This window comes from Pteronotus mesoamericanus, unplaced genomic scaffold (assembly GCF_021234165.1).
Source record: "Pteronotus mesoamericanus isolate MK-2021 breed Mesoamerican mustached bat unplaced genomic scaffold, CSHL_Meso_final contig_73, whole genome shotgun sequence".
NCBI classification, from domain to species: domain Eukaryota; kingdom Metazoa; phylum Chordata; class Mammalia; order Chiroptera; family Mormoopidae; genus Pteronotus; species Pteronotus mesoamericanus.
In genome coordinates, this window is record NW_026555245.1 from 4,140,028 (window position 1) to 4,284,206 (window position 144,179).

The 144,179-nt window shown below is 40.6% G+C and overlaps 1 protein-coding gene and 4 pseudogenes across 1 annotated transcript; 3 read left to right on the plus strand and 2 right to left on the minus strand.

Annotated features, from left to right (window-relative positions):
• Positions 1-20,669: 20,669 nt before the first annotated feature.
• On the minus strand, positions 20,670-20,785 carry LOC129078507 (uncharacterized; annotated as a pseudogene).
• A 1,448-nt stretch (positions 20,786-22,233) lies between these two features.
• LOC129078483 (dual specificity protein phosphatase 5-like) lies at positions 22,234-24,126 on the plus strand (annotated as a pseudogene).
• Positions 24,127-28,229: 4,103 nt separating this feature from the next.
• Positions 28,230-82,991, plus strand: SLC28A3 (solute carrier family 28 member 3). Its single transcript, XM_054583302.1, has 19 exons — positions 28,230-28,237; positions 30,268-30,400; positions 54,766-54,861; positions 58,793-58,875; positions 61,510-61,601; positions 63,523-63,712; positions 64,774-64,918; positions 66,195-66,308; positions 66,926-67,003; positions 69,007-69,087; positions 70,376-70,456; positions 72,394-72,519; positions 74,084-74,214; positions 75,336-75,504; positions 75,891-76,088; positions 80,327-80,408; positions 81,647-81,745; positions 81,986-82,109; positions 82,865-82,991. Exons 1-19 carry the CDS (start codon positions 28,230-28,232, stop codon positions 82,989-82,991), a joined length of 2,157 nt encoding a protein of 718 aa, XP_054439277.1.
• A 3,462-nt stretch (positions 82,992-86,453) lies between these two features.
• On the plus strand, positions 86,454-87,535 carry LOC129078408 (heterogeneous nuclear ribonucleoprotein A1-like; annotated as a pseudogene).
• Positions 87,536-123,333: 35,798 nt separating this feature from the next.
• LOC129078409 (developmental pluripotency-associated protein 4-like) lies at positions 123,334-124,242 on the minus strand (annotated as a pseudogene).
• Between the last annotated feature and the right edge of the window lie 19,937 nt (positions 124,243-144,179).

The following is a 144,179-nucleotide window of genomic DNA, read 5'->3' on the forward strand; positions in this document are numbered from 1 at the left end:
TACCATGCATGGTGTCTGGTCACAACCTGTGACTTCCTGCCAACTGTGAGAGACTGTGATCTGTAGCATTATTGGCTACTTGAACCCCCACAAGGCTTAATCTTGCCCTAAACTTATGTTCCAATGGTCAGACATCTTCCTACAGTAAGATCCAATTAAACTATTTTCAAAACCTGAAACTAGAAACTAGAAACACTTTGTGGATTTGGTTAAGTCATGACCTTCAACTTCAGTGGAAATGATTACAGGAGAATGCTTTACCCTGATAAAGAACTAACACCTGGTAGGTAAGAACTTACCCTGGTGAGTAAGAATGCTGGCAGCTGGAGTGGCTTCGATATAAACCGCAGATTTTCACTCCATCACACTTACCCATTCATGCTGCTGGCAGGGAAAGAGGGAAAGGAACTATTTTTACCATTTTTAAGTACAAGAGAGCGCTGTGTTCTTAACAAGCCCTGCCCTCAGGAGAAACTGTTTTATCAGAGTTTAACCTCCAGGGGGAGTTTTTCAGAGCGTAACTGACCTAGGGGAAGGGAAACGCCAAACTCCGTCCACTTCTAGCTTTCCATGTGGAGGAAAGGAAATACATAATTCCAGCTCATTCTAACCATCCTGTCTCACCTAAAGAGAACTGAGAAGCACCTGTGAAGTTCACAGGCTGGGGACACAGAATCACTAAAAGACTGAGACTAATCAAAGGACAATAGAGCTCTTCCCCTTCCCATACAGCTTATCACCAAATTACTAAAAGTCATTTATAACAGTTCCTTCTCCCTAGCACACTATGTCTGTCTATCAAGAAAAAAAAACACAGTCAGTGGAGTGTCAACCTCTGGCCCGTGGGCCACATGCAGCTCAGGATGGCTGTATATGCGGCCTAACTCAAAATCAGAAATTTGCTTAAAACATGAGATTTTTTTGTGATTATGTGTCACAATGTATTCAATGTGTGACCCAAGGCAACTCTTCTTCAGTATGGCCCAGAGATGCCCAAAGGCTGGACGCCCCTGGTAAAGAAAGAGAGCAAGTATCACAACTAGACTCTGTTACCGGTGGGGATGTTAGCGTTAATCACACTGGGAATGTAAAACAGGTATGATTGAAATGCTAATGGATAAAGTAGACATCATGCAAGAATACATGGACAATGTAAGCAGAGAGATTGAAATTCAAAGGAAAAAAAGAAATGCTGGAGATCAAAAACCTTGTAACAGATATAAGGATTGTCTTTGATTGGCTTATTAATAGATTAGGCATGGCTGAGGAAAGAATCTCTGAGTTTGAGAAAATCTTAGTAAAACCCTGCAAAACTGAAAGGTAAAAATTAAAAATCACTGGAAAAAACAGTACCAAATATCCAGGAACTGTGAGACAAATATTAAAAGGTATAACATATGCATAATGGGAATACCAGAAGGAGAAGAAAGAGAGAAATGAACAGAAGAGATGTTTGAAACAATGGCCAAGAATTTCCCCAAATTAATGCCAGACACCAAGTCACAGACCCAGGAAGTTCATAGAACACCAAACAGTATAAATGTACAAAAAAAAAATTTTTACAACTTAGGCACACCATATTCAAACTACAGAAAATCAAAGATAAAAAAAAATCCTGAAAGAAGCCAGAAAGGAAAAAACACCTTATCTATAGAGGAGCAAACATAATTCTATCTGACTGCTCCTCAAGCCATGAAAGCAAGGAGTGAAATATTTAAAATCTTGAGAGAAAAAAATCATCGACCTGGGATTCTGTACTGTACCCTATGAAATTACTCTTCAAAAGTGAAGGAGGAATAAAGACTTTGTCAGACAAACAAAAACTGAGGAAATATGTTGCCAGCAAACCTACCCTGAAAGAAAGATTAGAAATTTTTTAGAGAGAAATTATATAGTTCATAAAAGCCAGATCTACATAAAGAAAAAGAAGAGCATTAGAGAAGAAAACAGTAAAAGTAAAATGGAAACTTTTATTTTATTTATGTTTAATTGGTCTAAAAGATAATAGTTTGTTCAAAATAATAATAGTAACAATGTATTTAATTATGTATTCTTATGTGTGCGTGTGCATGTGCATGTGTGTGTGTGTGCGTGTGTGTGTGTGCGCGCGTGTGTGTGTGTGTGCGCTTAAGCAGAAGTGAAATGAATGATAGCAATTATACAAGGGATGATAGGGAGGAAAGAAAGAATTGATAACCTGGACTTCATTAAAATTAAATATTTCTGCTCATCAAAAATAATGTCAAGAGAATGAAAAGATAATACTTGCAAAAGACACATCTGATAAAGGACTATATCCAGAATATTAAAAAAAAAAAAAAAAGCAAACTCTTAATAAAAAACAAACAACCTGAATAATAAGGGGCCAACAACCTTAACAGACACCTTACCAAAGAGGATATACGCAAGGCAAATAAGCATATGGAAAATGCTTCTTATGACATGCCATCAGAGAAATGCAAGTTAAAACAATGAGACACAGATTTATTAAAATGGTAAAAATCTAGAACACTGACAAAATCAAATGCTAGTGAAAATGCGGAGCAATAGGAACACTCATTCATTTCTGTATGAATACAAAATGCTACAGCTACTTTAGAATATACTTTGGCAATGTCTTACAATACTAAACATACTCTTACTATTAAGCCACGGAAAGACATGGAGGAAACTTAAATGCATATTACTAAGTGACAGAAGCCAATCTGGAAAGACCGCATACTGTATGATTCCAGCTGTGTGACATTATTGAAAAGGAAAAACTATGGAGACAGTACGATCGGTAGTTGCCAAGGGTTAGAGGAGAGCAAGGAATGAATACACAGAGCACAAAGGATTTTTAGGGCAGTGGAACTGCTATGTATGATGGCTCTATGTCAATATACTTTTTGACAAACCCATAGAACCTACAACACCAAGGCTGAACCCTAATGTAAACTATTGTCTCTGAGTGATAATGATGTGTTATTGGAGGCTCGTCACGTATAACAAATGTACCCGTCTGCTGGGGGATGTTGATAATGGGGAGGCTGTGCACGAGGAGGGACAGGGGATATATGGGCAATCACTGTACCTTCCATTCAATTTGCTGTAAATCTAAAACTGCCCTAAAGATAAGGCTGTTTTAAAAAAGAAAACTCAGCTCCTGCCCAGGATATTCAGATATTGTTACCCTGGGGGGCGCCCCCAACCCCCAACAACGGACCCTGTTACTGCCATATTTAGAAACCACTGGTTTATGTGCCATTTAATAGCTCTGTGACCCTGTGACCTGGGCACATTCTTTCACCCCTGGCTTCAGTTTATTTCCCATTAAATGGGGATAATCACTTCCTCATGGGATTCTAGGAGGGATTAAATGAGGACTCAGTGTAGGAAAAGTACCTAATATTATAATTCCTTTCCCAATCCCTAAGGTATTTGGATTTTGGTCTAAGAGCATTTAGGAACTCACTTAATAATGTTAAGGGTAATATGATTAGCTATATTTAGAAAAATCACTGTTTAAAAAATAAAACATTTAGTCAGTAATGTGGAGAGGACAGAAGGAGGAAGAGGGCAGGCTGGCGCCCCAGGGAAGAGTTATTTGACAGCTTCTTGCAAGACTTGAGGTAAAAGATAGTAAGATCTGAGATAGTGGGATGGGAAAAAAAAGGGGGATACATACATTCGAGAAGTTAGGAGGTAGATCAGACAAGCTTTGGAGATCAGAGTCAGCTTTGACATTCATCTTTCTTTCACAGCCCCATCTGCTCCAATAGCAGGTCTTACCTTCTCTACTGCAAACTAACCAGATCCTCTCGCCTCCCGAAACTATGCTGCTACTGCTACCACCTACACTGTTCAGTCCCTAGTCTTGGACTATTGCAAAAGCCTTCTAGTGATCTTCCTGCTTCCAACCACAATTCATTCTCTAAAGAGCAGCTAGAATGTTATTTAGGAATGTAAAACAAATTTCATCCACTCCCCACCTTAAAATGCTCTAGTGGGCTCCTACCACACTGAATAAAATAGTATCATTTAACCCAGCCCTCAGTTCTGGCTGACTTCCTCTCCCACTTCACTGCCGATTCCCCTCCCTCACTGTGCTCCAGCCTTTCCGTTTTCTACCAGCTAAGTTCAGGCCCATCATAGAATGACTACAACTAACTAGCTGTGTCCTCTGCCTGGAATGCCCTCCCTGCTCTCCCATTTACCCACCCCCACCTCCTCCTTCTCCTGCCTCTCCCCCAAAGCCCCTCCATATTTCCTGGCTGGCTCTTAATTCACATCTGCCAAGAAGACTTTCCTTCCTACTTCTGTTTTATACCTAGTACTTATCACCACCTGCTCTTTACTCTTGTTCATGTATTGATTGATGACTGCATTGTCTAACGCTCCCTATTGAAATGTTACCTCTCCAAGAGCAGAAATTGTTTTTTCCCTTGTGCCTGGCTTGTAATATACATGCAATAAAGATTTTGAATGAATGAAACAAAATTATGCGGGGGTGGAGGAGATATTTTCAAAAATGTCTCTGGAGATCCCACCCCAGCAATTATTGCTTTCATAATACTTTGAACTCTTGGTCAGTACTTAGGGTGTATTTCATTACATTATCTTTTTTGTGCCTTCCCCATTCCTTTTCAGGATAGGAACAATTCTTTTTATTTATCTTTGCGTTCCCAACATGTTGCTCAATATCTGTCACATGGTAAGTGCTCAACCAGTATTTGTAAAATGAATGAATGAATGAATGAATGTGTGCTTGAAAAGCAGGTTCTACAGAAAATAATCTTGCAGAGTGATCTGATTATAAATTCCTAAATGGTCAGGTCATGGTGTGTAACCATGCCCTAGGCATACAACTTTTTTAGTAAAAGATTTATCTTTGCCTTAAGCAAGCCTTGTCCATTATTTCTGTGCATCTACATTAACACACCTTTGAAAAAACCACCCCCAAGAGAGCAAATAATCTTGTTAACTATCCTATAATCCAATCCTGCCCCTCTGTACCTGGCTATAAATCAGTAGGCAAGTTTTTTTCCTCAGCTGTTTCCTTTTCTACTTACCAAGGAATTTTCCTAGCTTTTTACTAACCTGCCTCACAAGGATGGCTATAATCAGCTTAAATGTTAAAAACACACATTGCTGTGTCCCTCCTTAGACCTAATGTATTGGACTCTCTGGAGCTGAGGTCAGGAAACATACAATTTTTTTTTTTTTTTTTTTTTACTCTTCAGATGATTTTGAAGGAAACTAGAATGTGACCACAAAATATGCCTTTTTGACATAAAAATTATTTTAAGCTCAAGGCAATTAAGAAGCAGTAAAGTCAAGGAAAAACTCCTTCCTTTTCTACCTAAAAGAAGGAAATATGTCCTCCTTTCACAAGAGACAGATTCTCATCACCCCTGAACCAACAGCAGAGCAATCTGGATGCAAGCAGGCCTCGTTAAACTGACCCGTATCTCTCTCTCGTTAAAGAAGAGAAGGACGACCTCACCTTGGGCAGATTGCCCTCAGCCCAAACACCTTTGTCTTGCCAACTCTTCACAAATATATAGTTGTTTTGTAAGGTATAAAAGCTCCTTGCTCTGGTCACTTCCTCATGTCTTCATTTTCTTATGAAGGCTCCCATGCATATGTAAAAATTCATTAAAAATCTTATGCTCCTCTTTTAGTTTGTCAGTTTAATTTTCACACTGAGCAAGGGCTCTAGGAGGGACAGGAAAAACTTGTTCGTTCACCACAATTCTCAAGCACACAAACATTTAACACTCCTACTACGCTATTTTTAATTTTTTAATAGCTATGTCAATATAAAAAATGTCCAAACCTGTAGAGAATTTTTACAAGAGTTTATTTGAGCCAAACTGATGACATATGCTAAAGAGCAAGATTCCAAATGCTCCCCAGAATAACAGTTTTACAGCTTCTTTTATGCATTTGAAACAAAGGAGGAAAGGTAAGGAAGACTGGAGTTAACAAGATGATGTGCTCTCTTGAGAACTAATACCCCCTTAAGAGGTATTACTTCTGGCATTTCAAGGGTATGTTAACCTAGTTGCACGAGAACCATGGGCACAAAAAAAAAAAAAAGAAAACCAGAAAAAAGAAAACAAATGGACAGGGCTAGTTTAAAACCCTTCACTAAAGAAGTTATAGGCCTGGGGCATTGAAACTGGAAAAATCAGTATCGTGCTGTCCAGTCACTACCAGCACCAGTAGATAGAGAAAAAAGTTTAATCTTTATGGGTGCTTTATTCAGATGGCTGGTGATCTAAGACAATGGATCATGTACCCTAAAAAAACCATCTTAACATCTCATCTCAAGATGACCCTTTATATAAGGAGAAGAAAAAGGTAGGTATGGGGTTTTGAAATCCAGGAAAAGAGGAGGGAAGGGGTTTGGAATTCAGGGAAAAGGTTAATCAGATAAAGGCTGCAGTCTGGCAATTTTCCCAGCATTCCTCCTTCTGCTGACTGGTGATTCTTTATCTGCATTCTGGTCTGCAGACATTCCTCCCTGAAACACAGGGCCCAGGCACCATCTAGCCCTGATCAGTGTGACTTGGTGGGTTGGGCATCATCCCAAAAAGTGAAATGTCGCAAGTTCAATTCCCAGTCAGGGCACATGCCTGGGTTGCAGGCCAGGTCCCCTCTTGAGGGGCATACAAAGGACAATCGATCAATGTATGTCTCACACATCAATGTTTCTCTCCCTCCTTTTCTCCCTCCCTTCTTCTCTCTCTAAAAATAACTAAATAAAATCTTTTAAAAAGAAAGAAAAAACAATGACTGAGATATCATCTTGATCACTTGTAGTCTTCCTGGGGCACAAAGGTTGAGTTGCTTATGGCCCCCTGGAGTCAGAGTAGGTCAGGTCATACATTCCAGTTCAGGGAACAACAGCTTTCTATGTGCATTAATCACTAAGCCCATTAACTTTAAGCTAAAGCTAAAAACAATTTTACCTCTTGAGTCCCCTTATCAGCATGACTACCCAGCATGACCTGCCCAGTTCCAATTTATCATCCAATTTATCCAGATCCAATTATCATCAGATCACCCTGTGAGGTTACTTTCTACAGAACCCCTTTTTTCCCATCCATAGCTAATACCATCACAATGCAAAAAATTCTAAAAGTGCAATAGTATTTTGGCCGTTTGCTACATGTAATGATAGAATCCTTACTAATTAATAAGAGAATAGAAACAGGCCAATAGAAAAGTGTGCAAGAGATATGAATAAGCATTCAGGATTGCCAACAAGCATATGAAAATATGCTCTATCTTGATTAAATGAATATTGATATTAAGTTCTCTCATATATACCCCAAGAATTCTTGCACTTGTGCACCAAAACATTCAAGAGTGTTCTTAGAAGTGTTGTTCATGACATAAAGAACTGAAAAAATTCAAATGTTTATCAAGAAAAGATTGAATAAAATAATGGTAAGTTGATACAATGGAATAGTACACAACAATGAAATTAAGTGAACCTTAGTTAGAAGCTTCAAGATGAATGAATCTTAGAAAATAATGTTAGGGGGTGTAAGGGAAAGAAATAATTTTCTTTCAACCCTTCTGAATTGTTGGCTGAGAACCCTCTGTAACAACAGACAGATTAACAAGAGAAAAACAGACAAAATTTAGTAACATATTTATCTCCCAGATATATGGGAGAAACCCAGGGGAATTAAATACTTCTCCCAGAAATAGTCTAAGAACCACCTTAAATACCATCTTAAGTTAAAGACAAAAGAAAAATGTTGGGGAAAGGAGGCCAGTTATGGGAGGGTAACCAGGAAAAGTATGGTAAGCATGGGTACATTTTTATGCAGATTTAAGCCAGTGATTTCTCCATTAATAAGAGTTTCTAAAGATTTAGAGTCATTCCTCTCTTGGGTACAGAGAGATAGATACCTTTGCAAGTGGCGATTTCCCTAATACAGTTAGTCATGTGCCACAATCAGGATACATTCTGAGAAATATGTCTTTAGGCAATTTCATCATTGTGCAAATATCACAGAATACACTTACAAAGCCTAAATGTTATAGCCTACTTTTGTAATTGTACGTGCTATATAGTAGGTTTGTTTATACCAGCATCATCACAAACACATGAATAATGTGTTATGCTATGACTTTAGACTTTATGATGGTTACAACATGTCAATCTAAGAAATGTTCAAACTTACGGAGAATTTTTATAGGAATTTATCTGAGCCGAACTGACAACATATGCCAGGGAGCAAGGTCTCAAATGATCCCAAGAATAACTGTTTTGCAGCTTCTTTTATGCATTTGAAATTAAAGAAGGAACATAAGGAAGATTATATGGAGGTGGGGGAAAGCAAAGCAGGGATTGGGTTACAGGATATTTAATAAGATTATGTGCTCTCTTGAGAGTGGCTCATTTCAAATGTGTGTTAACCTAGATGCACAGAAACAATGGATAGGGCTTGCTTAAGGCAAGTGGTTACCCACCAGGATGTGTCCAGTTAGGAACATATGATCAGATCACCATGTGAGGTTACTTTCCATAGAACCCCTTTTTTCATCAACAAATATAAGTAGGCAATGGGAATTTTCAGCTCCATTATAATCTTATGGGACGATTGTTTTATATTCAGCTGATCATTGACTGAAATGTCATTATTTGACACGCGAATATAAATGTAAATGTTTGTTACAAAAGGGTAATTTCTACTCTGCTTTTAGAGCTTTTCCTGTTTCTTAAAAATAGTCAGCCCAAAGAGGTGACATATTCTGCTACACTTTGGGAAGGAAAAGCGAATTAACAAATAGCAAAAGAATATGTACAGTATCATACCATACTTACAAAGTTTATAAATAAACAAGATAAAAGAATATATTATCTAAGTGAGGCAGGAGATAGAATAGTGATAAGGAAGTCCTGAGACACTGCAGCTGCCAAGTCAGCATCCTGATTCCCAAGAATCACCTCATGACACCTGGCAAGGAGCCACACTTGCTCACCAGAGCTTCAGCTTACCTCATTACCCTAAATTAGCATTGCAGTTCCCCCGCTGTGTGGGAAATCAAGAAGAATTATGGAACCCAATGAGGTCTGCACACTTTTGGCTGACCATTCTCTGGTCAGAGGTGGCCTGTTCCCATATATCAGCAAGTATACTTTTGTTAATAAATCTGACTCGATTCACTTCTGGCTTCACTTAACTCTGTGTAGCCTGTTCAATTCTTTGTTCATGACCACTAAGAGCCTGGACCCTGTCTCCATCTGCAACATTAGGGTACATATGTATGTCATAAATCCATAAAGGAAGGCAAAAAAAAATAACCCTCTAGCAAATTTCTGACAAGGATTACCTTAAGGAATGGGGTGGGGTGAGAGGCAAGGTAATGGAATAAAGAGATTTCCTTTATGGTTGGTGGAAATCAGGCTCTTCCACGGGATCACGAGGAAAGCATTCCAAGGACCCACACACAGGAGACTGTGATGTGGCAACAAGATTTATTCAGGGGGAAATCTGCCCCTGGGTTTCCAATGTCTCATCTCCTTCCATCCCACTGTGGAAAAATCCAACCGTGTCCTCAGCAAGGCCAAAACAAAAGCCAATGTCCAGAGACCCTGCTTCATATTAAAGCTTAGTCCTTTGAAGTCCTCACAGTCGACTGCAGTCCCCAGTAGTTGCTACACCCACATGGTTGTGTGCTCCTGGGCAGGAGAGAATGGGCAAACACACGTGACAGGTACAGGTCACTAAGCAAGAGAGCGGGGGAGAGAAAGAGAGATTGTTTTTTTTTCCCCCGGGGATTATATTAGCTCGGGTTTGGGATAGATCGGGTGCTATTTCAAAATGACCAATCAATTTCCTAAGTTTTCACAGGCTTTTGATAGGGTCACACCCCCTAATCAGACTGACAGGCTTCTATGGTCAACACCTCCTCTTGTGCCCTCCAACAATCTGGTACTGGAGGGAGAAGGGAGGAATGTTAATCCCCTTGGCAGAGCAATGCTACAACCCCCTGGGGTGTGAAGTTGTAGCTTCCTGGTGAAGCAAACAGACTCACACTCGCCAGTTTATTGAATTCAATGTCTAACTTCCTTTGCCCTCTTTCTTATTAATAACTTACTATCATACCTACAATAACATATAGGGAATATTAAGAGTATCCTAATGTTGAGTAATTGGCTCATAAGTATTTATTTTGTACTACATCTCATAACTTAACACATACATTATATTTATTCTTTTAGAGGTATAAAATATTTCATTATTTTCAAATGGGAATAAAGGATTGAAATGATTTAGGGTAGAAAGCATATCTGCCCTAGTCTCCAGAGGACACCACAGGGTATTTCTAGTAAATCTTTCCAGAGATATTCTACATATTCAAGGGTGGGCAAAAGTAGGTTAATTAATAGTAACAGTAATAATAATAATAATACCAGAATAAACTCCATGTTTCACAAACTCACAACTGTGAATCTACTTTTGCCTACCCTTGTATACAGTTACAGATGTGTATACAGTTGACCCTTGAACAAGTAGGGGTTAGGAGTACCACCCATCCCACCACAGCCAAAATATGAATATAACTTTTGACTCCCCCAAAACTTAACTACTATTGTCCCCCAGTATCAACATGTGATTGGCTCCAGAATCTCCCCCTACCATCCTTGGATCCAAGTGCCTTATATAAAATTGCATGGAACAAAGCATACATTTGGCCCTTAGCATCTGTGGATTCCCAAACAGGGATCAAAATTACTACATTCTATCAGTGGTTGATTGAATCTACAGAGGCAAAACTTGGGGATTCAAAGGGCTCACTGTATATTTATTGAAAAAAAATCATATATTAAGTGGATCCACATAGTTCAAACCCATGCTATTCAAGAGTCAACTTTGCATACCTTTTTATGCCCATAAAACACAGAACATCCTGCATTCCACTTTAGATTGCAACATTAGAGTGTATTAGACCGTCTCATTCTATATCCATCTCATTTTCCTACTGAGTTGTTGAACTTTTCCTCATTTATTTGTAGGAGCCCCTTTTAATTTTTTTAAATAGCTCTTTTTCATATTCAAATACATTTTCCTCAGTTTCCCTTTTATCTCTAGATTTTGTTTATTTTTCCATGTAAAAATTATAAGTTTTAATATTGCAAATTTATCAAACTTTTTGTGGATTTTTTACTGGTTTCCTTCATGCTTACAAAGGTCCTTTCCATTCTAAAAATGTTTAACATCCCAACATTTTCTACTGACTTTTAACGGATTCCTTTTTAATATTTAATATTTTTATCCTCCTGCAATTTCTTCTGATATATAAAGTGAAATTGGGATACCATTTCTTTTTCTAGATGGCCATTTTTTTCCTAACAGTAGGCACTCAGTAAGCCATATTTTCTCCAGTGATTTGATATGCCATGTTTTTCATGTAGTAAATTCTGGTGAATCTATGCTTTCTCATCTGCTGGACCTCATCTGTTGTCAAAGGCAACCCATAGCTTTGGAGCAGAGCAAAGAAAACCTGACCATTTTATCCCTTATTTTATCCCTCAATGGCATTGCCAAGACAGCTAGTTACAACTAGCTAGTTGCTAAAACAGCTAGTTAAAAGTGCTTACTTTTAAAAAGTGTTTATAAATGTTAATGAAAAGGCCACCTAGAGATATTCCAACCTTCTTCAGGTCCAGTTCATGGTGATTGGAAAACCCTTCCCAGGCCGGGTTTCAGTAACGCCCAGCACAGCCTGATGCTGGATTAATAACGCACATCCACTCCAGACAACCACTTTACTGGGGTTTGCCAGCATCGTTAGCATTTTCATGTATTAATGGGAATTTTGATCTCAGCCCTATGAGAACAGGACTTCTCCAAGCAAAGAACTCTGCTTTGAACCAGGTGCAAGAGAAATGTCTTCTTCTTCTCTTGTCGTGTGACTTAACCTCAGGACTCTTTTCAGAGTTTCTTGGCAAATTTTGCTTTTGGTTAAATCCTGTCACAATTATTATTAAACTATCATTCTCTCCTGCCAAAGAATGTGAAAAACCTTGAGAATTCAAAGCATGAATGTTAGGCATTCTTACTTCGTATCGCCAACTCCACCATGCAGTTAGGGGTTGTGTATAAGGGGATGTGCCAGGAGCTATGGAGACAACTTACAGACAAAGATGGCCTTGTACTGTTCCTCAGATGTGTTCTATTGCACTGGGTAATCAAATAATAATAGTACAAGTCATAACATGATCATAACCATTCATGCAGGAGTGAGGCAAAGTTTGTATGAACTACAGCATGTCTTTCTGGCTCTCCCTTATCTCACCTAAAAACCATATTTATATTGTCGATGAGAGGAATGGATGAAACATCTCTGCAGAGAGTATGCCACAGTGCCTGATGCACTGCGAGCCCTCAGTAACGTGAACCATTCCGATCATGATAAAGTGCTACAGGAATAGGGGCCCATTCATTATGTCTTGGGACTTCAGGAGAAATAAATTTCACAAAATTGGTGACTTATAATTCAGGTAAAGGCAACAATTTGGAGGTGCCTGAGGAGCGCACCGTGTTCCAAGGTCAATCGGCAAAGGCAGGACAGAACCAGAGAGGCCCATGAAGAACACAGTTAGTCACTCTGCCTGATTCCATGACTAAGGCGTCAGCTCCCGGATCCAACCAGAGAGCGAGGCGGCCAGCCTTGCTGAGTAAGGCATTCCCTCCGGTATCTAATGTAACCTTTTCCTTCTGACACTTTACCCCTTGCATTTGAAATAGGAGCCTCTCCAGGGCTCTTCCAGCCACTCCCTCACCTTCCCAGGGGCATGATGCTAACGAGCTTCTCATTAGAAGCCCATTTACCACCTTTCCATTTTTTCAATAAATATTAATATCCTCCTCCAGTCTGACATAACAAACAAATCACTTGCCATCTTGTTCTTCCAGCCACACAAATTCTACTCTGCTTGCTCTCCGAGTGACAGAGGTTAATAAAATACAATAAAAGTATACTTTAATTATGCTGTCAGAATGCACATTTTCTAAGGTATTTATCAGGCTTACCAGGGTGGAAGAAAACCAACATGGGGGAAAATGACATTTTCAAAGATTTAAAGATGCATAAATTCATTTTTAATAAGAAATAGATGTACCATAACTAATTAAAATGAAAGTCTTCTGGCAACCACAGTCCTAACTAAAACCTGCCAGCAATGTCAAGTTTTAGGGTTTTTTTAAATTGATTTTAGAGAGAGAGGAAGGGAGAGAAAGAGAAAAAAGTGGGGGCAGGTGGGCAGGAAGGAGAGAGAAACATCAATTTGTTGTATGCATTTGTCGGCTGATTCTTGTGTGTACCCTGACCAGGGATTGAAACTGCAACCTTGGCATATTAGAACGATGCTCTTACCAACTGAGCTACCCAGCCAGGACAGCAAAGGCAAGTTTAAAGTAAAGGGTGACATGGGCAAAAATAAAGATAAATGGAGACCACTAGGGGAAAATAAGGATCTGACCTCACCTATACCCAGGCAAGCCAGGACCAGTATGTAGAATTTATTGTGTTTGCATAACCTAACCAAAAGCAAAAGGTGGCTCTCGAAGCACATTGCTCAGAAGAAATGGGTTCAGTTAGTCTATTCCCAATGGATAGCCAGAGTGATACTTGTAAAATGTAAATCAAATGGTGTCATGTCCTACAGGACCCTCCACAGTCCCTCTTCATCTTTTTGGACTCATCTTCAATCCCCTTTCCACAACTTTTCTACCTTAGACATCAAGCCTTCATGTTCCTGCCATAGGGCATTCTTTTCTAGCTTATCTCAGTCCCCTGACCACACTTCTGCCAGACACTTGCTTGCACGGTTCTCAGCGAGGCTGAGCACTGAACGCTCAATGAGGCTGAGTGAAGTCTGAAATGAGCCCTCCTGCCCTTTCGTTACTGAACAAAAGCAGGGGTTCGGCTGCCTGCCACCACAAAAGCCAAACGCATAGGGCAGATGGTAATGAACAAGGAAAGAGGTTTTAGTCAGGTGCTCAGCAATCTGGGAGAATGGCAGACTTTGTCTCAAAGCCCAACTCCTCAGCAAGACCCAGACAAAAGGCAGTGTCCCGAGTCCCTGCTCCAGTGTAAAGGACAGCCGTAGGAAGCCGACAGGCGGCTGCTAAGCTGTCACCCAGGTATCTTAGTTTGTTCCCGGTTGCTGTTCATTTCAGGCTCCCTCTTGGAGTCCGCAGGTGGAGCCCATGCAGCCGTGGGCCATGCAGCTGCTAGGGCCACAAGGTCTCACAAGTGCACTGGCCAGTGTGTCACCAGGCGGACAAGAGAAAGCGAGAGAGGCCCCCTCCAGGAGGCCATGGGCCACGTGGCTGCTGAAGCCACATGGCCCATGGAGAGAACAAGCCAGTGCACGAGCAAACAGAGCCATGAGCCAGACAGCACTACAAGCAACAGAGATAGTTTCTTTGTTCACCTGGAATTATAGTAGCCTAGGTATGGGACAGATCAGGTACTTTCTCAAAATGACAAACAACTTCCCAAACTTTTGTGCACTTCAGGTGGGTCCACCTCCCAACCAGTCCCTTCTTCCCCCAGGCTAGACTGACAGGCCTTTGTGCTCCAGCACCTTCCCCTGCACCATTTTGACTTCTATGGCACATGTACCTGCCTTCCCCTGGTCCCGCCCCCAATCTGGTAAGGGGGTTAGGGGAGAGCTTTTTCCTATCCAGTTAACTATCTTGCTAGTTTTACACACACTCAGGCCCTATCCACTGATATTTCTAACTTTCCACACGTTCCGTGTAAGAACTTCCCTTTGCTGTGTCCCCAGCTGATGAGGGGAGACTCCCTGGACTCCAACCGACCATCCTATGGTAACAATATTGCACCCCGATGTCCCTTACTCTGCTCAAGTTTTTCCTTTTTTCCATAGCACTTAAGACTTTCTACCATAATATAATTATGGTACTTAATTAACATACTTCTTCTAGTTGTTGTTTCTTTTCTACCTGTACCTCTTAGAATGTAAGAATGGAAAGACAGGAATCTTTGTTGTTCATTAGTTTACCCCCAGAATAGTGCATAGCACATGGTTGGTGCTCAATAAATATGGATGAATAGATGTCTTAGATATTTAAATCAGTTAAAGTGTTGCTATTTCTTGGTTTCTGAATAAGAAACAAATTATAACACTCGTGTGTTTTTATCACAGTTCAAAACTATAGTTCAAAATGTTTTAAAAGTCTTACATCCATGTCTCCAAATTTGGGGTATAAAGGGAGAAGATAAATGCGGTATTTCTTATCTCTTATTTGTTAAAAAGAGAAGTCAAGAAGTTTGCATATAGCATTCTTTGAGGCCAATAGAGGGCTATTTTGCCCTGGCTTTTCACTCACATCTGTCAATAGCTTCTATAAAGAAAAAGTATGTTTCTAAGACAGTTGGGAAATTTCTGCATGTCTGTTTATTAGGGAGAAAAAAATCCCTTTGGACAACTACACAGACTGAATTCATTTCATTTGTTTTTTTCTTTTTTAAGTGCACTCTCCCTCCCAGAAGCACACCCATGCCTTTCCCTTCCCCCTCAGCTTCTCTTGCATGTGTGCATCTCTTAAGCTCTAGGAGGCCACCAGGGGAGCAACGGGCAGTGGCAGCTCATCCTGGGCTTATTCCCTAAACCTGTCCTCAAGGCTCCCTTTTTTCTGACTTCCCAGTGAGCTAACAGCCCCACCTGGGCTCATTTATCTCCCATAATGTTTCTAGACAGTCAAAGTAGCCCTGCCTGGGCTCTCCTGCTACTGCTTCTACCCTAGCCCTTCCTTGTTTCACTGTCCCCAGCTTCAAGAAATGTATTCTCAATAGCAAAAAGAAAAGTCATCCTCCATAAATGTTACAAGAATACTATAATGCATGCGTATATGCCCTTCATCTAGATTTGCCAATTGTTAAAATTTTGCTACGTTTACTTTTCTCTCTCATAATTCTTCATTTGGGAATTTATCGTGGACATCACAACTTCACCTCTAAATTCTAAGCATGTTTTAGAATCCATTGCAATGAGCTTAAAGGGACAGCGAAATCAACAGCAAAATCACTTGACCTTCTTTGAATTTACTGTCAATGAAAAGTTGATACCAAAGTGAACAGTGTAGAAAGCTGCAGAAAGCTGCAACTAAAAAGGAACTAAAGAATGATCAGGCCCATCACTTTCATAGGCAAAGGAAAAAGGCCCTAAAGTCAAGGGTATCCCCCATCTCATTGTGAGAGACTAAAGTCAGTCTACAGGCAGCGAGACATGGAGGGAGCAGCCCAGGAGGTGGAGAGAATGCAATTTGCACATGATCAGCCTCTGGGCAGGTTAAACAGGGCATAGAATTCATTGTAGACACAATTGATTACACAGGCTGTGTGCTTTTGTGTACTTGAGGAACAGGGCCGCTGGGTTTGGAGGTCATAGAAGGAAAAGAAGTACCAGAAAGGTGAAGACCACACATATTTGGTGTGTGTGTTTATGTGTTTGTGTTGAATAGTTTGCAAATTAATTACAATTTAAGGTGGCAGAGTTTACAAAGGCTATGTTCTTACTTGTTTTTTCCAAGATGAAAATGAAGCACAGGCGATCAAAGTGAAGTCACTTAAATACACTTTTACTTAGGCAGCCAAGATTGAGGCAGGTTGGCAGAAATCAGGGGCAAGAAGTCATCACTTTTTACCAGAAAGGCCCTATTCCTGTGGTCTCTTGGCAATCAACACCAGAGTGCCACAAATGGAGTTTCATTGGTAAATTAGTAGGCTTATTAATCAGCATAAGAGTTGTGAAAAGTGAATTCTTATTGAAGGATATTAATAGTATTCATGATATGCAAATTTGCATAAATATTCCAGGGCCCCTACCCAGTCAAACGCTGCCCAAACAGAATAAAAGAATTCAGTAATGTCTGTTGCCTACAGTCTTGGGGATCATGACCTGGGCTGAGTCCTAAGCGATCTGTCCCATCATGATGTCAAATTGTTTTTGTTGCCTGATGCCAACCACCAGTCAAACAGAATCCTACCTCTAGAGCTTTTTCAAGTTCGGCACTATTATTATTTTGGCCCAGATAATTATTTTTTGTGGGACTGTCCTGTCTATTGTAGGATGTTTTAACAGAACCCATAGCCTCCACCCACTAGATACCAACAGCACCCAAACCCTTCTTTTGACAACCAAAAACATCTCCAGATATTACCAAATACTCCCCAGGGTACAAAATTAGTCTCTGGCATGGCTCTTCAATAGCGTTTCCCCTGATGATAAAGGTGTTCTAGATCAGCAAGGATCCCACACAGTAGCCTTTAGCCACATGTACTTTCTTGACCCTTGAAAAGTGGCTAATGTGTCTGAGGAAGTAAATTTTTAATTTTATTTGATTTAAATTAATTTAATTTTAAATCTCAATGGTCACCTGTAGCTAGACTACCTCATTGGACAACACAGGCCTAAAATATCATCATGTCTGCCTTCATAGAAGGTGACGGTCAGATTGCATAAGAAGAGGAGAGCTGAGACGTCATCAAGGTGCCCAGACAAATTGCATGGACTGTGTTTATGGCAGCTTGCTACCAAAGGTTTGTTCGTGGATTGAGAGAAGAAAAAAGCATCCAACCAGATGTCAAGTGTACAGCTCCTCCACTTTATTCACTTGTTTCCGTCTGGTCACACACACACACACACACACACACACACACACACACCCCCACACGCCACCCCACATAATCAGAAGTTTGCAGATAGTTCCTTACACACACACAAAGGGAACAGAAGGAGATGACCATAGACTTTTTTGAGATTGGTCAGCTCTTTTACTTAGAAATGAACCTAAATCTTGCTTTTCCCTAATATTCATAATTTTTTTTATTTCACATTTAATCTATTGTTTATTATTTAGGCTTGTAAAAAGGTTGTGCCCCAAAGCAATAAAACTATGACCTAGCCTCTCATCTTTCAACAAAATCATCTTTCAGTATATTTAAGTAATTACCCCAGACAAACATAGGTATCAAAACAATGCCTCAGACAAAGAGTCTGACTCCTCAACATAGGAAACTGATGAATAGATACATTTACAGCTGTCATTCTGGAACTTTGAAACAAGTAGTTCTAAAGCAGAGTGGGAGGGCAATACAACAGTGAATCCTGTCTAGACAAGCATTATGACAATCCTCATTTTGTGGATGAGACAAAGCTGAGGTTTAAAAAGGTTAAATGACTTGTCCAGGATCAGAAAAATCACATCTGTAGAATGGACTTGAACTTGGATTCTTTGACCTCAGACCTAGTGTTACTGTTTCTTCTGTTTTTAGGCATATGATGGAAACAAGGCTTTACCTTTATGATTTGGGGAGCAAGTGGTGTCCTTTCCTTGCATCCTTGATAACTCAACTGAAATCACAGCTAATCTCACAGAGCTTATCATAACATTTAATTATGACATCTTAGAAATGGCATTATCATAGCACCTCTGAAAGGACCACTTTGTTGATTTTATTATAATTAATCTGTGTAAAAGTAATTTTAAAATCTTGGATGGTGCTAGGTTTTAAACTTTGCGCCAAAGTTGCTTGTGGCATTTATTTAAAACACAGTGGAACATGGGTACCCCCAACCCCTCGTTTTAATTCAGAATGTCTGGGGTGGAGCCCAGTCATCTTTTTTTTTTTTTTTTAACTTTGTTAACAAAAACACAATTCCAATGCAGCCCAAAGTTTCTGAGCTATTATTTATATAACATATAGATGACTGAGAAAGCAGTAAGGTAGGAGAGTGAAGAGTCATTGATGCCAAAATAAAGTGCTTCAAAAAGCTGAATGGGGGTTTGAGAGACAGTGAAGAGATACAGAGAAGTGGTCACGAACTTGGCAACAGGGAGGTCTCAAGGGTTTTGACAAGAGCAGCTCCAGAAAAATGGAGGTTTCTGAAAGTGTTTGGCAAAGAGTGGAGGGGGAATGGGAAGTGTCTGAAGAGGCAGAGTGACACTAGACAGAAATGTTTTTTGAGAAGTTGAGCTGTGAAAAAAAGCAGAGAAATAGAGTTGAAAGAAAGAAATGGGGAGGTGTTGGGTCAGGGAGAATTTTCTTAATTTATTTCTATTTTATTTTTTAGTTACAATTGACATACAATTTTACATTAGTTTCAAGTGTACAACATAATGATTAGACATTTATATAACTTACAAAGTGATCACGCCAATAAGTCTAGTACCCATCTGACACTGTACATATTTATTACAGTATTACTGACTATATTCCTTATGGTGTATCTATATTCCATAGCTTTTTATAACTGCCAATTTGTATGTCTTAATCGGGTCAGGGAGAATTTGAGATTTTGTTTTCATTTTTATTTTTTATAGAAGTAAGGTACCAGAGGATTTGCTGAGATAGGGACTCACTAACAATGTAAACTACAAGAGGGCAGGGCCTTAGTGCTGTGTATAGCAAAGTGGTTAAGATCTAGGGCTCAACAGAAATAAACCCATGCCAGTACAGCCAGCTAGTATTTAGTATTAGGGAAAGTACAGTCTCTTCAATAAATGGTATTGGGAAACTGATTATTCACATGCAAAAGAATGAAACTGGACTCCTATTTTACAGTACTCACAAATATTAACTCAAAATGAATTAAAAGACTTAAATGTAAGACACAAAATTATAAAACTCCTAGAAGAAAACATAAGGAAAAACTCCCAGACATTGGTCTTGGCAATGACTTCATGGCTATGATACCAAAAGCACAAACAACAAAAGCAAAAATAAACAAATGGGACTACATCAAATTTAAAAATTTCTGTACAGCAAAAGAAACAATCAACAAAATGAAAATGATAGTTTTGTAAGTTCTTTATAAATTTTGAAAATGAACCCCTTATCAGATGTATCGGCAAATATGTTCTCCAATTTTATATGTTGTCTTTTTATTTTGTTGATGATTTCCTTCCCTGTGCAAAAACTTTTCAGTTTGATATAGTCCCATTTGTTTATTTTTGCTTTTGTTTCCCTTCCCTGGGGAGATACATCTGATAAAATATTGCTACAAGCAATATCTAAGATTTTGCTACCTATGTTTTCTTCTACAAGTTTTATGGTTTCAGGTCTAACATTTGATCCATTTTTAATTTATTCTTGTGTGTGGTATAAGAAAGTGGTCTAGTTTCATTTTTCTGCATGTATTTGTCAAATTGTCCCAACACCATTTATTGAATAAACTATCTTTAGCCCACAGTATGTACTTGTTTCCTCTGTCAAATATTAATTGACTAAAAAGGTCTGGGTTTATTTCTGGGCTCTCTATTCTGTTCCATTAATCTGTATGTCTGTTCTTATGCCAGTACCACACTGTTTTGATTACTATGGCCTTGTAGTATAGTTTTATATATGGTTGGGTGATTCCTCCAACTGTGTCCTTCTCTCTCAGGATTGCTGTTGCTATGCAGGCCCCTTTATGGTTCCATATAAATTTTTGAAATATTTGTTCTAGTTCTGTGAAATGCATCATTGGAACCTTGATAGAAATTGTGTTGAATCTATTGTTTTGGGTAGTATGGACATTTTAATGATGTTAATTCTTCCTACCCATGAACACAGTACATGCTTCCACTTACTTGTATCTTCTTCAATTTCTTTCTGTAGTGTCTTATAATTTTCCAAGTACAGTAAGCTTACAGCATCTGGTATTCCCAGGCAGTCCCCCATCTAAGTAATCAGGCCCAGCCCTGCTTAGCTTCCAAGATCAGATGAGATCAAGGACGTTCAGGGTGGTATGGCTGTACACTAAGTTTTACATGCTTTATTTTAGGTGTTTAAAAACATCGCTCAGAGAAGAGGGTCTAGTGACTTCACCAGACTGCCAAAGCGGTCAACAGCAAAAAAACGTAAATCACTCTTCATTTAAATGATAAGTCCTAAATTTCTTTCTTTAGCCCTGACTTTGTTCTAGCTCCAGCTTCATAAATTCAGTTGTCTCCTTTGCCCCTCCATGTGGGCCTCCGTAAACATCTCAGTATCAGGAACACAGAAACAGCTCTGGGGTTCCACCTTTGTTTGTTTCCCAGTCTCCTCAAACCTCCCTCTGCTTGCTAAAGCCCCAGTTCCAGGACCAAGTTAACGTATGGCACTTTCACTCACTTTGCATAGCAGTATCTGAAATTCTCTAGTCAATAAGCTTCAGTAACACAAAAAGTACAAATAAGCCAACTCTCTCTTGGAAAAAGAAAATTGATTCTAATAATTGAAGAAAAAAGCATAATAGGATTAGAATAGCTCAGATGTATGTGCCTCTGCAGCAAATTTCCAAACCAGAAATTTCCCTTAGTAGTTACTCAGGATTAATTTTTTTTCCAAGAGCTGTAAATTCAGAAGTTCATATTGTCTATCCTTTTGAGGTCTGCCCTCATGTAAGACAGATCAGGGCAGGGTGGAATGAAGTGGGGAATGAAATCAAACAGATGGCTTTTTTTAACTGAATTTGTTGGGGTGATGTTGGTTAATAATATTATATAGGTTTCAGGGGTACAATTCTATAATACGTCATCTGCACATTGTATTATGGGTTCACCACCCCAAGTCAAGTCTCCTTCCATCACCATTTATCCCCTCTTTACCCTCTCCGACCTCCTCCCCTTTCCTTCTGGTAATCACCATATTGTCTGTCTCAAACAGCTCCTTTAAAATGAGTTTATCCTCGCCCAGACAGTAAGAACTCATAAACATTCTCCAAAAATAAGGCATTCTCCTAGGCAGGTTGGGACTGAACCTGGCACCTGACCCTCCATCGCACCTTCCAGAGAAGAGAGGCATCAGTGAATGTAGAGACTATGTGTATCTCCCACAATGTGTACCGAGAACAGAATTTCCTTCCCTCCACTTCTTGCTATTTCACTTACAGTCAATGTACAAATAAAATATCATTTCCTCTCAAAGCAAAGATAGTAGAAATACATTTGGTTTATAAACTAAGTAAAGCAGGAAAAAAAAACCCTATTTTTCATCTTAAAAAATATGCATACATTTAAATAATCTGCACTTGCAGCGAGGTTAACCCAGTGCATACATAACGAGGGTTCTAATTGAAAGACAGATAAGGGCAGCAAGGAAACTTTTTTTTTTTAAAGGGAAGAAAAGAAAAAGTTTTACTGTATGGAAGGGTACGAGAACAGTTTTGTGCCTTGCTTCTTGGAATTCATGCTTCCTGAATGTAAATTACTAATTCTTCCTGGAACCATGGGTCATGTGGATGCAAGCAAAGGCTCTACAGTGCACAAGACGGTCCTCAACGAGAGGTGGACTGGTTAGAGGATGGGGTGGTCTGGGAATCAAGCAATGAGGAAAAAAATCAGTCCAGGGACTGTCCAAGTGAAAATGTCCTGAGGCAGAACAGAGCCTGAGGGTCTGGAAGGTTTGTAAACAAGGAAGAGAATTGAGCAAGACGAGGCAAGGGCCAGGCCTTCTGCCTTGTTCCTTTACTAACAGAGAAGTATGGTGAACAGTATCTCAGTACCTGCAGTCCTCAGAAGAGGAAGCTTACAAGACAATCTTCTTTTCTTTTCTTCTCTTTTCTTTTATTTTAGTAATTAAAATTTGAATTGAGTGAAGGAATAAATGGAAGTTACCTGGAAAGGTCAGTTTTGATAAGTTTTGAATCATGCTAATGAACGCTAGCAACTCAAATGATAAGTAACAAACTAAAGTTAACAGGAAACTCAGAAACTAAGGTTTTTCTTCCTTAATTTTACATAGTTTTGGGTATTTGTGATTGTGATTGTTGCATTGCATATGTAGGACATGGTCATTTTCTGCTTGAAAATTGTTTGTAACTTAGATGGAATAAAATAAAGTGCCAATATTTCCCAATGTGCCCAAATATACTACAACTTCCAGATGTTGTATCACCTGGTTTAAAAGCCCTGGCACTATGTCAAGCTTCCACCAGTATGTGAAATACTTGGGTAGAGATGGGTGAAGTTGAAAATGTGAGTTCAAGACATGGTTTAAACATTTCCTTTTAGACTTAAAGCAGATTTCAAGACCAACTTACTGATAATTGGCATCTCTACAACTCTGAGCCACATAGCACAACCTAGCGATGGCAAATCTTACCTTTTTTATGGGTATGTGGGAGAAAACCTTTTATGCCAAAAACCTTAAACCCCATCAGGAGCAGAACTGTTGTTATTGTTGTTAATAAATCCATCCCGACTCTGAACTGAAATAATAAAATTTGTACAGAATCTGTATTTAACTACATGGAGGAAATATATGAGATAATATATAGTTCCAGAGACTTTAGAAAGTATAAAATAGTGAGTGGCTTGGCCAGGTTGGGCGCTGAGCATTTGGGGTATCCCGGGATCTTTCTGGTGGCCCCAAAGGGAACATCTACTTTCACAGAGGGAACATCCTGAGTATTGCACGGGTACAAACTCCATTTCACAAGAGAAGGTTGAAACTGGGCGAGCTCTCAGCCAGCATGGTAAAACAGTGCTCAGTATCAAGCTGCCGGCTGGCTTCTGAAGGGGTAGGTAAGGGGGCATTGGATTCCTCACATTCCTCAGCTTTGGAAATGCGAACCATGCATACAAGCATGAGATCCTCACCAATCTGCTCATCATGGTCCTGCTGAATGTCTGTCTCACTGAGGACCTCTGAGACCTGCCTGGCCCACCTACACTACAAATAGACCTTCACTGCTGACCTTGGCTCCCACTTTCAAAAACCAGTAAGCAAGGTCCTGGTCTACAAGGAAGCTGGGATTTCCCATTTGCACACCGTCTGCATGGCTTACGTCATGAAGACCCCGCAGGTGCACCTAGAGGAGGCCTTTGATGATATTAGGCAGGGGAGGAGTGTGATCTTGCCAAACTTTGGCCTTTTGGGCCAGTTCCTGCAACATGAATCTGAGAGCCTGCTTTCCAGGCCCACCCACAGATCCTGCCAAGCGGAGGCAGCCGGCTCTTCATTCATAGCCCCCTTGCAGACACTGAGCCTTGGTGCGCAGGACTCCTACTGCACATGAGCACTTGCCCTACCTCCATGCCCCAGCCAGTGCCAATCCATCCACAGTCTCAGAGCCAGAGCTCCACGGACATGGCCACGGCCACATCCTGCAAAAACTGAGGTGGGGAACCGGCCCAGGCCTAACAGCAACTGCAATTACGCGTTTTAAACTTGTGGGCGTTCCATACCTGTGCAACACTGTCTCAGTGGGGCAGTGAGTGGTCACCAGGCTTACAGATACATTTCAGACTGACTTTGGGGTAGGTTCTCGAAGGAAGGAAGGCCCGGCCCGTGAGAGCACAGCGAGGGCTGACTCCCGTACTTCCCGAACCCCAGCCCGTTCAGGCTGCGCAGTCCTGGCACGTCGGCCTTCGCCTTTTCACTTCGAGTGTAAGGCAACACACACTTGCAACCATAGGGAGGAAAGCCATTTCTAGACTTGGAGAAAGGCAATTACAAAGCCAATTTAGTTTGAAGGAAGCACATTTCCCACCTTTAAAAAAAAAAAAAATTAGCTTTGGCAATCTCAATACCTGTCTCTGCTTCAGGGCACAATTTGATCACTAACTCCTAAAGAAAGTAACCCTACAGGGTTTGTAGGGACACCATATATTTGCTGGTTTGGCCCCTTAATATGTTTTTGAGATTTCTGCCTTGGGTCCAATGGAGGCAGCTGGTTGGAGCAGCGACACACGGACACTTCTGGGTAGCCTCTTCACTGCGGGCTCCTTCTTGAACGTCAGCATGATTCTAATTCATATTTGAACCTTTCTCATTGGACCTCTCCTCACAGCAACTCTTGTGTCATTTGAAAAGAGTTCTTCAGACCATAGACCAAAACTCACCCCTTTGAGGTGGTGGCAGTGGGGGGCCAGGAGAAAGGGGCCCCTACTCTGTGTTCTGGAACGAAAACTCCTGATTTCCCCAGCTTGCAATCCTTCCCTGTGCTGTCTGTCTCCTGAGAGACTTGTTTTCTTCCCTGCCCCCAGGGGGTGTTTTCAAGCTGTTGACTTGTGGGACTTGCAGATTTCATAATGTAAGTACTACTTCTTTTGTCTGTAAGTTATTTCTCCAGGGGAAAAGGCAGTAATTTCTTCAAATCCATACAAATGAGAAGAAAAGCATTGCTATTGGTTGTTGTTGTTTCTTATAGTGCAAAAAAAAAAAAAAAAATAGTAAAAGGGAAAAATATATACTATATAAATTAACCATTTCACCCTCCACACATACATAACTGACAAAGGCTAAAATATACATTTGTATATATATGAATAATTCAGAAAACTTTACACTTTGATATAATTTCAAACTTATAGAAAAGTTGCAAGAATAAAAAACTTTCATAACTTAACTAGGCTCACCGTTAACATGTTGCCTCATTTGCTTTATTTATTCTCTCTCATACTCCTTTACATTTATGTGTCGTTGCTTTTTTCTGAACTATTTGCTTGGGAATAAATTGCAGACTGCATGCCCCTTTATTCCTCAATTCGCCAATGTCTAACTAAGGACATTCTCTTACATAACTGAGAAAAGAAAGGCTGCTTCAGCTTCTCTGACTTAATTAGTAACTAGGAGAAAACAATGAGCTTCCCTAACATATCTTACTAAGGTAAAAACTATGGGGATAGCCATGTAGATCTTTTACAGTTTCTTTTTTTTTAAACTTCTTTTATTGCATTTATTGGGGTGACATTGATTGTTAATATTATATAGGTTTCAGTTGTCCGATTTTTTAATACATCATCTGTATATTGTATTGTGTGTTCACCACCCTAGTCTTTTACAGAGTCAACACTAATAACTATAGAAATCAGTGCCTGTTCTTGCTACATCCTGATAAAAATTCACCTTAAGCAGGGGAGGGGGACAATTCAAATGTGTATTTGAAATAAAAAATGCTTTGGGATTTGTTTTTCTAACAAAATCACGTTTACAGTTAGATTTTGCTTTTTAACACTCCCCAATTAATACTGATATTTAATTCCATTCAATCTACTGTGCTAAAAACAATTATCTGGAAATAATTAAACTACAGCTTCAGAACAGCTTTTCAGACCCCAATAGACCCAGACTCCCTGACACCAGGGGGCACCGTGACTCAGCCTTTTCTTTCCTAAACATTCCTTCCATTGGCTGTAAAACTATTAATAGTTGAAATGTATGCACCCCAATTGAAACTTCTGACACACAGATGCACTTTTTGCTTACTCTTCTGCTTATATAAGCATCCCTGACTTTTCCAAAGATAGAGAGAGCACTGTTTAAAAATTTCTTGAAGCTCTACTCTCACGCTATAGCCCTCAGCAAGGCCTGAATAAAAATCTTTCTAATACTCTCAGAGATTCAGGTTCTTTAAATTGACATAACCATAGTACAATTATCAAGATGAGAAAATTTGATATTGAGACATTATGACCAAAATTTAAATTTGATCAATTGTCCCTACTTTGTTCTCTATAAGAATGGACCCACTCCGGGATGGTGTGTTACACTTATTTGTCACGTATCTTCGGTCTGTCTGCCTTCTTTGTCTTTTATGACCTTAACTATTTTGAAAATACAGGCCAGTTATGCTTTAAAATATCTCTTGTTTGGGCCTAATGTCTTTATTGTCAAATGCAGGTTGTGCGTTTTGGGCAGGAATACCACTGAAGTGGTATGTCCTCCTCAATGCATCATATCAAGAGGCACATAATATCTCTTTGTCTAACTCTTCCTTTTTTTAAGATTTTATTTACTTATTTTTAGAGAGGGGAAGAGAGGGAGAGAAACACCAATGTGTGGTTGCCTTTTGTGCACCTCCTACCGGGGACCTGGCCTGCAACACAAGCATGTGCCCTGACTGGGAATCAAACTGATGACCTTTTGGTTTGCAGGCCAGTGCTCAGTCCACTGAGCCGACACCAGCCAGGGCATCTTTGTCTAACTCTTGGTGACCATTTGGTTAAGGTGGTGTCTTGTAAAGTAGAAAGATCTTTAATTTTCTGATGATATTTCTATTTCCAAGGTGACAATTGAGCCACTGTATCTACTAAGGTACCATCTTTTAAGTGATAGCTCCATATATCAAGTTAATTCTTGTGCTGCAAAGAAAGTCTGAATTTTCATTAGTTCTAAAGGCTCTACTTATAGGTTTTGAATAAATAACATTTTTTTCATTAAAACATCTCTGTATATTACCATCATATTTGTATTTTAGTATCATGGTTGTATGTGCAATTTACTCTAATTTTAGGTCTCAATTTGTTTTTTGCAGGTATAATTGGAGAATGGAATGGGCAGGTCACTGTGTCTTTTAATCAACAATGTACAGTGGTTTCTAAAGTGATTTATTTATTTATTTATTTTTAAATTACAGTTGACATCAATATTATATTAGTTTCATGTGTACAGCAGAGTGGGTAGACATTTATATAATTTTCAAAGTGATCCCCCCCAATAAGTCTAATACCCAGCACTCTAAGTGTTCTCACTTACACAGTGACATGCTCTCAAAATGCTTGGAATCTTCCAATTTACTGTCTACAGTCAAGGGACAGGAAAATCAATGGGTTGTTGCATTTGAAAAGATTCAAGTGAGCCCTAGCTGTTGTGGCTCAGTGGATTGAGTACCAGCCTATAAACTGAAGTGTCATGAGTTTGATTCCCAGTCAGGGCACATGCCTGGGTTGAGGGCCAGGTCCCCATTTGGGGGCGTATAAAAGGCAGCTGATCAGTCACAACTGATCGATGTTTCTTTTGACATTGATGTTTCTCTCCCTCTCTTTCTCCCTCCCTTCCCCTCTCTGTGAAAATCAGTAAATAAAAGGTTCATGTGACAGTATCTACAAGAATGTCAGGCATTTGAGTCAAATTTGTGTGATTATAAATAACCATAAATGGCAGAATGAAGATTTTCCTTTTCTTCCAAGCATAAGTGTCCTCCATAACCTTAAACTAGACTGAGTCTTGAGTTCATTAAGGTTATACAGTCTGGTGGCAACAAGTGGTTTGTTCCGATAATTTTATCATGTAAGTTTCCCACAGTATCTGCTTTCAGTTACTCTGCATCTCTCTTGATCACTTCCCGTCTGAGTTTTTGCATTTGGTAACACAGTGACCACTCATTTGGGCAAATCACAATTATTGGGAAAGAACTGATAAAAATTCCAACATCTCCATTTATCAGAGAATCAATGAAGAATCAGTAAAGACCTAAAGCAAAAAGAAAGTGTGAATAAATGGGGAGGTAGGGGCCCAAGAACACCAGTGAATGAGAAGTCAGGAGTCAACTTTCTCATAGTGCCAATATGGTGGGGATTTATGGGAGAGACTGACTTGACCCCCAGTCCAGCAGGGGGTGCTATGCCTTCTTGTGTAAATGCAACATAACATTTGCTCAACCATAGGTGTACCTGGCTTCAGGTAGAAAGATGTACCTAAAACACATGCAAGTAACTTTCTAGAGATCATTTTACCTTTTTTTAAAGCAACAAATTTACTATACACCAGGCATCATTTTGTATGTTTTTAAGTATATTAACACAGTTATCATCTCAATGATAACGTAAAATGGGTACTGTTATTCCCATTTTGTAAATGAAGAATCTGAAGCCCAGAGAAACAGAAACTTGCCTGAATTCACATGGCTAGTAAGTCAGGGCTCAGGACAGAATTTCTGTGAAGGGGCAGTAAATGAATATTTTAGCCTTTGAGTCATACAGTCAGTCTCTTGCAACTAACCAGCCCTTATCTTTGTGAAGCAATAGCCACAAAAGGGACAATATATAAGTAAATGGTTATGCTCGTGTGTCAACAACATTTGATTTATGGACACTGAAATTTGAATTTCATGTAATTTGTGTGTGCCATGAACTATTTGTCATTTTGATTTTTTCAAGCATTTAAAAATATAAAACCCATTCTTAACTTTCAGGTTGCATACAAATGTCAGCAGTCTAGGTTTAGCTCTTGAGCCATAATTTGCTGCAGTAAGTGGTAAAGCCAGGACTTGAACCCAGGTAATGTGGTTTCAGGAGCTCTTTTTTTTTTTAATTCTAACCTGAGGATATGTTTTTTAATTGATTTTAGAGAGAGAGGAGGAGAGAGAGATATCTCTGTGAGAAAGAAACATCAATTGGTTGCCTCCCACTAGTGCCCAGACCAGGGATCGAACGCACAACCCAAGTATAACTGAAAATCAAACCTGCATCCTTTTGGTGTACAAGACAATGCTCCTACCAACTGCAACCCAGCCTGGGCTGGTTCCAGTAAGTTCTTAACCAGTGTGTGTGTGTGTGTGTGTGTGTGTGTAGGCTATTTCACGATAATAGTCATACCGTGCTCTTTTCTATAAAGATTCCTGAGTTTCATATAAACTCAGCAAAGTATATAGGAGAAACTAACAACCATCCATAAAACCACAACCCAAAAATAACCACTAGTAATATTTGATAGTTTCTTTTATTCTTTTGTCCACTGCATTCAGTATTCTGTTTCTTAATTCTAGTTTTTCACCTACCATAGGCATTTCCTACATTTCCACATAGGTCACACAATTATCATAGTTAACAGATACATAATAGTTCATTTTAAATGTACTTTTTTGAAAGAATCCTTACAGCTAATAATTTCAAAAGCAAAGAATCCTTTTATTAAGTGAGCAGTTGGTCACCTTTCATTTATCTGCCACGTATTTTCATTTCTAGGAGTTGAATTTTCAAAAACATCCCAGGCTACAGACAGGGATGAAGGAAAACGACTTTGGAATCCACCATACCTGGATTTGGCTTTTCTTTGTGCCTTTGTTAATCGAATGATCCCAAGCATATTGTTAACTTCACACACCTCAGTTTGCCTTGTTTTGAAAATACACCAAGACCACCGTATGTAAAGCACCGAGCATCTTCCCAGCGCAGCACGGTGGTCACTTGTTTCCAGTCAGCTCTTCTGTCCCCAGCTGCCCCCACCACGCCTAGTCTACAACACAGGCTATAGGAAGTAGATTATCTCACTCGTGGACATAAAGAGATGTCCTGTTGTGTTTTGTGCAGGACATGGGTTTTCTCCCTGGAGTGAAAATGGGCTGGCAATCATGGGGAAATAGGAAAGATTAATGAGGCAGGCGGACCTGAATTGAGTGTCTCCACTCCACCCACCTTCCCTGCCCCGCCCCAATGAGGACATTAGTTTTGACATTTCCAAACTGAAGCAGTGCCCAGCTTTCTACAACAGCAGGTGGCCCTCTGACAACTGTAGAGGCTGCGTTCCTTTTCACAGGAACCGAGTGCTCCAGATCACACATCTGAAAGGAATTCAGAGACCAGCGAATTCCAAGAAGAGCCAAGAGCTCATGGAGCTGAACAATGTGACCACCTCTGAAGCTGAAGGCTACGGAAACGCTGGCTTCCAGGTGAGAAGTTTCATTTATTTTTAAGACCAAGTAAATGGAAATAATCCTCTTTCTTTGGCAACCTTCTTAATTAAATAAGTGGGATTATTGGAACCCAATAAGGTTTTTAATGACACTCTTTAAGCCTGTTTGGGTTTGTTTGTTTGTTTTTTCCTTCTTGGGTTGACAAACCTGAAAAGTCTCTTTTCTTTAACCAGAACCTATTATGATCCCTAACTTGCCCTGTCTCTTAGAAGCAGACTATCTTCTCCAGCTTTTGCCTCATTAGCTCCAGGCAGGGATGGAGTATTTACTCGCAGCCTGGGTGAGAAAGAAAGACTACGGGGAATTCAGATTCTGATTGTAGTTCACACCTAGGGTTTCTTTCTCTTAAACCAGGTCCCAGAGTTGCTGTCAGATGGTGGCCTGTGTGCCTATACCAGTGCAGCCGGGTTATGCAAACCAGTTTCATGTCATCAACCAAAACTCACTGAGTGATTAATGCTGCTTGGCTCAGGGCTAGGTGCCAGAGAGCGCTGGGAGTCTCATCATTGGGAAACACTGGGCTGATCTGTCTGGGTCTAGTCTGGGGATTTTTGAGGGCTGTCCTTCAGTGTGCTTCCTTTTGCAAGCTGACGTTCACCATGGGAGCCCGACTTCCTTGGACTTCAGAGTTACTAAACAGATAAAACAAACTTGTGGCACTAGCGAAAAAGGAACAAGGAAGGTAAAAGGGCTTTGACACAGGTTCTGATTATTTCACACAGAAGTTATTAACATTTCCCTGAGCCTCAGTCCAGCTCAATGGTCACAGTGATGCTTATCCCATATACCCCAGGTTATAAGTGTAGGGAGAGGGGAAAAAATATTTTCTCTTCCCTGTTAGATTCAGTGCCTACAGTCTGTGGATTAAACTGATAAATGATAAATTTACAGGAAAAGAGGCATACAAATGTAACATTTTTTTTATTTTACCTGCATTGGTCTTTATAGAAAAGAAGTAAAATACTCAAAGAAGCAGTAAGACTCAGAAGCTTATATACCATTTTAACAAAGAACAAGTGAATGTGAACAAGTGACTAAACAAAGAAAAGAGAGTTTGGTCATTTAGGGCCAATTAATTGTGGAAAACTGGGAAATATATGGGGGGAACTAATGGAAGATAAGGTTTGTTAGTGAGGTTGGTTTATAGTCTTACCTCACAGTCACCTCTCTTTCCAGTGATAAGTGTTCAGTCCTTTCTGGTGTGGGCGAAGGGGACACATGCACTGGGAAAACTGATGCCCTATTTGGGGGCAGATGGAGGAAGAGAAAATAATTCTTTCTGTGTCTGCTTTTTGTCCATTGTCTTTAGCTCAAGAAATTCTTATGCCAAAGTGGCCTGTTTTGGGGTGGCATATCTTTATCACCTTCATAAGGGTTAAATGAGAAAGAAACATAAAGCAGAGGGCCTATTATGATCCAATAGACTAAAAGGGATGGAATGGTATAAAGAGGCAAAGTCAATATGACAGCAAGACAAAGGTGTCTGCTAAGGAGAAAGGTCATGAGCAACTGGCTGCTCAGTCAGTGAGGAAGACACACCAACCATGGTCCTGTTTTCTATCCCTTACTCCCTTCTATCAAAACAGAGCACCTCCAGGCCACCAGGTGCAGGGCCGGGCATCTCCAACCCAGCAGAGCACTGCACACCAACACCAACCAGCGGTGGCCAAGTTATTCCTTCCAACACTTGTTTTTCAACAAGAATTTCCAGGGACATGTATTTACTCAGCAGAACCATTAACTATCCTCTAGATACGGCCATCACTAGGAAGAGATGCCAATTCAAGAAGAAATAATATGCAACTGTGGACTTCAAGGAACAGGGCAAGCAGAAACAAATAAGCAATTGCAATTACAATATAATGTGAAAGAAAACATAAGCAAAAAATAACCCTGGAAGTTGACACCCAATATCTTATCAATGCATGTAGGCGGAGCTGGGCTGGCTGAGCCTGTGACGGCATCGCAGAGGGAGAGAGAACTCAGACGGGGCTGACAGAGCAGGCAGGGATTCCCCAGTTGAACAGGGAGGGGTGTCAACAGAGCATCGCAAGCAAAAAAAAAACTGTGCACAGGCCCAGGGGTCGGAAAGTGTGCGTGCCAGGGGTAAGAAGATGTGGAGGTGGGGGTGGGGAGCAGGCACAGGGGGCAGGTTGGCATTGGATCACGAGGCCTCTGTGTGTGCCAAGGCATCTGGGAAGTAATCGATCGGAATTAACATTATCAAATGTTTACTTTTTTGAGAGTACTCTATCATCTCTGTTAAAGGGAGACAGAAATGGAAGGGGTGTGTGTGTATGTGGTTGGGACACAAGTTATATGTTTAGTATAACAATCCAAACCAGAAACCAATGCCGGGGGTTGGGGTGGATTCCAACAGCTGCTAAGAGGGCTTTTCTGCATTGGAGTTGACGGGAGTTGGTTGTCCAAGAGCTGCTGGCTCTGAAGATTTCCCGTTTTTTTCTCCTCTGTAAGGAAGAAGAATAATATCCATGTCAGGGTTGTTGAGAGAATTAAGTGAGCTAATGTAAGCTTTTTGAGTGTATGTCATATAAATAAAAAAGGACAAACAAAAAAAGCAGGTCTGTCTTAGTCTGTTCAAGTTGTATAACAAAATATCACAGACTGGGTGGCTTATAAGCAGAAATTTATTTCTCACAGTTCTGAAGTCCAAGATTAAGTCATCAGCAGATTCCAGGTCCTGTGAGGACCCCCCCCCCTCCTCTGGACAGCTCTCTTCTTGCCATGTCCTCACGTGGACAAAGGTACAAGAGAGCTCTCTGGGGCCTCTTTCCTAAGAACACTAATTCTATTCACGAGGGCTCTGCCCTCAAGATGTAATCACCTCCCAAAGTGTCCATCCCCTAATATCATCACACTGGGAATCAGGGTTTCAACGTTTGGATTTGTGGGGGATAGAAACAGTGGATCATAATAAGGGCCTAGCACACAGAATGAACATTGTAATAGTAGCCGTCGGAACTGGGCCAGGTTAAGCAGGGAGGCAAGTCAACATTTCTGGCTTGAGATGTCAACTTGCAAGTTTATTTAGATAAGAAATCCAGGAACACAGGTGGAGAGAGGAAGAGAGTGAGTTCATTCTGAGGCCTGTGGGTTGAAATTCAGATGACTTCCCACACCTGGATAAAGATGGCGATGAAGCAGGAAATGTATGCATAGCTGCACCTGGAGCCTAGAAGGGACCATCACCCATCAGGGGCTGTCAGCACAGGGATGGGCCGTGGACATGGATGAGACCATGTGGAGGGAAAGGTGGGAAGCGCCAGTGCTGAAGACGTGTGGAAAATTAGAGGAGTCAGAGGGAAGAGTCAGGGGGAAGCCACGGGAAAAGAAAGCTACACGGTCAACAGCTCAACCTCCTCTGGAGAACAGAAGAGAGCAGAGAATGATATAAATTCACTTGATTTGCCAATTACTAGTGACTCTGAGGGAGGGGGTGGAGCACTTTATGTTATGAGTGGGAATTAAGAGACTGGAGACAATATGAGCAAAGGGGGCATTCCTTTGCCTGAGAGAACCATGGGGAGAGAGAGGCAGGCTCAAGGCAGGCACGATTGGGGTTGTAGGCAGGGAGCTTTTTTACTTAAAAAATTTTTTTACTGTGAAAAATGACATGCCAAAAAACACACAGAACCAAATATACAACTTATTATAAAGCAGCACCTAGGTTAAGAAACAGGATATTGCCACCCCTCAGCCCAGAGGCCCATCACATGCGTTCTGTCAAAACTGCCTCCCTCCCCCAGGGTTACAGCTACCCCAGCTGTACGGTAATACTTTCCTGCTTTGCTTTATACCCGAACTTCTAATTATAAATCCCCGAGCACCACCTTTGCCTGTTTTGTTAACTTTATGCAAGTAGAAACATACAAGAAAAATTCTTCGCTTATTGTGAAATGTTCATACGGAATTAGACAAGAGGAACCATTTTGTAACTGGCTTCTTTGGTTCAGCTTAGTATTTCTAAGATTCAGCCACAGAGTTGCATGTGACTGGAGTTGATCCAATTTCACGGATATACAGTATTCTCCATAGATATAACACTATCTATCTATTTTTACTGTTAGTGGACAGTTTTGTTGTTCAGTTTGGAGTTCGGGGGAGTTCTTGCAAACACAAAGCTATGAATACTCTTGTGTGTGTCTCCTGGTGCATATGTAACCAGTTTATTCTGGGGTTACACCTAAGGAATGGAACTGCTAAGTTATTGGGAACACATATGGATTTTCAACTATAATAGTAAGGCCAAACAGGTTTCCTAAGTGGTTTTACCAATCTACACTCCCATCCACAGAGTGTGAGTTCCTATTACTCCATAGCCTCGCCTAAATTTATCTGGCTCTTTAATTTCAGTGATTCTGATAGGGATATAGTAGTATATTATTGAGGTTTAATTTTAATTTTTATATGTTATTTGCCATTAGATGTATCCTTTATGAAATACTTGTTCAAGTCTCTTGCCCCTCTTCTTTACTGGATTTTGTCTTTTTCTATTGGTTTAAAAGAGTTCTTCAAATGTTTCAAACACAAACCCTTTCTTAGTTATATGGTTTACAAATATCTTCTATCACTCTGAAGCTGTCTTTCACAATAATATTTTGATGAACAAAATTAATTTTATTGTGTCCCATTTATCAGGTGTTTTTCTGTTTTATAGATCTTGTTTAAATCTTTTCCTTACAGAGAACGAACTAGTGGTTGCCAAATGGGAGGTGCTGGTGGGGAGATGTGTGAAAAAGGTGAAGGGATTAAGAAGTACAAATTGGCAGTTACAGAACAGTCACAGGCATGTAAAGTACAGCATAGGGAATATAGTCACTAATACTGTAATCACCATGTATGGTGCCAGGTGGATACTAGACTTATCCGGGGATCAGTTTGTAAACTATATAGATGTCTAACCACTATGCTGTACACCTGAAACTAATATAAAATAATATTCAATGCCAACTGCAATTGAAAAATTAAAAAAAGAAATCCCTTCCTAACCTACAAGATAATGAAGATACCCTTTCATATTTTCTAAAAGTTTTACATATAGTGTAAGAGGGAGTCAAGTTTTTTATTTTTTTACCTGGACATCAATTATTTCTGCATCACTTTTTTATTTATTGTTTTTTTCCATTATCTTTTTTTTTAAAGATTTCATTTATTTATTTTTAGAGAAGGGAAGGGAGAGAAAGAGGGAAACATCTATGTGTGGTTGTCTCTCATGCGCCCCCTACTGGGGATCTGGTCTGAAACCCAGGCATGTGCCCTGGCTGGGAATCAAACTGGCGACCCTTTGGTTCACAGGCCAGCACTCAATGCACTGAGCCACACCAGCAAGGGCTCAGCATCACTTTTTTAAAAAAACAACTTTTCCCCACTTGAAAAATACCACATTTGCCAATTGTCCATATTTGGGGTCTTTTCTGAATATGGCAACTGAAAGATTTTTCCAAACTCAATGGAGTGGGCAGGATCAAGAGAATCTAGAGAGAAAGCAAGAAAGATCAGATAAAGTTCAGAACTTCTAAGAGTGAAAATTCAGACAAGTTTTTGAAAGAACTCATTTACTGTAGGCTATCCCTTAGAACCTCAAATCAAGTTGCCTCATGCTACAAGGAAGTCAGCTGGGCGGAAATCACTTATGAAAGTCTGGATGCAGGGCTAGACAGGAAATGTGCCTCCACCCTGCACACACACAGAGGTATTGTCTCCATGTACTGTCTGGTAAGCCAGTCAGGTATGGAGAGTTTATTCAATGCAGGTTAAAATTTGAAAGGCCCTATAAATGCTGAAACATTTGCATGGACTTCTAACTCAGATACTCTTAACATTAGAGTTTTGAGGTTGGAAGTAACCTTGCAATGTGAAGAGGAAGAGTATTGTTTCTCCAAAACAGTGGTTAGGGAGGTCATTGTGAATCACACTCAGGTTAATAAGCAGGTTTTCACATCGCTCAGGACAAGCTTGGCTGCAACTATCTAGGTGATTTTTTTTCCCCCTACAACTGAATTAAAACACAGAAAACTCATGACAATACAGCACCTTGTTTTTGTGAAGGAAGTTAAAAAAAAATTGCATTCTCTACCATTTCCTCACATCTGTATGATCATTCCTAGACTTTTATTTCTAAAGGAAAACAACCTCTATGACTATAACCCATGTCATTTCCATGACATCTCAGATGGGATGGATTTAATGATTTTGTTTTTTCCTCATTCAAGCATTCCTGAAATGATTCCCTTCAAAAAAAATGTCGGGGAGGGGACTACTCACTCATTGGTAATCAAGGCATTGGAATGAAAACAAGAAATCATTAATAATGTGAATAAAAGTAGATATTAGCCAAGGGCTATGGTACATCTAATAGAAATATAGTGCAAGCCACATATGTAATTTTAAATTTTTCTACAAGTCCATTAAAAATGTAAAACGAAACAGGTATAATTAATTTTAACAATATAGTTTAGCCTAATATATTGAAAATATTATCATTTCAACATATGATTAATGCAAAGTTATTGAGATGCTTTCTTTACTTTTTTGTTCCATACTAAGTCTTTAAAACTCTGTGTTTTTACACTTAGAGTACATGCCAATTTTAATGCTAATTTTTTATCAGGAATACTTAATCTGTATTTAGATTTCATAAAATGTATAGTTGAAAAAGGAGATGCATACCTAAGTTTCAAACATACTTAAATGTTTTCCAATAAATGAATTTCTCATGTTCATTTTAAAATTCAGATTAGTTAAAATTTAAATAAAAGTAACATTCAGGTTCTCAGTTACACTAATTACATTTCAAGGACTTAGTAGCCACATCTATTGATAATTCAGGTAAGATACATATTTTTTGGTTTGGGATTATACAAAATAATATGATTATCCTTGCCCTTTAAGAGTTTGACCACTGATTTTATGTCACAAAATTAAAAGTAAACTGACAACTTCAGATTTGCCTGATTTTAGTAATTTATCTTTTCTCATTTTTTTCCCACGTTGGTCTTTTTAAAATTTATTCTGGATCTTTCTATGTTGGGAAGTTAATGATTATTAAATCAGTCTTTTCCCTTGTTATAAGTCTGATATTTTTTTAATTTCATCTTGAGTCAGTTTAGATAGTTTGTGCGTTTCTAGGAATTTGCCCCTTTCATCTCTGTTATTTAATTTGTTGACATACAGTTGTTCATAGTATTTGCTTAATGTCCTTTGTATCTCTGTAGATTGGTAATAATGGCCTGGAACCAATAAATCTCCCAGTCTTTGCTGAGGGCACTGTGTGCATGCTGTGGATTTGCCTTCAGTGCTCAGGGAAGCATTTTATGTTCCCGCATGCAACTCTGTGTTTACCTGCACTTCCTGCTTCCGTTGAGTCTCAAGGTCTGCCAGAGATGAGAGCTTTGGTCCTTCTCATTTGTTTCCCATGCATGAACACAACCCTGGCTGTGTGCCTGGGCTTCTAGAGTCCCGGGAATGACAGCATTTTTCAAAGTCCCTTTCAGATATATTATTCCCAGCTGTTTCTTTAAATTTTTGCTTCTTTTGTTTCTTACGCCAACCATTAGTTATCTCTGCTTTGGGCTAATGCCTATATTAACAGTTGCCCCCAGGGAAAACAATGGTGTGAGCTCTGAGTCTGACCAAACAGACAAGCCTTGTGGGATTTTCTAAAGGAATTGCAAGACAGGTCAAATAGTGGCAGCTACCTCAGAATTGGACTCTGGGAGAGCTCCAACCCCATTTGCCCCTCCATATGTGGTGAGGCCGCCAGTTTTCAATGTGATTGCAGAGTTGTTTTTCAAGGCTGTCATGAGTCTGGGGAGAGTGGAATAGGGCTAGGGAATTAAGACACCAGAAAGCTTGCTGTTCTAATTGAGATTTAGTTGTTTTATTGGGTTGGCCAAAAAGTTTGTTTGGTTTTTTTTTTTCTGTAAGATGGCTCTAGTACCACTTAGTTGTCTTTAACTTCATTTGAAACAATTTTGTTATATTGTATCGTGACAGCTGTCATATCAGCATGCATTTTAAAAAATAATCAAAGTTGGTGAATTTTTTGTGTAACCATCTTAATATTGAAAATGGAAAATACCAAACATTTTCAGCATATTATGCTTTATTATTTCAAAAAACGTAAAAAATGCAAACGAAACACACACACACACACAAGATTGGTACAGTGTATGGAGAAGATGCTGTGACTGATAGAAAGTGTCAAGAGTGGTTTGTGAAGTTTCATGCTGGAGATTTCTGGCTGGACTATGCTCCACGGTCAGATAGACCAGTTGAAGTCAATAGAGATCAAATTGAGACATTAATTGAGAACAGTCAACATCATAGCACGAAGAAGAGAGCTCACATACTTAAAATATCCAAATCAATAGAGTTATTGGTGAGAACAAAAAAAAAATGTGTTTTAGTTTACAGAAAAAACTAAACGGACATTTTGGCCGACCCAATACATGAAAATATATTCTTCTGGATTGGTGTGAGCCCTTGATAAATTTTTTTTGACCATTTTTCCAGCAAACTTGTTGCTTTCATGGAGAAAAGCTTTGGAGGTCCTTACTCTACCATTCTGTTAATTTCACCAACAACCTTAGATTTAAATAGCAAATGTCACAAGGAAGAATCTGTTTGATCAAGTGATAAACAGTATTAGTCACATCTCTGGTTTCAGGTGAGTGAACGTAGCCATAGGCTGAAATGCATTGATGATCAGTCATGTGCAGAGCAACGATTAAGGTTCTGAGGTTTGCAGCCATCACTGTTGCCTTTTACTAAAACTGGGGGAAGGATTCGGGCACCTAAATCACAGGAAAAGAAGAAAAGGGAGATTAAGTGCTATTTTTTTTTCTACCATGAATGCCCCAAGAGAGATGCCCTCTTGATCTGAGTAGGCCTCTTTTGAGGCTTTGCCTGTTGATTACATACAGTAAGGCCTGGTTTATTATCCCTCTCTGGTCCTGCATGGATTGCCATACAAATGTCACGTCAATAATGATTGGAAGCCCCTGATCAGTCATGAGAACACCAATCTCAACTGGATCACAAGGTAATGTGTCCTGCAAGCAAGTCCCTGACCTTCAGAGGGTAGGTGACAGAGGTTTTCTGAAAAATGTTCTATCTCACTTAACACACAACCAAGACTAGTCACCAGGCTCTAGTTTCATTGTTGTTTTTCTCTTTTGATTATGAAACTTGCAGTTCACAGTCCCTTAATTTAAAATGAGGGTGGTGATACTCACTGGGCCATCTCATCCAGGCACTGTTGATGTTGATGAGAAGCTGGGCCTTGGATGCTAGCCTGTTGCTTGTCAAATTTTTAAAAGTCAAAGGTGGGAGTATTTAACATTTTATATACCTAGAACAGATTATTGTGAGCATTAACCTCAAGCTTCTGTTGTGACACAGAATTTAGGATTCTGTCTTCAAATTGCAGATTTAGACAGACATGGTGCAGCATGATTTTCACTCAAAGTCAGGATCTGGATTTAGAGGCGTCTAACTCGACCCTGTTACCAAACAAATGGACCAGTGGGGTGGGCGTGGGTGCCCAGATGCTATTACTGAACGACCACCTTCCTTCCCCGGGGTCCCTCGATTGTGGGTCCTTTGCCCCCCGCCCTTGGAATTATGGCTCTGAATGGCAGAGTTTGGTGAAAAGGAAAGGAACTATTTATTCAAAAGTTATACAGTTTTGATTAATGGCTTAATGCCACTCCTAAATCTCAAAATCCCTTTAAAACAATCACCAGCACACACACCATCCTGCCTTCTCCCCCTTTGCCCAGTTAGGCCACTCAGGTCAATCAGGGGTACCGTCCTTCAGAAGAAAAAGAACAGAAGTCCGGGGCTCGGCAAGGCAGGCCTCTCATGATTCTCAGCACCATCTGCTGCGTCGCCACAATTTCCAGTTCTTAATCCAAAACCATGTGGCACCTTCTCATGGCCCACTAGCAGGAGTCCTTTGTCCCCTCTTTCTTCCCGCGTGGTCTTCACACTGTTCCCCAGAGTCCGTGCCCCTTTGTCTCTCCTGCAGGCCTTGTCTCTCCTCCTTTCTCTCTTCAGTTACATTCTGTATTAAGTCTTTCAAACCTTCCTGATTAGCCTTGGTGATATGCAAAATAACCATCTTTGCATGTGAGGAATGAAGCTACCCAGCTGCTATTGACATGCAAAGTAATTCTCAATGGCCCTGCTCCAGGTCTCCCATCCCCTGTGTCGGCCTTTCTTGGGGTGGGGAGAATATATTTTTCTTGGATACCCCAATTTATGGACCCTGTTACAAATACCTTTTTTTGGGGGGGGCCTGGCTGTGCTCTGTTACAACCCCACACCTGGGCTAACATATTTGACCCAGAAGCCACTTACAGCCTTAATGTGTCTAATTGTTCTTTCTCTTTCCTTTGAAAGCAAGTTGAAAGAAAGAAAAAGAGAAACAGAGATAAAGAAATAGATGGTATGCATATAGTGTGTCCTTTGGAAGTAAATAAAGATAGAGGTTTCTGATGAAAACCCTGTGAATCAGGTGGTAAGGAAGCCTTCTATGGTGTTCAAAGTCAAAATAGATGATTACTAGGAATAGTTAAATCAGGAAGCAGGGAAATATTCCTTCTTAATGTTCTTTCTAATCTCCTGGTTCTGCAACTTCAAGGACCTGTTTGCTTCTTTTCCTCTAATTGCCAAAACTCTCTGACATAAACCATGAATGACATTTATTGATTCAACAAAAATGTATTGAGCTTAGACACAGTGCCAGGCATTATACTAGGAGATAGAAACAGGGCTTCTGTTTGGTTAAAATATAGTGGCCAGCTAGTACAACACAGAGTGTACAAAGTGCTATTCATCACATAAGAAGGTGAACTCATGTAGGTTGGGAGTTTGAGAATATTTCCTAAATATTCCAAATGAACTCTTACAGGTTTTCATTCTTTTCTTTTTTTTAAAGATTTATTTATTTATTTTTAGAGAAGGAGGAAGGGAGGGAGAAAGAGAGAGAGGGAAATATCGATGTGCAAGAGAAACATCAATCAGTTGCTTCTCATGTGCTCCCAGCTGGGGACCTGGTCTGTAACCCAGGCATGTGACCTGACTAAGAATCGGACTGGCAACCTTTCAGTTTGCAGGCCGGCACTCAATCCACTGAGCCACACCAGCCAGGGCAGGTTTCATTCTTTTGCTCATTCATCCCACAAATATACGTTGAGCACCTACTCTGTGGTAGGTAGAAGGAAACTGACCAGTAGAGTACAAATAACTTGCTAAGCTACCATGTCAAGAACTACATTTTTCCATATTACATTATGTGGGAAGTCAAGGCCTTAAAAAGGAAGGCCTGAGAGACATGAACAAGGAGGCAGACAGGGTGGAAAAGGCAGGCACACAGGAATAGAGGCCAGTCAGTTCTGATTAACCTCAAGGTACTTGGCCAATTTCAAAATCCTGGTCCCAAGAATTCAAAAGCAATGGTAATTTTAGGTTTAAAGCCAAATATCTATATTCTATGGACTCAGGAACTTTCCAGAAAAAATTAGCTTGCCAGATTATAAGGTTTTATAACCTAAGCCAGAAAATAATTCATTAATGTGAGTCATGAGTCAAGGCTCTTTCTACCATGGGGAAATATCAGTCATAATCCAAAGGGGCCAAGACAGACATATTTGCTCTCCTTCTTGACTCTCCAGTTGCCTGACCCTCCTGAACTTCTCAACTTCGGGAACAAGCCGAAATTCCAAATAGCATAATCTATTAAGTTGTACAGTTGTCCACTGATGGGTCATACCTCCTTGTCAGTGTCCCTCTCTTTCTAGCTTTTAAATAATTTTTATTTTTCTAATCAAGTTATTGCATCTTGAGTTTCTCGTCTACCCAAATCCATGGGGTCAGGGACATTTGCAACGAGAAAGTTGGTCCAACTTATGCAGCCATGGAGATTTAAAATAAAGAATTGCTTAATTGAGGGCCAGACCTATGCAGATAAAGCAGGTGAGGAACAAAGGTCTAGTTACATGGTGTATTGAATCTAGCAAGGAAGGGGAAAGAGGCAAAGGCACACAAAGCCAACAAAATATTGAGCTTTCTGTTGACCCACATGTTCACTTCCTCATTCCCTTGCAGAACATGAGCCTTTAAGTCAGAGAACAAGGAACAAAGAAGTAGAGGAGGAAGAATTTAGAAAGCACAGGTGAAGGTAAGAGATAGCCTGTAATGTTCCAAGCACTGACTCTACAATATGTGGAAATGATAAGAGGGTTCTCATTAAGAAGGAACTAGGAGAGGTTGGTCAAATGTGAGCTTCAGAAAAAAGCCAGATGTGGGGAGGGGAGATTTGCCTTCTAAGAACAAATCAGAGTAGGAAACATAATTAATAGATTCAAAAATAATTCTATTCTAATATAAAAATAATTAATAGATTAAAAGAGATTATATACTTGTTTATTTTTTTTTTCCTCAACTATAGGAAGATGTTTTGTTGGTGAGTTCCTCCCAAGACTAAATGGGTTACATCTTTAGAATTTCAGACACAGACAAGTTTATTCCAATTAACCTGTAAAAAAGTAGTACATTGAACTTTTTAAATAGTTCTTATTATGACTATAATTAAATAATCAATTGTATAACTTGTGGTGGGCAATTTTTTTTCTAAACTCTCTAAGTACAGAGCCCCAAGGAACTGTTGAATGAAAAGGCTGATACAGTCCAGGAAATGGAGAAGTCCAGGTGGTAGGAGGAAACTAGCACAATATGTTATCACAGAAGTCAGAGACAAAAGTCTTTTAAGGAGAGAGTGGTCCACTAATAAAATAGAAACTGGGTTTAGGGAAATAGAAACCATTGAGGACTTTGACAAGGGCAACTTCCATAGCATGGTAGGAGTGGAAGCCATACTGGAATGAGATGAAGAGTGAATATGACGCAGTATATAGAACCATATCTTAGTCCATTCGGGCTACTGTAACAAACTATTATAGACTCACAGAAATGTATTTCTCACAATTCAGGGGCCTGGAAGTCTAAGATTGAAGCCAGAATGATTGCAGTCTCATGAGGGCCCTCTTCCTAGTTCACAGCTAGCACCTTCTCACTGTCTTCACATGGTGGAAGGGGTTAGGTGTTTCTGTATGGCCTCTTTTATAAGAGCATTAATCATACTTATGAGGGTTCCACCTTCATGACTTAAGCAACTTCCCAAGGCCCAACCATCTAATACCATCATCTTTGGGGGTTAGAATTTCAACATAATGAATTAGGGGGAACACAAACATTCAGACCATAACAACCAGTAAGGGCAGCAAGAAGAGTGGTTTTTAATGGGAGGAGCAAGAATGCTAATCTATGAATTCTTGGCTTCAGGGTAATAAAAAATTGATGAAGGTGCAAATATTAGAGAATCAATGGAAGGAGGGATTGAGTAAGTCAGTGTGTAGAGAAACACAGAATGCTGTTCCTGTGCCTGGCCCACAGTTAAAAGTCCAGACACTGCCATATTATTGCCCTTAGGATGAGCTTCTCATGAGATGTCTTAAGGCTTAGTTCTGGTATTTTCCCTCTCAAGCATATAGTAGAAGTTCTTATGGAAGTATTTCCTCTATTCAAACAAGTCAGGCTGTCAAAGAAAGGCAAGAAACAATAACAGGAAACTAGAACCAGACTTAAAGAATCACACCTTATCAAGCACAAACGATCAACACAAATATCGAAAGCTACAATAAGAGTGAAAGTCAACCCAGCAGGCGAAGGTAAGTGATGTTGTGGAGTGTACAATTCTACTTTTATGTGACTTTCAGCTAGCTCTAAGCTCTAAAAACTCCACATGTGAAAAGGAAGTAAGGAAATAAGCGCAAGTGCAACTGGAAGAATTTAACTCCTGTGTTGATAACAACCAGGTGAGGGTGGTGTTGAGCAGACCACTCTATTATAAAGATACGCTTTCTAATTAGTAAGGAATCTGAGCAGGTGAGACTACAGGCTATGTGAATATCCAGTTGCCCAGTGCACTTCACCCAATGGTTTTAGCATCCATTGGTGATCTTTTTCTAAGTCAATTCCTACTTTGGGATCTGTAAAATAGTGATTTTTTTCATTTCTTCAATATTCCTTACCTCACATTCTTCTGAAAAAGAATAGATTTCCCTTCTTTCATCTTGCTTTCTCTTTTTGAGTATCATTAGAGACTAACATCCTATTTATTCAATATTCTATAATTAATTATCAACATTATTTGTTTCTCCCAACATTTTATTATGGAAAATTTTCAAACATACAGCCCCGTCTGATGTGGCTTAGTTGGCTGGATGTCATCCCACAGAGCAAAAGGTTGCTGGTTGGACTCCCAGTCAGGGCACATGCCTGGGTTGAGTTCTGTACCCAGTCACGGTGTGTCTGAGAAGCAATTGATTGATGTTTCTTTCTCACATCTCTGTTTCTCTCCTTCTCTTTCTCCCCCGTTTCCCACCCCCCTTCCCCTCTCTCTAAAATAAATAAATAAAATCTTTAAAAATTTTTTTCAAACATTCAGAAAGTTGGAAGAATTTCATAGTGAGCACCTACATACCCGCCATCTGCATTCTACAATTAATATTTTACTATACTTGCTTTCTCACATATTTATTCATCTATGCTACCCTCCTTCTATCCATCTATCGGTCCATGTATTTTGACACAAGTTGCAGATATTTTACTCATGTTTTTGACTTCTGTGTGCTCAATTTGTCCCAAACTAGGCCAGCAATCTCAGAATGCTTTTTGACAAGGATTGAATTTATTTATTAGGTATAACCAACCTAGACAATATATGAAGTAAACATTTACAGTATATGAAATTGAGACCATTGGTTAGCATATTAATGGTTTTAATCAGGTTTCTGCTTCCAGAGCCCACATACTGCCATGATCAGAAGTTGGGCCAAAAAAAAAAAAAAGTGGGCCAAGCACTGGCCTTCATGGCAGCTGTGTCTTCCAGCCTTGATGGGGTGGCATCATTAAGCGGACATTTCATGCGGCAACCACTAGTGTCCAGCTACATAAGCTTGTCTCTCTGGCACCAGACTTACATTGGAAGTTAATTTACATTTCATCTTCTAAATATAACCCTGAGCTCTGATGAAGCTAATGGGAGAGCCTCAGAGACAATTAAACCGAATGCTTAAACATCACTCATTTGCTTTCTGTTTCAAGAATCTACATGAACAGGATGCTGAGACCTTTATCCCCGGGTATTATTTAATTTCTCCCAATATTAGATTTATGGACAGATCCGTAAGTGGAAATCAAGATATCCAATTACAAAAAAATAAAAAAAGACCCATATTCTCCCAGCTGTATCTATTTATAGTAACTTCATAACTATAACTGCATGTGGGTGCATGTGGGTGAAGGACAGGCAGGACTTCCGCATAAGTCTGAGGGGGCAAGGGACACGTTCCATTCCATTCCACACACCAAGAGGCGGTAGAACTCCTAGTTTGAAATGAACATGCAAGATGAAAAAGCACCCTCACTGTATGGAGTTAATACATTCAAGCAGTGAAAAGAGTTTATATCTGTTGCAAATAACTCAAAATATAATTTACATCCAAGGCATTTAAATTAAGGTAGTTATTAGAACTTCCCACTGGACCTTGTTGGGTTTTTTCTGTTTTGTTTTTTTAACATATCAATAAAGATTCATATATACTGTTTCTATCACAAATTTATTTCAATAACTATTTCAATATAATTGGTTTTCTTTTAACCCTATATATTTAATTTTATGTCTTTTAAAACACCCAGAAAGAGGTCTCAAGGTTCCACTACCTGTCCCCTTTGAAGACACTTCCCAGAAGTTGCACACAGCTGTGACCACACTAGCAGAATGTAATCACAGCCACAGAGAGATTAGGAAATGTGCCTTTTTTCTGAGAAATGTTAGGCTCTGCTAAAACTCAGAGTTCTATTTTTCAAGGTAATGAGGAAGAATAGATACTGGGGACAGCTAGCAGTCTTGGCCACAATATATTTTCTACTCAGGTCATAGAGTTCAGTATATGTTCATTAGATCCCTGTTATCTATGGTTATGTTGGTCTTCCTTATTACCCCTGTCCACTGGATCTGCCATAGACTGAAAAGCTCTCTCAAAGTCTTCTAAATGCGTTTCTAGATATGTCTCCCTGGGTTTCCTTTATGTTAATCTATGCCATTTGTACCTAGATAACTATGCTTCCCAGAATGTGAGATTGTACCCCAATCATTTCTTTTTAGACATGTTAATTGTTTTGTTGTTGTTGTAGTTCTCTACTCAGTTCAGGATTAAGATCATGACCACTCATTTTTCATCTTCTCTGAGTCATCTTCAGTAAATGGTTTTGTTTTATTATCTGACTTAATCAAATACAATTATTGATTTGCCAGATATGTTTGTTTGTTCTTAGGTCCTCTCATCACATTTTATGTTGTGTTTTTAAAAATCTTTTTACTGTATAGTTTGTATGTTTCTTATTTTTGTTTGATTTCTGCTGAAGACTTGTGGTTTATTTTGCTTGTTTTGTTTTAATCGTTCCTTTCAAAACCAGTTTAAGACTATCAGTAATACAAAATCAGTATGTTTTTAATCTTCTATAATTTCTTTCTTTCTCTTCCACCACTTAATTTTAATTGAATACATATCTTGTAGTGTTTACCCTTCTATCTTAAACACAGCTATTTATATTCTCTGTTGGCTCCCAGAAATTAGCAGATGAGGAAATGGTCTTGTGTACCCATGATCATCTGTGTACCCATGAGTTTTCGTTTCTTCTCCTTCAAGTAGGGTTCTGATCATCTTTTCTACATTGCCAGGGGTATATTTTTTAAAATTTGTCCTGGAATCAGGATCCCTGGAAGTTTTAGATTTTTCTTCACTTAATAGAGTTAACACATATTATCCCTCCTTTTGCTGTAATTTCTCCTCCTATCATTTGTTTGGCTGGCATTCTTCCTCTAATAGTATTTTCAAGAAAACTCATGGAAACTATATTTTATGAGTATTTGCATACTTAATTCTTTCAAATCCAGTTGCCATTTTCCACACCATGGATGGACCTAGATGGAACCAAACTAAGTCAAATACGTCAGAAAGAGAAAGACAAATACTTATGATTTCACTTATATGTAGAATCTAAAAAACAAAATAAATGAATAAAAAAAACAAAAGTAAACTCATAGATTAAATTTATTTTTTTAGTGTGATAATTGTAAACCTTTCATTTTTCTCCTTCAGGGACAGAACTCTGCCACTTTCCCCTTTTTCTTCCACTCCTGTACTTAGGGGTTCTGTTTTTCCCTGCTTCACAAAGATCACAAGGGTACGATGTTGCACCCAATTTAAAGCTCTCTTCAGAGCATCCAGAAGCAACAGAGAACTGTGCCGGGGACATGAGGCAGGGAGCCCTGGCCTGCCAGGTGGCTTCCTCCCACGCCCCTGCTGCTCCTTACCAGGTCTTGAAACCCACATAGACCAGCAAGAAAAACAGGGACATCTCAGGGAGGGTCTAGCCAATGCCCGTTAATTCACATTAACTGTTGCATAGCCCTGGCCTGTATGGCTCAGTTGGTTGGAGCATTGTCCCATAACCAACGGGTTTCAGGTTCAATTCCTGGTCAGGTCATGCGCAGGAGCCAGCTGATTGGTGCTTCTCTCTCCTTTCCTCTCTCCCTTCCTCTTATTTTTAGCAATGAAAAAAATGTCCTCAGATGAGGATAAAAAAAAATTTCACAAACCCAAGACTTGAGCCAGAGGTTACATGAGCCAAGAGGGTCAGGAGCAATAGGTAAAGATCCAGAGCTTCTGAAATACTGCCTTTGAAAATGCAATCCTTCAAGGAAAAGCCCATGCAGTTTGGAGGAAAACGTGATAAGAAAATGGCCTTAAAATATTTGACATTTGTGGATTTTGGAAGTAAAAAAATCTAAATAAATAAAAAGAGGAGGGGAGTAATAATATCAAACAATTTGGAGAGATCAGATTCCAAAACAGATGTTGACTTTTAGTAGCCAAATTTTAATAATAACAAACAAAGAGACTGTAAATGCCCCAGAGCAAGCAAACAAGTAGCAAACTAAACCATAAAATTAACAGGAAAGTCAAAGAGCTCTTACTCTTTGTGGCCCTGGAACAGCCCCACAGCCCCATAGCCCCACAGCCCACAGGCAAGTAATGAATGTTACTTTCCCATATGACAGGGTTCAGGGCCTCAAAAATTAAGTCTGGATTTGAACCCAGGTATGACCATGGAAACCAAGCATTTTATCACAAAGCAGCACCTGTTAATATAGATAATTCATCAATATTCCAAAAAGCATTCACCCTAAGGTTTACGTTGAGCCCCTCCCTACAATCTCTTTATATTGCATTTTGGAATTTTAAGCTACTATTTGAGACCATTGCTCTAGTGTAGTTTCATTCCATATTCAGAGAAATGGACACAGAAAGATTATATCACTAGAAGAAATTCAGAAAAACAACAGAAGTTAGAGATGTGTTTCTGATACTTTTATTTAGACACGTAAGGCTTAGAATATTAGAACTTAAGGTAGAACATTCTTGGAGAAATATAGAAAACAGTCCTGTACCAATTGGTCTCTAAGTTGTAGAGATGCTGTTTCAGCTACTACTATAATCAGCTCAGCAGCCTATCTTTTCCATTCATTTAAAAACAGTATCAAGCATTTCTATGCCCGAGTACAAGGTATTCAGCAGAGCAAAAGGGACAAAGTATCTGGCTTCTTAGTTTAACAGGCCAATTGGTAAAATATATAGACTACGCAGTTCCAAGCCCAACTGACAGCATGTTCCGGTATTTGTCATGAGTATTGGGACTTTGACATCCTGGCAATATTTAAGGCATCACTCCTCAGAATGTACCACATCTAATGTTTCTAGGAAGATTGCTTTATTTTTTTTTAATAGTTTTTTTATTGTATTTTTTCTATTACCATTTATCCCTCTTATACCCTCTTCCACCTCCACCCACACCCCTCCCCTGACAATCACCACACTCTAGTTGTGCCCATGAGTCCTTTTTCTTTTTTGCTCCCTCCCTCCACCCCCAAACTCCCACCCCCAGAGCTGTCATCCTGCTCTCCATCTACCTGTGTGTCACTATTTTGCTTGTTAGTTCAGTTTGTTCGTTAGATTCCACATATGAGTGAAATCATAAGGTACTTGTCTTTCTCTGACGGACTTATTTCACTTAGCACAGCATGGATGGACCTGGAGAACATCAGGAAGATTGCTTTAAAGGTGTACAAAATGTGAAGATAGATGATAGATAGATAGATAAATACATAATACATATATACATACATACAATATAATAGGCAATTTTGACCACCAGTGTAATCTGTTTTGATTGTATAAAACCTTTCAGCCAACATATATTATCATATACCTCACAGAACTTACTGTGAAGTCTTGAGTGCTAAAACTAGTTCAAAATCTGATAGTAACTCCTCAGGCTTCATACCCACATCACATTGGCCTGCTGGGCCATTTCTATCTTCCATAAACGTACATGATCTACGTCCCACCAATGATCAAGAAGGAAATCTCCCTGGGGAGGAGGTTGCCATTCTTGCCCCAGTCCTCAAGCCTGGCTGTGTCCCCTCAGCAAGGCCATTCAGACACTCAGAGCAACGCCAGGCCACAGCACTTTCTATAGAAAAGGTGGAAGTAAGACTCTCCTGTCACAGTGATGCTGAGCCTGCCGCAGAGAAATCCTGCCACAACAATTGAGAAAGAGGAGTGCTGTGAAATCAGGGCCACAATGGTAGGAAGGGACTGAACAAGTGTAGCACACATGGTCAGGAGAAAAAAGAATGTCAAACTCATCACAGAGACTTGGCATGTCCACAAATGCCAGAGTGCCCACTCATGTTTAAAAATAGAGTCTACTTAAAATCAGTCTGTAGGGTGAGTATGGAAAACTTCTGGCTTGAGAAATGACCTCCAGAGCCTAAATACTGCCCAAAAGTGGCCACAAGCATCTCTGGACTCTTGCACCTCCTCTATCATTTTTGCTCTTGTCTTGTACATCTAGAATTCAAATCAGGCTTTCATAATCAAAAGGGTATTTAATCTGTAGGTATACTATGTCTTTAGATATCCTCAAAACCAAAGGGCCTTGGCCCAAGGGCCAAACTCTACGGGCATGGCAAGATAAGGCCTAAGGTTGAACAGTCTGAGCTCAGATCCCATCTCAGGTATTTCTGGTTGTGCAGCCTGAGTCAAGTAATTCACTTATTTTTGCCTTAGTTTCTTGGTCTGTAAAAAGAGAGATCACAGTACCCAACTCACTGGCCTCTTAGGATCAAATACAAAACTTTTAAAGGCTTTAATGCAGTGAGTATACACCAGTCCAGGTACAAATAAAAGCAAATTCCAAAAGTGATAAGAGAGGTTTGTTTCCTGCAGCTAAAATTCAGGAAGTGGGTAGTACCGAGATGGAGTGGGCGCATTTCCCAAGGCTGCTGGGGACCCAGGTCCCCCTGCCCCAGCTCACTACTCTCATATCACTGGGATGGGGCCCTTGTGTTTTCGGTCTGGGTGGAACCATCCACACACCAGGCAGCAGGACAGAAATAAAAATCAAAGAGATAAAGAGTACTTGCCAGTCATCTCTCATGGAGCCTCCCCAAGCCACCCCACACAGGGCACCACTTCTATTCACATTTCATCGGCCAGAATCTAGTGAAATGGGAATCTAGGAAATGTCTCCATTATCCTGGGTGGCCATGTCATCAGCTAAAATTCTGCAGAAGAAGACATCACACATAGATGGAGGGGGAGGAGTGATTTCAGTAATTTCCTATATTCTAGAAATTATAATATGGTTTAGAAACTGAATGAAAAGAAGAAATCTAAATAAAAAAGGGGTCTCTGTCCGTCTGTACTCCCTGTAACACCTACTGTGGATCTGCAGTTGCTTGAGCAGCGTGGAAAGTGCAACATCAAAGAGAAACCCCAGGCATGAGGTACTCCTGGCTGAAGGGCCTGCCCTTCGTGGGGGAGGCTCTCTGCAGGATCTCCACCCTCAGGACTCCGGCAACTAACGTTTATTTGAGAAATTAAAAGTGGCATGCTGTCAACTGTTTAGAAATATCCGTACACAACACCCACAGTGTTGTTACTCTTTCCATGGAGTGACAGGCTTACACTTAAAACACAGTCACAATTGTAGGAGTTGAGTGAAGTACTAAGGTATCTAGTAATCTGAAATGCTAAATAGACCGGGAAAATACAATGAGCTAAGAAGTAATTATGGGCAGCCTATTACAGACCTACTGACTCCCATTTGAAAGGAAGCAGAGAAGCAGGTGTCTTAAGAGTCATTTTTCAAGCACCAGTCAACACCCACACCACACCCCCATTATTTCTGTTGGAAATCCCAAATAGGAGGCTTTGTTCTTCCTGAAAATGTTAAAAAGCCAAGTTGTGTACTCTTCTGAGGTAAAACAATCCCATTACATGTTGCAAAATACATTCAGAAGCACCTTTGTCATCATTCTTGCCCACTCTGCTCCCCACCACCACCCCATACATACACCCACACACACCCTTTCTTCTTTGTTTAGCTGTAAAAAGCCAGGCTCCATCCTTATGTTCTATAAGGAAGCTTCCAATTCTGCCACCAGGTGGCAGGAATAATCAGCATCAAGAAGCTGAAGCTTCTCATAGAACTGGAAAGTGTCAGGATGCTAAAAGGAACCATAAAAACAGCAACTGTGCTATGTACACGGGTAGACTGAGGCTTACAAAGATGTGATCTCCCCAGTGTCATAATTGTAACTGGTCATCCCTGAGGACCAGCCCTTTCGGTTACCTGTGTCCCATTTTTCCCTCAACTGCTGGATTTTAACGTTTTATAAAAGAAATTGTCAGCGTCCATGAGAGTAAGAATAGTACAATGAGTCCCTGAGTACCCATCAGCCAGCTTCAGCAATTAACAACACTGTGTCATCTTTCTGCTATATATATATTGTCCCCCCACCTACCAGACCTAATAGGAACTACCCAGAGGTACTACACTGATGTACCAGTTACTGCAACATGAAAATCACTGTGGTTCATTAATTCAACAAATAATTGTTAGTGTCTGCTAACCACAAGGAATTATACTCAAGTAAGACATAAACAACTGTAACAAAAGGGCATTTTGGCAAAAGACTTATGCTTAAGACATGTGTGTACTGGAAGTTAGATTTTATTCACGTTTATATACACTTGGGTTTCAATAAATGGAAAATGCAACAAAAGTGGAATTGCAAATTTTTTCTAGATCCTTGGGACCAGCCAAAGAATCAAAGCTAAAAATCAAAGTCATGCATTTGTCCTTTTTTCAAAGACAAGGTCACAACCAACAGTGCTAAGAGGGGATATTTCCTAAAAAGGTATAGGGAACCACAAGACACTGTTTATCTATCAGTTGCCTTATTGGAATGAAGTACCATATAAAAAGGCAAGTTGGGATGAGGTGAGGCAAAAATTGGACTCCCTAAAAAAAGAAAAAAGAGAAATAAGCCAGATCTGGAAACAGCGCAAAGAGGTCAGGAGACCCCTCCAAGAGCAAATCATGCTCAGTTCCCTAAAGTAAAATCAAGAGTGTCTCACACACCAAAAAAAGATGTTTTCTTATTCTCATTACTACCAGAGATTGCTTTAAACCAAGCAAGACACATTTTAACATCTCATAAATCCAACATCTATGAATAAAATGACCTGGCCTATGGCTTCCTATAGTTTGTTTTATTATATAAGTTGAAAGTCTGTGTGATGTGATAGAAAGGAGACTGGAAATCTTCGCCCTTAGCCTCAGCTCTGCTTATTTGAAAATTATATGGCCCAGCAAGGACAACTGTCTTCCTTTCCCTCTTCCTCAAGTTGGACCACACCAATCTTTTCTATCAGAAGAAAAAAAATCTTTGTTTTTTTATGAGCCAAGATTTATTGGTTCTTTCTTCAATCAGCTGATTTGTTTAAATACCTCATCTTTGTCACCTTATCCCTGGACTGCTGTTTGTCCCCATATACAAAAACTAACTCAAAATGGTTAAAGACCTAAATATAAGACCTGAAACAATAAATTACATAGAAGAAAACATAGGCACTAAATTTATGGACCTTTGTCTTAGAGAACACTTTATGAATTTGACCCCAAAGGCAGGGGAAGTAAAAGCAAAAGTAAATGAATGGAACTATATGAAAATATAAAGTTTTTGCACAACAAAACAAACTGCCAACAAAACAAAAAGGCAAAAACCAAATGAGAGAAGATTCAAACAACAGCTCCAACAAGGGGTTAATATCTAAAACATATTACAAACTCATACAACTCAACACCAAACAAACATCTAGTTAAGAAATGGTCAGAGGACCTGAACAGACACTTCTCCCAAGAAGACATACAAGTGATCAACAGATATATGAAAAGATGTTCAACTTCACTAGCTATTAGGGAAATGTAAATCAAAACTACAATGAAATACCACCTCACAACTGTTAGAATGGCTATTATCAACAGGACAAATAATAACAAGTGCTGGAGAGGTTGTGGAGAAAAAGGAACCCTCATTCACTGCTTGGGGAAATGTAAACTTGTAGAGCCAGTATGAAAACAGTAGGAAGGTTCCTCAAAAAATTAAAAATAGAGTTACCATATTACCCATCCAACCCTTTTCTGGGTATCTACCTGAAAAATTTAAAAATATTTGCAAAGACATATGCGCCCCTATGTTTATTGCAGCACTATTCACAGTGGTCAAGACATGGAAATAACAAAAATGTCCTTCAGTAGATGATTGGATAAAGAAGATGTGTTATATACTTACAACGGAATGCTACTCAGCCATAAGGAAAGATGAAATACTGCCACCTGCAGAAACATGGATGAACCTTGAGATTAGTATGCTAACAGAACTACGTCAGACAGAAAAAGTTAAGAACCATATGATTTCACTCATATGTGGGATATAAAACTGAAAGCAACAAATGAACAAACAAACAACAACTCATAGACACAGACAACAGTATGGTGGTTACCAGAGAGAAGGGGTGTGGGGGAGTGTAGTATAGGGTAAAGGGGGTCAAATAAATGGAAATGGAAGATGATTTGACTTTGAGTGATGGGCACACAACGCAATATACAGATCAAGTATCATAGAAACATACACTTGAAACCTAAATAATCTTATTAACCAATGTCATCCCAATAAATTTAATAAAAAGTAAAAAAGTCTTCTAGGCACCATTCTGAAAGAAAATTTATTTTTTGGCTCTGAGATTTGATTTCTCCAACCTGTACTTTGTTTCTAGAATGAAGAAGACATTCATGAAAACCAGAACACATCAGGAAACGACCCTTTAAGAAACAGAGTTGTGCAAAACAGAGAACATGTCAACGCCAAACAGGTACGTCCAGAGATCATTGAGTGAGTTTATTACCATGGTAACCACTGTGCAACAGGCACTTGAGAGCTATGGGGACAGAAAGCAAGGTGCTCAGCTAGCACTCAGAAGGATGAGTTAAATGGCAATTAGACTGTGTAAGGCAGAGTCATGAAGAAAACATACTTGCCCAGACAATGGTTTTGTGTTTATACACCTGTCCTTCGAATGAGTTCTTTGATGGGGAAAGTACCCAGGGTTCTCTGACATGTCACTGTGCACATTGCAAGCTCCACACCTGTGCAGAAAGCACTGGCTTAACCAAGAGCTTTTCAATTTAAAGGTAAATGAGGCAGACAAGAAAGGTTCTAAGATATGCTTCTAAAACAGTGTCCGTCAGGCCCGAGAGCTCCCCTGTGACACCTAAGTCACACGACAGGCTAAAGCGCTCCATCACAGTGCCACTTTTATTTCTGTTATATATTGAATTCTTGGTAGGATCTCATTGGAAGAAAGCCTTCTGCTGTTAAAAAGTGAGCAAATTCTCCACATCAGCCATCTTTCTTTTGATTTTATTTATTTAGAAATTCTGGGTGCCCATTTATTGAGGGGAGAGTCATTCTTGTGATAAAAAGAGTAACTTGTTTGAAGGAGAAAAACAATTCTGGAAAATTATTGCAGCAAAATTCAGAAGACAAAAAAGGAACCTGTAATTTCAGAGAAAATCAGTGCCTAATATCTTGTAATAAAGCCTTTTAATGCAAGTTTACATCCACATGCATGTGTTACCTGGATTGGGATCATGCTATTCATATCTATTTCATTTACTATATTGTAAAAAGTATTCATTTCACTAAATATTATTCAACAACAAAAGAGAAAACAAGACTTCTGTCCACACAAAACCTGCATATGGATGTTTATGGTAGCTTTATTCATAATCACCAAAACTTGGCAGCAACCAATATGTTTTTCAGTAAGTGAATGGTTCAATGGACTATGGTCCACCCAGACAATGGAATATTCTTCAGCGCTAAAAGCAAATGAGTTGTCAAGTCATGGAAAGACATGGGGAATATTAAATGCATATTACTGAATGAAAGAGGCCAATTCAAATGGCTTTGTAGTGTATGACTCCAACTACATGTCATTCTGGAAAAGGGAAACTGTGGAGGCAGTAAAAAGATCAGTGGTTGCCAAGAGGGGAGGGAGGAGGACTGGGCACAGAGGATTTTTAAGGCAGTAACACCACTCTGAATGATACTATAATGGTGGATACATGTTATTAAACACTTGTCCAAACCCACAGAGTATAAAACACTGTTAAGCAAAAACCTTCACTGCCAGAAGATTTTTCTAAAAGAAGTGGTTTATTGAGCCACGTGCTAGCCCAAAAGACCCGGTTCAGGGGCATGCAGACCAAACCAGCAACAGCAGAGCTAGATGGACAAGACAACAGGACCACCATCCTGAGGCTGAGGGGGCTCTTTTATACAGTGAATTTGAGGAAGAAAGATGGAAGCTGTTTTAAAAGAATTTACATTGGCTATAGATGAGCGGAGAGGAGAAGGTGAAGCAAAGAAAATTCTGGAATAGGTGCGTAGTCCATAAGGAAGAAGGGTTTGCTGCTGCTGGATTGATTGTGGGCAACGGTCCAGAAAGTTCATGAGTAGGGGAGATGCGGTAGTGTCTGGTAGTCAGCAATAGCTCTTCAGATAAGAGCTGAAATAGCTGCCTGGAAGTTGATTCAAAGTTTCAACACACATTCAGGAATGTGAACTGTCTTCTGTTGATTTCTGCCCTTGACTGTTAACTGTTCAACTTCTTGTCTCTTCTTCCCGCTGTCCAGCCTATTATAATTTAATTTAGGGCATCTCAGAATTTTTCTCTGTCAACACCAAGAGTGAACCCTAATGTAAATTATGGACTTTGGAGGTTTATTGATTATAACAAATGCACCACTCGGGTGAGAGAAGTCAATAATGGGGGAGGCCATGGAGAGAAAGGGGCAGGGGACATATGGGAAATCTCTGCACCTTCCCCTCTATTTTACTGTCAACCTATAACTGCTCTAAAAAGTCTTTTAAAAAATTGTTTCACAAAATATAGCAGAATAAAAAAAATTAGACACTTTCCTGTTATAAACAGGAATGTGAAGACTGAAAAGTAGCTATGGGATGTAGGAAGAACGGTCCTTGAGGGACCTTGGCAGAAGCCGTCTCCATACAAGCTGGTTCACAGATGGCTGAGCAGGCAGGGTGTGAGGGAGTGGTCACTAAAAGGAAAGGCGACTCTTTCAGGTGGTTCAGCTGTGAAGGAAAGGAAGGTAGATGTTCCGTGACTGCGGGATCAAGAAGATTTTGTTGTTGGTGTTGTTATTTTGTGTTATTTTGCTTTAAAGATGGGAAAGTTAGGGGTGGGGGAGAAGAGAACGATAGTGATGCTTGGCATTCCATAGACAGAAGGTAACTTGGGGCAATTTCACTGTAAAAAATAATTATAATCATTTAAATTGAATATTTATCAAACTTTAATATTGGCCAAGCTGAGGGTTGGATGGGGAAAAAACAAGTAAGAGTCATCTCTGCTTCTGTCCCCAGCACCTGTAGCTTGGACTTAGCTGGTCTTTCCTGCAATTATCCTCTCGCTTTCCTAGTTCCTGGGGTCCAGCCCAGAAAAGGAAGGTACTCTGAGTCAGAAGTACAGGGCAGTTCGGCATCGAACAACTCCATGATCTTTGCGGATCCTTTCAGCTCAAAGACATGCTAATGACTTATTTCTATGAGTTGTGTTAAAGTAAAGAGAACCTATGGCCACAAGGGATATGACAGAAAACAGAAGCTGAGATTTGGCCTAATACCTCTTAGAGCACATTCAAAACCACTCCACACCTGCATGTTTCCCACTTTCCCTCACCATCGTTTATGATAGCATTTTAGACATTATTGCAGAAAGGAGGGAGATAGGAGATTCTCTGCACCATCCCAAGAAAAGGACAGGTTATGGATATTAAGGAGCTCAAATGGTACCTAGAAAGATTATCCATGAAAAGGTGACCCAGGTATATATGTACTTCACACATTAACTAGAGCAAGGTCTAGCTGAGGAAGGGAAATTTTTCCCTTTGGCCCAACTGATAGAAGGAGCCTAGTTTCCAAGGAGAAGTGTATCAGCTCTTGAAGATGCTGAGCTAGTGTTCACACCTGCAGACCAAGCCTTGGGCTGCCAGGAACATAAAACCAGCCTTGGTCTCCATCCTTTGGAAACCAGGGCTGGCTGAGTATAAAGGAAGATTTGTGCAGCCTCTAGTATTAACTTCATTTAGCACTTTCCTGAAAACAGAACTGGGGTTGAATGATTACTGTAGACACAAGAGCGAAAAGCAGAGATATGAATGAGTCTGTTCCCTAAAGAAAAGGAGAAAAGGAAAAATCAACAGCTCCTTTGGAAGAAAAGGGAAAGAAAAGGGTGATTCTGGATTGCGCGTGTGCACGTGCGTATGCGTGTGCGTGCGTCTGTGTGTGTGTGTGTGTGTGTGTGTGTGTGTGTGTGTGTGCGCGCGCGTTGAGGAGGAAAATGTCACCCTGGCTGGTGTGGCTCGATGGATTGAGTGCCGGCCCGTGAACCGAAAGGTCACTGATTCAATTTCCAGTCAGAGCACATGCCTGGGTGGTGGGCCAGGGCCCCAGTTGGGGGCGTGCAAGAGGCAACCAATCGATGTATCTCTCGCACATCTTACTCCCTCCTTTCCCCTCTTTAAAAATAAACAAATAACATCTTTAAAATAAATAACAGAATAAAAGGGGGAAAATGTTTAATAGGAGCTATCTTTATAATAACTTTGTTATTATAACTTCATAAAAAGTTGTTTGCCAAGCAAAAGAGAGCAGGGTCCATGATGCCCAGGATTCTTGTCATTGTGTCTCTGCCCCCCCCCCCAATGTTTGATTTTCAGGGCGAAGAGCAGGTCACTATGGAGCAGGATTCTCTAAGAAATGAAGAAGATGAGGAGGACGATCAAGAGATGCATCCAAAAGGGTACAGGCTTAAACAAGGAAGTAAACTCACCTGCCTCCTAAACAAATGGTTTTGCTCTTTGTTTATCCTCACCTAATTTTTAAACGTCTATTGTTATGCATTAGAGATTGTCACCACCACCCATTCTTTCCCCTCGTTACCCACCCAACCATTTTCAGAAAAATTAATGGAGCGCTACGATAATCAACACAGTAAATTCAAACTGCTGATGTCCTGGGAAACCAATACCCAGGACACTCTTTTAATTACAGGTGTAAATTACTAACTAATTGCTCCAATCCACACAAAAGTAGTTAATTCATCTTCTCAATGTCAATCAATAAGCAATTTGTTTCTCAAAACCGAAACTACTTGCTATTACTATAAGGTATCCTGAAGGTATTCCAAGTCTTTATCGCCCCTTGAGGTAGGAGAAGAAAATTTATTATCTTTATTAATTAATTTATTTATTTATTGGATCAAGAAAATAAAGCTCAGAGAAATAACTTTACTTGAGGTTAGTCAACTAGAGGGGAGCAAAGCTAACTTACAATTTCAGCTTCTGATTCCTAGTCCAAGATCATCTGGTACTCTGTCACAGCACTAAAATATTTGTCAGTTTTCTAAATTCCTATTTAAGTTTAATTTAAATTCCTAAGTCTCTGAGGAACTTGGCTTTTATGTATCAGAGAATGTGTCTGAAGTTGGTCAGAATTAGGATTGAAGATCTTGTCACATAGAGACCATCAAGAAATATTTGCTGCCTCGGAAACCTGAGCGTAGTTCCATCCTTCATTGCACTTCCTGAATCTCTGACCCCGGGGACTTAGAGAGTCCCCTGGGTGGTCAGAGGTCCTCAGGTTTCACTAACATTAATGGGACAAAACAGCCACGGAGCAGCTGAAAGTGGCTCAGCCTAGATAACCAGATGGCAGAAGCATCCATTTCCAGCCACTTTATTGTACACAGTGTCAGGGTGCTCTAATGGACTACACACAAGCCCTGCAATTAAAAAATCTGATAAATCCAGCCTGAAGTAGATGGATGTTCCCTATTAAACATTGCCCTTCACCCCTGCTACTTTTTAACACTATCTCCACAACTGAGGATAATGTATTCTCCTCAATTAGACCATAAAAATTTAGTTTTACTACACTTCTTTTACCTCAACATCTTCTAGAACAGCATTTCTAATTCTCAGTGCACACATTCACACACGTACATAATGACAGAAGTTTTATGAAATAATACCTATCATCACTACACCTGACCTACTCTGACGAGCCCTATTTCTTTTAGTGATGGTTATCATTCACATCCCACTAATGGGTCCCAACCCACAGCTATAAAATCCTGTTCCAGAAAAGCAATATACACTCCTGTTTCATTTATGTAGTAATTCAACAAATGCCTATCCAAGGTGCTGGCAATATAGGGCTCACAGAACTCTATAGTCAGCCAGCTCAACACTTCATAACAAAACCATAAAAATAAGACAATAGGAGTAAAGTGCAGAAGAACACCTCTGTCTGAGGATATGCAAGAAGGCTTTGTAGAAGGGAAGAACTTGGGCTGTGCCCTGAAACTTGAAGGGAGCTGAGATTTGGACATGCGGGCGTGACTGCCAGAAAGAAGGGAACTGGAAGCACTGGCCAGGGAAGGGCCGTCCCAGCAGGGAGCTGAATCCTTTGAGGTCCTAGAGTTTGGGAATCTTTTACATGGACAAGAAGTAGTTGTTCTTGAAATGTTATCCAGTGGCCTGGAAGTAGCAATGGTTAAATGTGAAAGTAAATTCCGTCCACCTGGCCTCAAGTGGGAGGCGAGGCCTCTGTTAGATGTGGCATTGAGGAAAGAGGCACCTGCAAGGAAGCCAGGTTTCAGGACAGGTGTGGAGGGACCAGGAGCACCCCAGGAGAAGTAGAGGACAGTGGGTGTGGGTGCGGCCCTGTGGCCCCTCCAATCTCACTCACCGGTGGTCACGATCTTCCCAAAGAAGTGATCACATGCACACATTACTCACACACTACCCTCCACCTGTAACAAAACCGTGAACAGAAACAGACATACCAACAATTCTCGAACTTTCTGAGGATGCTATATGACAACCTCCTCATTAAAACTCTCAAATCCACAAAATCCTACTTTACATTTCAAGCACCCTGTGAAGTCTGTCAGCTTCCCAATAAAAATTGTGGTGAGCAAAGACCAGGAACCACCTCCTTACTCAAACTTTGTAGAACAAGAGGGATGAGAGTCCATTGGATTTTTTTTTTTAATCAATATTTAATGACTCTGGCTTACAAGCTAATGGAGGCCCTCAGAGCCCAGTGAGAAATATCCTCATCCTATGTATTATTTTCAGCTTTTGGTTAGTCATCAACCTTGCCCACTCTAGTTCCAGGAAGAGGCCTCTTGTGTCTCTGTAATCTCTCAGCACTTGGCACACCCATTCTTCAAAGGTGGATCCAAGCCATGGCTGAGCTTAGTCTACAATGAAATGAGTTTCCCATTTCCATTTTGTAGGATATATATGCTTCATGAATTTGTTCGTTAGCTTGCTTTATTTACAGAGCCTCATCTAGCCGTAATATACCAGTTCGTTTCATGTTGTTGGCATTTACTTCTGCCTGACATTTTGCTTTTGTGTTGTTACAGATATCTGGCAAGGAAGTATGCTACAGTGTGTGCTTTTTGTAAGAAACACAAAAGAACCATTCGGCACATCACCTGGGGCATCTTATTAGCAGGTAAATAACAAACAGGGATGGGGTACCAGTGTCTCTCTTCGAGGGTCCCCCAAATAGTATGCTGAGCTTTCTATGGAAGGAAAAGAAATATTCCCTTCCTCTGGACCTCATGAATCATCCAGAGAGGCAGAGAAGTAAATCAGGAAGGCCCTGAATTGCAGGTCCAACCTGGGAGTACCTACCTAGATTATCTCCCTGTCTCCCTAATTTTGGTCACCCACTCTGTACCTTTTTTGTTGTGATGTGGATTTGAAAGCTGGTTAATGCAAATCCAGTTAACTGGAAAACACGACAGTAATCACAATGTGGTAATCTAATTGCAGGAGGAAATATAAGCAATTGATAAGTACTTTATGTAGATACAATGCTGGGAGTTGCTTAGGGAGGTATACTCCACTCCTCTTGCCTGAAGGCAGAGCTGTACTGTCTACAGTTCACCCTTGAACAATGCAAGGGTTATGGGCACCAACACTCTGCATTCACCTCCACATACAGTCAAAAACCCGTTATAATTTGACTCCCCTCAGAACTTTACTAACCGCCTACTGTTCACCTGAAGCCTTGCCGATAACACAGTTGATTAACACGTATTTGTATATTCTCTGTATTATATATTTTATCCTTACAATAACGTAAGCGAGAGCAAAGAAAATGTTATTAAGATCTTAAAGAAGAGAATCTACGTTTATAGTATTTATTTTTAAAAATCCACAGGTAAGTGGACCCACACAGTTCACACCTGTGTTGTTCAAGGGTCAGCTGCACACAGAAGAGCAGCATTATTTTCTCTCCAACGCAAAGGAATCCACCCATTTTAAAGAATACTCCTATCTGTAAAACATGACCCCTACCACTCAATTCCACAGAAATTAACCCAAGACTCTGCCCCATCAAAGGCAGTGGTTTTGCTGGTGCTCACACAGCCAAACAGGGAAGAACAGGGCTATAAGTTTTCTCTGTACTGGTCCAAGGAGTATACTGCAGGGCTTGCATCAAAACCACACGTCCTGCCTCCACGGTACAAAACTGAACGGACACGCATGACTGTGTTCCCATTAGACTTTATTTGTAGAATACAAATACATATATACAAATACAGCTGTACTTGCTACCTATAAAAACAAAGGACAGGCCAAATGTGTCTTACAAACAAAGCCGTGTTTGCTGACCATTAATGGGAAAGCCTTGTTGTTCTTATCCTAGAATCTCCTCTTCAAAAGCAGCCACCTCGGTCAGCACCCCCACCACTTTCCCTTACAGATTCTTTGGCCTTTAGAGATGGTTGATACGGCACTTAGAGATTTTGCTACTCAAACTAAGGCCAAATCTGAGCTGCAAACCAGGAGAATCAATACCTTTTTGCTAATGGTTGCTTCAGCACCAGGGCTTTCTCTGCTAGACGTTCACCTGCTGAGTCTGGCTAGATACCAGAAAAAGGTAGTTAGTACTAAGGGAGGGGCCCAGTGATCAAGCATCAAGATTCAAGAACTCAGAAGATTCTATAAGAAAAAAAGACCTAGCACCCTGTCCTCCTTGCATTCATGGTGAGACTGTTAGGAACTTAAAATCAGAGACGCCAATAGTCACATCAAGAATATTAGAGCGCCCTGACCAGTGTGGCTCAGCAGGTTGGGCATCATCCCCGTCAGGGCATGTGCCCAGGTTGCGGACCCAGGTCCTGGGTAGGAGGGCATGCAAGAGGCAACTGATCAATGTTTCTCCCCTTCTCTTTCTCCCTCCCTTCTCTTCTCTCTAAAAAATAAATAAATAAAGTATTTTTTTTAAAAAACAATATCAAGAGCACTCCTTTATTCAGTGGTTTGTTCACGGAACCTGCCCTTGGCTGAGCCAGGTCAGGGCTGGAGGCTGGTCTCCTGCTGGTGTTGGTGATGCTCTCTGTCTGCCTTTGCGTCCTGGACAGCTTACCTGGCTATGGTGATTGCAGCCTGCGTGCTGAATTTTCACAGAGCCCTTCCTCTTTTCGTGATCACCCTGGCTGTCATCTTCTTTGTGATCTGGGATCACTTTATGGCCAAATATGAACCTCGAATTGATGCGTTCCTGTCTCCTGGCAGAAGACTCCTGGACAGCCATTGGTTCTGGCTGAAGTGGTAAATACAGTTGGTTCTCTCATTACAGTTGGGAGGGGCGCTAGGTTTTTTCCAATGCTGTTCCAAAAATTTGGTCTGAAATTGCTTCCTCATTTATGCGATATTGCAGCTAGAAAGAACCTCAGGGATGACATGTTAAAATATCTTCATTTTACAAACAGGAAGGCAAGGCTTAGCTAAGGCAATGACTCATTAAAGATGGGTTCAAACGGCCTTATAAACTACCCTAATTTCAAGTGCTGCTAAATGATAAAATGTCCGAAACAGACCATTCTACTTGGGAAGGTGGCTTCCTGCTCAGGCCTCCTTGGGAGGAGGAACCTGGGAGGAAGAAGCCAACTTTTTCCTGTAGGACCTTGTGTCCTGCAGGGGACCACCCCGAGCTCTCCCCTCCGTCTCTGTCTGTGGGACCTCCTCTCCTTCCAGATGGCCCTCCTGAGTAGAATCCAGGGCTGGTTTTCCCCAGCATGGCCCTCATGGGATCTACTTGGAAACTTCACACATCCTTGGCCTAATAAACCAGGATTGTGCAATATCAACAAAGCACCCTTTCTGCCTCTAGCCTCCAAGCCATGAATGAGACTTGTCATACCTGCCAGGTTCCCCAGGGAGTCAGAACCCAGCCTCAAGTCCAACTTAGCTCTCTGAGGCTCGGCTAAGTTGCCTCAACTGCAGAGAACACATCTCAAGTTCTCCCTTAAAAAGTAACACCTCACCCATCTCCCAAAACAGAGGTGAGGCCTCCCCGTAGACCCCTCAAAGAAATAACAAGACTGCTCCCTCCAAATATCCATTTTCCTCTCTGACTTCTTCATACATCCTTGAACCAGCAAAGAGCCCAAGAGTTGTGAAGTGAGGGAGACACATTGCTTAATTTTTTGGCTGTCTGCCTTTATAGCTGCAACCAAAGAGGATCTGTTGCGATTTGTAGAAGCACAACTTCCTGGTGCCAGGGTTTGTTACTATTGTTAATATTTTTTTGTTTGGTCGTTTAAGCCTGATTGAGATTTTCAAGTTGGCAGAGCAAATAATGCAAAGCCTTCTTTCCCCGGTTCTCATAGGGTCATTTGGAGTTCACTGATCCTGGGGGTTATCCTCTGGCTGTTCCTTGACACCGCCAAACTGGGCCAACAGCAGCTGGTGTCCTTCGGTGGGCTCATCATGTACATTGTCCTGCTATTTCTGTTTTCAAAATACCCAACCAAAGTAAGTACAAAATGGATCTTTTGGGGTGGTTCCCCCTTTTTTCTCAAATTAATGCTCAAAATGAATGTGTAAATTGCTCAAATTAATGAGCGTGGGACAATTTAACTGTTACTCAATATTTGTCTCAATTTGCTATGATATTTTAGGTGCCTAGGGTACCTTTCTTCCAGAACTTTCATTGTACAGTTACTCTCTCATTTTTCACTCTCAGTGATTTTCTGGTTATACAACCAGTGAGCTGGTCTCTCCTGTCAAGTTCAATTGCTGCTCAAGTACCCCACCTCCCTCTGTGAAACACAAATACAAAATACAAAGAAAACTCATCCATTTTGATCCAGATTTCCGCAGACCAGCAAATAATCTAATATTCTACCATTGGATTCCACAGTTTATCAAATTTCCATTTGCAATTTAGGCTGTTTCACTCCAAAACTTTGTTCTTAAACAGTTTTGTTCACACGGAATTCAATTCTCATCCTTATTCTGTCAGCCTGTAACCCATTAAATGGGCAAGAATTCTGAGACATTGAAGCTCACGTACATGACTGACGCAGCAAACTCTGGAAGACTTACTGAGTGAAAGGGTGACTCAAGGAATAAAAAAGTCACCTAATATGATCTCAGTTCTTTGCCCTGTTCTGGTGAACGTCTCCACTGTGTTCTATGTCTCCAATCCCATAGTTCTTTGCAGGCCACTCATCTCTGCACCAAAACTGAAAGCAGATGATTATCCATTACTGCTATACTCTCTGGTTCTGCATTAGAGTTAATCGGTGCCTTTTACAGTGAAATGAGAGCCCCTCAACATAGTGGAATTTCACTTAATTTACTTACAAATCATCAGATCAACAAACCTTGGGCACACAGAGAAGTCATGTTCTGCCTTTCCATTTTCTAGGTAAAGGAAATAATGGCACGTATCTAATGTGACGAGCACAGCTAGAAAGGCCAGGTCCTTCCTCCTGTAATGGCCCTTCTAAGCTCACTCTTGGGGCTGTTTTTTTGTGTGTTTTTTTTTATCATGACATAATGGTTACGTACTCGCCCAGGACTGAAGTTTTCGAACTCTGGATTAACAAGAGGAAATGCAACCCTGAGATGTTTGAGTGTGATTCTGTCAAGGGGTTCTCTGCTCATGGCCGCCTTGGCCTCCCACGGAAGGCAGGTCACAGGCCGTACAGCAGAAGCTTCTAAGAAAATAGTGATCTTTTGGACCTTGTTGCTGAGTTTAGCATTCATTTTTTAATAAGATATATCTCTTTCTCCTTCTGTACAGGTTTACTGGAGGCCTGTCTTTTGGGGACTTGGGTTACAGTTTCTTCTTGGGCTCCTAATACTAAGAACTGAGCCAGGGTTTATGGCCTTTAATTGGTTGGGCAAACAAGTTCAGGTAAGTTGGGTTCAAATGAAAACCTTGCTTTTATAACGGTTTTAACATTTGGATATAACGCTCAAGACGTGTCAGAAATAGGTTTGTCTGCCTTAGTTGACCCAAATTTTAATTCTGTAGCATGAGTTAGACAAATAATTTTGTTTATGCAAGTATGTTAATCCATCTAGTTTATTAATACTATGGTTGTCCCTTACCCATGTCATCCACTACTTCACACCCTATCCTGATTACCCCCTTTATTCTGCCAGAGGGTGTCACACTTTTAAAATGATTCTACAGGTAGAGAAGAAACAAGCTTTCTTTGTATCTAGTGGTAACTAGTGCCACCTATGTGCCATTTGTGACTTGCTGGAGCAATTAACCACACCTGGCTCTTTCTTGAACATTCTGGAGTCAGACTGAATGTCAGAAATGACAGAGAACCTGTATGCAGGGATTGTTCAAGAATACACTTTTATGCCTTCCAGGAGTAGGGGAAAGCCGAGAAAGTTAACTTTCCAAGTCTATCCAACAAGTTTGCTGGGTCTCCACCCTTTGCAAAGCCTAGTAGGGCCTGTGAATTGTAACTGCTGCTTCCGTGGTCGTAATGATCTTTTTTCCTTTCTTCAACTCAGACATTCTTGGCATACACTGATGCTGGTGCTTCATTTGTCTTTGGTGAGAAATACACAGACCACTTCTTTGCATTTAAGGTAAAGCCAAAAACCAGGTATATACCTGCCAGGCATGTCGTAGGTGCATAGCATATTATTACCCTTTTTCATTTACAACTACATATGAAGCCAGTGGACTGCAAACATTTTACTTTGTTACTATGGTATTAAAAGAAACACCAGAGGAAGTCGGAAATATTAAAAAAAAAAAAATCTTTAGGCGGGGGCCTGGTAGCATTGCATGAGATACTTATGACAATCACATGGGGTAATAGTATGGGAGATTTCAGGGAAAAGAGCAATGCGTACCTGGCAGTGAATAGGGCCAGGATTGGTTATAGCTCTGTGCTTGGGAAACCGCTCAGCCTCAGGCACACAAGGACAGCTGTTCACCCACATCACCTCTGTTCTTCCGGAGCCATCCCCGTGCTAAATCTGCCACATCTTTCCTTGAGCACAGCCTTTGCGTAGGCCAGCTTGGAGGCTAGGCCTTCTCCCAACCAAAAGAGAGATGTTTCTCTGCAGAAGAAAGGCAACCTGGCCCCATGCCCAGGCCTAATAGGCTCACTCCCAAGGCTCCACAAGCCCCAGGGAGCTCACCTTCCTCTTGGGAAATCCCTATAAATACCTGTTGCTGAGTCAGAAAGATACAGGTGGCTTTTTATTCAGCTTTTTTTTTTTTTTTTTTTTGTAGTATGTTATTGTTCCTATACTTTTAAATTGTTTGCTCACTTAAGAACTCCAAATTTACCTCCAACGTACTCAGTTGGAAAATCAGTTAGGCCAACTGTTCATGGTGAATCTTTTTTTAAACGGCCAATTTTTTAAACTTTTGAGTTCATGCTTTGGTGCTGAGGTAACTGAGCCAGCTCTGAAAGGTCAAGTGTATATAAATTGAGATTGAAATATGTTCATATCGTGAGTTTAATTCAGAACCTGAAAACATAAAGTCACAATGAAGAAGTCACTCGCTGCCCAGTCTGTCTGAGTGCCTTCAGAATGTGTCCCCCCAGGGGCAGTGGCCTCCATCCTTTCTGCCAAAGCATAATCCCTGTGGGAACAGCGGCGGGATGAGCCCCTCCAGCTCCCTGAAGCTTTCAGGAAGGCTCTGCCTGCCCATTAGAGACAATAAAAGCACATGAGTGAGCTCTCAATAATGGCACAGGATGTCTTTTAATATATATTATTAATAGATTTTTCTAAATTAGATCTCGTACAAATTGTCTTCGGTCACTTTGTGCCTCTGGTGGCAGCTTATCTCTGGCCACTTAGCTGGGGAGCAGAGGGTTTGGAGGGGTGCGGTGGGGGAGGGGCGCGGAGGGACGCAGACCACAGCCGTGCAAGCTCTGCAGGGCAGAAGCTGCTCCCTGTAGACACACGGGCTGCATCGAAGGCACCCAAAGAGCATTGGGAAAATAAGAACTAGAAAAAGACAACATTTTGTTATCACAGAAGGTAACAAGTTTACCCAGTTTAATCATTTCAGTGGTTCAAAAATCTGTAAGTAAAATCATCATCACCTTAAAAACTAAATGAACGAGCGCTTACTCCCTAGGAGGCGAGGTATGTAAGAACTCATCACGCTGTGTCTGATCCCGGCAGCCACTCTGAGTGAGAATCATAGGTTGCTCACCCAGGTTGCCCACTAAAGAGCCATGGCACCCATGACTGTTTCATATCAGAACAACAAGAATATCTGCCAGTACCCTTTTCTTTGTTGATCTAGTTATTACGAATGCCCCTAAACCTTCATTCCTTCTCTGAGAACTCACGTAAGATGAGCTCATCATAGCAGAGAAAAATATGTCAAGTTTCCTATGAAATACACTCAAGCTTACCCAGAACAAATTAGACTAAGAAACAGTCAGTGGGGAAGCTGCCTAATAGAAGTGTTGCATACTTCAAGAGGAGTTTCTAGTACTGATACGATGTCTCAGAGGGGTATGGGAGCAGAAAGGAGGGCAGACAGGAGACTGGTCTGAGATTTTCTCATGCTGCTGGGGCCCACGTTAACCTGCGCTCCCTTTCGTCCCCCCACCCAGATCCTGCCCATCGTGGTTTTCTTCAGCACAGTCATGTCCATGCTCTACTACCTCGGACTGATGCAGTGGATCATTAGAAAGGTACCGGGGCTGCAAGGGATGGCGTGACAGATGTAGAGCTGCATTATTTCAGGGACCAAGCCTTACACGCCTGTTATCCAGGTTTTTCCAAGTACTTTTCTCTTTGTACCAAGATCCACCACCACCACCCGAGTTAATAGATGGAAATGCCCAAAATCCCACAGGCTTCCATAGAGGGAATTTTACCCCAGGGACTTCTATTAGCAAGTACTTCCTTTAGTCCAAGACTTGACTCCAGCAGGTCAGACAGCTGCTGGGGGAAACTGTCCACCTTAGAGAGTGACTCGGTGAGGGGAGGTCACAAAAGTGGGCACTCCTGGTCTAGGAAGTTGCTAGAGAATCAAAGCAAAAAGGGGGAAAGGGAACACTGGGGTTTTTTTTTTTTTCCCTCCTGGGGGAGTTTTAGAAGCACACAAAAATCTTTTTTAAGTCTGAAAAGTTAACCTCATTCCTGCTGCCCCAGCAACTGTCAGTCTTATACTCCATATGTTAGATCAAAGAACTAGGAAACTTGTAACATAGTTTGAGTGCACATGAGAACGAGGCAGTACAAACAAGGCCTGGGCACAGTCACATTCGTCCTGTGATTCCTGTAGGTAAATAAAATGGATGAAAACGGGAAGAACCAGCAGAATTCATAATTTCAGCAAGAGTGCCGGGCCCATTAATTATATGGTCGTCGATTTAAACATTCGGAATTACTGTGCTCAGATCTAAGCAGAAAGGAAAGAAAATGCAATTGAAAGTCCTCATCCTGAGATGGGCCCCAGAGGTTCTGGTGGGAAGGACCAGTAAAAAAGTGGGACCGTAAACTATGTTCACTCAAGTAGAAAAGGCCAAACTTCAATAACATGGCATTAAATAGCTGCATGATCTTTGACAAAACAACTGAACTGTTCTGTGCCTCAGTTTCCTCTTCTATAAAAGGGGCATAATTATAAGACCCCCTTCAAAGGGTTATTATAAGGATTAAATGCATTACTCAGATAAAGGGCTTAACTCAGTGTTTGGAATGCAATAAAGCCTGTATGACTGTTTACAATATTTCAACAGAAATTCATTTGTTTAATGTTCAAAGTATATACAATGACTCAGACATATGGCTCAAATAGGAGGATCTGATCAGCCTGGGCTATGGACTCGATATGGTGTACGCACGTGTAGCGCCATCACTGTCTGTCAAAAATTGTTGAAGGTCACAGCGTTCTCCTCCAGTTTAAAGCTTTGTATCCCTACTTGGAAGTTTTGTGTATACACAAAGAGTTCTTCAATGACTTTTCCTGTTTAGGTTGGATGGACAATGCTAGTTACTATGGGATCCTCTCCTATTGAATCTGTAGTTGCTGCTGGCAACATATTCGTCGGACAGGTACGTTATAATATTAAAAAAAAAAAAATCACTGACTCAAATGGATACTCTTCCCAGAAAATGGAATTTAAAAATGACTGTGTATTTCTCCTAGCGTAAGAGTGTCAGCATAAGGAATGTTCAGTATTGACAATGTCCAGGACTCCAGAGAAAGAGAAAAATTAGTGAGAGCAAGAGAGGGAGACTGAGATCGCTTCCACGAGTCTCAGTGCACTAATGTGGGGTTCAAGTTCTTGAAAGTTATGGACAGGGAGAAAGATTGAATCATTTTATCAAAGCATTGGGTTTCTTATGTATAGATTATCAATAAACCTTTTCTGAATTTATTGAACTGTTGAGGTCTCCGGCTTACCCTTCAGAGGCTAGCAGCTTGTGTCCTTAAATGAAGTTCACTATTTATCTTGAACTGGCAAACATGCACAGGCAGCTTCACGCTCTGTAGTACAATGCTCATGGTAATGATAGAGTTCAAGAGAGGCTTTCAACCAACAGCCATGCATCTGTATATACTTGCGCTCATTCTCACCTTTCTGAACTGGCCAACAGTCTATCTTTGCTGAGCCTGAAGAAAAATGAGAATGAACGCAAGCATTTTTATCTCCCTCATCCATCACAGAGATAAATGTTCTTTTGCCTAAATTCCATTTAAGAAAAAAAAGAAGATGCCAAGGGTTATCTCTCAAAACAGCAGCATTCCTGAGGGGTGAATAAGTAAGAAATGATAATAATCATCCTCATCACTCAGGATATGTAACTTCAGGCTGAATGGCATCACACACCACAGAAACCAAGTAGGAAGGCTTGCTGTCAAGGCTGCCCAAGGAAATTGGATTTGAAGCAAAATTCAAGTCAGCCAGAAATGCACAGTGCCGCAAATCCTGGGCTTACAGCCTTCTTATTGGTAAGCTCAGCTTGCTAGCCTGGAGCATAGTCTTTAGTGAGGGGCCCATAATCCTTCCCTAGGAGTTGAAATTATTATAATTATAGTCATAAAATCTCTCAGAACTAATTAGGGCACCATCTTGAGTTGATGACTCCTACCTGCCGGGTAAGAGAACTCATGTACTGAGTTTCAATTTAGTCCATAAATTGAAGCTCAACACATTCAATCTTATAGAACAATTAGAAATAATGAGGGGGAATTGTGAAATTGCGCACATGCTTCTGTGGTGGTCAATTTGATACTTAACATGCTAAAAGTACAGCTATTATTTATGGAGAGCCCCATGCTGCAGGCGGCCAGCCCTTCTTAATGGGACTCAAGCCTTTACAACTGCACCCTCTCCAATTCCTTTCCACCCAAGGGAAAGAGGGGGTCTCTGATTCTCCATAAGAAAAGGGCCCGTGGGCCCCTGTCCTTGTTATCGCTGCTATTTTTTTATCCTTGTGTCTCTATTTCCCTGGCATGTCAGCGAATTGATTTAGGGTCTGTTGAATGAAGCTGGAAGATAGGAAATCACAGAGGCTTGGGAATCACAATTCACAAGGCCTGGCCACTGGGTGGAGTTACTTGGTCAGTGATGTTCCCACCTTAGAAAAGTGTAGGCAGCCATCCGAATCCAATCCTAGACTAGGTGGGGGCTTTATGTACATTGGCCTTACAAACTTTGCAAACCTAATACATGACTCTATACCATAAGCACACTGACCTAGAGTTCAAATGACCCAGACATCTATGGTGGGGGCCCTCAAACTTGAGCGTACATCACTGCCATCTGCAGCGCTTGTTAAAACAGGTTCCTGGACCCACCCCCAGAATTTCTGATTCAGGACGCTGGGGATTTGCATGTCTATGGAGTACCCAGGTAGTGCGAATAGAGCTGGTCTGAGGTCCACTCTTAGAAATACTGCATTTAAAGAATGAAAAGTTCAGTAAATTGTCATAGATTCCCAAAATTTAAAAAAGAACGTTTAATCTGGTCACTCTTCATTTCCAGTCGGAGTCTCCGCTGCTGGTCCGGCCATACTTACCATACATCACCAAGTCCGAACTCCACGCAATTATGACGGCTGGGTTCGCTACCATTGCCGGAAGTGTCTTAGGCGCATACATTTCTTTTGGGGTAAGAATATTTGGGGAATAATTTATGGAAAATATGACTTCTCCTTCCTTTTCTAGTATTATTTCCCTTTTTCTCCTTCCCACTGCTGCTGAATAAGGAGGTCGAAAGAGTGTTCTTTTTGCTGTAAAATTGATCACAGTTTCTTTGGCATTTGAATGGAGTGACCTTTTAGAGGCTTCACTTTCATATCTTTGCCACATAAATGTGAGTTATTTCCAACCATAACAGAATGAAATTATATTATGAGGTTATGTTAGCTGAAAATTTAAATTTGATAAAAATAAATAAATAAAACTGTTACTAACATTAGGAAAGGCGATCTAGACCAGGGGTCAGCAAACAAGGGCCCAGAGGCCAAATCTAGATCTCTCCCTTCTTTCGTAATTGAAGTTTTATTGGAAATGGGCTACTCCCATTTGTTTCTCCATGGCAGCTTTCATGCTACAGAGTTGAAGAGTTGCGCCCTCTACAGCCAAAAATATTTACTCCTTTACCCTTTACAGAAAATGCTGTTGTGGCCAAACCTTACTGCATATTGGAATCACCTGGGAGCTTTTAGAAGCCCTCATGCCCAAACCCATAACCCAGAGTAATTAAACCAGTCTCATGTGAGGAGACCAGGGCATAAATTTTTTTTTAACTCCCCAGATTCCCATGTACAGCTCAGTTTGAGAGCTGGCGGCCTGTGGTATAGGACTGGAGATTGTTCTGATACTGGTGCATGTGCCCCAAGCACAGAGCTTACAAGCTGCACACACATGCAATCCCCAGTGGAGAAATGGAATAATACAGTGGAGCAGTAATTTGGAATTCTTACAAGATAGGTATGTTTCATTCCAGGACTTCATCTGGGCCCCAGGAAGCCACTCAGTAAAAACAAGGAAGAAGAAGAAGGGGCAAGGAGACTTAAGGAAGAGCAGTTTGACCAGATCCCCAGATGGGAGTGGGGAGAGAGGTGCTGAATCTAGAATTTTGAAACTATAGGAGATGAGAATCTAGAAATAAGGGTATGGGGAGGAAAAAGGAAAGAGTTTAAGACCAGCAGTGAGGAAAACAGAAATAGCTTACAGACTAAAGGCACTCTGCATAAATGAATATTATGTAAAGACACAAAGGATTTTAGGAGAGCAGAAGAAAGATGGAGAGGGGTGTGTCCATGCCTGCATACCCAGAAACCCCCTATCTAAATTGATGACATAATTAAATATGGACGTTAGGGACTATTTGAACATTCAAAAGGACAACAAAGAGGTGGAGGAGTCTTCTTTGAAAGTTCTGACCGCACAGGATGAATGCTCTTCCGAAATGATCTGACTAGTTTTGTGCTTCTCCCTGAGGATGGGATTAATTAACCCAAATTCTTCCCTTCCCCCTCTGACTTTTGAAGGAGATATTGACTTGGCTAAGTGAGCTCTTCCAAGCCTGTGAAGAGACATTGTTTTCTGGCATAAAAGCGATTCTTGCCCACCTTTTCCCTTGTTAGACTTTTGGGTTTTGGGTCATTCATTCTGAACACAACAGAAAAACTATGCCTCAATTGGCCATTTCTCTCCTGAAATCACAGGTTTCACCCACCCACTTGTTAACGGCTTCGGTTATGTCTGCACCTGCATCACTGGCTGTTGCCAAACTCTTTTGGCCTGAGACAGAAACACCAAAAGTAACCCTCAAGAATGCCATGAAAATGGAAAATGGGTAAGTGAAACATGTTCACCTAGTTAATGGCGACACAAGTCAGAGGCGGGAGTACAGCAAAAATCTGACAATCGGCTCAGTGAATTATGGCAGTAAACTGAATTTAACTTCCTGGTGACTATTTAGACTTCACCTCCCAATATCTTGTTTCAACACTGGAGGAAAAACTTTCTAAATTCCTATATGTCAATACATTTCCCCAACTGGTCGATGTAGGTATTTCACCTTAAATATAGTATAGTGTTCATTGAGCTTTGGTTTACGGCCATTGGAAAGCCGTAGGATAACCATTTCTAGAAGTTTCTTACATAATAGGGATGAGACGGTGTGGTATAACTATCCTTAGCCCCTCATTGGTTCATTTTCTTTGGCTATGCAAAAGGAAAAAGGATGGAAAGACTAAGGGATTTAGGATGTTCAAAGTGTTCATGAAATCACAGAATTAATCAACCAATACATTTTTGAGATTCACTCCTTTTTCATGTAGGTGAAGTCCTAACCATGAGTGAAAAGCAAGTTATCAAATGTATATACAAATTATGGGTGATTCCACTTACAAAGTTAGCAAATGTGCAAACCTACGCAACGTATTATTTAGGGATACAAACACGTAGGGAAATTGAAAATAAAGGGAATGATAAGCAAATTTTAAGAGAGCCAGGCACTTCTGAGATTCCAGGGGAAAGGATGAGGCTGAGAAAGAGCACGAGGTGCTACTTAAAGGGCGTGGTGACCTTCCGTTTCTTAAATGAGGTTGTGAATATCCAGAACTTTCTTGAATTGTTAATTCTTCTTATACCATGGATATTTCATAAATATTCTCTGATAGCTATGTTTAATTAAATACAATATATTACGCTTTTCTTTCCCTAATTTTTCAATTATAAACGACCCCACATTAAAAGAATAATACGCATGTAACAGACGCTCATCACCTACACTCAACAATTACAAATGCCATTCATGATTTTATAGAATTCAGCTGAGGATTTTGACTCAGGCAAGGACCTCAGAATCGATCTCTCCATCCAAATGAGCTCTGAATTGGCCATTTCCATACATGTGATATCCATCCGCTGACAACTCCTTGGTAATTCTGGGGTTGCTATTTTTTGATAAAGTGATTCAAGGAATCTCCTAGAAGCCGCAACGCAGGGAGCCTCCTCATCCATCTCCCTGGTGGCAAACATCGCTGTGAATCTGATTGCCTTCATAGCCCTGTTGTCTTTTGTGAACTCAGCCCTGTCCTGGTTTGGAAACATGCTGGACTATCCACAACTAAGTTTCGAGGTATAACGCTACCATGTTTCTCTTCCATTTTATTTCTGCCTATCTTTGTTTATAAATAAAATAGGTTTGTGAACAGGCTTCCTAACTACCTATAGTGCACTCTTACCCAGTGTGCACACTTATCATGTAGCCCCCACCTCCCCACCCCCTTCACTGTCTCTTATTACCCTCCTCCTCCCAACATTCAGTCCTTCTCTCCTGACCGCACCCAAGAGTCCAGGTTACTTCAAATGACTAATTCCCACCTTGACTCCATTTGACAAGGGTGTGTGAAGGGATTTCTGTGCCTCCAGGAAACACAGAAGGGGCAGGGAGAATCTTGTCACAAGGGTGAGGCAGATGCTAATCCCTACTCTAATAAAGTGTCTATTTTTGGTCTTTTGTAGCTAATATGCTCCTACATCTTCATGCCTCTCTCCTTCATGATGGGAGTGGACTGGCAGGACAGCTTTATTGTTGCCAAACTCTTAGGTTATAAAACATTCTTCAATGAATTTGTGGCTTATGAGCATCTCGCAAAATTGATCAACTTAAGGAAAGAGGCTGGACCCAAATTTGTGAATGGTGTGCAGCAATATATGTCGGTGAGTAAATATTTGCATTGTCAGTACACATTTTCATCACGTACATACATTTATCAGATAGTTATTGGTGCCTCTGTGTGTCAGGCAGCAGGGCAGGCATTTGGGATACACCAGAGAACAAACTAGACCAAAATCCCTGGTCTCATGGAGCTATAGTGTATTAGCACCTCATAATTTTCAGTTATATTGAATTAATCAGTGTGTATATATGTGTGTGTGTGTGTGTGTGTATACGTGTGCATGCATAAAGAGAAACACAACTAGTCCTTACCACTGTGGTAAGGATTACTTTTGAGCACTATGGATCCAAACCCAGAGTCATATGAGCTAGGACTGGAATCAATCAATCAACAATTATTTATCGTATACTTTATGTGTACAGCATCCTTAGGTACTGAGACCGCAGCACTGAACAAAGGATGAGGCCTAAGCCTTCAGCGGTCTCAATAGTCTAATGATCATGAAGGCCTCTTCCAGCTTAAGCAATTCTATGAACTCTGAGAAACTGCTTAAATGAAACACAGTGCCTGGACATCCTAAAGGAATGGTGAGACACGGTTGCCACTCAACTCTCCCAGTGGGTGAGAGAAGAGGAGATCAGGGCCTGTGGTCTGGCCTCTGAGACAGGCATCCCACCCCTATGTCAGGACTTCATTCAGGTCACTAGGCTGCAAGGAGATGCTTGTGCCGAGATGGGACAAGAGAACTCAGGGGAGGGCACTAGTCTGTATTTACAGTTAAGTCTCTGACTTTTACTTCTCTGAAGAATAGAATTGCTATACATGAAAACTGTTAGGGAAGTGGTGAACATTTCTGAGCATTACTCATTGAAACAATCCATTTGGAACCAATGTCCTAGGCATGTATTTGGCTTTAAAAGGAAAGGGGAGAAAAAGCATGCTGCTCAAGGTCCTAATGGAGACAAGACTGCCCACCTTTGAAGGCCACTACTTCTCCCAGCCTCCCAAAGGCCAAACATGCAAACTTACTGCCACATATTACACACATATAAGAGCATACTCCAGGAGAGTGCTAAGTTGTGTTTTATGGTCAGAGGCTGATATGAGCAGTGGTTCTATAGGTCTCCCGTTTCTCAAAGGTCCATTCTTCAACTCACAGCACAGTAGAGCTTGGCCCAATATCCTCATTGCTTAGATGCCACCACTAACCAGCTAGCTTCCTTGCCAAAAATAAACAATAGGCTAGATTAAGTGAAATGTTTTTCATCCCCAAGTGTTGGCTGCCAGGAGAAAGTGGTTTTGTTAATGGACAAAGTAAGCTCACAGTTCTGGCAATGCTAAGCAGGTTTGTGAAAAAGGTTATTAAGAGGATAGAGAAAAGAACAGTAGAGCTGATTTGGATTGGGGATGAGCCCAACCACAGGCAGGTGCAGAGGACATTTGGAAATATGAGCAATGTCTTCCATAAGTGTTGTGCCGTAATGGGAAAAGCGTTTTTGATGTACCCATTCTTATTTCCAATCAACAAAATGGGAATGAGTCCCTGCAACTTCTTGTTTACCAACCAAGAAGTGGTGAGAGTGTCCAAGCAGTCTCCTAGGAAAGGTACCATGTAACTGGAGTGTAAAATCTGGGTGCATGAGGCTAAAACCCAATGTAATCCATTGAATTATACCTACTGCTAACCTCTGATTAAGGGGTCAGAACATGAATGTATCACCCATATGCCCAGAATGAGCTCCTGATTGCTCCATCATGTTCTCTTCCTTAATCATAATACCTTGCATGTTTGTTTACATGTAGTACATACCATGATACAGAACTCAAAAGGTACAAAAAGGTGTAGAGGGAACAGTAAGTCATCCTCCCTGCCCCAATCCCCTCTCCCTGTAGCTTATTAGTCTATTCTTAACCTTGCTTATTGCACTTAATGACGTATTTCAGATGCCTTTCTATAGCAACCTCTGTGGCGTAGTAGTCTATTGTACAAGCACACCATAATTCATTTTAACCAGTTCCTTGCTGATGAACATTATTATGAAATTTTTGCTGTCAGAGGTAGTGCTACAGTAACTGTCCTTGTTCATATGGCATTTTGCTCATGTGCAAGAGCCATGGAGTCTATTATCAATTTCCCAGTAGGGTGCAGCTCGTTCCATCATGTAATCTCGCACATTGATGGGAAAAGGCAAAGTGCAATCATCCCACCCTCCTTTTCCTCTTATTATAAAAACCTCCATGGCCACATCTGTGTATCCCGTCTCCATAATTCCCCAGAAAGAGGAAAGAGGAATCTCAAGTGCTTTATGTCATCTCCCTCCCCACAGTCTCTTAATAGGCTTGCCTGTTTTTGAAGCCGATTGCACTAAATGAAAAGCACTAGAGAAAGCAGGGGATGAGAATGAGCTTTTCCAGAAACACCGGACTGCTCAAATACTTGAAATATTTTTTTCCTGTTTGCTATATGCACACTGATTGAAAATCAACAAAGGAGTTCTGAGAAACCATGAAAAAGAAGAGGGGCCTTATAATCAACAAAAACTTACCATGACCACTTGCATCTTAAATGTGAGCTTTAAAAAAATACAGTTAGTGAAAAGGGGGAAAAAAGGCCCCCCTACTTTGAATGTAGTATTGGCCTGGTTTATTCTTTGAACCAAATCATAGATTTTGCAGGATTTTGGAAATGAATACTATTGCCTCAATTGTGGGGGTGCCTTTACCGGATTGGGTGTGCCTCTGGTGAACAGCAAAGGCCACTGAATCTCCTGAGCCTCCTATAGTCAGTCCCTCAGCCTGAGAAAGAATTACTGGGCCTGAGTATCACCTCTTGACCTTGAGAATAGAGGCAGAGGGCCATGTTCGTGGTTCTATGCATTCGCCTTCCATCACCTCACTGCCCTGTGAAGACTTCTGATGTGCAGGTACCTAATATTCCCATGGGATGGTCAGAGCTGAGGAAGAAAGGTAAGCACACACCACAGTCATGCTGAAAGGAATTCATGTGATAACTGTGAGCTACTTTTTTACTAGTATAATTCATTTTAACCTATATTCTTTTTACTGAAATATAGTTTACATACCAAAAAAAAAAAAAGGCTGTTTTTGGTGTACATGAATTTTGACAGATGTGTCATCTGCGTAACCATGACTGCAATCAAGATACAGAACATTTCCTTCACACCTAGGAAATTTTTTTCACATCCCATTGTAGGCAACAACCCTCCTCCCCAGCCCCAGGAAGCCAATGATGTGCCTTTCACTGTAGATTACTTCTGTTTATTCTAGAATTTCACATGAATGGATTCACTTAGTGTTCATGTTGTTGCATATATTAGTTATTTTCGTTTTTATTGCAGAAAGTATTCTACTTTATGGATATCCACAATTTGTCTATTTGATTGTTGAAGGACATTTGGGTTGTTTCTAGTTTGGGGCTGCTGTGAATAAAGCTACTACACATATTCATATAGAGATTTCTTGTGGATATATGTATTTATGTATCCTGGGAAAATTCCTAGGAGTGGGATTGCTGGGTCACACAGGCAGTGTATGTTAACTTGATAAGAAACTGCCAAGTATGTTTGTATTTTACAAACAGGCTGTGTCAGCTTGCGTTCCTACCAACAGTGTACAAGAGTTCCAATTGCTCCAGATCCTCACCAACACTTGCTAATGTCCGTCTTTTTTAGCCATTTTAATGGATGTGTAGTGGTATCTCAGTGTTTTTATTTGCATATCCTGGTGAGTAATCATATCAAACATCCTCCCGTGTGCTCATTAGCCATTTACATATCTTTTGTGAAATCTCTTTATCTGGTTTTATTGGGTGCTTGTCTTCTTGCTATTGAGTTATTACCATTCTTTATACCTCCTGAATAACTCCTTTGTCAAATAAATGTAATATAATATTTTCTGGGACCAATTTGTATCTTCAACAGCTAGTACTGTGCCTGGCACATTGTAACAGGTGTCCAGATCATCTTGAACGTTAGAAGTTGCCATTGAACAGAAAGGAGCAATTTGTAGAGGCCAAGATAACCAACCCTAAGTCCTTTGTAGAGAGTCTCTGAATCCACACAGCCCCTTTCTTTCCCTTGAAATTCAAGGGGACATAGGAAACAGAGCCAGAAAGCAACAAGTGTTGGACACCATGAAGTGTACATTTACTTGTCAATACTGTTTCTATAGTAACAATAAGAAGCCTGTTTAGGATATCAGATTTATAAGCTGGGTCACACCATGTATATACATTTGTGTGTTTATGCTTATTTACAGATTCGTTCAGAGACAATTGCCACTTATGCTCTCTGTGGCTTTGCCAATATCAGTTCCCTAGGAATAGTGGTCAGCGCTCTCAGTAAGTGGAAAGACTATTCTTTGACAACAGATATGCTGTAAACATGCTTCGTATCTCCATTTTGCTTTGTAACATTATTCATGTCAGCGGGAAAAAAGGCCTTGCAACAGCAATAAATGCTTTGGGGTCTACTTTCTACCCCCATTCCGCAGTGTATTAGGTTGACCAAAAAGTCTGTTTAGTTTTTTCCTTAAAATAAAATACACATTTTTCATTTGCACCGATAACTTTATTGATTTGAATATTTTTAGTATGTTGGCTCTCTCCATGTGGCATAACCTTGATTGTCTGAATTAATGTCTTGATTTGATTGCTATCAACTTCAACTGTTCTACCCAAATGTGGAGCACCATCCAGCAAGAAATCTCCAGCACAAAACTTCACAAACCACTTTTGACACGTTCAATCAGTCACAGCACCTTCTCCATGCACTGAACAGATCTTTTTTGCATTTCAGTTGCTTTTTTACCTTTCTTGAACTAATAAAACATAATATGCCAAAAATATTGGTTATTTTCTTCCATCTTCAATGTTAAAATGGCTACACCAAAATTTACCAATTTTGATTTTTTTTAAATGCATGCTGATATGACAGCTGTCACAATACAGTCTAACAAAATTATTTCAAATGAAGTTAAAGACGACTTAGCACTACTAGAGCCATCTCACAGGAAAAAAAACAAATGAACTTTTTGGCCAATAGTTTTCCTAGGTATACTCGAGCTAACCTGAGCAAGTTTTTGCCCCAATGGACAGGTGCTTCTCCACCCAGGGAAGACACCTATGTTTCATTTTGCATGACAGTTCCAGGAGATTTATAATGGCCCCCTGGAGAAGGATTCTGAGGTCCAGGGGAAACTCAGTAGGAAAAGGCTGTGATTAAATCGTGATGTCTGCCATGGGCATAGTAGATGGTGATGAATGGTTTGCAAATATTTGGAATCCATCCTTGCAACACATTTGTCTTGCCATGCCCCCAACGTACCAGGAGCCTTCTGGGTAAAACTTAGGACTTGTTTCCCTAGACAAACTTCTTCCCTTCCTTAAGCACCAGAGAGCTTCTCCAGATGTGGAGCTCATCACTAAGCTCTTGAATCTTGAATTTCCCCACTGAGATTTTTTTTTAAGTTAATTGACCTGACAACCCAGCCCCAGAACAATTCTCAGAGGCTGGGAGTTTGGAATTCTAATCAATAGCCTCCACGTTAATCTCTCATGCTTGCTTCCATGTTTCCCAGCAACCATGGCTCCTTCCAGAAAGCATGACATCGCCTCAGGGGCAATGAGAGCTCTGATTTCAGGGACAATAGCCTGCTTCATGACAGCCTGCATCGCAGGTAACGCATCCTGTCCTTTGTGTCCTGTCTCCCTGTGCCCACAAGATGGCCGCTTTCAGGGGGGCAGTGCCTCCCACCTGCATACCCAGCATCTGCTGCTACAGAAAGCTGGGAGGCAGGGCTGCCTTCAAGCATGTTGTAAAGTGAGATGTGTGGGATATGCTGGGGAAGCTAAGAACAGAGGAGAGTTCAGGGACTTTGATAATTAATATACTGAATGGCAATCTGCTCCACTTCCAGGCATTCTCTCTGGGACTCCTGTGGATGTCAACTGCCATCACATTTTAGAGAAGGTCTTCAACAACTCCAGTTTACCTAGAAACACAACTGATGTCGTATCTTGTTGCCAGAGTCTACTGAACAGGTACTGTATTCTCGATTATAACTTTTTTATACTCATTAAAGACCCCCTCCACTTGTTTTAATAACTTCATAACTGTGGCAATTCTGTTCCCCTTTCACTTTGACTTTTCTTAGCTAAGACTAGGAACCATAATGCTAGCCAGTGCTGCTCAAGCATTTTATACACCCCTAGCTGTGTATTAGGTCACTTGCTCACTTGAACTAGCTCACTTGAACTTTGAAACCACTGTTTAAGTTAGGCACTCTGGGTTGATTAGACATGGGATAAAGTCAGGGCTTGGAGAGGCAATGTCACTTACCTGAGCGAAATCAGTGCATGCACAATCAAGGCAGGAAGACCCAAGAAAAATTGGTCTTTCAGCTACAGAACCCATGCCCTTAACTAGTACTCCAGTATTAATTTCGAGGTACTGGCCCTCTTTGAAGATCAAGCAAGGCAAGGTGTCCTGACAACATGGTGCTGGGCACAGTGGATGAGGGGACACCAGTGACCCATGCCAACCACATCCACCATTTACAGTTTTATTTACAAAATCAATGTGCCCATGTATCTGCCCTTCTTAATATACAAGTGTTCTATAAGGATTGATTTGATGCTTTCTTTGTTTATTCTGAAGGAAATAGGGGAAGTCTTTGAGGCCAACTAAGATTTAAGACTCAAAATTAATTCTCTGGAGCCTCTGTCCTCATCTTCTGCATATCTACTGTTTCTGTCTTCTAAGGCTCAACTAACTGTTTCATTCTACTTTCCACTAGCACTGTTGCCAATGGTCCTGGCAAGGTCACCCCGGGAGGAAACCACAGCCTGTATTCTCTGAAGAACTGCTGCCAATTGTTGAGTCCATCAACACTAAACTGCAGTTGGATCCCTAATGTATTTTGAGTTGTTACTTTTCCACCTGAACTCTAAGTACAGGTGCTGAATTTTCTACTTTGGAGAGAAAAATAAAAGCTATTTTTACAGACTGATACTTCCATCATGGAATCAGTTTCAGTTGGAAAGAAGAAAAACAGGAGTGAACCCTTCAGACCTAGAGCATCTTCCTTCAGACCTATATAATCTTCCCTTCCCTCCCCTCCCCAGCCCCTTCTCCATTGAGAACAACTGTGGCATCCTGAAGTAAGATGTTGACTCTAGTCCCAAAATTGTTTAATAATGTTAGAATTTCAGGACATTTAACCAGAATACAGGTATAAATTACAGCTCACAAAAACTGTGCAATGAGTCAGCCACACCCACTTAGTTCTAGTCTCAAAGTAGTCCAGAGGGGCTTGTTTTAAAAACATCTCAGGTTAGATCACTCTGCATTCACCCTGGATGAACTGAAATAGCCTGAACATGAATCTCACATGGAGGAGGACTAATCATGAGTCACCCAGTCATTGCCTGCCCTGAAGAAGGCTTGCAGAAATCAAGAGTCCTTCAGGAGAGCACCTAGACCCATTAAGGAAGCAAGTTTGATGCTGATGTCAGTGGAAGTAACAATGGGTTTTCAGATCTCAGAGAGGACTTATATTTCTTCCTCAAGTGGTCCTTACATGGTTTTTTGGCTGAAGTGTAGCATCATTCTCCAGTCTTACTAAGAATATAACAAAATTTGCACATGAATAAGCTTACACTGATGCCCTATAACAGGTTGACTCCTTGCCTGCCCTGAAGAAGGCTTGCAGAAATCAAGAGTCCTTCAGGAGAGCACCTAGACTATTCTAAAACTAAGTTTAGATCCTATGTGCTTAGGGAATCATATCAGTCACCTTAAGCTAAATTGGTCTGCAGTAACAAGCCAAAAGACTTGATGGCTTACAAGTTTATTTTAATTCACATTATAAGTTTATTAAGGTCAATTTTGGCTATACTCTATGTTGTTTTCATTTCCAAGACCCTGGCTAAAGGAGCAGGCCCTATGTGGGGCATGTTGGTCTTATGAGAAAGGGAGGAAAAAAGGTGGAAGCCACATGATGGCTTTTAAAACTAGGTATCTGCTAGGAAACAACAATTTTCACTTCTACTACAGTCTGTTGTCCAAAGCTAATCACAGTATAAACCTGACATCAATGGCCATGAGTGAATTATCCTATCATAGAGAGAGATAGCACATACTTTTAAGAAACAATATGATAAACTACATGGGTGCACAATATCCATGTCTCCCTTCAAGGAGTCAACCTGTTATAGGGCATCACTGTAAACTTATTCATGTGCAAATTTTGTTATATTCTTAGTAAGACTGGAGAATGATGCTACACTTCAGTCAAAAAACCATGTAAGGACCACTTGAGGAAGAAATATAAGTCCTCTCTGAGACCTGAAAACCCATTGTTACTTCCACTGACATCAGCATCAAACTTGCTTCCTTAATGGGTACTGAGACTTAACATGTCTCAGAAGAAAGTTCCAGGGACAATGGTGGGGTTCTCTTTAATGAAGTGGTCATCACCAATGGTCTTCTACCATAAAGACAACTTTGTGTGAGACAACACAAACATTAATGACTGGGTTCACACACACACACACACACACACACACACACACACACACACACACAGAGGATGTGAAAAAGGTTTTGAAATACCTTAAGTAATTTATTTATATTTTTCCTTTTTGTTCATGTACCAGAGTAATTTTTTATATCTCTGTGGAAATAGTTGACTTTCTTTTGTAGGGTAGTGGTGATGGTGGTGGTGGTAGTGCAGGAGCAAGCTAAATGCCCAAAGAACTCTTTATGTCTAAAGTAGAATATACCCAGGATATTTCTAATTATTGATCATTTGTATCAAATTTTTTAGGAGTCAATATGCCCTTTATATACATAGACTTTATTTTATGAAAACATATTTCATTTCCCTCTGCTCTTATGTTCTGAGGTCAGCTTTCATAAAAGCCTTTGGCTTAGTGTGTTAGGGATGCCAATTATTCATGTGTTGGTTCTCCTTTATCTGCTATGGCTTTTATAGTTCTTTTTTTTCCCTCTTTTTAATTCTTTGCATTTTTCTATTCTGTTAAGAATTTCTTTCTAAGAGAATCTCTTTGCAGTTCTAATGTGCCTCTCTGACCAACTAATTTTCATGTTCTGTCTGTTATCACTACTATCCCTTGGATGATTGTAGCTCTTAGCGCTTCTCTAAGAGCTCTTAGTTCTTAGCTCTTCTCTTTTTCAAAATTACTATTTCAAGAAAAACAATTATTGCCCTGTTTTTTGATAATCATTTTTCTGTTTCAATTACAAAAAGTAATAACAGTTTATAATTTTAAAATGATGATGTTACCAATGCTCCTCACCTTATGATGGAATTATATTTCAGGAAACTCATTATAATTTAAAAACATCAAGTCAAAATGCATTTAATACACCTAACCTACCAAACACTATACCATAGCTTAGCCTACCTTAAATATGCTCAGAACATGTACAGTAGCCTACAGCTGAAACTCAAGAGTAATTGCCTTCCCTTTCTTCTCACCAGAAGCAGGAGACACAGATGAACATTTTTGTAGATATGATGGATGCAGAAACACAAAACACAGTATCTACAAAATGCTGGCAACACAGTACACAGTAGATGTCAGTTGTTTATCCTTGAGATTGCATGGCTGACCACGAGCTGCAGCTTACTGCCACTGACCAGCATCGAGAGAGTATCTTACCACATACCACTAGCCCAGGAAAAGATCAAAGTTCAAAAGTTGAAGTACAGTTTCTACTGAATGCATATCACTTTCATCCCATTGTAAAGTTAAAAAAATGTAAGTTTGGGACCATCTGTATACACACAAACACACCTTTCTCCCCACTCTTTTGACCCTCCTTCTTTCCAGTACCACACCCCTGAGATTAATATCACTAAAATTCTGGCATATTCACCTTGCTCCAAACATATAAGAATGTGGGAAATTAGTTGTTTCTATATCAATAGAATGAGTCTATTTACATACCACCTTTAATTTCTTTTCATTTGGCAATATACCTTGGAAATTCCTATAAGTCATTATGTATATAGTTTCACTTCTAACCTTTCCTTCCTGCTATTATGTGTGTGTGTGTACAATTGTACACAAATGAGATAATCTACATGCTCACAGTAAAACCACTGTGCATGATGAAGCCTTCACTTTTCTTTAGCAGACATAGAAGCTGAAGGGCTGTCTCCTCCCACCCCCTACTACTCCCAGTTTATCTTCCACACACCTACCCATAGTCTTCCAAGACGGTGTGTCTGTGTGTTTCCTATGTGTTTTCTCAGTTGTTGTTTGAGGTCACAAGAGCTGACAACATGTTTCTGTCAGTTGAGGGACCCTGACCTTGTCTTAAGCCAAAGCTGCAACATCTATTTTGAAGAATTCTGAGATTACTCCCTTCTGCCAGTGGACGCCTCTGAGTAAGCATCGGTGAACTCTCCTCTCCTGTGGTCGTCATGTCTAAGTCAGAGTCCCCCAAAGAGCCGGAACAGCTACAGAAGCTCTTTATCAGAGGTTTGAGCTTTGAAACAACAGATGAGAGCCTGAGGAGCCATTTTGAGCAATAGGGAACGCTCACAGACTGTGTGGTGATGAGAGATCCAAACACCAAGCGCTCCAGAGGCTTTGGGTTTGTCACATACACTACTGTGGAGGAGGTGGATGCAGCTATGAATGCAAGACCACACAAGGTGGATGGAAGAGTTGTGGAACCAAAGAGGGCTGTCTCAAGAGAAGATTCTCAAAGACCGGATGCCCACTTAACTGTGAAAAAGATTTTTGTTGGTGGAACTAAAGAAGACACTGAAGAACACTGAATTTTGAACAGTATGGGAAAATTGAAGTGATTGAAATCATGACTGATCGAGGCAGTGGCAAAAAGAGAGGCTTCACTTTTGTAACCTTTGATGACCATGATTCTGTAGACAAGATTGTCATTCAGAAATACCATACTGTAAATGGCCACAGCTGTGAAGTAAGAAAAGCCCTATCTAAGCAAGAGATGGCTAGTGCTTCATCCAGCCAAAGGGGTCGAAGTGGTTCTGGAAACTTTGGAGGTGGTCGTGGAGGTGGTTTTGGTGGGAATGACAACTTTGGTCATGGAGGAAACTTCAGCGGTCGAGGTGGCTTTGGTGGTAGCCGTGGTGGTGGTGGTGGTGGTTATGGTGGCAGTGGAGATGACTATAGTGGATTTGGTGATGATGGAAGCAATTTTGGAGGTGGCGGAAGCTACAATGATTTTGGCAATTACAACACTCAATCTTCACATTTTGGACCCACAAAATGAGGAAACTTTGGAGGCAGAAGCTCTGGCCCCTATGGTGGTGGAGGCCAATACTGTGCCAAACCACCAAATCGAGGTGGCTATGGCGGTTCCAGCAGCAGCAGTAGCTATGGCAGTGGCAGAAGGTTTTAATTGCTGCCAGGAAACAAAGCTCAGCAGGAGAGGAGAGCCAGAGAAGTGACAGGGAAGCTACAGGTTACGACAGATTTGTGAACTCAGCCAAGCACGGTGGTGGCAGGGCCTAGCTGCCACAAAGAAGACATGTTTTAAACAATACTCACGTAAATGGGCAAAAAACTCGAGGACTATATTTGTGACTAATTGTATAACAGGTTATTTTAGTTTCTGTTCTGTGGAAAGTGTAAAGCATTCCAACAAAGGGTTTTTAATGTAGTTTTTCTTTATTCTTTTTTTTTTTTTTTTGCACCCATACCATTGATTGCTAAATGTAATAGTTTGATCATGATGCTGAATAAATGTGTCTTTTTTTTTCAGATGTGCTGTGTAAAGTTAGTCTACTCTGAAGCCATCTTGGTAAATTACCCCAACAGTGTGAAGTTAGAATTCTTTCAGGGTGAGGCCAGATTCCATTTGAAATTTATTTACAACCTGCTTGGGCACACAAGCCATTGTCTTCAGAAACCTTGGTGTAGTTGAATTGATAAGTTACTATGTTGTGACCTGGAGTTCACCATTAAAAGGGTCACCCAAGTAGAACAAAAAAAAAGAAAAGAAAAGAATTGTGCACTGTGTCTCATCTGCCCACGCAATTTGAAGGCCCCAGCCTTCTCTCTGAGTCTGTGTTCACATTGGGACAGTTTTCACTAATCCGAAAGCCCTTTTTCAGACAGTTATGAGTCCAGATATGAATGTCTCCTGATTTTAATAAAGATGGAAATTTGCTCTACTGCTTATTATTCTCCTTGTTTTTCCATTGGTTTGCAAAAGGAGAGGAAGGCAGAAATGACATTTTTTTCCCCAATGCAGAAACTATGGTTATAAACAAAGTCCCTGATCCTACAGAAGCCTTAGCCAAGAATAAATTGGAGTCACACACTACAGAAAATTTTCTCTGATTCCCCGCCCCCACCACCTCCCATTGGTAAAATCAGCCTATCCAAGCAGTTAGATCTGAATGGTAAGGTCTCTGTAACTACACAGATTACTAATATGAATTCATTTTGCAAATGCTCTGAATTAATTGTTTTTATGTTTCTGTAGTTTAATTAGGCTGGTAGGCCACTCTGAAGGGCTTAAGACATGTACTTGCCCAGTGAAGCTGACTCCTAATTACAGAACAATTCCAAAATCAAGCATGCTTTTATTTTCTTATGACATTATATCTATAAATTATACATAAGTAACAGCTTATTATTGATGAAGCACTCGTTCATGAGTCAAAAGTCACTCACTGATGGCATAGACACAGATACCTGTCTAACTTATAGAATCTATAAATGCCAATATTTATACTGGCAGAGTGAGGAAACTAGTGTTTTCACAAGTGGCATTTTCATCTCCCTTTCATCCTAAGACTGTTGTAAGCAGCAGCCCAGCCCGTCCAGCCCCAGGTGGGTAGTGGGGGAAAGGCAAGAACTGGCATTCCAGGCATGCTTGTAAAGAAGGTATGGAAGGACACCATGTGTCAGGAAGGATTACTACCCTGAATGTTCTGAAGCTGGGGGAGGGGAGGCAATCCTCCTCTGTTTAAACAGGCAGGAGCCCAAGACCTGAGGAAGAGATGTCGGGTACAGGCTCCTGGTGCCAAAGAACCCCAGGGTCCTGAGAATAGCTACTAGTTATAGCTCTTTACTTAATTTACAAAACAAAACAAAACACTTTGTTTTAAACTCAAGCAGGAAAGAAAGTATACATTTACCAATTCTTTTGCTGAGTCTAAAGACAACACAAGCTTATGATAACAATTGTTTTCCCTTCTATTACAAAGCCATGTGACTGCCCCTGCAGGTAGAGTGAATACTTCCAACTGTGGTGCTTAGTGGGGCTACTTGGCGTTTGGGTTTTAAAAGACTCTGGAAAAGAAACAATGACTCTGCACCAAGTCAGCCTCTCTAACCCATTGTACCTTTTGCAAAATGGGAAGACAGTGACTGGTACTGAGGAGGATAGAGCCTGTAGCCATGCAACAGAGAAAAGCATTCAAATGACAACTTTCAAACATAGTCCTCTGGCAACTGACAACCAACCACTTTACCCTGAGAAACCAGGATTAGAATAAAACTTACCTCTTGCAAACCATGTTAACATGTAGGCATCAGCCCTATAACTTTCATGTACGGGCATGAAATATTCTGGTAATATTCATAAAATAAGAGGATCGTAGAACCCTCAGTCATTCTGAAATGCTTCAACTCCTCACACCCTCAGCCCCGACACTGAGTCATATAGCACCACTGAACCCATGGCTAACAGAAGAGTTGGGGCCATATTCCCTGGTCTAATCTAAATTCTTTTAACTGCAGAGTACCTACCTCATTCTTTAGTTGTTTGCCCACATGTCTGTTTGACCGCTAGACTACCAGTTCCTACACATCTGCAGTACCTAGTATCTGGCATCTAGAATATATTTGATAAATGTTTATCCAATGAATGAACTGATGAATATTGCAAAATGGCTAACATTTGCATAAACAGAAACAATTAATTGGGTCACTGTTAAAAGCTTTTAAAAACCTCATCAAGAATGCATACTCATAAAAATTATAAATGACATGCAAGTGTATAATTGAGAAATTGGAAATTTCCTCCTACCTCAATCTCATTCCCTCATGAATTGGCCACAGTTAACACTTTGGTGCCTGTATATAATAAACACACAATAAGTAATAACTTTCAAGCTGGAGTGGCTGAGTGTTGAGGAAAAGCCCCAAAAGTCTAAATTCAGGATCGATTCTGAAGAATTAATACATAGCCTACTCAAAATCATAAGAACTTTAATAGGGGAAACACATACATGTGCAAAGCAGCTGCCACTCCCAGTGGTAGCGGCCAGGGAGAAATCTACCCTCCTCCCAGGACAGGGTCCTTTTTTTTACAGGGTGTTATTAATAAAACCATATGGTGAGTAGCCATGTAGACCACCACAAAGAAGAATGCATAATATCAGGCAGTTGAGACCTTCTTCCTGGGGGCATGACATTTATCTTTGGGTGCATTCTGAGGTTTTCTGGGTAGTCAGCCAAGCCTGAGACTACAGAGCGTTAAACAAACACAGAAGGTTAAACAAGGAGTCCAGCATTTCCCAGAGGCCTTTACCGCGGGCGCCGTGTTGCATCTCTAAGTGAGTTCCCCTACAGTGAGTCTTCTTTCAAGCTCAATGCCTGAATCACTTTCACCTTCCACCTCATGACAATGTGAGGCACATAAGTTTGCTTGTCTTATATTTACTGTTTTGTATATAGCAAACAAAGTTCAGGAGACTGGCTTTCCTGTTAATCTGCAAGGCCAGTCTACAATTTGGTGGTGGTGTCTTGCTGAAGCTAAGTGGAGTCATTAAAAGTATCTCAATACTCAACATAAATAAGCATATTTAAAGTGACCAGTTTCCTTCTGCTCAAATGAGCAATTGTTCTGCTATCACATTTGGAAAAGCTCTTTGGGAAAATGGAAAACAACAAGCCAGTTGCTACTTTAGCAGCTAAGATTTCAGTTCTGGAGTTTTGCCACCAGTATTCAAATCCTGGTCCCAGACACTAGCTCTATTACTTTAAATATTTATGTACCCTCTTTGCCTCCGTTTCCCGATCTGGAAAATGCAGATAAACACATTTTCTCTCCCATATTTTTGTAAGAATTAAATAAATTAAATCATGTAAAGCACTTAGAAGAATACCTCACAGGAAAAGGCTATAGATTACACTTTTTTTTCATTGAGGTATAATTTACATACGATAACTGTACAGATTTTTAGTGTACAGTTTGATGGGTTTTGGCAAATGTTTGTACCCATATATGTGACTATCACTCCAGTTGAGGTGAAGCACATGTTCTTCATTCCAGAAGGTTCCCTGATGCCCATTCCCAGTCAGTCTCACTCCCCGCCCTTCCAGTTTAGCCTGATTGATTTTCTCTCCCCCAGAGATTAGTTCTGATATGTTCAGAGAGAGCTTCATGTAAATAAAATCATCCAGCACATGCTCTTCTGACTCTTGCTTTTCTCATCCAGCATGCGGTATTTAGGTTTTATCCAGTAGGTCTTTCTGTTGTTATTGCTAACTATTACTCCATGGTATGAATTTACCACTATTTATGTGTCCATTCTGTTTTTGATGAACATTTAGATTGTTGTTTTCAATTTGTGTAGGATATATTTTTGGAAAGAAACTTCTCTTTACCACACATTACTTCTGTGTTTCAGAATATTTTAAGTTTAGGAAATGTGAATTGGAAGGTGAAGAAGGAATGGTTTGCCCATATGGGGGTTGCTCCTTAGTGCCTTTTCTCTCTCTCATGAGCTTGCTGAATCTCTTTACGTACATGTTGTTTTTCACAGGTATTTTCAAGATTGTTGGCTTCAGGCCACAGATCAGTGACAACTGAGCATCAAAAGAGAATACCAGGGAGGCTAGAGCACCATGAGGTCACTCTTGATTCGAATAATGTTGATTAATCTGTTCCTACACACTGCATAATGGCACTTTTACAGTACTGCATTTTAAGAAAATTCACTTGGTTTTTCTAAGTCTCCAATAAATCCACGTTACATTAGCATTGGATGTCATAGGACTACAGTGCAGAAACATGAATTTTTAAAAACACAAGCAAGGTAAGAAAACATTTCGTAGTTTGAAAGTATTGTAGGAAAGCCTGACATGCACGTGAAGTGAGTTCTGATCCTATCATAACAGATTTTAGCTCCAGCAGCTTGCAAAATACAAAAGCATCCATCAGCTGAAAAATTTTTTTTTGTTACTCAGGAGCTATAAAAAATAGCTCCTGAGTTTGTTCTCACTGCATATGGATCCTTCCTCATTTGTAATGTGCCCCAAATGCAGCTTCACTTTTCAGATACCGTGATACAGAATACAGTTTTTCATCATTAGGTGCAGCTTGATTTGTAGTATGTTTTATTTTGGTCTTTTCAAATAAATGTGAATATAATTTATAAGTAAACAGATTTGTAGAAATTAAAAAAAAGAAGTAATCCCATTTAGGGGAAAGTTTGGCCAGTTCTTAAAAGCTCTGTGTGAAACAACTAATTCTCACTAGAAGTCACCTGACAAAATTCAGTCTCCCCATTTTAAGAAGGACATTTCAAACAATTGAGAATTATTTGCTCTCTTTGACCATCTATGTCTGACCATCTGTTCATCTATGTCTGGCTGTGCAAAACAGGTTATCCAGAAAATAAGGGTTTCTGCATCTATTGAAACCAAATTAAACCAAAGAGAATGAAACAATATGTTCTTGGGGGCTCAGGAGAGGTCCTCCTGTGACTTGACTATTGTCTCCATAGCAACGGACTCTGGAATTCTCAAACAGATGCCATGTGTTGTTCACAGGAGGATACAGCTGGACACTGAAGAAAATTATTTCTCAAAAGTTACTGGAGTATTCGGGAAGAATTCAATCAAAATTTCATCTAAAATTGACAGGGCAATGGTCTTCTAAATCACCTGAAGGTAATAGGAATTTCTTAAGTGCTCTCTCCTCCTTCTTACCTGTAATACTGGGAATATGCTTGGGGGTGGGTTATTCAGGTTATAGGTATTTACAAGTTCCTCTGCTCAGGTAGATAACACAGACACCTGGTGTCCAGACATCAACAGTGAGGACCAGGGCAGAGATCCAAAGAGTTCCCCCAGCCACCAACCAGAGCCCACATGGCCCTAGGAAGACAAGGTAGAGATCTGGGTTCTAGAGGTGACTCCCTGACTAGCCCACTGTAACTGGATTGGAGAGTGCTCAGAGACATTTCTGTCCCTATCCCTTCTCATAATAGCTTTTATAAGATGCGTCATTGCAAAAATAATCAATCATTTGTTGTAGAAAATAAAAATATTGCCCATACTCCATCACAAAAATACAACTAGTACTAATATCTGTAATGTATAGCTAGTCAACGTGTGTGTGTGTGTGTGTGTGTGCGTGTGTAACACTATTGTGATATATTTTGAAGCCAGCTTTCTTCCCACTTAATGCATCGTGAACACTTTTGCATGTTGTTAAATATTCTTCTACATTTTTTCTTTTTCTTTATTTATCTTCAGAAGGAGGGGAAGGGAGGGAGAAAGATAGGGTGAGAAACATTGGTAGGTTGCCTCTCACATGCCCCCAACTGGGGACCTGGTCTGCAACCCAGGCATGTGCCTTGACCAAGAATGGAACCAGTGACCCTTCAGTTCACAGGCCAGTGCTCAATCCACTGAGCCACACTGGCCAGGGCATCTTCTACATCTAAAAAAATAAAAAAAAATTACCATTGACTTGAGAGAGAGAGAGAGAGAGAGAGAGAGAGATATTTGTTGTTCCACTTATTTATGCCTTCATGGATTGATTCTTGTATGTGACCTGACCAGGGATTTAACCCTTGGCATGTCAGGATGGTGCTCCAACCAAATGAGCTACCCTGCCAGGACTTCTACATTATTCTTTTTATATTATTTTTTTAATGGCTGCAAAGCATTCCATCACATGCTCTAGTGCAATTTAACCTACATGTGATGGTTGGCCATTATGGATGTTTCCCCTTTTTCATGATTATCAACACATGTACAGTAAAAATTCTTGTCATAAAATCTTTACACAAGTTCATGATTAGTTTCTTGAAGAACATAAAAATTCTAGAGACATATAGATCTATCTCCCAAAAGAATGTTTCCCATCTTATGCTAAGCCTCAGGGCAAAGCCAAAGGATCCACCTTTGAACGGACAATTTACTTCCTGTACAAAGTCAGCCTACCTATCCACCTTTGAATGGACAATTTATTTCCAGTACAAAATCGGCCTACCTATAATCAAAATTCTAGCTTCTGCTGGCAATTAAGAAGGTAGTTAAAACACGTGAGCAAGCCTAGACCTATGTGGGATTCCATAATCTACCCACTGACATTCACTTTGTAAAAACCAGGTTATCTTCATCTGATTAACCATAAATTTTCCAAAATTGGAACTGAAAGCAGTTTTTCTGTTTCTTCAGTGGTGTTTTATGTAGTCAACATGGGTTCATAGGTATAAATGAAACAAGAGTAAGTTTGAATGCTAACTCCTGACCATCCTTAGACTCAGTCGCATAGGAAAGAAGTTCTAGCCCACAAAAAATCCAAAAGTATGGCTCCCACCAGCGTCCGTGGATTCAGGGCATGCTGACAGCAGGAGAAGGCTGAGCACTGCATGGATCCCTGAGGATCTAGGTCTGGTCACCAGTTAGGAGAGGGCCAGCAATTTCACCAGTAGAAGCAGGATCTGGAATTGGATCCTGTCCTATGACCTCGGGTTGCCCAGGAGAGCAGCATGGGCTCCCTTTTGTGGAGAGATGGGGTCAACTCTGTTATACTTATGATTCACAAGTGGCTGCATACTGTACACACTGTTGGGTACCTAGCTCTTTTTCACTTAATTATATACTCTAAATCTCTCCCTAAATTACTATATAAAGACATCATTCTTTTGTATGTATCATATGGGTTTACTATAATTTATTTAGCAGTCTTCTATTTATGTTACATCCCATATGTGGCAAAAACAAATGCTGCAATAAATGGCCTCTACATGTATCACTTCATACATGCATGAGTCAAACTTGTAGGAGAAATTTCTAGAAATGGAATTTCTAAAATGTAGGATACATACTTTTATAACTTTAAAAGACTGACAAATTGCCCTCCAAGGAGATTAGACATCGACATTCTCACTAGCCAAACACAGAGCAGCATTTTATTTAACAATGGGATGTAAGATGACATCTCAGTGTTGTTTTAATTTACATTTATCTTGTTTAATGAGGCTGGGTATCTTCTTTAACATTTAAGAGCCATTTACATTTCTTTTTCTAGGAATAGTCTATTCCCATCTTTAGTACATTTCTCTGTTGTATAAGTTGTCTTTCCTCGGGCATTTGTAGATGTTATTTATTTATCAGGGAGTATGACCTTTTGTCTGCAATATAAATTGCAATTATTTCCCCCATTTTGTCAATCGTATTTTTACTTTTCTGTGGTGCTTTTTTTTTTTGCCAAGCAGAAGTTGTCCCAACATCATTTGTAGTTTCAATTTTTTCTATTTCCTTGAGATGCCAATTTTATCATATAACAAAGCTCCATGTATTGGGGTATATGTGGACTTTATGTCCAGTTCCATTGATCTGTCTATCTATTCCAATGAGGATCAATTCTTTGATCATGAAGGGGATCAACATATGCTACCCCAAAACATTTCACTTTGGTATAAGGATTGTCCTGAGCAGAAAGCAATTAGCTCTCTGCTGTCCCCTCTTCTTTCTAAAACCAAGACATTAATTTCCATTTGTAAAGGTGTGTGTGTGTCTCTCTCTCCTGTACCAGGAACAGGAGGACAGCTCAGTCACTGGAGACAACTCATCAATGAAGAGGGCACCAACTTGAGTCTGTATAACATATTTTTTAAGAAATATTTTTTTTTATTTATTTTTAAAGAGAGATACATGGATTGGTTGACTCTTGCATGCCCCAGCTGGGGACCTGGCCCACAACCCAGGCATGTGCCCTGACTGGGAATTGAACCAGCAACTTTTTGGTCCACAGGGCAGCGCTCAATCCACTGAGCCACACCAGTCAGGGCTGTATAACAAATTTTACTAAATAATTCTTTTCTTTTGTTAGTTTCCCCCATATATTTACCTTCCCAAAATTTACTGCCCTTTAGAAGCACAACTGACTGTCAATTTACTTCCCACAATTTACTCTGCTTCCTTTGTCTAGTTATTTCACAATTTATCACTCTTTGTTAAAACGGGATATGAGCCCCCACATCTAACCACTTCTTTGGGTTTTCACTTCTTTCTTGTGAAGCTCCCGTATGTATGTAATATAAACTGTTTCTTTTGTTCTTCTATCTTTGGTTAGCCTGGGGGTCCCAGTCACAGAACCTAAGAGGGTAGAGAAAAAGATCTTTTCCCTTCCCTGTAATCTCTGTAATGGAGATGATCATATCTGCCCCAGAGAATTAGCCTTAAGAATTAAATAAATGTGGAACGTTTGGTCCATAGAAAAATTTAGTAAATTTCAGCAATAATGATAAAGAGATGGAAATACTGCCTACTTCACCCTTATACAAAGAAATGCAGATACCAAGAAGGTTTACAGATAATGACCATTAAAAGATTAGCCTTTCCATTATATCTGAACTAAGGACTCCTTCGCACATGAAAAAATATATTATCAATGATTTTATTTGTAGGTTTGAGACAATTTTAGTAAATTTTTCCACTAATCCAGTTTGAAAGGGAATCTTTAAGGCTGTTATTGCCCTTGAAACTGGCCTACCAAGGCAAAATGTCAAATAAAACCAGATTTGAATTCTAGTTTACCCACTCATCTCTAAGATTCCATTTCCTTGTCATTAAAAGAGGGATCATTTTACCTCCTTCTCACTCTGACAAATAATGAGATAGTAATACAAGAAAAGTAGCTATGTTTATCATATAGTATATTGATAGTTCAATAAATGGTATTTATTTTTGTTATTATCATCATGTTCTGTGTTGTAATCATTAAAGATGACAGCTATAAGTGAATGAGGACAAATAAAAAGAGGGTAATAAATGCCAGAATTGGAAGGAAAGAAAGAAGAGAATGATCAGAATATTAAAATCAAAACTATCCAAAAACAAACAAACAAACAAGATGTATTGATGGAGGAACAGAAGGATATAAAGATGGAAAAAATGTGAAAAAAATACTTAAAATCAAATGTTAATGGTAGAATCTAAGTACTGTGTTTCACTATAAAATTCTTTCAAGAATTCTCTGTATGTTTGGAAATTTTTTATACTAAAATGCTAGGAGAAATGCAAGGCTACCAGCCCTTTCTTCTCCTAGTCCTAATTTTATCATACTTTCCCTCAGACACTCAAAGGCAAAGGATGATTGATTTTCCTTGTGTCTTGATATTTCTCCTAGAAGGAAGAAATTAAAATTCACCTCCTAGCCTAAATTTCAAGCTGTCTTTGTGAATGTGATTCACTCCCTTCCCCTGAGATTCATACTTGTTATTTCCTGCTGGTCCAGCTGACAGCTCCAATTTACACATATCTGCCACCAATTTCACTCATGTCCCAGAATTCCCTCTCCCACCCTGTTTCTCCCACGCTCCAAACTGCTTCACAACTGGAAACTGCAAAGTTGGGGCTTAGGATTGAAAGTCCTGTTTCCTGGATGTTTGGACCACCAAAATCAACTGCAGCTTTCTTCTGTTGCTATGACACAGGTAACCCTGCAGAGTCACCAGCCTGGAAACTGACAGACAGGAATCAGTGTGCACTGGGTTGCCATGGTGAGGAGGGACCTAATGATGATTTCTGCGTGTCCACTGGTGTCTGGCCTGTCAGGTGCCCAGAGCTGCAAGATGGTGCTAAAAGCCTCTCATCAAATCACTAATATTTAGGCAGGAATTAAGTTGTGCACAGTTGGTCTTAGGGCCATGCTTCACAAAGAGATTGGGAGGGAGAGGAGAACTGGACCTTTCAGAAACCTACAAAATGCAGTATTTAAAGCAAATTTTGTATTTTTTCACCATTTCCATACCTGTTTTTACGGGGTTTTTTTTTTTACTTCTGTTTTTCAATTACAGTTGACATTCAATATTATGTTAGTTTTAGGTGTACAGCACAGTGGTTAGACATTTATATAATTTACTAAGTGAACAAATTCTGTATTTTTTAATGACTTGTTCCTGTTCTTTTTTGAAGGAAAGTTTCATTAAATCTACTTATAAATGTTAAACTTCGGGCTATCAGCGTCCCCTAGTCCAGTATTTGTCAAAATGCTGTCCCCAAACTATTGAATGAGAATCTTTGTGGATGGGGCCCAGGTAACTGCAGTTTTAACAATGCCCCTAAGGTCCTTCTTAAAGTTTGAACAATAGTGCTCTAGTGTAGCTATATAACCTGAAAGTCTCATGACAAAACAACAATTCTAGCCAGTAACACCCAAACTTTTCACTATTCTGGATCCTTTTTGTCACATTCTCCCATCCCATGGCACCCAACAGTCACACTCTTTGAAAGATACTTGTCTACCAAACAAATTGCATGTATTGAATAATAATGCTTTCCCCTCTTTTTATCTAAGACTTATAACCCAAATCTGATTGGCAGAGAGCAGTGTTAAGATATTACATTGATAAAAAGTCAGTTCCAATCAAGGAGAATTCATCTGCCCATATAGTCTCAGTTTAGGTGAATGCATATTGCTCATTAGCCCTTTGGAGAAAAGAGAATAGTCCACTGCTCACCAGTTCTACCTTTGCAGACACTTAGTAGTCCTGAGCATCCCAAATTGGGATCTACCAAAACTGTGAAAGAACTCCATGGCATCAAAGAGCTTGTTCTGAGAATCTGACTTACATCAAACTGAAACAATAACAAGCTATCTCTGTCCTTCTAATAAACGTTTAATTATTTATTCCTTCACTTATAACTGCTCCTGCCTCAGTATGGGCTGTAAAGTTCACAAAGATCCATTAAATAATTTAAATGACAGCCCTGGCTGGTGTGGCTCAGTGGATGGAGCATCAGCCTGCAAATCAAAAGGTCGCTGGTTCAATTCCCAATCAGGGCACATGCCTGGGTTGCAGGCCAGGTCCCCAGTAGGGGGCGCATGAGAAGTGACCACACATTGATGCTTCTCTCCCTGTCTTTCTCCCTCCCTTCCCCTCTGTCTAAAAATAGATAAACAAATCGTTTAAAAAATAAATAGATTACGAATAAACGTACTATAGCCATTGTTTCCTAATGGCCCGTCTCTCCTTCCCCTTCAGTAGTTAGACTCCTCACTTTTAGCTAAACTACATGGCTACCCACATTTACCAGCTCCGCTTATAGCTAGGCGAAGCCATGTGAGTAAGGTACAGTCCATGAGATATAAATGGCAGACACATGTTCAACTTCTAGGAAGTATCCTTAAAGGGGAGGATTGGTTGTGTCACTTTCCTTTCCTAGTCTGCTTCTTGCTGACTGGATGCAGACAGGCTGGGGAGAGCTGGAGCAGCCGTCTTGTACTCTGAGTTGAAAGGTGTGTGCTGCGGATGTCAGAGTAACACATTAGGAGTCTGGGTTCATGATGATCATGGAGCTGCTGTTCCTAACTTGGACTATCTACCCAGAGTTTTACTGGAGAGAAAATGAACCTTCCATCTTATTTAAGCCACTAATATTTTGGGTTTTCCATTCCTCACAGCCAAATCTAACCCTTGCTACTAATGTGTAAATGAGGGGAAAAGAGATAAAAAAGTATTGAATCAGAAATACACAACACAAAAATATATACCACAGAGTCTTTATATTTGCTATGAATAACTTGCAAATTGAGCTTCAAGCTTTCTAGTGGTTAATATGACAGTAAAACTTTTAAGGACACAATTCTCTGTGTCATAAGGTTATTTTTTAATTGCCCAGGAGAAAAATGACTGTTTCTGACAGTATGAACAAATTGATTTATCCCAAATCTTAATAAAGAGAATATCCATTATGTAATTAAACAACAACTGCAACAACTTTCTGTCAGTAGAAATGATGTGTTTCATGATGGTCTTCAATATAGGCCCAGAGAATCAAAGTGTAGATATTTGAAATTGCCCTGTGTACCAGCATATGTAGTAGGCAAGATTGAATGTTCCCTCTCTCCTCCCCCACAAACACTAGCTAGGTAGGGCTTAGAGAGGTAACTGATGAGAGGATAAGTTATTTTAAAAGCCAGCTCAACTCTTATCCAAGCTGTCTACCACCAGCACCAGACTTTACCATCAATGAGAAATGGTCAGAATTGATCTGTCCTCCCTTCCACATACCCCATTCAATCTTTAATTTTTTGTAAAGATTTTTACTTATTTTTTAGAGAGAGGGGAAGAGAGGGAGAGAAACATTGATAAGTTGCCTCTTGCATGCCCCCAACTGGGGACCTGGCCCATAACCCAGGCATGTGTTCTGACTGGGAATCAAATCGGCAACCTTTTGGTTTGCAGGCCAGCACTCAGTCCACTGAACCACATCAGCCAGGGCTCAATCTTTAATTTTATGATTTATTTTCTTTTTCAAAAATTGTGTGTGTGTGTGTGCACTGGGGGAAGAACTCAATGTGTGATTTTTTTTTTTCCACTTCTAGTTTCTATAAAATTCAGCTATGTAAGGCACTCACTAACCCATAAAACACAGGGACCAAAAATGTAAATATTTAAACTTATTGGTCATGTGTCCTAATTGTGAATACAAAGTGGTGAATGTCAGCAATTTATAGCTCATAAAGGAAACCAAAGTGGTTTCTAGCACATCGTTCCTTTGCCAGGCACAGCAAGCCAGGCACCCACGAAGCCTCGGGGATACATTTTCAAAACCTCCAGTGAGAGGCTTCCTGAGAGTCCTCAGGCCTGCTCCACTGCATTCAAATAGGACCTTACCCTCCGAAGGCTTACTAGTCAAACCTGGGTCTCTTTCTGGATGTATCCTGTTAAAGGAATGATTTGTGAGAGTAAGGTGTGGGAAATTGGTGAATATATGAGCTACCTAAACCAGATGAATATATACTTTGCATCCAATATGGTCCCCTTATACTTCAAGGCTAGGTTTTGTTAAGGTATGCTTCCCTATAACTCAACGCTGGCTTTAAGTAAAGAAGGGTACATTGCTTTTTGTTTGGTTGGTTTTTACCCAGAGATAAGCACATTATTTTCCTTAATTTCATGGTGCTGATGCTGACATTGGTAGAGCTGCAGGACACCCATTCATTCCAGGTAACTCAGGTCCCTCCAACACAGAATACAAAATGCAGTCCTCTCTATCCATTATAATGACTGAACATCTTTCTTTCCCCTGCCCCCTCTAATTTAAATTAACTATCTAATTCACATAGCTACCAGCCACAATCTCAAAACTTTATCATACTGGTCTCGTTGTTACTCCCAATGGTCCAAAGCCACCTTTTTATTTATGTAATGAATTCACAAACAAATTCATTTTTCACAAATGGAATCTATAATTAGGATCAGCTTTGTTTGAAATTGTATAGCAAATGAGGAAATGAGAACATTAGAGAAATCAGTAATAGCAATTGCAAATAACTTTTAAATCAATCTATTTCTCTCTAAGAAGTCACTCTTCTCTTCCATTTAGGAAATAGAAAAATTTTGCCTGCCATTAGCAATAATCTCAACAACATGCATAATGATAGTAATCACGATAATTTTTTAAATGTCAATCAACATCTGTGTAGGTTTTTTTCAATACAAAATGCTTTCATTGTGTTATCACCTCCTTTGATTTTGCATCTTCTTTGTGTGTGCAGTAAGTTGATGTTTTTGCTCTATTTCACAGACACAGTGCAGAGGGGACCACTTCCTTAGGTTTGGGTCTTAGTTCTACCATGTGTTGCCTCAGTAACCTTGGGCAAGTTACCTAATATCCCTGAACCTCAATAATTTTTTAAATTGATTTTAGATAAAGAGAGGAAGGGGCAGAAAGAGAGAGAGAAACATCAATTTGTGGTTCCACTTATTTATGCATTCATTGGTTGCTTCATATATGTGCCCTGAACAGGGATCAAACTCGCAACCTTGGTGTACTGGGATGACACTCTAACCAGCTGAGCTACCTGGCCATGGCTGAACTTCAATAATTCTATAAAATGAGGATACAAATAGTACCTACCACAGACAGATACGCAGCAGCAAGCCTGGAATGACCCTGGTAATACGCTGTAACTATTAGTTGAGAACAGAGGGGAGGGTTGGTCTTCCCAAGAACAAACAGTTTAATATGGAGAACAAGCAAGAACCTTGCCTCTCAACCCCAGATGTGCGGCCTACCTGAAGCAAGAATTGATTTAGGGGTAGAACCAAGATCGGGCACTTCCAACATTTTTCTCCATTTCGGTCATCCCATCAGCTTTGAGAGTACTCCTAAACAATGAAAGGATTACTGACTCTCCTTTGGGGCTAGAGTGGAATGCAAACCTTTGATGATCAGTGGAAAAGCCTTTAATGAATAGAACCCACAGAACTGCACTTGGAATCTTGAAACCTGGAAGTGCCTGTCACAGGCTGCTTCTCCACCCCGGGGCAGCCTAGGGTGGCCTCCACACTTGCGGAACAAGGCCCAGTGCTTACATCCACAGCTGGCCACAAGGTGGCAGGATATCACCAGCAAGGACGCTCAAGCCACACTTCACAGCTGGAGCAAATCACTGCTGTGTTCACGGCCGAGACACTGATTGACGTCGGACACCAAGATAGATGACAAACTGAAATATTCCAGTTAACATCTACCCTAAACCTAAATTAGCACCAAAAATTCTGGAAATTCCAGTCTTCTGCCTAAATGCTCAACCTCTTATTTAAGACAGAACAATGGCCACCTAATCGACCTACGCAAACAAAAAGGAACCTTAAGGTGTCAATGAACTTATTCCAGCACAAATGACTACTTCTGTTTGTATGAATTCCAATTTTTAAATGTATAAAGGAATTGAGAAATGTTAGGTGTCAGGAGCAACCCTCCAGAATCTCCAGAACCTTCTTATTATATTTTCTTATAAAGATGAAAATATCTTTCAAAAGGAGTCAAATCTAAATTTTTCCATATAATTTAATTACTAAAAACATTTTAAAACCTGGATTTCCTTACCAACCTTCTTATTTCTAAGCTATCTTTTCTCTTTTACTCCTCACAAAAATGAGTGTTTAAGGATTATAGAATAATTTAAATATACTCTAACGATATACAAGGTTTTCAATAAAGTCATATTATTTTAGAGTCGGATGGCAACTTGAGATTATCTCCTTTAATGACTTCATTTTCCCAAGGAAGAACCAAGCGTTGCCAGAAGTTAATTAACTTGCTTAAGATAACACAGAAGGCCAGTTCAGAACAGAGACCCCAAGTTTTTTTACCTGACTTTCAAGACAGTTTGGACTAATTTTGATCTTTTATTTTACTATGTTAGGAAAGTCATAATTTCCCTTTACCTTATAGTAGTAATTTTCAACAAGTGTACTACAGAATTTTTAAAACATGCAATACCTGGCTATTTAGTTAGGGGCACTGACCTCTTTTCCCTTAGATTGTCAAATTAAAAATGACAACAGCCAACACAACACTAGTTGTCTGGTGTGAATGAATCAAAATTACACCTTTTTTTTTTCTGTCAGCTAAACAAAAAAAAATATTTTGTGGTATGCCACAAAATTTTAGTCAATAGTTTATGTGCATAATAAGATGAAAAAGGTGGAAAATTACTGCTCTATAGCTTACAGAACCACTAGCAATGAGAGAATATCCAGTAACATGCTACATGATTATAATAGTTCAGCTGGCTCTGTGTTAGGAATTCAATAGTGGGACAATAACTATCTGAGAAGCATCATGGTAACTCCAATAGTAAAGCCTGAAAAAAAAAATATCCTGATGATCCAGGGCTAATTTCTCTGGAACCTGAAAAAGGACTTGCCGATGACAGCCACTTGCCTAGGATACGAGATTGAATGAAATTCAGATGGAAGGAACAAAATGCCTTTCCCTGAACACTGGAGACCATGAGCCCTGCCTCACAAGGTGTGACCATAAAGTAATGTGTCTGATGTTAAAAGAGACACAACCAGCGCTTTCTAAGTGAGCCCTGCATCCTCCACAGCAATCACCTTGGGAAGCTGCATATTTGTACCAGAGATGCTGCAGCAGCTCAAGTACTAACTTTTCTCCAGGACTTGCCTTCAGAGCTTTAAGCATGTCCTGCCAGCTCTGTATCCCAGCATAAATCTTGGTCATACGAGGGTGCAGTTCCTTCTGGAAAACTTGCAGGGTAAACTTTTGGGGAAAACGTGGGTGGCCAAGTCAAATAACACTTTGGAATAAAACATAATTGCATGAAACAAATACTATATGATCTCACTTATATGTGGAATCCAATGAACAAAATAAACTGACGAACAAAATAGAAACAGAAGCATGGATAAATGGAACAGACTGATAGCTGTCAGAGGGGAGAAAGGAGAAGGGGGGCTTCATGAAAGAAGGCAAAGGGATTAGCCAAAGAACATGTATGCATGCCCCATAGACAACAGTGTGGTGACGGCCTGTGGGATTGGGGGTGGGGGGCGGGGATAGGTGAAGGCGGGCTAAAGGGGAAAAAATGGGAACATCTGTAAGGATGTAAACAATAAAAATAAAGTTTAAAGAAACTGAATTGCATATAGTTATTGGGTTGATTTTCCCTGTGGCTTATAAATTGGACTATATGGCTCCTCTAGTAGAATAGATTCACCTTCATGGAGACAGGAAAAACCTTAAGCTATTACTAACACCATCTGCATTACTGACTTGTAAATAAAAGCTTCTTAATTCCAGGCCTTAATCATTGTGCACCTACTGGTTCTGCCTCCCAATTCACATCTAAACTACTGTAAGAGAAAGACCACTTACCAGATTGAATTCTATGAAATTGCTGCCATCTCACCATATTTGACCTACAAATATCATATGATTAATTTGACATCTTAATATTTCACATTTGACATCTTACTATTTTAGCACAATGGTAAAAAGGAGGAGTTCAACAGTGTTAATTAATATCACCATGCTGAGATGGACAATCCTGAATGTCGATAGTGAATTTCCAGAGAATGGACCAGGTATGATGCTCCACAGTTAAGATAAACATCAGTATTACCCCTTGATAGTTCTACTTTTTATGCATTTAAGGGTGGTTTTTTTTCCCCACCAATTTAAACAGCACATATTAAGGGTGAAAATGTCTGCTAACATATAAACAAGCAGCCTTTAACAAACAGGGCTACCCTGGAAGAAACAACAGTTTCACTCTAAGTAATAATCTACAGGTCATGGCCATAACCCACACATTTGGAAGCGGGTTTGCTGGCCTGCTCTTTCTAGGTCCTGGGACTGAGCTACTCAGGAAGAGGATCTGATTTTCCCTTCAACTGATGTCATTAAGGAACAAAGTGACTCCCGATCTCCCCACCTCGCCCACATGGCAGATGGGACCCTGCCCATCAGGCCTGAAGTGATTGTGCTGCAAGTCATCTTTTCCTTCTGGTTCTTCTTCACTTTATTTTTAATTTTATTTTTCTTATCTTAAATTTACCATCAAAACACAATTAGAGAAGCTGCTGCATCACCTATTCATTTGAATCTTCAGGACGCATCACCCAGCATCTCTAACCTGCCAGAGAGGAAGGACTCATGGTTAGAGAACAGGGCTTTCTGGCTATGACTTCAGGGTGAAATGGCATTTAACGTGTGGCTGGAAAACTGTGTGCCATCTATCTGCCCTTTACAGAATACTCTTCTCAGGGAAAGCAGTGACTAAGGGAAAATGTCACTGATAAACCCTGGCCCTGAGGAATTTACCTGGTGATACGCAAAGCCATCAAGATGCTTGAAGAAATGCTTCCCACCTAGAACAAAGCATGACCCGAGCAGAAGCAGGCTGCCCCACCGCCGCCGCAGCGCCCTCCTCCCATGAGCAAGCCCTGCACCTCTGCGTCTCCACGCTGCCAGATCATCGTCGGTAGGAAAATCGTTCTGCACATTCAGTTTACACTGTGACAAATTTTAAACTGTTCATCAGTGCCTCAAAATGAAAAAAGTAGGGTTATGTCGTTGTAATATTATGGTCTCTGCTGGGGTCTTCCTGAGAAGTCTCAGGCATGTGAGGGAGGTATTCACATATTCTACGTTGTGTGTACGTGCGCGCACCCACATGCTAGCTCACAAGCAGTTGGGCTGACCCAGCTTCTAGGTGTCTTTGCATTATTCCTGCCCAAAAAGGTATGCCTTTTTAAAAAATAACCCTTTGTGATTACAAAGCAATATTTTTTCAATATTAAAATGTTAAATCATTGTGCAATATTTATGTGGGCCAACTCATCACATTGTACACCTTAAACTTACACAATATTATATGTCAGTTACATCTTAATAAAGCTGAGGGAAAAATTGAAAAACATCAATAAGGAAAAAAAGAAAATTAAAACAGCACATTCTTATACCCCAAGGTTACCACAGTTACCACAATGTTATCTTTCTATACTTTCCCTCTAAGCACATGAATTTATCATATGTATGTGTGTGTATACTGATATATATATAATCATTCACCTTTCCATGTCAATAAATTTTCTTCTAACCTAACACTTTTCAAATCTTCCCATTGTCCCCAAAATATGTACTATTGTGAGTTTAGTTAAATCAGCATCCAATCCAGAACCACTCAATATATTGGGTTATGTTCCTTAGAGTCCTTTTACTCTAAAACATTCATCTCTGATTGCAGAGAGCAGGCCAGATGTTGAGCTTAGGTCCTATCCTCTGGATTCCTCTGGACTGATTCACCCTGTTGCTTCCTAAGACTGCTGGCCATTCAGCCTGTTCTCCCGTCCCCACATTCCCTGTAAACTGGACATTAGATCCAGAGGATTACTGCAATCTTGGTGCCCTCTATTTTCCAAAGGAATTGGTAGACATTAATGAAGCCTGGCATAAACCCTCCAGCCCTGGGGACTTGGCTGAGACTAAACAATTGGTAAAGTCAGGACAGGTCTTCTAGAACTTTCCTTTTTCCCTGAAGAGCTGTTCACAGGAGATTATCCAGGATTCTGATTTCTCTTTTAATGCTCATTAGTCAAAGTGACAATGCCAGGCTCACAAGTGCAAGTTCTTCAGAAACAAGAAGTGAATTCAGAAACAAGAAATGAACCAGACGAGCCTGATCTGAGTACTTGCTTCAGCTGCAATCCCAGGGGCTGGGTATTGTCAGAGCAGGTCAGCAACAGCACAGCTTGATCCCACCTCCCCACCGACCCACTTTAGTCTCACTCTCTCTCCTGGCGACAGTGACTCTGTGGCAATTCTCCACGTACTCAGGTTGTTGGTGGCGCTGTGCTTGCTGAGTTCGCTGTTACCTACAGACTGGGGCCTTCTCGGGTACAGGTATCATCAGGAACCACGAGCAGGAACAAGGGGCAGAGAACCAAAGGTGATCTGGGGGTCTTGAGAACCATGCCTGGTACATATTGTATAGCTTGCTTTTTCAAGATGAGAGTGGCATGATATTTAAGATTGCAGGAAAACCAGAATTTGTCTACCCTATGCGTGAGGACAACGGGAAAGCCTCAGGAGGAAGTTGCCTCTGAAGATGTTTGCATCTGTGCCCCTGAGCAAAACATTTGTGAGAGAACTCAGAGCCAAGGTGTCTCTGTTTGAGACTGCCAGGATGGTCTAATTTCCAGAACAATAAGGAAGATGTGCAATTAACCTGAATACAGCACACTGGCCCAGGACATGAAAGAGAAGTAAAGATCACATACCCAGAGACCGACCACACACACACACACACACACACACACAGCCAAACTTCGCCTCAAGCAAACATAATATAGATTTAGGCAGTCCAGTTCAACTCAAACACTTAGGGCAGCTCCAGTAAGTCAGGCCATCTTTCTTACCATGTAAAAAGATTTGAAAGGGCTACCAGGACCCCTAGGTGAACATCAGACTGCAGGAGCCTTCTGAGTGCTCCAAGTTAACGGCGTTCTTTGCATGGCTGGTAGACACACAGCCTTTGGCCAAATGGAAACTCAATAACTCTAAATGATCCAACCAGGTAAATTTCCCCCTAATGGACATCAAGTTGAAAATTTAAAGCAAAAACAGTATGGCATTTAGAAAAATGGGTCCTAGAGGCTGTTCTACCTGCTGCTTCATCTCTGGGAAGGCTCCCCTAGTCTCTGCTTTTAATACAAGACACTTGCACAGCCAGTTCAGCTGGAAGTGTGCTTGCCACCCTGCCAACAGCTTTCATTAGCTGCCTCTGACCTGTTGAAAAGCTGAAAATAGAACCCGGGGCCATTTTCTCTGCAGCTCAACTCATAATTTTCTGTCTTCCTAAACATTAGCCGCATCCCAGTAATACCATCGTTTTTTTTTTAAAGTACTTGTCACCCTTTGCTTTTTTGACATCCCCGACCACCACAGTACTTCTCTTTATGAAAAAAAAAAGCTTTCTAAGTGTGAAGTGCCTTTCTTTTTATTTGCTTTTCTCCCTATGTAGCTAGGGATGCCACTTTTTTTCTTGATGGCTTTTATACTTGCTTAAAATTACCTAGAAAAATCAGTAGGGGAGAATGGATGATTTCCTTAGTTACCCATTAGCCACAGTAACTAAAGTCTATAGAAACCCAGTCCCCATTTCCTATTAAAATTTTATAAGCATTTAAAATATTCACTTCGATGCTGTGTGTTTTCTTTTGTATCCCAACTGAGTTTCTTTCCCACCCTTAGGCATAAAGCCTGGCTGATTTCCCTCAGTTGCTTTATTCATTTATAATAATTTTTTTTACTAATAACTAAACACCAAATTCTGCTCATTAAACTAGTGACCTTTGAACTTTCTAACATGGTTCTTCTCCTAAACTGGAGCCAGTCCTTGACAGCAATTCAGTTGATGGATAAGTACAAATTAAACTCTGTGCCCAGGATGTATTTTTCTTCCTGACTTAGCAGGATTCTCTGCACTAGAGGACAGGGTTCCTACAAATCATGACCAAGGTTCACCACAGCTTACTTTTCCCAGCTTTAAAGCTGATATAAATGTCCTCTCTGACGATCAGTGGACTAGAATTACCCAGCACCCCCTCCTCATCACTCTCAAGATCCTTATCCTAAAGGAACCTAATCCCAACTGGCTTGAACATCTTGTAAGTCCCTAGAAGCTCTCAAAGACCCGACTTCCCAGGGAATCTTATTTAGATTCCCAGGCCCCACCTCCCACAGAATCTAATCCAGTAGGTGTCAGTGGAATCCATGAATCTGCATTTTAAACAAACTTCTATCTCCATTCCAACCAGGTAAAGGGTCCCTGGAACTCACTTTGGCAAACCAGTGACCTCCGAGAGCATGCATCTCAATGGCCTCTGATCAATGCTGTGTTCATTCATTTATTCAACAAACAGTGACATGCCATGTGCAGGATGTTACTCAAAGGTCAGATAAATTTCACATGGACTCCTGCCCTCAAGAAACTTACAATCTAGCAGGGGAAATGAAACACAAACATAAATAACTACTCAAAGGGTGTAAGAGATTTGTCATGAGAGAGGGAAAGAGTTCAGAAGAGTAAGAGGTAACATTGAGCTGGAGGGAAGTGGGCATGACTTTGTGGAGCAGTGACAGACACATTAAACCTGAAAGGGTATGTAGTATCCAGGCACGCAGAGGCAGAAAAGAGAAAGCACCTTGAAATGCAGCAGACGGAAGCGATAACACAGAGCGGGAAAGCGTGGGGCTGTGTGGGGAAGAGGGAGTCATTTCATTGGCTTGGAGCACAGAGTATACGAAGGGGCATAAAAGCAAATGAGCTTATAAAAGAAATTTGTAGGCAAACCTGGAGGGCTTTGAATGTCAAGCACAATGCCATGATCTCCAGAAAGAGCTTGGGGTCCCAGGCAAAGGGAGGACTGGGAGCAGAGTTGCAGGAAGCCCCAAGAAACATGGTGGCCCTGGGAGATGAAAAGAAAGTCTACTGAGCTCTTCTCTGGAAGGCTCCCTCAATCCGGCAGTCCAGCCAAGAGCCTCAGACTTTATTCCTCAGGCTAAGACATCCAATATAAGCTCACACCTTGCCTCACAGAAACCCATTAATGTTAGAAAAAGGCTATAGGTTTTGCCAGTGGGTTTTACCACCACAGAGCCTGTAGGTGCTCCTTGAGATGGAAGAGAAAAAATGTATAGAGAGCGCTCCATGCTCTCACATTTTATCCTCTTGAAAACACTGCTGCCTCTCCAGTTGTGCACATGCATACACACACACACACACACACACACACACACACACACAGGCAAAATTGAGGGCAGCCTGAAATATGCTCTGCTGGCAAGCTAAAGAATAAGAGCTCAACGGTATTAAGACTAGACTTTCCCTGGCAAAATTTCCCATACTCAGCTTAATGAATAGGCTTTATTTACCTGTAGAGCACTTCATAAACTTGCAAGGCTTTGCAGCTTCCCTGATATCCGCCCAAGAAAAAGGTGGCCCACAACTATTAAAGCTATCATTCTTTCTGTAGTCATAATAGGTTCACCTTCATGATGCCACCACCCTCAGACAGAAGTCCCCCCATTCAGGGGCTGTCTGTTCATCTGCATATCAAGGAATCCTGTGAAAATCCATAATTAGAAAGCTAATGCTTCCAAATGCACTTCAGAGTCACCAACAGCATAGATTACAAGAGTAAATTGTACCAATAAGTTAGCTGCTACCCTATTTTTCACCGTGGTCTTATCAGAAGTACAAAACAACATGTACTAGAAGGAAATGACTTACAATCAGAAGCAGGAACCCAGAAGAATCAGATAGGTCTTAGGACTACTTGCCCAGGTGATGGGTCATTTCATTAGGAAATCTAATCAGAGGTGAGGATAACATACTTTTCCAGGGAAGGGAGAGAGAAGGAGCATTTTTTTTTTTTTTTGGTCTACTTACTTTGTAAACAGCAGCACAAACTTCAGCAAGTGTAACAGGCCCCTTGTGACTTTTCTGCACTTCGGATGTTATAAAGAGCCATTCTAATAAGAGTTAGGAATACAGTGCCCACTTGTTTTGCCAACAAATTAAATGTATCAGCTGCCTGGGTCCTGCAGCTGGGCTGGCTCATTCCTTATGTAACCTGATAACTGTGGATCAGGCTTTGGAAGAGGCCAGGAAGGACACTTGGAAGACTCATGTCCCCCTTTGTATGAATGTGCCCTGCCACATATATCCCCAACCATCTCTGACTATTGGAGCTTCAGCTCCGCTGTAGTGTTTCCCTAAACCTAATCATGAACTGGCAGAAAATTCAACTTCTCAGTGAAAATAGGATCCAATGAAGATACAGTACAGATGCTTCCTGGCCTGCCCCAGTAAACCATAATCATGTTGTCATTCTTCTCTCTGTCCCATTCAGGAACTGTCACCACAGTGGTGTGCGGTCCTGGGGTGGCTCCCGTGCAAGTGCCAGCGACAGCAGATCAAAATAGAATGTGGGATGGCAGTTGACGATACTGTATAATATTCAAAGTCATTTACACTAGAGCTTTAATGTCCTCACCATAACAACAACAACAACAACAAAATGGTAATTCTGTGAGATGAAGGATGTGGCAAAGGATCTTATTGTGGTACACGTTCCACCATACATACGTCTGTCAAATCATTGTCCACCTTAAACTCACACAATATTATATGTCAATTATATCTTAATAAAGCTAGAATTTTTAAATAATTTTATTTAAGAAATGGAATGTGGACCCTCTACAAGTCAACACTGGTCTCTGTGAAGATCTAGAAATAGCTGCTTGCCCCAGTTGGCAGGACCGGGGGCCATGAGGAGAGACCTTTAGCAGGAGATCAGTTTGCAAGCTGGTTCCTACTAGGATGGCCACTAGGAGCTCCAAAAAATGTCCCTTTTTCCCTGGGCACCTGGGATGTCTGCCAAGGCTGCTGGCCCTGCCCCACTGCCCCAGACACAGCATAGAGCCTCACAGAGACAACCCCCACACACACACACACACATACACACATACTCACACACATGCAGACTGCACTGGCAGGATAGAGTTTTGGAAATGGCTACCTTAAAGGACATTCTGCAAATGCTTCAAGCTGGGATAAATCAATGCAGGGATGTTAGTTTTCAGAATCCTGGGGCAAAGTATCTGGAATGTTTTCCAGTATGGTAGTCACCAGTTACATGGGGCTACTGAGCCCTTAAAATGGGGCTAGCCCAGCCCTGGCCAGGTGGCTCAGTTGGTTGGAGCATCACCCCATATACCAAAAGGCTGCCAGTTCAATTCTCGGTCAGGGCATGCACCTAGGATGTGGGGTCTGATCCCCAGTCAGGGTGCATATGAGAGGCAACCAGTTGATGCTTCTCTCTGACATAGGTCTTTCTCTCTCTCTCTCTCTAGAGAGAGATCAGTAAACATATCCTCAGGTAAGGATTTTAAAAAAATTGGGCTAGCCTGTCTTGAGACCTGAGACTTTGAAGGCTTAGCATGAAATAAAGAATGTAAAATATCTCATTCATAATTTTTATATGCTCAGATGTGGAAATGAGAATATGTTGGGTTGTACTGGTTTCTTACAGCTAGTGTAACAAATTGCTACTAAATGTAGTGGCTTAAAACAATGCTGATTTTTATATTACAGTCATGGAGGTCAGAAATCCAAAATGGGTCTCACTGAACTCAAATCTAGGGTTGACAGGGCTGTGTTCTTTCTGGAGGCTCTAGAGAAGAACCTGCGTCCTTGTCTTTTCCAGCTTCCAGAGGCCACCTGCACTTCTCGACTCGCAGCTCCTTCCTGCATCCTGCAGGCCGGCAATGCCTCATCTGTCTGACCGTCCTTCCCCTGTCGTGCCATCCTCTGACCACAGCCGGGAAAGGCTTTCAACTGTTAAGTGCCAATGTGATTAGATTGGGCCCAGGTAACCCAGAACTACTTCCCCATCCCAAGGTCCTTAACTCAATCACATCTGAAAAGTCCCTTTTATCGTGTAGGATAATGTGCCACAAATTGTGAAAATTAGGATGTGGGCCTCTTAGAAGCCATTATTCTGCCTATCACATGGATATCTTGGATTAAATATAACAGAGTATTAAGATGAATTTCACCCGTTTCTTTTTCGCTTTTTTAATGTGTCTACTACAAAAATGTTGAATTACATATGTAGTTTGCATTGCATTTCTATTGGACAGCAGTCGCTAATCTAGGGCCTTCCTAATCACAGAAATTCACTCGGTGGTCCATTTTAGGGTGCCCAGATGCTCTCTAGGGCACGGGGGTACAGCCCGGAGGGGCCCTCCACTTCTAGAACACAGCCACATGGCATATACTCAGGGCCATCCTTGTTTACGCTGAAATCCTAGTGGAATTACTAATGTTCCCGTTCACTCACAATGTACCGGCTTGGACAATACATTAAACATTTGCCCTACTCCTGTGTTACATGGACGATTAAGCTGCTCACTCACCATCAGTCAAGGAGAGCCTCCAATCGATCTGCTAGAGGTAGTAATGGGTTTGCATTGATCCGCACGTCCCACTCTGCTGGCCTTTCCCAGTCCTCCGTGTGAACAACAGTTCCATCAGCTGACCCGCACGTCCACCTCCACTGGCCGCATCAAACTGATCGGCTGGAAGCTAATCGACTTCTGGGTTTTTTAATTATACTTTATTGTTGTCATTTTATAATTATAGAAACAGCATACTAATTATAAAAATAAATCATCACAATAATCCATTCTGTAGAAAACTTATGTCTCCTGTAATTCTCCACACACACACTTCCTTTCCCTTCCCCCGCAAAGACGGCCACTGCAACAGCTGAATTTTCCTTCAGGGATTCTCTTCCCTGTGCCACAGGTTTGGGTGAACAGTCTCAGTTTAGAAAGAACAAGTGTAAGGCTGGCTGTACTGTTTCAGATGGGCTCTCCACGTCTAGCTCACAACAGGAAGGCTGAACAAAGTTCAATCAGCTAAACTCCATTATCCAGTAATGTTTTAATGACCTCTAGCTTAAACTTAATCTCTTTCTCTAGTTAACATTCAATGAAATTCAGGAAGTAAAATTATTCCTGGTCAATTCAAAGTCTCACTCCAGGGTTTTGTCAGAAGATGCTCCAGGTGGACCCACCTTCTCACGCCCTCTATTCTTTGTTCCAGTGCAGCCTCTAACAGTTGTGTGCACGTTTGGAGGGTGCAGTCCCCTTTCTACGGCCCATTGACACCACTCTGTGCAGAGGTGGCCATGGAACACCGGTGCTGTATACTGGATGATGGTCCCACAGTGAGGCCTTCTATGCAGCGTATTCTTGTTTAGGCAGCAAGGACCACCAGCCAGCGCACCCTCATGGGTTTCAGGGCAAGGTAGCAGCACCGCTCCTCTCCTCTCCTTTTCCCTACACCCCCAGCAGCAGGCGCCTTGCGCCTTCAGGGGCGAGCGCCTTCCCACTTGACGGAGTGCCGCCCCTCCCCCAACCTCCTCATCCTCTGCAATGGAATCTCCCACCTTCTTGGCTGTGCTCTCCTGGGTGCGAAATGGATGAGCCGAGGACTCTGCCCAGCACCTCCGACCCCACAATTCCTTAAGGCGCTTTGCTTCTTGAGCAAGTAGCAACTCCACAAGCAATCTGGGCTTTTTGCCCAGATTCCAGGGTCACCCTCAAACCTCAGGAACAATAGTGTACCCCCTCTTCTGAGGGGCAACATGTCAAACACTCCCTCCCCTCTCCTAGAAGAGGGGTATTACTATCCCAGGTATCCTGCTGCCCCCTGTCTGCCTCTGCTCCAGGCACCTTTGTAGATGGAAGGGGTGGTAATGTAAGGTCTTTTGAAGCCCACCTCAGAAAGCCTGTGTAGCCAAACACTCCTCTTTGTCAGCGGGGGCTGACTCCCCTGCAATCAGGTGGGCCTGGAAGGAACAGGGAAGTTTCTCTGCCAGTCTTCACACCCTCCTGCAAATATCCTAACATATTTTGCTTCTACAGCTGTCCCCCTGGGGACAAAATTCTCCCAGGTCTTAGCATTTAAATTAATTCTACACAATTGCTGTAACTGTTATGTAAAACACACATAAGATTCTCAATATTTATGTAATTGCAACGTAAAGACAAAGCCCAAAACAAAACAAAGGAATTGTAACAGCAGAAATATAACTAGGCAAGTCTTGCATAGATTATCTCCATCATAAAAACAAACCTGAAGTAGCCTAAGGGACAGGGATGCCCCCACGCCGCTCAGTGGCTGCCTCTTGCAACACCCAGCTGGCAAGGCCAAAACATAAAATCAAATTCACCAGAAATGTGAGAACATGAAGCCAGGAAAATAACCCAGAGAGAACCAAAAAGAAAGACAAAAGTATGGATTATAAGAGGGGAAAATGTTCCTGATCATCAACTCAGGAAGTTCAACATCCAACAAATAGAAGTTCTAAAAAGGGAATGGGAAAAGTGAAGGGGATGAAATTGTGAATAATCATGACAATAATGGTAATACATTTCAGACTGAAATTTCTCCACATAATGAATGAAAAGAAATCATGGAAATGAAATTACAAAATTAAAGTTTAAGAGAAAAAATTACTTCGGTACAAGGAATTGGCCATCAGAGTAACAGCAGCTTGACAATGGAAGATGGAACAATGCCTTCAAAATGCTGAATGAAAATTATCCTCAGCCTAGAACTCTCCAGTCACATGATCAATCAAGGGAAATAGAGGAAGTGGTATTTTTAGATAAGTTCTCAGAAACTTCCCATGCATTCTCTTTGAGGACCCTAATGGAGGATGAATCATAACAACAACAACAACAAAAAAATAGCTGATATGCATGTGGCACTTCCTGCACCAGGCACTATTAGAAGTGCATTACATATATGAAGTGGGTTACTCCTCACCACACTCCTGTGAGGTGGGCACTGTTATGTCCATTTTTCCAAGGAGGAAACTAGGTTCAGAAAAACTAGATCATTTGCTCAAAAATCTTGCAACTTGTAAGCTATAGAGAAAGAAGTAACTAAATGAAGAAAGAATATAAGGGACCCAGAAAAAAGGGGTTCAACCAAGAAAATGGTACAGAAGAGTCAGGATGACACAAAGGGCGGCCCTCGCTGCCCTCTGAGCAGCTGGTGTGGAGCACAGGCAGACCGACTTGGAGCAAAAGGATGGAGGACTCCAGCACAGACATCTGCAAGAGGGAGGAACTGATTGATTAGGTATCTGATCATTTTGACTGCCTGGAAAATGAAATTGATCAATGGGATGTAATAAGAGCACACAGGTTGGCTCTATAGCTCAGACAATAATGTAAACACTGATCATTGACTTTACTAAAACGTATTTTAATACAAAACAGAATAAGAAGAAGAGATGAAGTGTCTGTGTCAAGGGACAGGGGAGTGACACAGTGTAAGAAATCTATATCCTCATCAACCAAACAGGGAGACAGGGAGAATGTCTAAAATCAATATATCAAGAAATGGCAGTATAAGTATATCCTTTAAATGGCAGGGAATATTAGAATAAACTGTTAAAAAACAATTTTAGGTATTTGCCTTTGGGAAGTAGACTTCAGGGGTAAAAAGGAATGAAAAATTTCATTACCACCTAATTTTTATATTTATACACCAATGAAAGTGATTTTAATCTTTTAAAATATATATCCACAAACAAATTTTATTATTAATTTTCAAATATACAAAGAAAAACATGATCAATAAGAAGTATGGAAAAAGACTACTGACTCAAATATAGAGGGTCTGACCTGTTCTGTATTTCCAGAATTCGGGTACGTTAATGATTTTTGTGTAAATGGTATAACATAGAATATAAAATATTAAGTATAAGATATTTAATACATTTAAAATATATACAGATTAAAGATTCTTTATTTACTACAAATATATCATGCAAATCAATTGTTCAACCCTATACATGTAGCTTATGGCTTTGACTTTTCCTGTGTTTAAAATTAGAGGTAAAGTTTTCATTAGGGTGTTATGATGTCATGTTAGGCTTAAATTTTTCCATTTAGACCTTTTTTGAATTTTTCTAAATTTGCTTCAATTAAAATACAATGCATTTCTAATCAAGAAAAATTTTAAAGGAGAGAGGGATGTTTTTAAGACCTTTGGTAATGGAGTTGAGTTTTAAAACTAGATTAGTGGGGAGGGGGAATGGGGCAGGGAGAAGAGGGCAAAGGAGAGATAAATGGTCACTGAAGGAGACTTGACTTGGGGGGGCGAACACAATACAATATACAGATGACGTATTGTAAAATTATATACTTGAAATCTATATAATTTTATTAACCAATGTCACTCCAATATATTCAATGAAAAATTAAAATTTAAAAACATTTATAATTGATTAAAAACTAGATTCAGGTACTACTTTGATAAAAACAAAAATTTAATCAGAAAGGAAAGACTTAAAAAGGAAAAAATTAGTTTCTTTTAAAATTGAAGAACAGAATGGAAAATATTCCTGCATCACACAAGAATATTTAGTTTTTCTAAGTGAGTCAAACCCAACAAACCCAACATTGTAAAAGAATTTCTTTCACAGGTTTTCTTGTATGGGACTCTCATCAATGTTGCTCAAAATGACAAGCAGTAGGCTGAGGAACAGAAATCCCCCGTTACCTAGACAGAGGCTGCTCAGTGGGATAGTAAACATTGCAATATCAAATGGAAAGAAACACTGGGCTGCGTTCTACCAGTGTATAATTCCAAGGAGGAGAGGAGAGAGGAGAGAGTAAAGTGATGGTAAAACTCCCTGCCCTTCCCACTGTCCCCCATGCATGAATCTAAGCAAAGCAGCCAGGAAGCCCCACAAATGATCCTTCTCCTTTGCTGGTCTAGAGGCATGGCTTTCACTCAGAGGACCACAGGGAGTTTCATGTCAGAAGGTAATGTGATGGAACCCTCTTCCCTCATTTGTAATTTACTGAAATGCCAAAAATCTTAACGCAGCCTGTCAACAGCAACAGGTAACATTTAGCATGTGTGACCTCAATGGATTTTCTCACTCTCCTTAAGTACTTTAAAAACACATAATCATCTTATGTCTATTTACTTATGACAGGGTCTTAAAGAAATGCCATTTCTTGAAGTAAAATGTTACATGAACCACAGCTGCAGAGTGCTGAGACAAAGCCAGGCTGATTCCCGTCACCCCATGGCACACACAAAGGCAAGAAAGCTGCTCTCAAAACAAAGAGAAGACATGTCTGTCTGTTCCAGAATTTCCAGCATCAAGGAGAAAAGCCTCAAAAGGACACCAAAAATTCCTGTTCAGAACAGAATGCAGATTTCTGGATCATCCTAGTACAGTCCCCAAAACCACCACAAGGCCACTTGGTCTAAGTGTAGGGGAAACTTTGAGAATGGCCTGGGGATCTGGGTGCCTTCCAAAGCCATGAGTCTGACTGGAATAGAGGCATGGGTCTTCGAATGCCCCTAGAAAGTCTAGTCCAGTACTCAAGAGCGTTGAGTCTCGAGTACACTGGGATGAAGTTAAAAAAAAAATGGCTGAACTGACCTTGAAAAAGGTCCTCTAGTACCTTCAGGCAAAAATTTTCCCAATTGATAACCTGAAGGTCCCAGGGTGAGTGCAGGCTCTTAGGAACCCCCAAAGGTACTGGAAGCACTAGGATAGAGCAGGACCAGCCCCTATCTCATAAAACCATATGAGATGGTTTATGGCATATGCTATAACAGACCCTAGAATAGCCTGGCGCTTCTTAGAGGCCATAGTCAGCTTTTCAACTTGTCTTCCACAGTGACTATTTTCTAACAGGCTTTGATCAGCACCTTCCCCTGAGTCCTGTCTATGTCCTGGATATTCAAATGTTTTTCCCCAGGGTTCACTTTCCACCGCCTCCCCACACCTGCCCCCGTACCCTCCCACCCCCTGCCTCCTTCCCTGTTGCCAAGTATGCTCCCCAGGAGTGTTGGATGCCCAGCCTCATGACCCAGCTTGCCTGGAACCAGCCTCCTCCACCATCCCTAAGACCGCTTTCTAGGTCATAGTTTGCCAAACCACAAAACAGGTTCTATCTAGTCTCCCTGGTTAAATGGGGTCATACAAACTCAAAGAGAGTCTGGAGGTTTTTTCTGGAAATAAATGATAGATATTTATTCAAGGGTCTTGGAGTTTGCAGACTGGGAATACAGCTAGGCAAAAACTGAGAAGTGTTCCAAAGGAAGAGAAATTACAAATTCTTATAGCAAAATGTAGATTCTTCAGAAAAATCAGTCCTGCATTCTTAGCCCCAGGATTGGTCCAGGACGGTTATCAGTCAGATGTCAGGCAGTCAGGCTGATGGATGCCAGGTGCTTTGAGAGATGAGCACCAGGAGGTCTGCTCAGTCCCGGTGGCCCAGATAATGGATGTCAGGTGGACATATACGTGAGTCCTTCTGGGCTTGATCAGGTGACCTGGATACGTGGGTCCTTCAGGTGATCATGAAAGGGTTACCAGGAGGTTGGGATATATAACCAAGCATTGACGCAGGAGTGGGTAGTTCAAAAAAGTTTAAGTTCTCAGGCTAATTAAGACAAGAATGGACTCTTCTCATTCCTCAACCTTCATAATACTAATGATTTTAGCAGCTTGGTAAAAATGACTTCATTTTATATGGTCCCTACCTTCATTCTTTCCTTACTGGAAAGTGCTCACCTGTCCACTCTGTGCCCATGCTCCATGCAGGCAGGGTGTGAATGGGGTCACATGTCTTTTACTGCGTAACTCAAATGCAGTCCCTCTCAGGCACCCCCTGCCCTGACCTGGTGGGAAGTACAATGCCTGTCCCTTTTCTAATTGCACTTCCTTCCTTATAGAACTTACAGGGCTTACAGAACCCACATGTGGTGGGCAATCTCTTGGTATCTGGTGTCTGGGTTTTCCTTGCTCCTTGCGTAGAGCAAGTAGTCTGCCCTTTGGCCACCCTCGAAGCTCTGCCTGGAATGGGCTTCCTGGGCGGGCCCACCTGGGGAGCTCCAGGCCCCGCCCACTCCAGAGCCCCTCCAGGGCCCCAGCTCCTGCCACCTCAGGAGTCAGGCTCAGTGCTCTTCAGACCTTGTATCCAGCCCTGAACTCCCTCCTCTTCAGGACCTGAAATCCAGCCCCACCTGGGGCCAGTCTGCTTTCCCACTCCTGGAAATACGAAGCCTTTCTTTGCTTGCTTTTCTTTAATAAAGGGGCTTAATTGCCAGGGAGGTGGTATTTGATGGTCCCAAGGTGGGCCCTAGCATAAGTAAAAGTTGTTTATATTTAAAGACGGGAAGAGGGAAAACAGAATAAGCTCAGTGTATATGCACTCACTGTAACACTTCTATAAAATAGGATTCTTTTGTAATGCATGTGTTTACTCATCAAACATTTATGGAGCCTGCTATAGGCCCATTAGACAATGAGAATGCAGATGAGAGAGAGGCAAAGCCGGCCCTAAAAGTAGCATCTGGAGAACAGCCATCAGAGAGACTCCTCCTATCTACCATGAAGAAATACTGTTTACCATCACTTTACTTTTTTTTAATTCAAAATAAGTTTTTATTTCAAAATTATCAAACATTAAATTTGGTATAACACCCATGTATTTTGTACTTCATTAACCAATTGTCAGGAGCTAATGCAATATTCTTTGTATATTTCATGTATACATGTATACTACTCAATAATTATAAAACAATGCTAGAGATTATGTACACATATATAATATTTTACAACCACAATATATTTATAACAACCAGGACATTTAACATTGTTGTAGTACATATTCAAAGTTTCTCAATTATTACTAAAACATCCTTTTAACTAGATCTATACTTTATCGCTCAAACCAAGACAGATGATTTATTTTTAGAGAGAAGGGGAAGAGGGTGAGGGAAACATCAGCTGCCTTTCTCCAGGCCCCAGCTGGGTACCTGCCCCACAACCCAGGCCTGTGGACCAGCGACCTTTCAGTTTACGGAATGCCGAACCCGCCGAGTCATGCCACACCAGTCAGGGGCAAATCGGACAACTTTTAAAAAGTAGTATATAACTTACAGTCAGGAAACTATACACACTTAGGGGCATAGCTCTGTGGACTTTTATTATATGGATACGCCTTAGTAATTGCCACGCAAAACAAGCACGTCCATTTAATTATGAGACAACAGGTATAATCAGGATTGATTGCTCTTTTGAGTAGCTTCCTGTTAGATCTTTTTGACAAGAATATTGTCAGCCATACATTGCATCCCATCAGAAAATACATTAATGCTTGTACCATTCCCGGTGTTAAATTTGGATACTTGGTTAGGATGGGTATAATCAGTTTGTCTGTATGTCTCATCTTTTTGATTATAGAAATTTATAATTTCAATTCATTGAATTAGTATTAATTTTTTTTCCCCCATATCCCTTTTCCTTCCTTTGTCTGCCACTTAGGGCTGGGGATTTTTGAAGATGTGGCCACTTCCACTTTTTGCTTCCTATCAGTGAGTTCAGGCTTTGTACTTGCAAACTCATTTGCCTCAGTCACCAATGTGTTGGCAGGACCTGCCACTCCAGCTGCTATTTCAGCACCAACTCTTGGGAGCCTTCTGTGGCCCTTGGGAACCAAGGAAAGTTCAAGGGGCTGGCCCAAGTTTTCTCCTATCACATTCCTGTTACATCTCACATCTTGCACACACAAACACACCATGTGTGTGCTTGTGGGCACAGACATACCTTTGGGGCTGTTAACTGTAATTTCCAGAGGGATAAAATGGCTTTTTTCTTTGCTTCCCCAATCGAGACCATATCACAGGATCCCTTTGTCATGGAATTCCCTTCCGTGAGCTATTTGGGGAGATTGGGAGAGACAGTGAAGGAGAGAGTAAAGTAAGGTAGTTAAACCCTTTATAGCAGTTTTGAGAGTTTGTGGATTTTAGGGAGTTGAGGAATGTAACTTTAGAGATTTTATTTGCTGGGGCAGTAAGGAGGGGTAAATATACAATCTTAATGGTAGGACAGGACTTACTTTATATAGAGAGAATCTTAAGTTTATTTTAGTGTGTTAGGAAGAGAATAAGCAGAATTGGAAAGCAAAGTAAAATTCCCAAATTAATAAAGGAAGAGAGTAAGGAAATAAAATAGAAACTTGAGCAATCCAATGAATAAAAGGAAAAAGTGAAAAAAGAAAACAAAATTAAAATATACATGCAATAGTAGGGATGGCTACAAATAATCCTACCTATGGCTTAATCCTACTGAGTTAAGAGCACAACAATAATTTACATACAACAAAGTTTCCTAAACACAGTATATGAATTATTTTACATACACACTTAAAACATATTATGTATTTATGACTAAGAAATAACCTTGAACTTTTTAAACAGTAGAAACATACAAAACAGATATAACTGGAAATAATACTTGAAAAGTGTCCTGTGTTTTTATCTCAGAAGACACACCATAGAAAACTCAGGTTAAGAAAACTTTGAAAAATGTTTTGTATATTAAGCCCTGGCTGATGTGGCTCACTGGGTGGAGTGCTGGCCTGCGAACTAAAGAAAGAGTTGCTGGTTCAATTCCCAATCAGGGCGCATGCCTGGGCTGCCGGCCAGGTTGGGCATGCAAGAGGCAACCAACCATTGATGCTTCTCTTCCTCTTTCTCCCTCCCTTTCTCTCCAAAAATAAAGAAAATCTTTTTAAAAAAAGTTTTGTATATTAACAACATACTTTTTGGGAGTGGAGAGAATAACAGTTTTTCCTTTGGCTCCAGATAGTCAACAGTTTGAAGCTATTAAACTTCGAAGGCAACAGCCCCCTAAAGGAGCCAGAATTCTGAGGCTAGAATCCAGCGTGGGTGCACTCTCGTTTCTCCACTCCCTCTGCAATGTTCACTTGAGGTTTCTACTGTGACGAAGGTGCTGAGGTCACTTCTGTTTCAGAAGGATAGTTGTTGGATGGTGTGATGTTTTCATCTTATTCACTGCAGCGAATGATAATTCAATGCTTTTCCATTTTAAAATGTAAATGTCTACATCCCAACAGACGCCGTGGCAGGCATGTTGAGAGGCTGAAGGTAACACCTGCTCCCACTGGTCTGTGGGCCCTGCAGGCAGGAAGCGTGGATGGTGTCCGAGCAGCCTGGAGTTCAGCTGTCAGTGGCACCAGAGTTGAGCATAGTCATCTTTCTACCATTAATTATAATCATGGCTGTATTCTTTTTCTTGGTATCTTAATTTCACTGGAGGCTTTTCATTAATACCTTATTCCTATGAACACAGTTGGGGCACAACATATTTTCCTCCAGGTGCGAGGGTGGAAGGCTGCAGGCAGGTAGCAAGAAGAGTGCACACACTTTCCTTTGTTTTTCAGGAACCTAGGCTTGCCCAGCGTAAAACTGTAGCTTAACCCAACCTTCTGTGTTTGCAGGGAGACTTCGCCCATGGACCACATACCACCTGACACCGGAGGCCTCTTGTGGTGACCGCACTGTCTCCATCTTACCAGCACTGGCTGCGAATCTGCCCCAAGGAGGCAAACACAACTTCTGAAGTGGAAGCTGTCACAACAACACTGTCCATTCCCTCGAGGAGAGCAGTAGCACCTCCGAGAGCAGGCATTCGAGAGCAGGGAGCAGTCAGTTCAGGAAGACCCAAACTTTCCAGAGTAATTCCCTCTTTTTCCATCTTCAGTTTTCTTTTTGATTTTGTCAAGACCCTGGCCACCTTTGATGAGACAGGAATATACTTTTGATGAGGGTAAGCATATTCACACAGCCTCTTATATGCTTCCACTTTCAAGCCTTTGGTATCCAGATTTAATTGCTGGCACCAAGCCCTCACGATGTCTCGGTGAAGCAGGTCAACTGGTGGCAATTTAAGGGGCAATAGAGGAATTGGTATCTTCTTCCGAATTCTTACTCTTTTATTGTCATGTGCCATCTCTTTTCGACAGGAAGCTTTGTGATCTTTCTTAGATCTTTTCCATTTGGTTTCCTTCCCTGAGCTTCTTTCTATACTTGATTCACCAGCAGCCTGATGTTCCTCTTCAGCTTTTACTGGTTGGAATTTGCCAGCCAATTCCCCCCCGCCCCCCGCACCCCCAACTTCTTTTTGGAGTTACACTTCTTGCTTTTTGCATTTTCCATATTTAGAATATAATCTGACATTGATAAAAAGAAAATCTTCTTACTTCTGATCTGTTTACCATCACTTTAAACAACATATTATTATTTGTCTGTAGGACATAGTTTAAATTTCCATACCTTAAATTACCTGTTAGTTACTTTACTTTTTACAGAGAGGATGGTAGATCAGATTTCTTTAGAGTCTGCTCAACACCAACAATGACAGAAGTTTTCATGGACCTGGAGCTATAAGATGGAAATAAAACGCCTTCGCTCACATCACGTGATCCCTCTGACAGAATTACTGATGACAAGCCTGTCAGTCCTCTGATTACATTTTATAAAGAAAGAAAGCAAAGCTCATAGAAGTTAAGTAATTTCCAAGGATGGAGAACCAGTTCTGGAGAAAGACCTAGGTAACCAATGACTCATCTACATACCAAAGCGACTCCCCACCCCCAGTTCACAAAGCTTTATCTTCCTCTCTGGAAGCTGAAAGAAGGTTGAAGCACCGGCCACCAGGGGGAGAGGGTTTGAAGGTCAGAGGGTCGTCATCAGAATAGGATTCACCGTGAAGCTAATAAAGCTTAAGCTTTGGGGCTCTGCACTTGCCCAAGCTCCTTTGGAGGCTCATAAGATAAAAAGGTAACCATTCATATGCCTTCCAATTAGGAGACTGTAATTCCTCACTTGTTTTAAATTTATAATTTCTTGGGTTCTATTTTCTCACTTTAAATAAATTTCTAAAATTTTAAAATTCTTTTCCTTAAATAGGCAACCCCAAATGGTACAAATTCCAAACAAACTGGTTGCCCATCTGGTGGCTGGCCCTACAGCTCTATATTTGTTCAGCACGTTGGGGGAGGTCACGGTGTACCGAGGCCCAGAGAAGGCAGTTGTGAGCCCCCGCAGATGTCATCCCTTACCTCATTCACCCAGGAGGGAAACCCGTATGTAAATAGCACTTAAAGTTAATAGAAACACCTATTAATTGACTTCCTACACACCAAAGAATGCAGCAAAGACTCCCAGTGCCAGGAGGGAAAATTGCCAAGCAAGAAAACACCCGCTGGCGAATAAATGAACTGAGGAACTTACGGAGACTTTTAAATGTAATGAAGGTGGTTTTGTGGTGGTTATTAAGGATTGAAAACTCTCCAGAGAACTGAAGGAGTCCATAGGTCTGCACACTGTTGGGTATGGCAGTCCCATTGTTTGTTGATCACTAAAGTCTTCAGTTAGATGCAGGGAGGTTCTAGGCCACTGAAGACTCCCCATCATTATCAGCTTCAGCTGGTAAGAACCAGCTACAATGACCCACGGCATTTCCATTTTGATCTCTCCTGTGCAAGAGCTGCTGGAAATGGAAATTCTTTCCTTAACATACAATAAACCGGGAGCAATAAGGTACTCAGCTTAGGGCTAATCTACCCAACAACTATGAGTGATACAAGTGTCTAGCACATATCAAGTGCTGCATCATATTTGCTAATATTATTATTATCATATACACTTTACATTTGGAGAAAGTGGGATCAAAAGAGGCCAAGTAAATTTCTCAGGGTCACCCAACTAGCAGCGATGGAGCTGGGGTCCCCGTTCCGGACTCCCTGCCTGCAGAGGGGGCATTCTTTCTCCAGCCCGACCTACCCCTTTGCGCAGAAATCCTGACATGTGGAAATCCTTGGATAGATGTCCAATTTCCTTAATTCCTATGTAAACTATTCTAGAAAGAGAACTCTGAAAGTGCACTTACCACCACCAAGGGCTCAGGAGTTGGAAGTGGCAGGACCCCCCTCCCCTGGCACGCAGCCCTTCTTTCTTCAGCCCAGTGCCTGGGGAAGGCCTGCCGCACAAGGACAAATTCGGGTATGTCTTGTGTCCAGAAAATGTATGAACCTCAAGATGGAGGCAGATCATGTTTTCTAAAAGTGGCCACAAGGATCGCTCCCTCCCCACTTCCTCTTCTTACAATGCTTACAATGTGATTTTGTTTAGAGCAATTTTAGCTTTATAGAAAATTGCACAGAAAGGAGAGAGGGTTCCCATATTCCTCCCTTTCTCCTCTCTCCCCTCTCCTCTAATACACAGTTTTCCCTATCATTAACATCTGGCATTAGCGCAATACATTTTTTGCAGTTGTTGAAATCAATTACTTTATTATTCACTGAGGTCAATGTTTTACATTAGGATTCACTCTTAGTGTTGAATGCTTTTACAGGTTTAGACAAATGCACAGTGCCATTGTATCCGTACTATAGTATCCAACAGAATAGTTTCACTGCCCTAGAAAACCCTGTGCTCCACCTAGTCATCCCTCCCCTTTTCCCCATGAAACGATGGCAACTTCTGATCTTTTTACTATCTCTATAGTCTCCCATTTCCCAATATAATACAACTGCACTACTCTTTCCATCAACAGGTTGGAAACCGAATGGGCTGTGACTAGGGCAGAAATGATGTTCTGGGTTTTCTAAGGCATCATTACAGAAAGCCACAGAGCCCCCACCGTGTTCTCTTTGGATGTTCACTCTTGGAATCCACTGTGCTGTGAGGATGCCTAACCTGCCTGCAGAGAGACCCCTGTGGAAAGGAGCTGAACTCTCAAGTGATAGCCAGCCCCAGCCTTCCAATCATATGAGTGAGCCACCTTAGAAACGAAACCTCCAGTCTCCTTGAACTCCCCCGGCTAGTGCCACAAGGAAGAAAGGTGAGCTGTTTCTGCTGAGCCCTGCTCAAATTACAGATGTCTGAGCAAAACAAATAATTGCTTTATAAACCACTAAGTTTTGGGGTGGTTTATTATGCAGCAATAGATAACTGGAACATTCAACGATCCGCTAGGGATAGAAACTACATCTCATTTATCATTACAGTTTAAACAGAAGTTGAGGGACTTTAGGTATAAAAGCATCTCAGCACTCATTGTTGATGATGATAAACATCAAAATCTAAGGCAAACACCATAAATCAAAAATTCAAGAGCAAAATGTTCATAAAATTTGAGATCTGGAAGGAGCCCTAGCAATCATTTAGGCCACTTTCCCTTAGATGATGAAAATTAAGTGATTTACTTAGAGTTACATCACAAGTTAATGGCAGCACTCTATTTGAAAAACACAAGATTAAAAAAACAAGTAAAAATTAGTTCTATCTCATGAAGCATGTAATCAGCTTATAGACTCAACCAATCCAAAGGTAATTCACAAGTTTTTTAAAAGTTAAAATACTGATCACTTTGGAGACAGTAGGATCATATAGAATTAAAGGAACACTAAAATATGTGGGGATCATATTTCCAACATCTACAATGACTGCTGTTAAGGAGGACCATCTTTCATGCCTTCACTGTACATTTTTCTTAGTCCATGAGCTGACTGATTCAGCCAACAGGAAAACAACTCTTTTATGTAGAACCATCTTGGGCTCTACCTCTCTCTCTAACAAATGGCTTTTAACTGTATTGGGAGATGGTTTTCCATGTGCCTCTAGTGAGTCTGTACATTTTGTGATCAAGGCACTGGTCACACTTTTGTTATGGAGTAGCTTTTCAAGGATGATTGTTTAATGAACAGCTTTGGAAAACAAAGAGAGCACCTTCGTCTAGAGCAAAGAGCAGGTATGTTTATTTTTACTGCCCATTATGAAACTAAACTCAGGGCTCCTCTCCTGCATATGCAAACACTGCATGTGCAGATATCCATCTGGGCTCACCTGTGTGATCTGATGGAGCTTGCGGGCAGGAACATCAATGCATATGAAACCTGTGCTGTGAGTAATGATGTCTTTTGTCTCTTGCCCACGAGTCTTGCGTCTTCTCCACTATTCATGAAACTGTTGCAGGTTAACTTGTAAGCTCATAGGTAGGATAAATTCTCAGACCCTCTGTTCTTGACACTCTTTCCTTTTGAGTTGGAAATAAGGCCACATCAACAGTTGGAAAGAATGGTTACATACGCTGATGAGAATAGTGAGCCTCAGGAAGTGTTAACTCCTGTTTTAGAGTATGACAAATGTTCAGGTGCTCCCCTTACCCAGGAAAAGCTATACCTGAACCTTAAACCCAACGTACTGAAATCTGAGAACACTGAAGACAGAAACTGGCAGAGGAGGTTTACCAAAATGCCGGGGAAGCTTAAGCTCTAGGGCCCTCACTGTCTAGGCCCTTGCAAGGCCTTGGCATGGTCATGTGTTTTGTAAAGTTTACAGAAATCAGCTTTTTAACCTCAATTGGTAAATTCTACTGCCTCTTTCCACTCTGACTTTTCCTCTATGATACTTCCCTTAATGTAGTGTGGTTTAGGCATGGCCACAGGTTTTTGGGATACCACTGAAAGAGAGTTGGGTTCAGCTTACACATTTAATGGTCAACTCTGTGTATAGTTTAGCCATTGCTCTGTAGGGGCGGCTTCTAGGAATACTCCTGCCGGCCACTGTGCCAGTGCAGACATCATAGCATGAAGACCTCAAGCCAGAGGCTCTACTGGGGAATGAAAGGGCCACATAGTCCTTACTACTGCAAGGATAAGAATAATGGAGGAAAAACAGGGGCAGGAATGTGTGCAGCCAGAAGCCAGTCTTTCAGAAATTCTTTCAGTGATCAGATATGTAAAATAATAGGCAAAGGACCCCTGATCAAAATTCCTCTTATCAGGAATACTCAACACAGCTGATATAATAAACCTGCTATATAATTTTTTTCATATTTCTTGGGAACTATGAAAAATGGGATTATCAGAGTTCCTGCATGTATAGGCTACAAACAGTAGGACAAACAGTTGTTGTGTAAGCTTCCATATTTTATGCATCCCAAGGTGTCAGATTATATCTTGGCAAAAGGGATGCATCCTATCCTGACAAAGCCTGACAGTGCCTGATGAGAAGGCACATAAAATTATCACCAATGTCTAGGAATGACCTGGAATAAAAAAGGAAACGGTGCTCCAGTGACAAAACTACACATAGTCATCAGTAGATTAATGGATGCAGTTTAAGTGTAATTTGATTACCGAACTATATAACACAATTTAACTTGGTGATGGTTTCAAAATGTATCTAAATTGCTCCTTATAGAGCTTATTTTCAGATTAATTTTATATATTGTGTTCAGAATCACTCATCATATCAAGGTAAATATGATAGGAAGGAAATATCCTGATAAGCTAATAATGTAAATCAAGAACTGAAAATTAGCAATGCTTGAAATTGTCAAAAATTCTCTTGCTGTAAGAAGATAATGGAAACTAAAACTTATGATGGTCAAAATCATGAAGATGGGGAGAGAGAAGAACACAATAGCCAATAAAATGTAGGTGAAAATTAATATAGAAAAGATAAAAGTGAGTAGGAGAATCAGGACACTCTAGCACAGAAAACAAAAGGCGGGAAGATAGTTTGTATTGTAAAGGAAGATGCAGTTTGTACAGACAATGGAGGAAGATTGACACCTACAGCTGTGTCATTTTAATGAATTGGGTGACACTGCTACATGTCCTTTACTTTGCCATGTGTCCTTTATATGTCTTTTTTTATCTAGCCAAAAACATGGGAAAATGTACGAGTATTCTAGAGATTTGTCAGGCACTCAGTTAATAGTCTATTATATTGTTTACTGCACTTTGTGAAGTTTCTGCTATGTCTCCTTTTTAAATTTTGTAGTTTGCTGTGTGTTCTTTTCTAATTCCAAACATTCCCTCTGATAACTAATTTTGCATTTGTAATGTTGTGCTATTTGTCTTCAAGAAAGTTACATGAATTATATGAGCTTTGAGCCCCACTAATAGCAGACCTAGGTCTGGAGATAGGTCATGCAATTTTATTCCCTGTCAGTCAATGCCAAACAATATTCAGACATCATTTTTTTTCTGCACAACAGAGAGATGATTCAATTGTCTAAAATATCCTAGGCTGGAGTAGAGGCAGATCCAAAATGGCCCCAGAATCTCACTTTCTCCCTGCTTTTGGGAGTTTAGTGAAAGGTGCCAACGGGGTGTAGCTTTGTAAAAAAAGAGTATGTTGGCTCTTTCAGAAAGACTCAACAACAAACAGTGAATTCGGACCAAGTCAAACCAGTTTGAATGCAGAGAGGGAGGGTAATAGAGCTATGCCAAGCCAGGTGCTTTCTGCTACGGTCCTTAATCTACATTAACAAAGTTGAATCTCATAGTTCAAAAAGCCAACTGCTAAATAGTGACCATTTATGAATGAATGAATGAATGAATGAATGAATGAATGAATGAGCCAACTATTCCTCTATACTGACTGTAGTGTTAATTGCTGTGTTAGTCATGGCTCCTATTCCAGACAGCAGCATCTACCATAATTACTTTAAACAGAGAGGGATTGTTAAGGATGCAGAGAGTTCATATAGTTGCTGCAAAAGCCAAATTAGGCTGTAGTTACTGTAGGGCAGCTTCCAGAATCAGAGATTTCCATTTGTGGAGGCAGCAGTTCCCTCTGTGGCTCAGTTTGATGGTGTGGTTTTAAAAGGCATTCTCGAATCTCAGCCTGGGATCATTTTCTGCAAACTTGGCCAGTACACCTCACTTAAGAACAGTGGTGGTAATATGCCAGCCTCATCTCTTGCCATGGGAATGAAAAAAGATCTTACCAGAACTGTACCAATAATGTCTGACCCCTTAGGAGGATTTTTTCAAGGACTACCCATGTTAAAACTCAGCACTACTGAGCAAAATGATGCTTAGAAAAACATGAAATAATTTGACAGTGATATAGGCAGGAATATCTGTCTTGACTGACACTACAAGTATCAGCTTGTTAGTGGGAACTAACCTCTGTAATAAAAATGAGGACACAAAGATGAGTCATTTAAATTCTACCACCTATACTATTCTGGTTCTGTCTTCTCACTCCTTCTATCATTCTGTTTCTCACACTCCCATAATGGTCAAGAAAACTGAAAAAAAATATGCCATAGAACAGGACAATTTAAAAAAAAATTGTGTTTAAAGAAATCAAGATGGTGAAGGAATTAATAGAAGTCATACTGACCTCCTCTCAGAACCAGTCTGGAATTACAACTAAATTGTAGAGAAATCGCCTGGAACAAACAACTGAAAAATAGCAAGAGAGGAGCCTTATAACCTCAGACAGGCAGAAAAAAACAGCATTAGCACAACCTAACTGGTAAGGAGTATGGTAGAGACTTGAGAACAGGTGCGGGGTGCCCACAGGCGGCAGCACCAGAGGAATATTGAAATGGCCAGTGTGATCCCCTTGAGAAGAGCAGGGTCTAAACCATAAGCGAGGACCTCTAGCCTACAGCACCAGAGCCCAAAAAGTACACAGATAACAACCAGCTGCAAAAAACAGCGGGGTTGCTCTCTGCCAGAGACAGGCAGCTGGAGATTCAAAGAGCCTTTTAAGGGGCCAACGCATAAATTTTTGTTTGCAGCCACTTACCCTGGTCTCTGGCAAAGGCAGGGGCAGAGTGGGCTAGTGATGCCTCAGGAGAGACTGGAGAAGGAGGCTTTGGGGAGAAGACTGAGAGAGTAGCTGGCAGGATCCCAGTGCTGACTCATCTCCCTGAAGCAGCAGCCATCTTGCTCAGGCAGACCACTCCCCTGAGTGGTAGCAGCGTGAGAAGACCCAATAGCCCCACCCCCAAGAGGAACTCTGCCCTGTCCTGTAGTGCCTAAGCCTGACTGCTGAGTGAAGACTGACTAGATTAATAACTGAAGGAGACAGCCACAGATAGTAGATCCCTGGAGGTCTCAAACAGACTGCCTAAGGTCAGACAGGGTCAACATCTGACATCATCAGAGTCAGATCCAGAAAGAAAAAACAGTAGTCTCCTACCATAGAAGTTCACACCACAAAGCCAGGAAATCAAGGCAGATCAATTTAAGAAGCAGAAGCAAAAAAAAAAGAGTTTCACAAATAATGGGAAGACAAAGAAATACCCCCCCAGTCGAAAGGAAAGGAGGAATCCCCACAAACAGAACTAAATGAAATAGAGGCAAATAAACTATCAGATACTGAGTTCAAAACAACAGTTCTAAGGAGCTCAATGAGCTCAGTGAGCTCAGAGAGAATTACAAAAAACTACAAGGAAACTACGAGGAACTTACTGCAAACTATATCAGCATGAAAAAGGACATAGAAGCTATCAATAAGAGACAAGAGGAATTGAAGAATGCAATTTCTAAATTGAAGAACACAGTAGAAAGAATCAAAAGCAGGCTAGATGAAGCAGAGGATCAAATCAGAGAGCTAGAGGGCAAGGTAGAAAAAAGTTCCCAAAAAGAACAAGAAAGTGAAAAAAGACTCAAAAAGAATGAAGAGGTGTCTAGGGAAATGCAAGACAACCTGAAACACAATAATATCTGTATAATAGGGATACCTGAAGGAGAAGAGGAGCAAGGGATAGAGAACCTGTTTGAAAAAGTAATGATGGAAAACTTCCCTAATTGGAGGAGAGAGAAAGTCACACAAGTCCAGGAAGCACACATTCAAGAGGAACCCAATGAGGCCCACTCCAAGACACATCATCATTAAAAGGGCAAATATCAAAGACAAACCCAGAATCCTAAAGGCAGCAAGGGAGAAAGAGGTAGTAACATACAAGGGAGCCCTGGTAAGGCTAGTAGCTGACATCTCATCAGAAACACTACAAACCAGAAAGGGAATAGCAAGAAATATTCCAAGTCATGAAAAGCAAAGGCCTGCAACCAAGACTTCTCTACCCAGCAAGGCTCTCAGTTAAAATGGAAGGTGAAAGAAGGAGTTTCCCGGACAAAACAAAGCTAAAAGAATACACCTCCACCAAACAGCACTGCAAAATATGCTAAAGGGACTGCTTTAAGGAGATAAAGAAAAAGAGTCTATGAATACCCAGTTCCTTTCACAGTTGCCAATACTTGATATTACCAATATTTTTAATACTTATTAATCTGATTGTGATAATGATGTGTTATTTTAATTGTTACTTTATTATGTGTTGAAACTAATCCTGTTTTTGTTTTTGTATATTTTTTGCCTATGTCTATTATTTTTTAAAAGCTTTAAATGACTTTTTGGTATTCTTTATCCATTTTTTGACTAAATGTTTGTAGAAATTTTTCCCTAAAAACAAAACAAAACAAAACTATTAACCCTTTTTTAGATGTGTTGCAAATACTTTCCTATTCTATTACTTGTCCTTTAACTATATATATATATATATATATATATATATATATATACACTCCTGTATAGTCTTAAGTGTTTAATATAGTCATATCATCAATATTTTACTTTATAGCTTCTGGATTTGAATATTTCACTTCAGGGTAAGAAAAATTTTAGTTTGCATTTTCTACTAAAACTTCTTAGATTTTACATATTGATTTTTAATTCACCTGAATACTTTTGTATAATGTGTGAAACAGCACTCTATGTTTGTTTTATTTCAAGTAATAGTGGTCCATGAACCTTATTTGTTAAATAAGCCTTATTTTCCCCATTGATCTGAATTAACAATTTAATCATATATTAAATTGTTAGACAGATGTATATGTTTGTTTCTAGAATGCTAATTTTATTTCATTGATCTACTTGATTATTTCTGTGCTAGTGTCATGTTTTAATTGCTGAGATTTTATAGTAGATTTAAATTTTTTAATATTTTATAATGGATTTTGGCATTTAAAAATAAATAAGCAAATAAGTAAGTAAATTAATTAATTAAAATTTTGTGTTTAACACTAGAAGTCTTTTCCAAAGCAGAAATATTTAGGACTTGCTTACTATTTTAAATTCTTTAATATTATAAAGCAGAATTTTTGTTGCCTATGTTTGGAATATATGACAAATATATACAATTACTATCAACAGATTCTCTGCATAGTGGAGGGAAATCATTATTACAGATATTCAACTTCTGTAACTATATAAATTCTTCATGATACAACAGATTAGCCACCACTCCAAGGTCAATGGCTTCTAACCACTGACAGGGGATATTTCCATACCCATTATACAGACTTCCATACATAGGTAAGCTCAGTATACTTACTAAGTCTGTTTCAGGGAAATGATACAAACACATGGTCTTCCTATGCTTGGCTTCTCAGTATTTCTGGCAACACGCTTGGTAATGTTTGGTTCAGTAATTCCTTTGATGGACTTTTGTCTTCAGTTCAGATATTCGTTTTCACTTCTATAAAATTTTTGATCTACAGAAAAACCCATCTGCAAAATGTTTTGACTTTGCTACCTCTCACCCCAGCGCATCTCTAAACTTTTCCAGGCAATAGGTTCACTGGAATTCGCTTTTTTGTCCTGGCACCAACTAAGTCCTACAGGTGTGACATGTGGTGACTTTACTCTGTGTCAATTTAGCTAAGCAGGGACTATGCTTCCCAAAAGTCCTTTCCCCACAGGAGTCTGAGCTAGGATTGTACACAGAGAAATCTGCATGAGATCTGGAAGTCCCAAGTTAAACAGCTGCCATTATGTTTCAAAGTTCAGTGCCAGTCACACACATTGCTCATCTGCTGGGTCACCTTGTTGGCCTGGGGCAGCAACAAGGTATGCAGTTCATCAGCTCCTGCCAGATCACTTCCTTCATCTTCTCCTAGTCCTGGGCCAGACACATGAACAGCCCCATAGTGAAAGGCACTGACTTCTTCAGGTCAACAGCCTCGCTGGGGTTGGATGCAGTGAAAGACAGATTGCCCTTATACGTTCCACTTGTCCATTTTCCTCTGTTTCATAACCAGCTTTTCTTCCCAACTGTCTGCCTTTGGACCCACAACAACTTCAGGCCTATCTTCAGATAGCTCCCCTCCAGGGTCCCTAGTTGGAAATTTTTCTCTGATCCTCCAACCAGTCTTTTTCCAGGACTTGACTTCCTTAGCTTTTCCACAATTGTGTAAAGTCTAATCCCTATAACAAATTCCGTTATCCACACTGTGCACACTGGCTCTATTCTGCTGACTGAACTCTGACTGACATGCTACTGAGAAAGCTGATGGGGAACAGAGGGACAAATGATCCTGAGAAATGCGACTCCAGATCTCAGCTTGTTAATTACTACACTCAAACCAACACTCACTCAGGAGCACAGGCTGAAAGCAAATCAATGCACCTTATTCCTAACAGTCATCAAAACTCTTCACATTTTTTATGCTCTTTGATATAGCCATTTCACCCCTAAGAATTTATCTCAAGGAAATAGTTTTGGACTGTTTGATATTTTGATAAATCACTTGGTGAAACTTTCAAGGGACATATTTCAGTGAAAATAGATGCTGCATGAATTGCTGTCTTGACATAGTTCTGCTGAGTACAGAACTTTTTGCTTTGCTGAGGAATGAGGAAGAGTGCAGAGATGAATAACTCTGAACTCCGGACTTCATGGGGGACATTTGGAAACTGTGCCTGGGGAAGAAAAAGAAGAGAGAAGAGGCCACTGTCTGGAAAGAAGAATGAGGTGTAGAAAACACAAGTATCAAATGGCTAATGATCCTGAGTGTCTACTGTGTGGTGTGTGCTATGTGTTTCCCCATGAAGCATACAGGTCTGCTAAGTCACAGTGGGGCTGGCTCTCTTTGGAGACAAGTCAAGGTGCTGAGTCCTTCAAAGTGAGCAAAAATAGAAAAAAAAAAATAAGGAAGTATTGGAAACAGTCAAAGTGTTAAAAATTGGGAATTCCTTAAATGAATGATGGCATTTCCAGGCAATAAAATATTAAGCCACCATCAAAAAAGATATGGTAAATGTAGTTTACTAATATTAAAGAACATCTTAAATGAAGAAAGCACATTTCAAGAGAATGTAGAATATTAGCAAAAAAAAAAGACAGAGAGTAAATAGCAAATATTAACAGTTATGGTAGGTTGAGCTGATTTTTATTTTCTTTCTCTTATTTATTTGTAATGTCTGTAATAAACGTTTATTTATTTTGTAACAAAACAAAAACAGCAGATGTATATAGTTTTTTGTAAACTGGGTGAGTCTTCATACCCAAAACAAGGGTTCAAACATAGGAAAAGAAACAGCAGGTAGATTTAGGCAGGTATTCATGTTCCAGAAATTGCTAATCTGATCCAGCTGTGTCCTATCACACTGCTGCCACCCTCAGGAGAAGGGACACCAATCAACACCAATCAGAGTCACACCACAAAGGAGCAAAAGAGGCCAACACAGAGGCGCACTCATGGTCCTCCAAGTGAGGCGACCTGAGTCCTGCCCTGGGCTCTGTCAAAGGCTGCCATTGACTATGGGGAGCAGCTCTGCACTAGCCAGTATAGCTGAACCTACTCTTCTAAGTTTATACCTTGAAGAACTCCCGTATGTGCCTAAGGAGCTATGCACCTGAATGTTCATTTCAGTATTGCATTCTTTGCAGTAATTTTTTTCCTCTGGACAATTGCAAACACATACAAAGGTTTACATAGAAGTTTAATGAGCCCCACGTACTTGTACTCAGCTTCAATAATAAATTCATGGCCAATCTGATCGCATTTAAATCCCACCCATTCACGACCACTCCAATATTATTTCAGAGCATATCTCTGACATTATATCATCTCATCCATAAATATTTCAGTATAGTTATATCTAATATGCTGAATAGATGTAGATATGTGAATATAACATATACCTCAAATATTAAAACTCTTAAAAATAACCAAAAACAAAACAAACAAAATTTTTAGATGTGATCATAATTTTGTGTGTTTTAAGTCTCATGCTGAAATATTTATGGATAAAATATGTTACATGGAATTTGCTTCAAAATGGGGTAATGCAGGTAGAGTTGAAACAAGATTGGTTGAGTTGATCATTGTTGAAACAGAAATATGGGTACATGGGATTTATTATATTATCCTCTCTGTTTTTTTATTTATATTATGTGAAATTTTCCATAATAAAAAATAAAAAAGCAGATCTAAACAATACATTGTTTATACATGGAAAGAAAGATAAGAAAACGGGGGGGGGGGAGGAAAGACAAACATAAAATTAAGGGCCTGGTTACCTTGGAGCAGTCAAGTTTACTGGAAATGTTCTTACTAATTCATAGTTGTGAATGACCTTTATGTTACTTTTCTAATTAAAATATCAAACAATAGATAAAATAAAAGAGTGCTTTCATATACCAATGCCAATATGTGGTGTCACAAACCAAGGATTAGACATGGTCCAATTTGGTATGCCTGAGTCTTCTCTTCCGGTTCACTTTTGACCATCCATGATGCACATTGTGGAAAACACGGGACCATGTGATGATCAGTGTCTTCAAATTCTCAAACTCTAAAAAGCTAAAGTTGGTTTCATCTATGCAATAGGCACTAGCCCTGATTACAAACACCATCAGTAAAAAGGGCTTCTGTATTTCTACTTAAGAAAATATAGGGAACTGCTCTCTTTGGCTGAATCATCTTCTTCTTCTTGACCTCTAACTGAGGGAAGGCCCTTAGACTCAGTCCTCAAACTGTTCTCTTCTCTCCCTACACCAAGCCTGAATGATATCATCCATTTCCTGGATTTCATATATCACTTACATGCTAGTGATTCTCAAATTTGTATTTCTAGTCCTGACTTTTCTTCTGAATACAGATTCCCTTACCCATTACCTACCTGACGTTTCCACCAGGACATCTACTCTTAGGCCAAACTCTAGATTCCTCCTCAAATAACCATTGTTGATCCAAACACACAGACCAAAAACTGTGCCATCATCCCTGACTCCTCTTTTTCTCTCACATCCCACATACAATCCATCAGCAAATCCTCCCTGTCTCTGCCTTCCCATAGCTAGAGACTTCTTCACGGCCTCTACCTTTAAGGCATGTTCCAGGTCTGAATGCTCCTGACCTGTTCCTAGTGATCACTGCTACCACCGTAGTCCACGCCATCCATGCTCAGAGTTCCTGGAAGGAACTTGTTTTCCTACATCTTCCTTTTACAACCAGAACATGTCCCTGCCATTCTGACCTCTTTTTGTATCACTCCCACCTCCCTAGCAGGACACAAGTAGACATCCACACATTTTTCAGGCGCTTCTGTCTTCTCCCTATCTCCATCCCCTTATCATACCCCCACCCTAAGCCTGGTGGGAGCCCTGACCCTTATGACTCAGGCCTGTCTTTTGTGTCCTTGCTTCTTTCTACTCACCATAGAGGTAATTCTCTCCATTATTGGGTGCTACTTACCTGACACCTCCGCCTCTTTCCCTCTCCCAACCCCTAGCTTAGCTTGCATGGTGGACAGCATGCATAAGGTTTACCAGGAAGAGAATTACTTATCTGGATGGATGTCAAAAATATTTATGCCCTCTGCACCACTCTTAACCTTCTCACACCTGATCATTTTCATCACAGATCACATTTGTAAAGGACGTCTGAAAACCAGGTTTCTATCAGAGGACTTTATTTTCTGGCTAAACTTTTCTTAAAAGATTGCGTGTGCAATGTATAAAAAGGGGCTCGCCATTTACTCCTCCTTTTATTGCTCCAGAGTCTTAAAAGAATGATCACTCAGCATTAGAAAAAGCTTTAGCCTCAGGAAAAGCTTTCCAGCTTCCTCTCCTGAGTCCCAGTCCTTTGCTGCACCTTATGTCTTCCCCCCTGCAGCATCTCCTCACCCTGGGACTCTAACACCCAAGAATGGCGCTTGCCTGGAAAATCTATTCCATGCTCTGCCGCTCTCTGTCACCACAGCTGCAGCTTCTTTTCGCAGCAGGTCTGAGCCCCTCCGTGTCATCTGCTTCCTCTGTCCTCACACCTGGACTTGTTTTCTGCAGAAGCCTCCTACAGCTCTTTCAGAACCAGCTGCCATCGTGGTTTGCGACATTCCAGTGATATTTGCTCCACCTCCAATGGAGACCTGAAAAACAGGTCGGCTGCCACCTGGATTTCGCACCAATGCTTTTTAATTCACAGGCCATTCAGAGGCCTGGGATTTGAGTGGCAGACTCCAGGGAGCCGTGCTTCACTCATCACCTTCCTGGTTGAGTCAAGGCACATCTGTGTCTGGGCCTCTTAACCCCCTGCTAGCACACGCACTTGGTTCTGCACAAGGAACCCAAAGCAATTGCACTTCTCCGTCTAATAGGAAATATAGTTGTTCAGCTGCGCCTTAAATAGACATTATGCGTGGACAGCCACACAGCGGCAGGCCAGAGAAATGTCCTTTGCAGTTTTTGTCCTGACCATGACCATCTTTATGATGCCACAAAGACAAACAGATCTCTGTGGAAACTGTGCTTTCAGAACCAGTGGCTGCAACCTGCAAGCATCCTGAAAATGAACGTGGTGTTCACCATCAACTTGACTTTTTCAGGAACAGAACTCTCTGTTCACCAAATAACACTGAGAGAGCCACTTTTTCTATTTCTGAATTGAAATATGAGGCCACAAAGACAGACTGACCCTGTCCCCCACAGTCACCTGATTTACCACACATGCCACAATTCCAGGGAAAAGGGTGCAAATAAACTAACCAGATTCTGTCAGCCTTTTCAGATTTATCTCTGAGAAGTCACTCCCTGCCTTGGGTACATCCATACTGAGGGCTTTCACCAGCCAAGTGGCACAGTGTGGCTTCTGCAGCCCTCAGGCCAGGCAGGAGGCCACTGTGAAGGCTGAGTGACTCTTCTCCAATTGGAGGCAAGGGGGGCCGAGCCCTCACTTGGTGCCAAGCAATGATGTTAGCATCTGTCCTGTTAGCTCCACCAAAGAAATGGAGCAGGAGACAGCCCCTACCCTTCAGAAGCTGCTAAAGTCTACCCAGAGTGATTGAAAACACACACACACACTAACCCAAGAGATATAAGAAAAGTACAAAGGGCCAGAGAGTTTAGAGGCAAAAGGTTACTTTTAAGTGGAGAGAGGCTTCATCTGTAAGATTCACCTGTCTTTGTGAGCTCTATATAAACAGAAAATAACATTCATGACATGTAGTCATATTTAAAAATTAAAAAATTCAATCTCCTATGTTGATTATGCCCATTATACCTGCCATCCTGGGGAAACGCACTCAAATTTTCCAAGTTTATGTAAATCATGTACTTCATGTCCTGAGGCACTTCAGTCAGTTTGAGGAGAATGTCACAAAGAACATGGGTCCTGGCCACAGGCCACCAGGGAATGCATTGACGAATCTCTATTTCTTATTTTATTGTACAAACATCTCATGTTTTATTTTTTTAAGTATATTTTATTGATTATGCTATTACAGTTGTCCCATTTTTTCCTCCCCTTTATTTCCCTCCGCTCTGCACCCCCTCTCCCACCAGCATCCTCCCACACTTAGTTCATGTCCATGGGTCGTACATAGAAGTTCTTTGGCTTCACCATTTCCCATACTATTCTTAACCTCTCCCAGTCTATTTTGTACCTACCATTTATGGTTCTTATTCCCTGTACATTTTCCTCCATTCTCCCCCCACCCTGATGATAACCCTCCATGTGATCTCCATTTCTATGATTCTGTTTCTGTTCCACTTGTTTGCTTAGGTTGTTTCAGTTTTTGTTTTTGTTTTTGTTTTAGGTCCATTTGTTGATGGTTGTTTGTTGTCATTTTATTGTCTATAGTTTCGATCTTCTTTTTCATAGATAAGTCCCTTTAACATTTCATATAATAAGGGCTTGGTGATGATGAACTCCTTTAACTTTACCTTATCTAGGAAAAATTTTATCTGCCCTTCCATTCTAAGTGATAGCATTGCTGGATAGAGTAATCTTGGAGGTAAGTCCTTCCTTTCATGATTTTGAATACTTCTTTCCAGCCCCTTCTTGCCTGGAAGGTTTCTTTAAAGAAATCATCTGATAGTCTTATAGGAACTCCTTTGTAGGTAACTGTCTCCTTTTCTCTTGCTGCTTTTAGGATTCTCTCTTTATCTTTAATCTTGGGTAATATAATTATGATGTGCCTTGGTGTGTGCTTCCTTGGGTCCAACTTCTTTGGGACTCTCTGAGTTTCCTGGGTTTCCTGAAAGTCTATTTCCTTTGATAGATTGGGGAAGTTTTCCTTCATTACTATTTCAAATAAGTTTTCAATTTCTTGCTCTTCCTCTTCTCCTTCCGGAACCCCTATGATTTGGATGTTGGAACGTTAAAAGTTGTCTGAGAGGTCCCTAAGCCTCTGATCATTTTTTTTTTTTTGAATTCTCATTTCTTCATTCTGTTATGATTGAATGTTTATTTATTCCTTCTGCTCCAAATCGTAGATTTGAGTCCCAGTTTCCTTCCCTTCACTGTTGGTTCCTTATATATTTTTTCTTTATTTCATTTTGTGTAGCCTTCACTTTTTCTTCTATTTTGCGACCATACTCAACCATTTCTGTGAGCATCCTGATTATCAGTGTTTTGAACTGTGCATCTGATAGACTGGCTCTCTCTTCATTGCTTAGTTTTTGTTTTGGAGTTTTGGTCTGTTCTTTCATTTGGGCCATATTTCTTTGTCTCGGCACACCTGTTACATTGTAAGGAGCAAAGCCTTAGGTATTCACCAGGGCAGGGCAACTCACAGCTCTGCTTTGTGGGTCTGTATGTTGGGGAGGGGTCTGAGAGGGAACAATGCCACTTGCTGGGCTCTCAGCTCACTTTCAAACACATCTCCCACTACTTACAAGTAAACTGGGCCTTTCTGGTGCTGATTCCCAGGTGGGTAGGTTTGTGTACATCCTAGGACGCTGTGGGTCTCTCCAACGAACTCTCCTGTGAGGCTGGGAGTTTCTTGCACTGCCACATTCCCCACAGGTTTTTACAGCCAAAGGTTTTGATGCTTTCTTTTCCCGCCCTGGAACTCTGGGTTGTGTGGTCTGTCTTGCTCTCCTATTGCTTCTCCTGGTTTATCAATGTGGGGCCACCAGCTCCTGTCTTGCCCGCCCAGTCCTCCAGCTCTTGCCTTGCTGAGCATCCTTTCCATCCCTGCTGCCCAAATCCACCCCTCCTACCAGTCTGGATGAATGTTTCTTTTTTAACTCCTTGGTTGTTGGACTTCTATACAGTTCAGTTTTCTGGCAGTTCTGGTTCTTTTTTTGTTTTTAAATTTGTTGTTTTCCTTATTTTTGTTGTGTGAAGAGGCAAAGTGTATCTACCTCTGCCTCCATTTTGGCCAGAAGTCGAGGAACTCTATTTTCTATGTTCCACATACTGTTCTAAGCACTTTGCAAATATTAACTCTTTGAATTCTCACAAGCACCCAAGAGGTACTACTGTCCTCATTTTACAAGTGATGGAACTGAAGCACTGATCGATTATATAACTTACCCAAGGTCATATAGTTAATACAATTCAAACGCTAGCTAACGGGATTCAAACTCATGCTATCTGTGATCTTAACCACTTTACTGCTTATTGACTTAATTATAACAGTCCTCTCAGGTGTAATCTATGATGGAGACATTTTGCCATGGGTCTCCCATGTTTCTACACATCTTTGAGCAGAGACACAACTTTCTCTGTTCCTAACTATTGTTTCCAGAATGTTTGAATAATGAACAGCCTTTGGAAGATAGAGCTATTTTCTCTTTATGGAGCAGACATGTCTCTTTAAGGACAGACATATTTACTGCCCATTATAAGAGATTCAGGCTTTCTGAGCTCAGGGTTCCTCTCCTACAATACAATCAATAGGTGACATCTGACCTTCTTCAAATCTCTTTGTAGAATTAGAGCTCAAGAAACAAATGCTGGCATTATGGCTACTACTACTGCTATGAGTAATAACATCCTTTGTCTCTGATCTATGTGTCTCCTGTCTTCTGCCACATGTATAAAACTGTGCTAGGCTAACTGTTAACTTGAAAATAGTATAAAATCTCAAACCTTCATGGTCTTAACAACCTATATCCCATTTGGAAAACAGATCTGCTTCCCAGAAGACTTTCTAGAGGAGTCAGTGTTTGAGCCATGTCTTAAAGGAAGTGTTAAAGATGAAGGGCCTCCTGGTAGGGGAATGACATGTGAAGTCAAGAAATAGGAGTATGCATGACGCTGCATGGACTGGCCAGGCTTCCATGACTCCAAGTTTCAGTCTCTCTCTAGTAAGCTCTCCATTGGGAAATAAATTTATTTTTAGTAACTCCTCTTTTATATTTCTGCTTCTCTTTAGAAGCTGCAACACGGTTTTCTTTTTCCACTTTGTCAAGTTGGCCACCCACGAGCTGAGAAAACCACATGACAAAAATTCATCCTGCCTCAAATATTTCTGACTGCTTTGGCCTCTGGGAATCAGGCTTGCTGAAGATCAATGTCCAGATTCAGCAAGAGCTGCTGGACTCAGTGATAGGGTGCACCTTTAGCAGACCTAATTCTTTCTGTTTACACTATGTGTGTGTTTGGCATTGAACTGATGTTTATATCCTTTGTTATGGTTTTTCTCTAAACAGTTGTTGCAACAAAACATCTTGGAGCTTAATTGATGTCAGCTTTTGATGACAATATCCACACTTAGGATATTTTGTTCCCAACCTGAGGGTATTAAAAAAAACATCTTGAAGATTAAAATGGAGGGTTTAGTTTATTCCAGCAATTTGTGAATGCCTGGTATTGGGTTGCCTCCAGAAGCAAAGCCTGAGACAAGGATTCAAATGTGAATAGTGTAATCCAGCTGAGAAAACAGAGTCGGCACAGTGTCCATACTGCAGAGTTCTCTCTCCTGGGAGTGGAGGACCCCAAGAGCTTGTGTACCAGCTCCTGTCAGTCTTTGGTTGCAGGCTGTCGGTGGGGTCAGAGGACTCTGGAGGAGAACCTGGTCAACTCCCCAGCCCTGCTTCTCCCTAGGCAAAGTGACACAGACACCGGCAGGAGGACAGCAGCCGGCACCCACTGCAGTGGTGAGTCGCTGCTTTAGACCAAAGGGCCTCTGCTGCTAGCAAAGGACATTGATCCACCCCTCCCTAGAAGAGAAGGTTACAAAAAGAAATCATCTAATGGACTGGCTAAAAACTCAGGCCTCAAAATTGTAAAGAATACATACAAGGTCTGTCCAAAAGTATCCAG

Coding starts and splice junctions, on each gene's coding strand:
- SLC28A3 (XM_054583302.1), top strand. Junction 58,876..61,509: donor CAAGAGATGCATCCAAAAGG/GTACAGGCTTAA, acceptor GTGTTGTTACAG/ATATCTGGCAAGGAAGTATG. Junction 76,089..80,326: donor GTGTGCAGCAATATATGTCG/GTGAGTAAATAT, acceptor GCTTATTTACAG/ATTCGTTCAGAGACAATTGC.